Source organism: Bombina bombina, chromosome 5 (genome assembly GCF_027579735.1).
Source record: "Bombina bombina isolate aBomBom1 chromosome 5, aBomBom1.pri, whole genome shotgun sequence".
NCBI classification, from domain to species: Eukaryota; Metazoa; Chordata; class Amphibia; order Anura; family Bombinatoridae; genus Bombina; species Bombina bombina.
In genome coordinates, this window is record NC_069503.1 from 825,761,714 (window position 1) to 825,905,892 (window position 144,179).

At 40.1% G+C, this 144,179-nt stretch overlaps 1 protein-coding gene across 2 annotated transcripts; it reads right to left on the reverse strand.

Annotated features, from left to right (window-relative positions):
- Positions 1 to 30,162: 30,162 nt before the first annotated feature.
- LOC128660870 (myosin regulatory light chain 2, smooth muscle minor isoform) lies at positions 30,163 to 100,966 on the reverse strand. 2 transcript variants are annotated; one of them, XM_053714952.1, is made up of 4 exons: positions 100,808 to 100,966; positions 62,043 to 62,243; positions 32,704 to 32,865; positions 30,163 to 31,257 (listed from the first exon to the last, which is right to left on the reverse strand). In XM_053714952.1, exons 2-4 carry the CDS (start codon positions 62,224 to 62,226, stop codon positions 31,085 to 31,087), a joined length of 519 nt encoding a protein of 172 aa, XP_053570927.1. In that variant the 5' UTR covers positions 62,227 to 62,243; positions 100,808 to 100,966; the 3' UTR covers positions 30,163 to 31,084. The 2 variants fall into 2 exon arrangements, with proteins under 2 accessions (XP_053570927.1, XP_053570926.1); XM_053714951.1 differs by lacking the exon at positions 100,808 to 100,966 and adding an exon at positions 62,885 to 62,906.
- Between the last annotated feature and the right edge of the window lie 43,213 nt (positions 100,967 to 144,179).

The window sequence follows — 144,179 nt, forward strand, 5'->3', positions numbered from 1 at the left end:
ATCCTTGTGGATAGGAATATGAAGGTATGCATCCTTCAAGTCCACGGTAGTCATATATTGACCCTCCTGGATTAATGGAAGAATTGTTCGAATAGTCTACATCTGAGAAACTTGTTTAGACTCTTGAGATCTAAAATGGGTCTGAACGTTCCCTCTTTTTTGGGAACCACAAAAAGATTTGAGTAAAACCCCTGCCCCTGTTCCAGTATTGGGACGGGACGAATTACTCCCATAGTAGAGAGGTCTTTTACACAACGTAAGAATGCCTCTCTTTTTGTCTGGTCTACAGACAATCATGAAAGAAGAAACCTCCCCTTGGGAGAGAATTTTTGAATTCCAGCTGATACCCTTGGGACATGATTTCCTGGGCAAAAAAAGTCCCCTACTAGATCTGGTCCTGGATTGGGGGCTGCCCTTTCATGCTGTCTTGGGAGCAGCAGTGGGCTTTTTGGGTTGTTTACCCTTGTTCCAAGCCTGGTTGGGTCTCCAGACGGTCTTGGCTTGCACAAAATTCCCTTACTGTTTAGCAGAAGAAGAAGCGGGGACTCCTTTGAAGGTCCGAAAGGAACGAAAATTATTTTGTTTACCCCTCAGTTTAGCTGCTTTATCTTGAGGTAGGAGATGACCCTTACCTCCCGTAATGTCTGAAATGATTTCTTTCAAGCCAGGCCTGAATAGGGTTTTCCCTTTGAAAGGAATAGCCAAAAGCTTTGACTTAAACGACACATCAGCAGACCAAGACTTCAACCATAACGCTCTACGCGCTAAAATGGCAAATCCGGCATTCTTAGCCGCCATCCGTAATAAAAGAATTAGCCAACTTAAGAGCCTTAATTCTATCTAGAATTTCCTCTAAAGGAGTCTCAGTCTTAAGAGACTCTTCTAAGGCGTCAAACCAGAAAGCCAGGCTGTAGGTTGTAAAAGGAAACCCTGTTGAATAAATAACTTCTTTAGAAGACCCTCCAATTTCTAATCCATAGGGTCTTCCAAAGCACAACTGTCTTCAATAGGAATAGTTGTACGTTTAGCCAGGGTAGATAATATAGGTCCCTCCACTTTAGGGACTGTTTGCCAAGAGTCCCGAACAGTGTCAGATATGGGATACATTTTCTTAAAATTAGGAGAAGGTGAGAACGGGATACCCGGTCTTTCCCATTCCCGTGTAATAATTTCCGAGATTCTCTTAGGAACCGGAAAAACATCAGAGTAAGCAGGCACCTCTAAGTATTTGTCCATCTTAAACAATTTCTCTGGTGGTACCACAATAGAGTCACAGTCATCCAGTGTCGCTAAAACCTCCCGAAGCAACAGGCGGAGGTGTTCAAGCTTAAATCTAAAGGACATGACGTCCGAGTCCGTCTGAGGTAACACACTTCCTGAATCAGAAAGTTCCCCCTCAGACAGAAGTTCCCTGACCCCCAAATCAGATGCCTGTGAAGGTACATCGGAAATAGCCAACAAAGCATCAAAGGTCGCAGTATTCAAATTAAACTCTGTCCTGCTACGTTTGCCCTGTAACACTGGCAACTTAGATAAAACCTCTGTAAGGGTAGATGACATAACTGCAGCAATATCCTGCAGAGTAAATGAAGTAAACGCGGTTGAAGAACCCAGCGTCGCTTGGGTGGGCGTTAAAGGTTGTGACGCTTGGGGAGAAAGTAGCGGCATACCCTGATTCTCATCAGACTGAGAAGCATCCTTAGACATATTTTCCTTAAAGAAAATTTGCTCTTTACATTGTAAGGCCCTTTCAGTACATGAGGGACAAAAATTAAGAGGGAGTTCCACAATGGCATCTAAACACATAGAACAAGGAATTTCCTCAAGTTCAGACATGTTAAACAGACTGGCAATAGCAATAATAGTCGTCTTATGCTTGATATATTGTACTCTGAAGTAAAAACATATATTAAAATTTCTTGAACTAAAAAATGTACTGCACCTTTAAATAATAAAAGTGCAACAATTTTTCTGTTATTAGACAAAAAGATGATTTCAGCAATAAAAATTGCCCTTATGTGCCCAAATTAGCTTAATTATATTGCACCACTTGTTAGGATATATTATATATCAAATTTATATTACGTTGTCAGATTTATTATATATATTGAAGTGATATACAACAATTGGAGGATTGGACAAACGACTGGGATCTAAAGTTTAACACAGCAAAGTGTAAAATAATGCATTTAGGGAAGAAAAATCCAAATGTTAATTATAGATTCAATGACACTTTACTGACTGTTACAGATGAGGAACAGGACTTGGGAATTATTATTTCAGATGATTTAAAACTTAGTAAACAATGTAGTAATGCAGCGAGTAAGGCTAGCAGAATGCTTGGATGTATTGGTAGAGGTATTTGCAGTAGAAATAGTAAGGTTCTTATGCCACTTTATAGATCATTAGTTAGGCCTCATCTTGAGTATTGTGTGCAGTTCTGGAGGCCATATCTTCAGAAGGATATTAACAAACTTGAATCTGTGCAAAGGAGGGCTACCAAAATGGTACATGGTCTAAAAAATAAAACTTACCAAGATAGGCTCAATGACCTAAATATGTATAGCTTAGAGGAGAGAAGGGAAAGAGGTGATATGATAGCAACTTTCAAGTACATTAAAGGGTTTAGAAAAACTGAGGCTGTGGGTATTTTACATAAAATGGAAAATTCAAGAACAAGGGGTCATGAGCTCAAGCTAAAGGGTAGTAGATTCAGGAGTAATTTGAGGAAGCACTTCTTTACAGAAAGAGTGATTGATTTATGGAATAAACGTCCTCAAGAGGTAGTAGCAACAAACACTGTGGGGGACTTTAAAAATGCATGGGACAAGCATAAGGCTATCCTACGAACTAAATAAGTTTATACTGTTAGGTAAGGTCGGGCAGACTTGCTGGGCCTATGGCTCTTATCTGCCGTCAATATCTATGTTTCTATATCGATGTATTATCAATTTAGGACCCTGCACCTTGCCACAGCTCTGCTGTGGCACCTACCTGCCCCCAGATCACACTGGAACTTTCTCAGCCTCTCTGTACCCTACGATTATCAAACAGAGCTAGGCCCCACCGGAGCCTCAGGATCTTGCTGCCGATCCGGAAAACACACTGCGCGTCTGAGTGCACGAAAATAGGCCCCGCCCACAGTGGGCGTAACTCGTAGCCTAACCGAGACCCGCATGGGTAGAGAAAAAAAACAAACATGTCAGTCCTCCATATATCAGCCATGAGCCCCACAACATACACACTCTGCGCAATAAGCGCCTCTCAGTGCAAAACATTTCCTGTCAAATCATCACAGTATAACGAAAGTCTAACCGCATCTCCCAGCGTCAGCCCACATAATAAATTTAAAGTGACATACCAGCACACTATTAAATAAGCAAAATAACAGGGAATTCCAGGTACACCATTTTCCTATAGTGCATACTGATTACCCCTCCCCAGCTAGGGAATATTGTCAGCCTGTTCTGATGCATCAAGTCTCCCCAGAAACAAAAGACTGAACATACCTCAATGCTGCTTGTAGCATGACACCGTTCTCCACACTGAAGATTTTTCTTTACACTACCTTCAGCTGCTCTGTGGGAACCAGTATGGATCTTAGATAATGTTTGCTAAGATCATCAACATCAGGGCAGAAAAATAAAATGTCTCCACTCCTCTTGGGAAGGTATAGACTGACGATTTCTCCCTGAGAAAAATAGTACTCACTGGCACCATTTTAAAATAAAAAACTTCTTGATTGAAGAATCTAAACTAACACCTCACTTTACCTCTTCCTATCACTGACACAGACAAAGAGAATGACTGGAGGGGGAGGGAAGGGAGGAGCTATATATACAGCTCTGCTGTGGTGTTCTTTGCCACTTCCTGCTGAACAGGAGGCATAATCCCATAAGTAAGGATGAAATCCGTGGACTCGTCATATCTTGTAAAAGAAAGATACCAAGTGAACAAAGCAAATTTGATAACAGAAGTAAATGGGAAAGTTGTTTAAAATTGCATTCTCTATCTAAATCATGACAATTTAATTTTAATGTCCCTTTAAGATGCTGCAGACTGCCCCCTTATCTGTTTTTTTTTGCCAGACTTGCATTCTAGCCAATCAGTGCTGACTCATAAATAACTTGACAGTAGTGAGCATGTTATCTATATGACACACATGAACTAACTGTAAAACTTCACTGAGATAAGAGGCACTTTCAACATCTTAAAAATCAGTTTATGAGCCTATGTTTAGACCAATGGCTGCATTATGAAGACAGAATGGTTTTAAATTTTTATATTTCTTTAAACAGTAATGCAGCAACATTAGTTTGAGATTGTAATAAAAAAACATTTAATTGGATACTAAACCAATTCTTTGATTCATGATTCAGACAGAGCATGCAATGTTAAAGAGACACTAAACACAAATTTTTTCTTAAATGATTCAGATAGAGCATGCAATTGTAAGCAACTTTTTTACTCCTACTATCATTTTTTTTTTTTTTTAAATATATTTTTATTGAGGCAAATAGAAACATAAACAATGCAAGCAAAATTGCCAGAGCTTAAAGATTACAGACCTTAAGATAAAGTTCACAATGATAGAATAATGTACAGTCTTAGATACATATAAGTTCAAACATTAAGTAGGCAAGAAATAGCAATAACCTAATTTTTTCACATATATTAACCTCCTCTGTAAGTAATAGGTCACTCTTGGACCATAATAAAATAATAACAATCAATGGAGGTGAGTTGATCCATGGCCACTCTTGGGCTGACATTATTAATATATATATGAAACATATGAAAATAACAACAAAAAAAGGGCCACTCTTGGACCCTAGGTGCATTGTATAATAATAAGTAACATACTAATGGGAAACTTAGGGGGGGAAGGGAAGGGGGGAAAACAGGCCACTTTTGGACCCTTGTGAATATTTGATCTGAAAGCCCCAGTAAAGTGGCTGAATAGACTAGACTGGGCCTATTATGCCCTGAGAGGAAGGGGACCTATTCTAGCGTCCGTGGAAATATTAGGAAAATTATAGCTATAACATTAAGCAATACGGATATAAACATGTAGTCTGTAGAGATAAACTTGTGAGATGGGTTGCCACATACTCCAACCCCCTTAAACCACTTTATGGTAGATTAAAAACATACACCCTGCCTGGTATAATGTTTCTATAGTACCCAGAGGTGCATACATTTAGTACATTTTTAATCCCATTCCAGGTTAAGTAGCGGGATTAAAATGAGAAGGGTGCCCACAAGTCACATCAGTAAAAATGTTTAACACTCAGTAGTATATTTACAGTGGGCTAGGACAGATAGGTAGACAGCTTGCTTCACATAGTAGGGGAAATCTTAATATGCAACAGATGAGTAGACTGCTTACTTCACATAGTAGGGGGGTCCTAATATGCAACAGATAAGTAGACTGCTTACTTCACATAGTAGGGTGGTCTTAATAAGCAACAGATAAGTAGACTGCTTACTTCACATAGTAGGGGGATCTTAATATGCAACAGATAAGTAGACTGCTTACTTCACATAGTAGGGGGGTCTTAAAATGCAACAGATAAGTAGACTGCTTGCTTCACATAGTAGGGGGGTCTTAATATGCAACAGAGAAAATGTGTCGGCTCTTAAGCTTAACATTCCTGCTTTTCAAATAAATAAATAAATAAAGAGAACGAAGAAAAATTGATAATAGGAGTACATTAGAAAGTTGCTTAAAATGTCATGCTCTATCTGAATCATTAAAGAAAAACTTTGGGTTTAGTATCCCTTTTAAGCAACTTTCTAATTTACTCTTATCACATTTTCTTCATTCTCTTGGTATCTTTATTTGAAAAGAAAGAATGTAAGTTTAGGAGTCAGCACCTGGGTAAATTTAGCCACCAATCAGCAAATACTACCCAGAGTGCCAAACCATAAATGGGTCGGCTCCTAAGCTTAGAGGTCTGCTTTTTCAAATAAAGATAGCAAGAGAATGAAGAAAATTTGATAATAGGAGAAATTAGAAAGTTGCTTAATATTGCATGCTCTATATTCTCCTGAAATTTAAAAACTTTTAAAATTTAGTTTTTTTTAATTCCACAGTTTCTATAAAGTAATGTTGGAACTTAGATTTCACCTTACCAATCTCTTTTTATTATATCTTTTCATGTGACAACACTGAAGAAATGACACTTTGCTACAATGTAAAGTAGTGAGTGTACAGCGTGTATAACAATGTAAATTTGCTGTGACATCCGTTTGGAGCGGAGCTGTTAGGAGAGGCGAGAGCCAGGTGTGAGCGGCGTTCTCGTGTCCCATGCTGCAGCAAACCATCGTGCCCCACAACCTATAGCTCTTTGGCTCACTGCTTTCAGTCGTGAGCCTGTTGCTGGGCGTTGAGCTAGTCGCTAGCTCTTGGAGGAAGTCAGTATTCAGCTGATAGGCGTGTTGGCACACGCCACACCGGACAGGAGGTCGGATTGAGACAGGTCCCTGACAGAGCAGGCCGGCGACAGAGTCGGCCTGCGGGAAGGAGCTAGGAAGGAGCTGGTTCCTGTCAAGCGGGGGGTGAGAGTACTTATTGTGGGAAGCCAGCATGAATACTCTGGGAGGAAAAGACCAGCAGTAAAAGCCACAGTAAGAGCCGATCGAGGCAGGTGAGCTAGATTTTGGAGTGATCCGGAATCGGGTTAACCAGCCTCTCGGTAAATACTAAGCAAAGGATCTGTGTTCCTCTGTGTTCCCCTGAAGTAAAAGGTAACAATACTCTCACCTCTAGATTGCCTCTATTCTACTAGTACTGTTAAATTGGAAGATCTTGCACATCAAATAAGAGGGTTGATACATTACATAATAACCCCGAACATTTGGTTACATTGTTGCATTGCTGGGCTATACTTACACGTAGCTCTCTCGATGACTTAAAAGACATACGTTAATATAAGAGACGCTATCGAGTCCATCAAGTTCAGTCTACAAAACTTGTTGTAAGCAGTCGTTTTATAACCTACATGTTTTAGGTAAAGGCTATCAATTCAAAAGACGCTATCCAGTTCATAAGCCTATACACAGAGTTTGTTATAAAGGGTCCCTTTCCAAATAGGAAACCATTGAATCCAGTGACACGAAGAAGGAGACACAAAAAAAAAAAATCATTAAGGGTCATATTATAAAGAGTTATTATTTAGGTTCCAACAGCCTTATTTGCCCCCCCCCCCCCCAAAAAGAGAAAATTAAATATGTTCTCCAGTCTTTAAGGAAATTTAAAAGGGCCTTTTTCTTCTTTTTACTAATAATCTCTTACTACAGCGAGGCTTAAAGCATACAGTTTGGACTCTGGGCTACACCCAGTAATACACAGAGACACTATCCTGCCGTCAAGGATTTACTATAAAAAACGTTTTTATAAAAAGATGCAATTGTGCTATTTTGACATATTTGTACCACATAGAGTCTCTCACAACTGAATTTGCTATTCTATAGGAACATTTTGAATTGCTTATTACCATTTATCAATCTATCTATTTACCATTTAGGGCTGACAGATTCCTCATGTTATGTATAACTGTGCAATTAGAGTTACAGTTTTTTTTATATATATATAAATGTACTGTACCTTATAAAAGATGACTGTTCTATTTCTAGGTTGCTAGACTGAGATATATAATTCACTAACAAGGTCAACACTCCTTGCCTGCCAAGTATGTTGTAAATATGTTTTCTTTTTTTTTTTTTTATATCTGTATGAGTAAGGTTCCTCACAGTGATATTCAATTGCCTTAAGACAATTTTTGTATTCGCTCTCTCTTATATTGCCTTTGTACGGCTAAATATTTCTGTTTTTTCACTATATTCACTAGGAGCATATTCACTCCTCACAATTTAGGCTCCATTTTGGGGTTGTGTTTTTTTTTTTTCTCTCTTTTTTTTTTTTTCCTCCCCTAATCTTTTTGCTTCTTATGTAGTACTTTAAATTCAGATTTTCTCTGACATTAGATTATATACACGTTTATATTTATATACACATATTCACACACACACACATACACATACATACTTTCTCACCCTTTATTTATATGGAAAAATTCTTCACTAACACTCGTTCACCAATCATGCCGCCAAAAGCAAAAGATAAAAAATCCAAACTATTGGATAATAGCACAGAAAGTATCACTGAAACACAATCTAACTCCCCAGAATATCCAGCATTAATGATGCAGCTATCTGAATTTCCCCCCCCCCAACTAGATGCTATCAAAAAAGAACTAGGGGGTATAACTAATGAAATTACAGCTATAGCATCAGATTTAAAACGGTTTGCATCACGGCTAACAGAAGCAGAAGATAGGATATCTAATATAGAGGATCAACTCAATAACCAAGAAGGAATAGTTAATAAACACAATAATAAATTACGTACTATGTCAGCTAAAATTGAGGACATGGAAGACCGCGTTAGGCGCAACAATATCCGGTTAGTAGGCCTTCCGGAGACCCCGGCTTATGAAGACCTAATCTATTTTACTTCTCAGCTTCTCCCACAAATGCTAGGTTTTCCTATTCCTATTCCTATTCCTATTGAAAGAGCACACAGAGTAGGATGCTTATATTTAAAGTCTTAAACTTTCAAGACAAATTAGAGTATTTCAAATATTATCGCAAAAATGCACCATTAATGATAGATGATCGTAAAATTCTTCTTTTCCAAGATTTTTCTAATGAAATGCAGATTAAAAGAAAGGAGATGTCCCCTTTTTTCCCTCAACTGATAGACAAAGGATACAAAGTCAGGATGATATACCCAGCAAAAATAATTGATGAGAATAATGGTAGAACCAACACACTTAATAATAGCAAAGAAGCCAGAGATTTTCTCACCAATGATAATTCCTAGAAATTATAATGTTTTCATTCTTACTTTTAGGGAAGATACACACACTTTTGAATTTGATTATGCTTTCTTTAAATCTGTATTTAGACCTTTCCCAGGTCTCATCGCTTCTTCCGGTGTGCATGGGTAATCAGAAGTCTTACCCAGGATATTTTAATTTTTGTTATCTTAGGGATGTCCTTTTTTTTTTTTTTTCTCTCGCTCTTTCCCCTCTCTTCCTCATATTTCACGGCTATATGTCCTTGGTCCAGTCCTGGACTAGGGTTACATTTTGATATATAAACTGTTAGGATGGTTCCATTTAAGATTTTTTCATGGAATGTCGGTGGTATAACATCCCCTATTAAACGTAAACAAATTATATCCCAATTAGGTAAACATTCCCCAGATATCGTATTCCTGCAAGAAACCCACCTTAAAAATGCTGAATTGCCAAAATTAATTACACGATGGGTTGGACAAGTTTTTGCGACTCCATGTGTAAGCCGGAAATGTGGAGTTGCAATCCTTTTCAATAAAAATCTAGAATTCTAATTGATTGGTATCGAATATGACACAGATAATAGATTCATTATTATGCACATTTCTATTAGAGGTTATGAATTCATTTTATGTAATGTCTATGGCCCAAACCAATTTTCTATTGGGTTTTGGGATAAAATTAAACAAAAACTCTATCCCTATTGTAGTGCCAGATTAGTATTGGGTGGTGACTTCAATATGACACTTTCTCCGCATATAGATAGACTGTCTGTGAGCAAACTACTAGATAATAAAGCAAGCAAATATTTTAAAAAATTCTGTACTGTACTTAAACTTAATGATATTTGGAGGATCAAATTTCCAGACATTTCCACGTTTTCATGCGAGTCCAAATCGCATTGTATGTTTTCAAGAATCGACTATATTTTAATATCAGATCAGCTTTTACAGTTAAACCTATCCCCAAAGATTTTTGACATTGTTATTTCAGACCACGCAATAATCTCTTTAGGGATTCATTTAGGGCAAAGAGACAATTCTCAAAATATCAGCTTTCCCCCCCCCCCCTGTTATCTAAGTAAAAATAGCAGATTCATTAAGTGGTTCAAATTACAATGGCAGGAATTCTCTAGTAACAATTTTGCATATTACAACAAAAGTGAATTATTCTGGGAATCATTTAAAGCTGTTCTAAGAGGACAAATGAAGTCATATATGTGTCACTATAAAAAGAAGAGTCTATTGAACGAGAGGCAACTATCCAATCAAGTCAAAAATGCGTTCAATCAATATAAGTCCCTTCCTTCTCAGAGCAATTGGTTATATTATTCTCAATGTAGAACTAAAAGAGATATACTTATAAAACAGCAATGTCTCGAGGAAGAGATCAAATTTGGTAATCGTTTCAAAGGCCATTTCGGCAGTTCCGCCAAATATTTGGCACAAATTATTAAAAATAGCAAAAGTAAAAACTATATTGCGGCTATCAAGGATGATCAAGAAAAATTTACAGATAACAACAATATTAGAAGGTTTTTTTTGAGTATTTTCAACAATTATACACCAGTCAATTGATACACCCTGGTAATAAAGAGTTCTTTTGGGATAATATTAAAACTCCGCAACTCTCTCTTTCTGAACTTGAATCACTAAATGCTCCAATTACCAAGGAAGAAATTTCTTTAACAATTAAAAACGCGAAATTTAACAAAGCAGCAGGGCCAGACGGAATCCCGATGGAACTTTATAAAATACTTATGGATGAAATTAGCAATACTTTAGTGCAGCTTTTAAACAATTATTATATAACGCCTTCCTCTATCTCCAATCTCTTTTCGGCAGCTAATATAACTTTAATTGCTAAAAAGGGCAAAGACCCTGAACTCACTGCCTCTTATAGACCTATATCTGTCTTAAATTCTGACTATAAAATTCTCCTCTCCATTATTGCTAATAGAATAAAGGGATTTTTGTCCAAAATAATTCACGTAGATCAAACTGGATTCATGAATGAACATTCTGTAACCTCCAATCTTCGAAAAGTAGACACACTATTAGACTTTTTTTGGAATCAAAATCTGACCTCAAAAGAGACTAAGGGGAAGCCAGATAAGGATTTAGCCATATTATCTGTCGACGCCGAGAAGGCTTTTGATTCCATATCATAGGATCATCTCTTATACACATTACAACGTTTTGGTATTAAAGGATGTTGCTTAAATTTCATTGCCAAGATATATAACAATCCATACTCAGCACTACTAATAAACAGTAATCTATCAGATAGAATTGTACTAGGTCGGGGTACGCGACAAGGCTGCCCTTTGTCCCCTTTGTTGTTCAATATTGCAATCGAACCATTAGCAATCTGGCTTCGTTCAGAACTATCAGGGATAAGAATTGGTACAATGGCCTTTAAAATTTCTCTTTATGCTGATGATTTGCTAAATTTTTAGAGGATTCATTAAAGTCCATCCCAAGAATTCTTCATATACTAGCAACCTTTAGCTCCTTTTCAGGCTACAAGATTAATATTCAAATAAGTGAACTTTTATGGATAAAAAAAAATAAATACGGATAATATTAAGTACTTGGGCATTACATTACATAAAAACCCTAAAATGTGGTACAATTTAAATTTCACACCGGTGTTTGAAAAAGCGATTTCAGATCTTAGAATCTGGGCTACACTTCCTCTCGCCCGAGTTAATTTGGTCAAAACAATTATCTTTCCTCGGATACTTTATCTGCTCCAAAATTTACCTCTATTTATTCCCAGTGTAGAAATTAAAAAGTTTTACACAACTTGTTCTCAATTTCTATGGAAAGGTTGTAAGCCCCGTATCTCAATAGTGAAACTCTGTCAAAAAAAGATGAATGGTGGATTTGCGCTGCCAGACATTAAGATATATAATCTGACCACGCTAGCTAAAATAGCCATGGGATGGTTGATTGGTTTAAATAAAATATCCTCTGTGGAGGCAGATAGTACAATTATAGCCCCTTTCTCTTTAGAGGCTGTTTTGCACTGTTCCATAAAAAAACTTCCATCCAATGTTTCCAATCTTGTATCTCTTAAAAACATTATTTCAGCCTGGCAAAAGATTTGTGTTATGCTAGACATAGATTATAGATTCTCACATTATCTATCAATTCAAGGTAACTCAGAGTTTACCCCAGGGATATACGATCCAATATATCGGTCTTGGGCTCAAAAGGGACTTAAGTATATTCACCAATTTTTTTCTTCCTCACGACAAATGCTTTCTTTTAATTATATAACGACCTGTTTTGAACTCCCCAGACATAGACTATTCGCGTATTTACAAACACGTCATTATATTAATTCACAAGACTGGGGTAGTGGTGTTGATGTTCGCTGGTCTGAGATTAACAAATCTATTAAAAAGGCTGCTGTGGGTAAATTTACAATTTCTCTCTTGTATAATATTATGCTAGCTAAACAGGGACAACTACTTTCCCAAAATGTGGTCTCTTTCTGGTGCCATTATTTTCACCAATTTGAGTTAACAAATATCTCTCAGAGCTTTTCTGCATTGGAAAAATTGAATATATCAATCGCCTGGAAAGAATCACACACTAAACTACTTCATAATGCATACTTAACTCCACTCAAAATGTCCAAATTCTCTTCTGCAATACAACAGTGCTGCCCAAAATGCCATCTTTCAAATGCGGATATTATACATAGGCTTTTTCAATGCCCAAAAATTAACCAACTTTGGGGTAAAGTTAACCATTGGTATAATAGGCAGTTTCATGATAGCTTTAAAATGCAACCCTATCATGCAATTTTTTTGATTCATCCTAATTTAGTTGAAATGAAACCAAAGAATATAAAGATGCTAAATATGATAATTATAGTAACTAGAATATTGACAATGAAAAAATGGAAAGATGTATTGCAACCGAGATTTTCTCAATTTCGCACCATGCTCCTACAACAATTAATGTCTAAACCTTTGGCAACAAAAGTGAGTACAGCCCTAAGTGTCAATATTTTGCTTGGCCACCATTATTTTCCAGCACTGCCTTAACCCTCTTGTGCATGGAGTTCACCAGAGCTTCACAGGTTGCCACTGGAGTCCTCTTCCACTCCTCCATGACAACATCACGGAGCTGGTGGATGTTAGAGATCTTGCGCTCCCCCACCTTCCGTTTGAGGGTGCCCCACAGATGCTCAATAGGGGTTAGATCTAGAGACATGCTTGACTAGTCCATTACCTTTACTCTCAGCTTCTTTAGCAAGGCAGTGGTCATCTTGGAGGTGTGTTTGGGGTTATTATCATGTTGGAATACTGCCCTGCGGTCCAGTCTCCGAAGGGAGGGGATCATGCTCTGCTTCAGTATGTCACAGTACATGTTGGCATTCATGGTTCCCTCAATGAACTGTAGCTCCCCAGTGCCTGCAGCACTCATGCAGGTACAGACCATGACACTCCCACCACCATGCTTGACTGTAGGCAAGACACACTTGTCTTTGTACTCCTCACCTGGTTGCCGTCATACACGCTTGACACCATCTGAGCCAAATAAGTTTATCTTGGTCTCATCGGACCACAGGACATGATTCTAGAAATCCATATCCTTAGTCTGCTTGTCTTTAGGAAACTGCAGGCTTTCTTATGCATCATCTTTAGAAGAGGCTACCTTCTGGGATGACAGCCACGCAGACCAATCTGATACAGTGTGCGGCATATGGTCTGAGCACTGACCCCCACCCCTTTAATCTCCGCAGCAATGCTCATACCTCTATTTCCCAAAGACAACATCTGGATGACGTTGAGCATGTGCACTCAACTTCTTTGGTCGACCATGGTGAGGCCTGTTCTGAGTGGAACCTGTCCTGTGAAACTGCTGTATGGTCTTACCCACCGTGCTGCAGCTCAGTTTCAGGGTCTTGGTAATCTTCTTATAGCCTAGGCCATCTTTATGTAGAGCAACAATTCTTTTTTTTTTTTTAGATCCTCTGAGTTCTTTGCCATGAGGTGCCATGTTGAACTTCCAGTGACCAGTATGAGAGAGTGTGAGAGTAATAGCACCAAATTTAACACACCTGCTTCCTATTAACACCTGAGACCATATAACACTAACGAGTCACATAACACCAGGAAGGGAAAATGGCTAATTGGGCCCAATTTGGACATTTCCACTTAGGGGTGTACTCACTTTTGTGAGATACTGTACATAGCAAATATGTTTCTATTCAGAAATGTAATGTACTTCACCTATGTGCATTTAAATTTTGACCCAAAGTCTTCACATGCACATTACACACCACTATCAGCTCTCTAAGCTTGAATACTGCACATTTCAAGTTTGACCTTATTTTCCATTTAAACCACCTGCCAGCAGTGTTTAAAACAATTTTTATAGCAATGTTATACATTGTTGCAAATACTGTTGCCATAGACTGCTAAAGACAGATGCACACTCCTATGCTCCAATCGGCTATCTTGGTTTAAAAAACAAAGTACATTTGCTAACAGAAGTAAATTGGAAAGTTGTTAAACTGCATCTGAATCATGAATGTTTAATTTTTACTTTACTGTCCCTTTATACCAGTGCTTGACAAATATTTTAAAAATCTAGGCACCATGTATTTGTCGGAATATAGGTATGTATACACAGGTGTACCTCTGCGATATTGCAGGTTTGGTTCCAGACCACAGCAATAAAGCAAGTGCATATAAAGGTTATATCTATACTGTAGTCTATTAAGTGTACAATGGCATTGTATCAAAAAAAAATCTATGTACATACCTTAATTTAAAAAAACTTAAATTATGCTTACCAGATAATTTTCTTTTCTTCTGACGGGGAGAGGCCACAGCTGCATTCATTACTTTTGGGAAATACAGAACCTGGCCACCAGGAAGCAAAGACACCCCAGCCAAAGGCTTAAAGTAAAGGTAAACTTTGATGAATGAAACCCCATTTCTTTCATGTAATTGGCAAGAGTCCATGAGCTAGTGACGTATGGAATATACAATCCTACCAGGAGGGGCAAAGTTTCCCAAACCTCAAAATGCCTATAAATACACCCCTCACCACACCCACAAATCAGTTTTACAAACTTTGCCTCCTATGGAGGTGGTGAAGTAAGTTTGTGCTAAGATTTCTACGTTGATATGCGCTTCTCAGCATTGTTGAAGCCTGATTCCTCTCAGAGTACAGCGAATGTCAGAGGGATGTGAATGGAGTATTACTTATGAATATGATGATTTCCCTAACGAGGGTCTATTTCATAGGTTCTCTGTTATCGGTCGTAGAGATTCATCTCCTACCTCCCTTTTCAGATTGAGGATATACTCTCAATTTACCATTACCTCTACTGATAACTGTTTCTGTACTGGTTTGGCTATCTGCTATATGTGGATGGGTGTCTTTTGGTAAGTATGTTTTTTATTACTTAAGACACTCTCAGCTATGGTTTGGCACTTTATGCATATATATAAAGTTCTAAATATATGTATTGTACTTATATTTGCCATGAGTCAGGTTCATGTATTTCCTTCTGCAGACTGTCAGTTTCATATTTGGGGAAAATGAACATTTTTTCAGAATTTTTTTTCTTACCTGGGGTTTAGTCTTTTTTTCAATTGACTTCTTCTTGCAAATTGCAGGTGGTATTAGGCCCACGGGTGCGTCAAAATGCTAGACTTTATTGCGTCATTTTTCGGGCGAGAATTTTTTTGGCGCGAAAAATATGTCTATGACGCAACTTCGTCATTTCCGGCGTCATAGTTGACGCCGGAGCCTAACACACGGTTGCGTCATTAGTGACGCGAGTGTGTCATTTCCGGTTATTATTGGCGCCAAAAAAGTTTTCAGTTACGTTGTGCATCATACTTGGCGCCAAATTTTTTCATTATTTTAATACCCCATTGATATTTGCCTCTTGCCTTTTTCTCTATCAGAGGGCTATGCTTTTTGCATTTTTTCCCATTCCTGAAACTGTCATATAAGGAAATTGATAATTTTGCTTTATATGTTGTTTTTTTCATTTCCATTTTGCAAGATGTCTCAATCTGATCCTGCCTCAGAAATTTCTGCTGGAACATTGCAGCCTGACATTGGGTCTACCAAAGCTAAGTGCATTTGTTGTAAGATTGTGGAAATTATTTCGCCAAATGTCATTTGTAATAGTTGTCATGATAAACTTTTACATGCAGATAGTGTGTCCATCAATAATAGTACATTGCCAGTTGCAGTTCCATCAACTTCTAATGTACATGATATACCTATAAATTTTAAAGAATTTCTTTCTGATTCTATCCAGAAGGCTTTGTCTGCATTTCCACCTTCTAATAAACGTAAAAGGTCTTTTAAAACTTCTTATTCAGTTGATGAAATTTCAAATGACCAACAACGTAATAATTTATCCTCCTCGGATGAGGATCTATCTGATTCAGAAGATCCTTACTCAGACATTGACACTGACAAATCTACTTATTTATTTAAAATAGAGTATATGCGTTCTTTATTAAGAGAAGTGTCGATTACTTCGGATATTGAGGTAACCAGTCCTCTTGACGTTCAGTCTAATAAACGTTTAAATGCTGTTTTTAAACCTCCTGTGGTTTCTCCAGGGGTTTTTCCTATTCCTGAGGCTATTTCTGATATGATTTCTAAGGAATGGAATAAGCCAGGTACTTCTTTTATTCCTTCTTCAAGGTTTAAAAAATTGTATCCTTTACCAGAAAATTATATAGAGTTTTGGGAAAAAATCCCCAAAGTTGATGGGGCTATTTCTACTCTTGCTAAACGTACCACTATTCCTATGGAAGATAGAACTTCCTTTAAGGATCCTTTAGATAGGAAGCTTGAATCTTATCTAAGGAAGGCCTATTTATATTCAGGTCATCTTCTCAGACCTGCAATTTCTTTGGCTGATGTTGCGGCTGCATCAACTTTCTGGTTGGAGAATTTAGTGCAACAAGAATTGGATTCTGACATATCTAGCATTATTCGCTTACTGCAATATGCTAATCATTTTATTTGTGATGCCATTTTTGACATGATCAAAATTTATGTTAGATCCATGTCTTTAGCTATATTAGCTAGAAGAGCTTTGTGGCTTAAATCTTGGAATGCTGATATGACATCTAAATCTAGATTACTATCTCTTTCTTTCCAAGGTAATAATTTATTTGGTTCTCAGTTGGATTCTATTATTTCAACTGTCACTGGGGGAAAGGGAGTTTTTCTGCCTCAGGATAAAAAACCTAAGGGTAAATCTAAGGCTTCTAACCGTTTTCTGTTCCTTTCGTCAAAATAGGAACAAAAATCAAATCCTTCCCCCAAGGAATCTGTTTCCAATTGGAAGCCTTCCTCAAATTGGAATAAATCCAAGACATTTAAGAAACCAAAGTCAGCCCCTAAGTCCGCATGAAGGTGCAGCCCTCATTCCAGCTCAGCTGGTAGGGGGCAGATTAAGGTTTTTCAAGGATATTTGGATACATTCTGTCCAAAATCAATGGATTCAGAGCATTGTCTCTCAAGGGTATCGAATAGGATTCAGAGTAAGACCTCCTGTGAGAAGATTTTTTTCTCTCACGTATCCCAGCAAATCCAGTAAAAGCTCGGGCTTTCCTGAGGTGTGTTTCAGACCAGCAGTCTTCAGGGGTAATCATGCCAGTTCCTTTTCAGGAACAAGGTTTGGGGTTTTATTCAAATCTATTCATTGTCCCAAAGAAGGAAAATTTATTCAGACCAGATCTGGATCTGAAAATTTTGAATCGTTATGTAAGAGTACCAACTTTCAAGATGGTGACTATAAGGACTTTTCTGCCTTTTGTTCAGCAAGGACATTATATGTCCACAATAGACTTGCAGGATACATACCTTCATATTCCGATTAATCCAGAACATTATCAGTTCCTGAGATTCTCTTTTCTAGACAAGCATTACCAATTTGTTGCTCTTCCATTTGGCCTAGCAACAGCTCCAAGAATCTTTTCAAAGGTTCTAGGTGCCCTACTCTCTGTAATCAGAGAACAGGGTATTGCAGCGTTTCCTTATTTGGACGATATCTTGGTACTAGCTCAGTCTTTACATTCTGCAGAATCTCACACGAATCAACTAGTGTTGTTTCTTCGGAAACATGGTTTAAGGAATCAAGAAACTTTTTGGTAAATTGATCCTCCGACAAGGGTCACCTTTTTAGTCTTCCAGATAGATTCAGTGTCCATGACTCTGTCTCTAACAAACAAGAGACGTTTAAAATTGGTTGCAGCTTGCCGGCACCTTCAGTATCAGTCATTCCCTTCAGTGGCTATGTGCATGGGAGTTTTAGGTCTCATGACTGCAGCATCGGACGCGATCCCCTTTGCTCGTTTTCACATGAGACCTCTACAGCTTTGTATGCTGAACCAATGGTGCAGGGATTATACAAAGATATCACAATTAATATACTTAAATCCCAATGTACGACACTCTCTGACGTGGTGGATAGATCACCATCGTTTAGTTCAAGGGGCTTCTTTTGTTCGACCAACCTGGACTGTGATCACAACAGATGCGAGTCTTTCAGGTTGGGGAGCTGTTTGGGGATCTCTGACAGCACAAGGGGTTTGGAAATCTCAAGAGGCGAGATTACCAATAAATATTTTAGAACTCTGTGCAATTCTCAGAGCTCTTCAGTTTTGGCCTCTGTTAAAGAGATAACCGTTCATTTGTTTTCAGACAGACAATATCACAGCAGTGGCATATGTCAATCATCAGGGTGGGACTCACAGTTCCCAAGCTATGAAAGAAGTATCTCGGATACTTGCTTGGGCGGAATCCAGCTCCTGTCTAATATCTGCGGTGCATATCCCAGGTGTAGACAATTGGGAGGTGGATTATCTCAGCCGTCAGACTTTACATCCAGGGGAGTGGTCTCTCCATCCAGATGTGTTTTCTCAGATTGTTCAGATGTGGGGTCTTCCAGAGATAGATCTCATGGCTTCTCATCTAAACAAGAAACTTCCCAGATACCTGTCCAGGTATGTTCAGGCGGAAGCAGTGGATGCGCTGACACTTCCTTGGTGTTATCAACCTGCTTATATCTTCCCGCCTCTAGTTCTCCTTCCAAGAGTGATCTCCAAAATCATCATGGAACAATCGTTTGGGTTGCTGGTGGCTCCAGCATGGCCACACAGGTTTTGGTATGCGGATCTGGTTCGGATGTCCAGTTGCCAGCCTTGGCCACTTCCGTTAACGCCGGACCTACTGTCTCAAGGTCCGTTTTTCCATCAGGATCTCAAATCATTAAATTTGAAGTTATGGACATTGAACGCTTAGTACTAAGTCATAGAGGATTCTCTGACTCAGTGATTAATACTATGTTACAAGCTCGTAAATCTGTCTCTAGAAAGATTTATTATAGTTTGGAAGACTTACATTTCATGGTGTTCTTCTCATAAATTCTCTTGGCATTCTGTTAGAATTCCTAGAATTTTACAGTTTCTTCAGGATGGTTTGGATAAGGGTTTGTTTGCAAGTTCCTTGAAGGGACAAATCTCTGCTCTGTTTCATTTCACAGAAAGATTGCTATACTTCCTGATATTCACTGTTTTGTACAGGCTTTAGTTCGTATTAAGCCTGTCATTAAATTAATTTCTCCTTCTCGGAGTCTTAATTTGGTTTTGAAGGCGTTACAGGCTCCTCCATTTAAGCCTATGCATTCTTTGGACATTAAACTACTTTCTTGGAAAGTGTTGTTCCTTTTGGCTATCTCTTCTGCTAGAAGAGTTTCTGAGCTATCTGCTCTTTCTTGTGAGTCTCCTTTTCTGATCTTTCATCAGGATAAGGCAGTTTTGCGGACTTCTTTTCAATTTTTACCTAAGGTTGTGAATTCTAACAACATTAGTGTCCTAATACTAAGAATTCTTTGGAAAGGTCCTTACATTCTTTGGATGTGGTAAGAGTTTTGAAATATTATGTGGAAGCTACTAAAGATTTCAGGAAGACTTCCAATCTATTTGTTTTATTTTCTGGTCCTAGGAAAGGTCAGAAGGCTTCTGCTATTTCCTTGGCTTCTTGGTTGAAACTTTTGATTCATCAAGCTTATTTGGAGTCAGGTCAGGCTCCGCCTCAGATAATTACAGCTCATTCTACTAGATCAGTCTCCGCTTCGTGGGCCTTTAAGAATGAAGCTTCTGTTGATCAGATTTGCAAATGGCAACTTGGTTCTCTTTGCATACATTTACTAAATTCTACCATTTTGATGTATTTGCTTCTTCAGAAGCAGTTTTTGGTAGAAAAGTTCTTCAGGCAGCTGTTTCAGTTTGATTCTTCTGCTTTTGATTTAAGTTTTTTTTCTTTCATTTATGAGAATAAACTTATTTTTTTGGGTTGTGGATTAATTTTTTCAGCGGAAAATGGCTGTTTTTATTTTTATCTCTGTCTAGCGACTCTTGCGTGGAGTTCTACATCTTGGGTATTGCTATCCCATACGTCACTAGCTCATGGACTCTTGCTAATTACATGAAAGAAAACATAATTTATGTAAGAACTTACCTGATAAATTAATTTCTTTCATATTGGCAAGAGTCCATGAGGCCCACCCTTTTTATGGTGGTTATGATTTTTTGTATAAAGCACAATTATTTCCAAATTTCTTTTGTTGATGCTTTTTACTCCTTTATCATCCCACTGCTTGGCTATTCATTAAACTGAATTGTGGGTGTGGTGAGGGGTGTAGTTATAGGCATTTTGAGGTTTGGGAAACTTTGCCCCTCCTGGTAGGATTGTATATCCCATACGTCACTAGCTCATGGACTCTTGCCAATATGAAAGAAATGAATTTATCAGGTAAGTTCTTACATAAATTATGTTTTTTTAAAAATACTATTAAAAACAGGGGCACTTTCATTCATCAAAGTTTACAAAGCAGCCGTTTTGATTAAAAACTTACCTCTCTTTGCACAGCCAGAGCAGCTTCCCCCACACGGAGATCCTCTCTTCACACGTCATAAATGACTAATCCAGCTTCCTCCAATCACGGCTTTCGCCTCAGGGTAGTCATTGCCTGAGGACATGCCGTGATTGGAGGAAGCTGGATTAGTCCTTGATGACGTGTGTAGAGGATCTCCCGTGTGGGGGAAGCTGCTCTGGCTGTGAAAAAAAAACAAAGGTAAGCTTTTAATCAAAAAGGCTGCCTTCTAAACTTTGATGAATGAAAGTGCCCCTGTAGTATTTTAAAAAAAACGGGCTTTCATTTATCAAAGTTTACCTCCCCCACTTCCCTCATCCCCCAGTCATTCTGCCGAGGGAACAAGGAAAAGTAGGAGAAATAGGGTGAAAAAGGTGCCAGAAGAAAATAAAAAAAATAAGGCCGACCCATAGAATAAAAACGGGCGGGGATCTGTGGCCTCTCCCCGTCAGATGAGGGTAAGCATAACAAAAAAAACTTTAATTATGCTTACCAGATTTTCTTTTCTTCTGACGGGGAGAGGCCACAGCTGCATTCATTACTTTTGGGAAAATCCAAGCTATTAAGGACACTGAATGCAAAACGGAAGGAAAAAAAGAGGCGGACACTAATCTGAAGGCACCACAGCCTGCAAAACCTGTCTCCTGAAGGCTGCTTCCGCAGAAGCAAAAAAACATCAAACTTGTAAAGTCTGGAAAAAGTATGCAAGGAAGACCAGGTAGCCGCCTTAAAATCTGATCCATAGAGGCCTCCGTCTTGAAGGCCCAAGAGGAAAATGCTGCTCCCGTAGAATGAGCCGTAATCCTCAGAGGAGGGTTATGTCCCGCTGTCTCAATGCTAAACGAAAGACACTCCTCAGCCAAAACGATAAGGAAGTTGAAAAGGCCCTCTGACCCCCATGCTTCCCGGAAAAGAGAACAGATAGAGGAAGAAGTTTGTCTAAATTCCTTCTCAGCCTGAAGATAGGACTTCAAGGCACAAACCACATCATCGAAGGAACGTTTTCAATGTAATTCTGGAAGGAGTAGGACATAAGAAAGAAACCACAATCTCTTGATTGATTTTTTTTCGAATTGACAGAACCCTAGGAAAAAAACCTAACTTGGTTCGTAGAACAGCCTTATTAGCATGGAAGCCAGATAAGGAGGGGCGCATTGCAAGGCAGCAATCACAGATACTCTGCGCACAGAAGCAATACCCTGTAGAAAAGGAACCTTCCAAAGCAATTTAATGTCTACTTCAAGCATAGGCTCCAACGGAGCCCGTGCAAAACTTAAAGAACAAGATTCAAACTCCAAGGAGGAGCAATAGATCTAGACACAGGTCTGATCCCAGCAGAGCCTTAACAAGTGACTGCACATCAGGAAGCTCAGCTAACCTCTTGTGTAACACAAACAGTGCCGAAATCTGTCCCCTCAGGGGACTTGCAGAAAAGCCCTTCTCCAGCTTATCCTAGAGAACAGAATAAGTAGGTCCTCCACACCTTATGATAGATGCGACAAGAAACCAGCTACGAGCTTGAATGAGAGTAAAAATAACACTCAGAAAACTAGGGGGTTAAACGATAATCTGTGCTGCCGATATCCCTAATTTCTAACGTTTTCAGTATTGGCCCCAAACTCATCAATATCACTCACTGAATTTGCTCCTGCGGATGGCATTTGAGGAGCCGCCCCACCACGTCATGACATCTTCAACGTCACCCCTACAAACTCCGCAGGCAGAGCTCACAGCGCAGCAGTAGAGGACTAGAGGTAAGACATGTACTATAGCACCTCTGCAGTCTGCACACCCGGCCATGCAGTATATGATAGGGGAAAAGAAGTTCAGCTGATGTGTCGCACAAGCCAGGTTAGTTATCTAAGCCTGTACCAGTGAAGAGCTGATGTAACTGAGGGTTATACATTTATTTAATGTCCTCTGGAGCAGTGCATTAACACATTTGGGCAAAGATATCACTGCCTAGTTTGGGGCTCTCACTCTCTGTGTACCGGAGTGTATTACTTCCCAATGTGCTACATGAATGAGGTCACAGTTGATGCCAATTTACAAAATTGTCATCAACTGTGACTTCATAGGCTCACATTAAAGAGACACTCAATTACATGCTCTAGTGAAGTCTAGTTCATTAGAGCATGCAACTTTTACATTACTGACTAGCCAACTATGGGTAAACTAGTTTAAAGCGACACTGACTGCATATCAGGTGCAGCTAACAAGTTCTGTATTCATGCAGGCACTTTATATTTTAGTTATTTGCTTTTAAAGTTTTTATGTTTAAAATTGTAATCAACATGTTTAGTTTATACCATATTTGTGTATAAATAGTCTTGATTTTTCAAAATTTGAAATGTACACAATATCAGCCCCTGATATTGGTTATCCTTTGCAGCCAAGACGGAGCAATCAGTATCACTGACACCTGCTTGATGATTCGAGCCACTACACTAGGAAGTAGTGGTAACGGCCGAGGCACCACTAATGCATCTGTTAGCTCCATCTGAAGATCCCTGTACCTCGACCCATATCTGGCAAGCTTGGTATTGAGACGTCATAAGATCCACCTCTTGCAAACTCTCTGCAAACACTTGGGATGGAAAGACCATTCCCCTGGATGAAAGGATAGTCTGTTGAGGAGTTCGCTTGCCAGTTGTCAACACCCAGAATGTGGATCGATGACAGCGAACAAATATGGGTCTCCGCCCACTCCAGAATCCAAGATACTTCCCTCATAGCTAGGGAGCTTCTCGTTCGCCCCTGATGGTTGATGTAAGCCACCAAGGATATATTGTCTGATTGGAATCCGATAAACTGGGATGAACCCAGCAGAGACCATGCCTTCAGAGCATTGTATATTGCCCGAAGATCCAAAATGCGATCAGGATGGAGCATTTCCTCCTGAGTCCATAGGTCCTGTGCCTTCCTGGCACCCCAAACAGCTCCCCATCCTGACAGAATCGCAACCGTAGTCACAATCACCCAGGATGGTCTTGAGATGGACGTCCCTTGAGACAAGTGATCCGGACAAAAACACCAAGAGAGCGATTCTCTCTATCAATTATACAGAGAAATCTGTTGAGACCGTTCCAAATGATCGCCATTCCACTGCTTCAGCATGCGCGGTTGCAACAGTCATATGAAACCTGGCAAAGGAAATTATGTCCTTGTTGGACACCATGAGACCATCACCTCCATACACAGAGCCACATGTGGTCTTAAGGAGGGCAAGACATGTTGAAGCTAGCTTGCAACGTCTCTGGTCTGTTAAAAATATCCTCATGTCTATGGAGACTATTATAGTACCCGAGAATTCTACCCTGGTACTTGATACAAGAGAACTCTCTCTAGATTTTTCTTCCATCCATGGGATCAAGAAGACAGAGGACAGATTCCGAATGGTCCATTCGTCAAAAAATATCTTTGAGCCGTAGCTAGACCAAAATGGAAGTGTAATAACTGGAAGTGCTGGTCCAGGAACGCAAACCTTAGGAACGGGAAGTGGTCCTTGAGGATAGGTACGTGAAGGGAACATCCTTCAGATCTATTGTGGTCATGAACTGCCCTTCTCGAATGAGGGGAAGGATGGACCTTATTGTCTCCATCTTGAACGAAGGGACATATAAAATCTTGTTTAAGCACTATAGGTTCAGAATCGGACAGAAAGTTCCCTCCTTCTTTGGGACCACGAAAAGGTTTGCATAGTATCCCAAACCACTCTCACTGCGATAGACACCAGGACAAAAAAAAAGAGAAAGACTAGAAACATATCTTGTAACCCTGAGCGATGACCTCCAGGACCCATGGATCCTGCACATCCCTGAACCAAAAGACTGCCCCCTACACGATCCAGAGAGGACCAGGGACCACCCATTCATGCCGACTTAGACTTAGCGGGCTTCTTGCTCTGCCTGGATTTATTCCAGGACTGAGCCGGCTTCCAAGAGCTCTTGTTTTGCTCAGGACTGCTGACATGGGCTTCATCAGAATGAAAATTGCGGTAGGAGGGCACCCTTGCCCCATGAGACCGTGGAGATAATTGAATCCAGGCCCAAACAAAATAATTTCCTTAAAGGGAAAGAAGTCTAGACTTAGAGGTCATATCGACAGACCATGACTTCAGCCAGAGCCCGATGGGCCTGAACAGAAAAAGCTAAAGCCATAGCATTCAGGCGCATGATCCACTTATTAGCATTACATATAAAAGAATTAGCAAACCTCAAGGCCTTAATTCTTTCCTGAATAATGTCGAGGGGACCTTCCCACTCGATCAAAACCCGTAAGGAGTTATACCCGTAGGTAGCTTGCTCTAGCAACTGTGGCAACAGCTGCCGCTGGTTGAAACAAATATCACGTATGTCGAAACATTTCTTAACAGAGTTTTCTTTTAGCAAGGGTGAAGATAGCGCTATCCCTTTTAAGGACGGAACCTCACAGCTCCATTGAGAGCCCAGGACTGGGAACATTTTGGTAAAGGGAGAAGAGGGGAAAAAGGAATTTAATCCTGTCCCATTCATTCTCAATAATGTTTGCCATCTAACAGGAGCAGGGAAGGATAAGGTACCACCCTGTCCTCAAACTCTCTCCAATTTAGGAATCAAAGGTTCATCAGGCAATTTGGCCTCTGGAACCTCTGAATTCGAAAAAAAAAAAAAAACTTACTTTAGAAGAAAGCACAAATTCTTAAAACTAAAGTCTGGCTCCTCCGCAGCCGGAGATTTAGAGGCAGCAGACTCCGACCTAGAATGTTCATACTCTTAAATCTCAGAAAGAACTTCATCCTCGGATAACCCTATCAGTTAAATCCAATAAATTATCTGATGTACTCTGGGAAGGAGTGCAATATGTAACCTTTCGCTTGCGCTTAGCAGGGCGAGGTAAAGCATTAATGGGACAGTATACTATAAAATTGTTTTTCCCTTAATGTGTTTCCAATTAGTTTTTTACCAGCTGCAGAGTATAAAATGTATGAGATTTGCTTTTTTTAATGCTTATTTGTGTATATGAATCAGCTGATTTTGTGTTTTGAAGCCGCAACCTAATAAAATGGGTTGAGTTTATAGGTATAATCAGATCTCATTACTTTATCACATTGTATAAATATGCCTGCTTCTTTATCTTATATATGTCCATAAACCAATCACCAATACTAGGAGAGAACAATGGAAAATTACCATTGTATTACCTTATCTCTTCTATAACCCACTGAGTGTGTAATTTCTTCTACTGGCTGTGTTAACACAGCTTGGCCTGGAGGCCAAAAAACTTTCAGAATAGGTGGGGATACCACAGGCTAAATATACAATTTCAAATGCCAATATAAGGGTAATGGAAATAATTGTAAACAATTTAATACACTCCAGCAGGTAAAGTGGATAATTGGGAACACATTAAAGGGGAGAATATTTTTGAGTAAACTGTCCCTTTAAATGCCACAGACACCGCCGTCTGAACTGCGCAGTAACGGCTGGTGAAAAATGGCCCCCTCCAGATGGAGGATCAGCAATGCTACAGGAAACTGCATGTGTAGAGAGATAAGAATGTAGGGTACACACCTCACTGGATGACAACTCCTCAGGAGGTGGACGGCTCAGTGGTATCAAACATGTTTGATATCACATTATCAAGACATATGGAACATAGTTGAGGGGACGGAACTAAGGCCTCCTCACAATATAAACAGGAATTACTCTTTAGGAATAGAGGGAGTGCCCTCTAAGTAACAGAAGCCTCCATCGCTAGTGCAATAACCAGAGAAATAAATATAGAAATAAAACATCTTATTTTATTCAAAAAGCTGCACCTATTATATCCCCTGGGGCACTCCCCACCTCCCATGACCCAGACAGTACAGAGATTTAGGACTCCTCTTTGATAGACACCTGGTCAGGAAAGAATCACATGGTGCACAATGCAGCACCGCCCCTGCTATGAGAAAAAGCACGCCAAGCTTGTAAGCTGCATGGCTCTCAAAGTGAAACCTGTATATTCCATAACAGCCTAAGAGCCCATAACATCTCACACATAAAGGCAGCATAAAATCACACATATAAGTTTAAATACCCACTGTTCAATAATCCCCCTCAGGAGATATTAACCCTTGATTCTATACAGATAAAAGGAGTCACACTGTGACCCTGTCTTCTTGCGTTATCATACATGTATGAAGAAACGATCTTACCGGAATCTACGCCGTGGAACATTAACACGGCCTTTCAAGCGTGACAGATAGCAGCATCGCTTCGGACATGAACCTGAGTGAAGAAAGCAGGCAGCGAAACTCGTCAACACCCGTTGCTTATGGTGCTGTTAATATGAGTCGGGATGGTTTTGCAGAAAGACTCTCCCTGCATCTCCGGACTCTTTCATCCAAGCGCTCACTGAGAGGCTGACAGGACTACTTAAAACTCCAGTCCCATCTCGACGAGTACTACCCTCCATAAGAGACCACTCTGAAATCTTCTGACACTTCTCGGCCAACCTCCTGTGACGAAAGGCAAAAAATGACTGGAGATGATGGAAGTGGGGGAGGTATTTAAGCCTTTGGCTGGGGTGTCTTTACCTCCTCCTGGTGGCCAGGTTCTGTATTTCCCAAAGGTAATGTATGCAGCCTCTCCCCGTTTAAGAAAAACTTTACTGTTAAAAAAAAAAAAAAAAATGCTAACCATCTATCTATATCTATACACAGTGGATATAAAAAGTCTACACACCTCTGTTAAAATGTCAGGTTTCTGTGATGTAAAAAAATGAGACAAAGATAAATCATTTCAGAACTTTTTCCACCTTTAATGTGACCTATAAACTGTACAACTCCATTGAAAAACAAACTGAAATCTTTTAGGTAAAGGGAAATAAAAAACTAAAATAATATGGTTGCATAAGTGTGAACACCCTTTTATAACTGGGGATGTAGCCGTGTTCAGAATTAAGCAGTCACATTCAAAATCATGTTAAATAGGAGTCAGTTCACACCTGTCGTCATTTAAAGTGCCTCTGATTAACCCCAAATAAAGTTCAGCTGTTCTAGTAGGTCTTTCCTGACATTTTGTTAGTCGCATCCTACAGCAAAAGCCATGGTCCGCAGAGAGCTTTTAAAGCATCAGATGGATCTCATTGTTAAAAGGTATCAGTCAGGAGAGGGGTACAAAAGAATTTCCAAGGCATTAGATATACCATGGAACACAGTGAAGACAGTCATCATCAAGTGAAGAAAATATGGTGCAACAGTGACATTACCAAGAACTGGATGTCCCTCCAAAATTGATGAAAAGACGAGAAGAAAACTGGTCTGGGAGGCTGCCAAGAGGCCTACAGCAACATTAAAGGAGCTGCAGGAATATCTGGCAAGTATTGGTTGTGTGGTACATGTGACAACAATCGCCCGTATTCTTCATATGTCTGGGCTATGGGGTAGAGTGGCAAGACGGAAGCCTTTTCTTTAAAAAAAAAAAAAAAAAAACCATCCAAGCCCGGCAAAATTTTGCAAAAACACACCTGAAGGTTCCCGAAAGCATGTTGCAAAAGGTGTTCTGGTCTGATGAAACCAAAGTTGAACTTTCTGGCCATAATTCCAAAAGATATGTTTGGCGCAAAAACAACACTGCATATCACCAAAAGAACACCATACCCACAGTGAAGCATGGTGGTGGCAGAATCATGCTTTGGGGCTGTTTTTCTGCAGCTGGAACTGGGGCCTTAGTCAAGGTAGAGGGAATAATGAACAGTTCCAAATACCAGACAATATTGGCACAAATCCTTCAGGCTTCTGCTAGAAAGCTGAACATGATTAAGAGGAACTTCATCTTTCAGCATGACAACGACCCAAAGCATACATCCAAATCAACAAAGGAATGGCTTCACCAGAAGAAGATTAAAGTTTTGGGATGGCCCACCCAGTGCCCAGACCTGAATTCAATTCAAAATCTGTGGGGTGATCTGAAGAGGGCTGTGCACAGGAGATGCCCTCACATTCTGACAGATTTAGAGTTTTTTTGCAAAGAAGAGTAGGCAAATCTTGCCAAGTCAAGATGTGCCATGCTGAAAAAAATCATACCCAAAAAGACTGAGTGCTGTAATAAAATCAAAAGGTGCTTCAATAAAGTATTAGTTTAAGGGTGTTCACACTTATGCAACCATATTATTTTAGTTTTTTATTTCCCTTTACCTAAAAGATTTGTTTGTTTTTCAATTGAGTTGTACAGTTTATAGGTCACATCAAAAGGTAGAAAAAGTTCTAAAATGATTTATCTTTGTCTCATTTTTTTACATCACAGAAACCTGACATTTTAACAGGGGTGCGTAGACTTTTTATATCCACTGTATATCTCTATCTATATATACACACAATTCCAATAGGCTCTGCACTTCTTGTATTCAAAATAAATAGCAGCAACCAGGGTGCTAGTCTGTTGTCAATAGTAGAAATCTCCAATGTAATGACTGCACTCACTGGGTTTGCAGAGATAAAAAAATAACTTATTCAAAACATATAAATATATGCAGTCATTACATTGGAGATTTCTACTATTGAGAACAGACTAGCACCCTGGTTGCTGCTATTTATGTTGAATACAAGGAGCGCAGGAACACACACATATACACACACTGATACTATCATAAATATTCAGTGGTATTCTAAGAGGGCAGACCTAAATCATTGTTACTTGTGTTTTTATCAAACTATTTTTCTTTTTATTAAAGTGTGTTAGATCACCATTTATCAGCCTGCGATATCACTCATCTTTAAAACGGAGTTTCTCATCTTTTGCACCTAATGCTTTCCTATTCTCTGTGTGGATTTATAGATTTGGTGACTTACATAAAGACTCACATTTATTCTAAAGCCAGGCACATAGAACAGCAGCACTGAGATAATAGACAGCAGATTCTGTTTTATGCATTTAGTATGTGTAGTATATATGGATGGAACAGTCCATAACTGTTCTATTCAGGAAACAACCAAGCCAAGGTAATGTGTATTTAACACTAAGCAGAGGGCAAGCAAATCAGGAAGCACATTTGCCATAGAAATTCCTGCACCTTGAATAAACCATGTACAAGATAGGAGCAACAGCCACCAGTATTATTAAATGGGACATGAAACTTTTTTTCTTTTCTTTCATGATTCAGATAGAGCACCTAGGGTTACTGGGGGCACCGTGTCCTGGTCTATCCAAACCAGGGCATCAGTGCCCAATTTGAAGGTGCCAGTGGCACTCTGGCATCCAGGTTTGTAGAGCACTGCTTTAAACAACTCATGCTAATCTGTGCTCTGAATAAGTACATCTAGCACTTGTTTAGAGTTTAATATCCTTTAAAAATAAACGAAAAGCCCTAGAATGTATACACACAAACCAAATGAAAAGAATAATGTTTTATTCACTCCATAAAAATGCAGATATAGGTGATCTGATATGTAAAATGTGACAAGCATCTACACTTAACTTATTGAGCATGCCACAGTCATGGACTCACTACAGACTTTATTGAGACTGCTTCTTTAAACACCTCTCTCATTGTTCAGAGTGCTGGGTCTTTTAGAATTCTTACTTAATGCAGAGGACAAAAAGTACATGTGCAGTATACAGAGCTGCCAGATACAGGGGTATAATCATTGGCAGGTGAGGCAAGGGCAATTTAATAGGACATTAGGAACGTTATAGGCTAGTGGTTAGTTGTAGCTGAATACCAGACTTAGGCATTCAGGCAAAATATGAATTCACTAAGAGAATTTACAAATATATGTCTAACTAATAAAAGGCAAGTATGGTTGGGCAAATTTTTCAAGACTTGAAACTGGTCTTAATGTCTATATTCCTTGCTTTTCTTTTTAAAGAAAACAACTTATATTTTCTTTAACAAAATACCTTCCTACAATTTATGTTTTGAATAACTAATACTGGAAATATACAAATTGTCTTCCCTCTTGCAGATCACAGTGAGAACATTTAATTGACAGTTTTATTTCCAAAGTTTTTCTTTTAATATTTTTTTTTATTACAAAATTGCAAAAAATCCAGCTTGACTTGAAAAAACAAAAAAACAGATTTGTTTCTCTGTTGTGCAGATTTTCTACTCATTACTTGCCATTAAAATGTTACACTTACAGCTCCTGTTTCCAGTTTGGTTATATAAGTGTGCGTGTGTGCCATATTGGCTTGGATAAATCCATAAATACACAGAAGGTAAGGTCTAGAGAGCTAAAGGCATGCAATGAGTTCTATCAGAAGAAACGCAGGACAGGAATTGAGCAGATTTCTTCTTCAGACTGGAATGCCAGCTTAGTCGTCTTTGTCTTTAGCTCCATGTTTTAGGATGCGTGTAAACTCAATATAATTGAAATTGCCTTTCTTGTCAATTGGTGCCTCTCTGAAAAGCTCATCCACTTCCTCATCTGTGAATCTATCACCCATGGTAGTTAGCAGATCTCTCAAATACTCCTCTTGGATAAAGCCTAGAAAATAAAGCAGGAGAAAGATGAATTTGTACGCTCCATTCTCAGAATACATATAATAATAATAATAATAATAAGTTCTCTAAGCAAAAACAAATCAACATTTTTAAATCCTCCCACTAATATATAGTGATAAACTAGGCTAAAAAGAAGTTACACACACACTATATACAAATACATTATGCACATTATACATTATATCAGTGTTCTCCCCGGGACCCTTTTAGCAGGTGCTTGTTGGTTTTACTGACCACTCAGCTAAACTTTTTGCCAATTGCAATCTAAAAATGTTAATTTTTTATTGCACCAATTATCATTAAATATATTTATGTTAAAATATACAATTAATTTGTGCTTTGGAAAGCTTCCCAAAACCACGATGTACCCTGTACCTCGCTGGTCGTTAAGGGATTGTCTGGTTATAATAAGGTCCCCCTCCTGCAGGCTTGCTAAAATAGTATCTTTGCTGATCATTAAGGGTTAATATAGAGTTGTGCGCTTCTCCCTACAGTTATAACAGCGACAACTCTTATGGAAAGATTTAGTGTGTCTGGGGGATCTGTGTCTACTTAGCCAAAAGAGCATTTGTGAAGTCAGGCACGGATGTTGAACGAGAAGATCTGGTTTGCAATTGGTGTTTTAGTTTATCCTAAAGGTGTTCAGTGGGGTTGAGGCCAGGGCTCTGTGCAGGCCACTCTAGTTCCTTCACACCAAACTCATATAACCATGTCTTTATGGACCTCATGCACAGGGGCAGTGTCATGCTGGAACAGGAAAAGCCTTTCTTTAAACTGTTGCCATAAAGTTGGAGTCAACCTGTTGTCTAGAACGCCTGTGTCTTGCAGCCTAGCCCACCCTGAAAAACAGCCTCAAACTATTTTTCATCCTCCTCCAAAATTTACAGTAGGCTCTATGCTGTTCAGTAGGTAGCATTCTCCTGGTGTCTGCCATACCCAGATTCTTTAATCAGATTGTCAAATAGTGAAGCATCATTCCATCACTCCAGAGAACATATTTCCACTGCTCCAGAGTCCAGTGGTGGTGTGCTTTACACCACTTCAACCTAACATTAGGCATGTTGATGTAAGGCTCGTGTACAGCTGCTCAACAGAGTAAACCCATTTCCCAACGCACAGTTCTTGGGCTTCCAGAAACAGTTTAAAATTCTGTAGTGAGTGATACAGGCGACAGAGGATTTTTACATAGTACTTCAGTACTAGGCAAACTGCTCTGTGAATTTGCGCAGTCTACCACTTTGTGGCTGGGCTGTTGCTCCTGGGGCAGATCTAGCAGGGCAGAAATTAAATTAACCGACTTGTGGCAAGGTGGCATCCTATGACAGTGCCACAAAGTCGCTGAATTTTTGTATAACTTCCCTTGAATTCATGGCAATGTCTTTAAATTAGATAATACTATAGTGACATGAAACTGCCTGCTATCACTCACCAGTTCCTTCTTCATCAAAACAGGCAAAGGCATTTCTGATGACATCTTCTGGGTCTGTCCCATTCAGTTTCTCACCAAACATAGTGAGGAACATAGTAAAATTTATGGGACCTGGAGCTTCGTTCATCATAGCTTCAAGATATTCGTCTGTAGGATTCTTACCTATGAGACAAAAATATGAAAGGTTTAATAAAGTCATCAGGGGTGTGGAAAATTAAATCTACTAGTCCAAGGGACAAAAGCGGCAGCTCAATTTACCTGTCCTGCCATGCAAGATAATTTAGACAAAATAGTATTTAACCCCTTAACGACCAAGAACGTACCCTGCACGTCCTCGGTTTGGAAAGCAGCTGGAAGCGATCCTGATCACTTCCAGCTGCTTTCCGGTTATTGCAGGATGCCTCGATATCGAGGCATCCTGCAATAACAATTTTTGCCCCTCCGGTGCAGAGAGAGCCACTCTGTGGCCCTCTCTGCACCGGACATCGATGGCCGCATTCGTTGGTGGGTGGGAGCGTAAATGGGAGGTGGGTGGGCGGCCGGCCATAGATGGCTTCTTAGTCAGAGAGGGGGGCGGGATCGCCGGGGGCGCGCACGGGTGGGCGCGGGTGGGAACCGCTTACACTACAGAAACTTTTGGATATTATTGTACAAAATAATAATAAAAAAAAAAAACGTAATGGAACTCATCTAAGGGATCTGGGAGGGGGTGGGGGATTGATCTGGGGGGGAGCTACACTACAGAAAAAACTAAAATAAATAAAAAAAAAACATTTTTATATGCAAACTGGGTACTGGCAGACAGCTGCCAGTACCCAAGATGGCCCCCAATAAGGCAGTGGGGGGGGTGGAGAGCCGTTTTGGGGGGGGGGGGGGGATCAGAGAGGTTGGAGGCTAAGGGGGGGGGATCCTACATAGCAGCATATGTAAATATGCTTAAAAAAAAGTAAACAAAAAAACCTTTTATTTTAGTACTGGCAGACTTTCTGCCAGTACTTAAGATGGCGGGGACAATTGTGGGGTGGGGGAGGGTCTGATGTGTCAGGTGGGAAGCTGATCTCTACACTAAAGCTAAAATTAACCCTGCAAGCTACCTAATTAACCCCTTCACTGCTGGGCATAATTCACGTTTTGTGCGCAGTGGCATTTAGCGGCCTTTTAATTACCAAAAAGCAACACCAAAGCCATATATGTCTGCTATTTCTGAACAAAGGGGATCCCAGAGAATCATTTACAACCATTTGTACCATAATTGCACAAGTTGTTTCTAAATAATTTCAGTGAGAAACCTAAAGTTTGTGAAAAAGTTGACTATTTTTTTTAATTTAATCGTATTTGGCGGTGAAATGGTGGCCTGAAATATACCAAAATGGGCCTAGATCAATACTTGGGGTTGTCTACTACACTAAAGCTAAAATTAACCCTACAAGCTCCCTACAAGTTCCCTAATTAACCCCTGCACTGCTGAGCATAATACACTTGTGGTGTGCAGCAGCATTTAGCGGACTTCTAATTACTTAAAAACAAGGCCAAAGCGATATATGTCTGCTATTTCTGAACAAAGGGGATCCCAGAGAAGCATTTACAACCATTTGTGCCATAATTGCACAAAATGTTTGTTAATGATTTCAGTGAGAAAACCTAAAATTTGGAAAAATTTTACTTTTTTTTTTTTATTTGATCGCATTTGGCGGTGAAATGGTGGCATGAAATATACCAAAATGGGCCTAGATCAATACTTTGGGATGTCTTCTAAAAAAATATATACACATGTCAAGGGATATTCAGGGATTCCTGAAAGATATCAGTGTTCCAATGTAACTAGCGCTAATTTTGAAAAAAAGTGGTTTGGAAATAGCAAAGTGCTACTTATATTTATGGCCCTATAACTTGCAAAAAAAGCAAAGAACATGTAAACATTGGGTATTTATAAACTCTGGACAAAATTTAGAAACTATTTAGCATGGGTGTTTTTTGGTGGTTGTAGATGTGTAACAGATTTTGGGGGTCAAAGTTAGAAAAAGTGTGTTTTTTTCCCATTTTTTCCTCATTTTATAATTTTTTTATAGTAAATTATAAGATATGATGAAAATAATGGTATCTTTAGAAAGTCATTTAATGGCGAAAAAAACGGTATATAATATGTGTGGGTACAGTAAATGAGTAAGAGGGAAATTACAGCTAAACACAAAGACCGCAAAAATGTAAAAATAGCCTTGGTCCCAAACGGACAGAAAATGGAAAAGTGCTGTGGTCATTAAGGGGTTAAATAAGATATTTATGGACAACAGTGTAGAGACATACATTCAAATATGTATACGCCAGTGACTAAGGGCTAGGAGAGAGTCCAAAAACAAAATTTATGCTTACCTGATAAATTTCTCTCTTGTGGTGTATCCAGTCCACGGGTTCATCCATTACTTGTGGGATATTCTCCTTCCCAACAGGAAGTTGCAAGAGGACACCCACAGCAGAGCTGTCTATATAGCTCCTCCCCTAACCCCCACCTCCAGTCATTCAACCGAAGACAAGTAAGAAAAAGGAGAAACTATAGGGTGCAGTGGTGACTGTAGTTTCAAAAATAAAAACACCTGCCTTAAAGTGACAGGGCGGGCCGTGGACTGAATACACCACAAGAGAAAGAAATTTATCAGGTAAGCATACATTTTGTTTTCTCTTGTAAGGTGTATCCAGTCCACGGGTTCATCCATTACTTGTGGGATACCAATACCAAAGATTTAGGACACGGATGAAGGGAGGGACAAGGCAGGAACTTAAACGGAAGGCACCACTGCCTGTAAGACCTTTCTCCCAAAAATAGCCTCCGAGGAAGCAAAAGTATCAAATTTGTAGAATTTAGAAAAAGTATGAAGCGAAGACCAAGTTGCCGCCTTACAAATCTGTTCAACAGAGGCCTCATGTTTAAAAGCCCATGTGGAAGCTACCGCTCTAGTAGAATGAGCGGTTATTCTTTCAGGAGGTTGCTGGCCAGCAGTCTCATAAGCAAAACGGATTATGCTTCTCAGCCAAAAAGAAAGAAGTTGCCGAAGCCTTTTGGCCTCTCCTCTTTCCAGAATAGACAACAAACAGATGTTTGACGAAAATCCTTAGTAGCTTGCAAATAAAACTTTAAAGCACGAACCACGTCAAGATTGTGTAACAGACGTTCCTTCTTTGAAGGAGGATTAGGACACAGAGACAGAACAACAATTTCCTGATTGATATTCTTATTAGATACCACCTTAGGAAGAAACCCAGGTTTGGTACGCAAAACTACCTTATCTGCATGGAAGATCAGATAAGGGGAATCACACTGTAAGGCAGATAACTCTGAAACTCTTCGAGCCGAAGAGATAGCTACTAGGAACAGAACTTTCCAAGATAAAAGCTTGATATCTATGGAATGCAAAGGTTCAAACAGAACCCCTTGAAGAACTTTAAGAACTAAATTTAAACACAGGCCTGATTCTAACCAAAGCCTGACAAAACGCCTGAACGTCTGGAACATCAGCCAGACGCTTATGCAAAAGAATAGACAGAGCAGAAATCTGTCCCTTTAAGGAACTAGCCGATAATCCCTTTTCAATCCATCTTGGAGAAAGGATAATATTCTAGGAATCCTGACCTTACTCCACGAGTAACCCTTGGATTCACACCAATGAAGATATTTACACCATATCTCATGATAGATTTTCCTGGTGACAGGCTTTTCAAGCCTGAATCAAGGTATCAATGACCGACTCTGGGAAACCACGTTTTGATAAAAATCAAGCATTCAAGCTCCAAGCAGTCAGACGCAGAGAAATTAGATTTGGATGTTTGAATGGACCTTGGAGTAGAAGGTCCTGCCTCAGTGGCAGAGTCAATGGTGGAAAGGATGACATGTCCACCAGATCTGCATACCAAGTCCTGCATGGCCACGCAGGTGCTATCAAAATCACCGAAGCTCTCTCCTGCTTGATCTTGGCAATCAGACGAGGAGGGAGAGGAAATGGTTGGGAACACATAAGCCAGGCTGAAGGACCAGGGCACTGCTAGAGCATCTATCAGCGTTGCCTGGGGATCCCTTGACCCGTAACGAGTAAGCTTGGCGTTCTGATGAGACGCCATCAGATCCAGTTCTGGTTTGCCCCCATAGTTGAATCAGCTGGGCAAATACCTCCGGATGGAGCTCCCACTCCCCGGATGAAAAGTCTGCCGACTTAGAAAGTCCGCCTCCCAGTTCTCTACTCCTGGGATATGGATAGCTGAGACATGGCAAGAGTGAACCTCTGCCCAAAGAATTATCTTGGAAACCTCCATCATTCCCAGGGGACTCCTTGTTCCCCCGCTGATGGTTTATATAGGCTACAGTCGTGATATTGTCCGACTGAAATCGGATGAATCTGACCGCAGCCAGTTGAGGCCAAGCCTGAAGAGCATTGAATATCGCTCTTAGTTCCAGAATGTTTATCGGAAGGAGGGCCTCCTCCTGAGTTCACGAACCCTGAGCCTTCAGGGAATTCCAGACTGCGCCCCAGCCCAGAAGGCTGGCATCTGTCGTCACTATAGTCCACTCTGGCCTGCGGAAACTCATTCCCCCTGGGACAGATGGACCCGAGAACCCACCAGAGAAGAGAATCCCTGGTCTCTTGATCCAGATATAACAGAGGAGACAAATCTGTGTAGTCCCCATCCCACTGATTGAGCATGCAAAGTTGCAGTGGTCTGAGATGCAGGTGGGCAAACGGAACTATGTCCATTGCCGCTACCATCAGCCGATCATTTCCATACACTGAGCCACTGACGGCCGAGAAGTGGAATGAAGAGCACGGCAAGAAGTTAGAAGCTTTGATATCCTGACCTCTGATAGATTCAGTAGAAATTAGAATTTTTCTGACAGAGTTCCTAGGAAGGAAACTCTTGTGAGAGTGAACTCTTTTCTCTGTTCACTTTCCACCCGTGAAACCTCAGAAAGGACAGAATAATGTCCATATGGGGACATGGCGATTTGAAAAGTCGACGCCTGGATCAGGATGTTGTCTAGGTAGGCGCCACCGCTATGCCCCGCGGCCTTAGAACCACCAGTAGAGATCCTAGAAACCTTCGTAAAGATTCTTGGCGCCGTGGCTAACCCAAAGGGAAGATCCACAAACTGGCAATGCCTGTCTAGGAAGGCGAACCTGAGGAACTGATGATGATCTCTGTGAATCGGAATGTGGAGATAAGCATCCTTTAAGTCCACCGTAGTCATATATTGACCCTCCTGGATCATAGGGAGGATGGTTCGGATTGTCTCCATCTTGAAAGATGGGACCCTGAGAAATTTGTTTAGGATCTTGAGATACAAGATTGGTCTGAACGTTCCCTCTTTTTTGGGAACTATAAACAGGTTTGAAAAGAAACCCTGCCCCTGTTCTCCCTTGGAACTGGGTGGATCACTCCCATAACCAGAAGGTCTTGAACGCAACGTAAGTGCCTCTTTCTTTATCTGGTTTGCAGATAGTTGTGAGAGGTGAAATCTCCCCTTTGGAGATGAACCCTTGAATTCCAGAAGATATCCCTGGGAAACGATCTCTAGTGCCCAGGGATCTGGACGTCTCTTGCCCAAGCCTGAGCGAAGAGAGAAAGTCTGCCCCCTACTAGATCCGGTCCCGGATTGGGGCTACTCCTTCATGCTGTCTTAGAGGCAGCTGCAGGATTTTTGGCCTGCTTCCCCTTGTTCCAAGCCTGGTTAGGTCTCCAGACTGGTTTGGACTGGGCAAAATTTCCCTCTTGTTTTGCATTAGAGGAAGCTGAAGCTGTGCCACTCTTGAAGTTTCGAAAGGAATGAAAATTATTCTGTTTGGTCCTTAACTTATTGGACCTATCCTGAGGAAGGGCGTGACCTTTTCCTCCGGTAATATCAGAAATGATCTCCTTCAGACCAGGCCCGAAAAGGGTCTGTCCCTTGAAGGGGATGTTAAGAAGCATAGACTTTGAAGTAACGTCTGATGACCAGGACTTAAGCCATAGCGCCCTACGCACCAGAATGGCAAAAACCTGAATTCTTAGCCGTTAGCTTGGCTAAATGAAAAACGGTGTCAGAGATAAAGGAATTATCTAACTTAAGAGCTTTAATCCTGTCTAAAATATTATCTAATGGGTCTCCACCTGTAGAGCCTCCTCAAGAGACTCGAACCAGAAAGCCGCTGCAGCAGTAACTGGAGCAATGCATGCAAGAGGCTGGAGAATAAAACCTTGATGTATAAAAATTTTAAGGAGACCCTCCAATTTTTTATCCATAGGATCTAGGAAAGCACAACTGTCCTCGACAGGGATAGTTGTACGCTTAGCTAGGGTAGAGACTGCTCCCTCCACCTTAGGGACCGTCTGCCACGAATCCCGTATGGCGGCATCTATGGGAAACATCTTTTTAATAGCAGGAGGGGGAGAGAACGGCACACCTGGTCTATCCCATTCCTTAGTAATAATTTCCGAAAATCTCTTAGGGACTGGAAAAAACATCAGTGTAAACAGGCACTGCAAAGTATTTGTCCATCTTACACAATTTCTCTGGAACTACAATGGGTTCCAGTCATCCAGAGTCGCTAAAACCTCCCTAAGCAATAAGCGGAGGTGTTCAAGCTTAAATTTAAACGCTGTCATTTCAGAATCAGACTGAAGCAACGCCTTCCCTGAATCTGAAATGTCACCCACAGATAGAAGCTCTCCTGCCTCGGCTTCTGAGTATTGTGAGGGTATATCGGACACCGATATTAAAGAGTCAGAAAGCTCTGTATTTGTTCTAGCCCAGAGCTGTCTCGCTTTCCTTGTAACCCTGGCAGTTTGGACAATACCTCTGAGAGGGTAGCATTCATAACTGCCACCATGTCCTGTAAGGTAAAAGAATTAGACGCGCTAGATGTACTTGGCGTCACTTGAGCGGGAGTTATAGGTTCTGACACATGGGGAGAGCTAGATGGCATAATCTCCCTTTTTTCAGTCAGAGAATCCTCTGGAGATAAATCTTTAAGCGCCATAATATGGTCTTATAGTTTATAGAAATTTCAGTACATTTGGTACACATTCTAAGAGGGGGTTCCACAATGGCTTCCAAACATATTGAACAAGGAGTTTACTCTATGTCAGACATGTTTAACAGACTAGTAATGAGACAAGCAAGCTTGGAAAACACTTTAATAAAGGTGAAACAGCAATTAAACAAAAACGTTACTGTGCCTTTAAGAGAAAAAAACTAGCACTTAAACTGCAAAACACTGTAAAAATTTCGAAGACTTTACTGTATTTTTACACTATGTGTAAGGGACTAAAGCAACATTGCACCCACTTGCAAATGAATGATTAACCCCATAGCACCCAAACCGGATTTAAAAAACGTCACCCACCGGAAAAAGACAGTTGAGCACCTTGCCACAGCTCTGCTGAGGCCCCTACCTGCCCTCAAATACGATTTAGTGAAGAAATAAACCCTTTATGATGGTCCTCAGATGCCAGAGGACTCCTCTAGGGAAGCTGGATGTCTGTCTGCAGGAAACTGCGCATCTAGAGCGCAAAAATAGGCCCCTCCCACCAGGTACTGGATGTTAGAGGGGCCTTAAGAAAGTACTCCTAGGAGTATCTGACTAGCCATGTGGAAACTAGGCCCCAAATAAAGAGTTCTCCCTCAGAGAAAAAAAACGTTCTATTTATGAAAACATGTAAATGTTTTGTCACTAAGTAATATGAGTAATACCTGTTTTGTAAGCATGATCCCAGTCATTGTTAAATCACTGCATCTAACTTACCTCCAATACACAAGGCTTTGTCAGCATTTTCTAGAACTTATTCATCTCTCTAGAAATAAAAATACTGAACATACCTCAAAGAGGTAATCTGCAGACCGTTCCCCTAACTGAAGTTTTCCCTACTCTTCAGTTATGTGTGAGAACAGCAATGGACCTTAGTTACAAACCGCTAAGATCATCAACCTCCAGGCAGAATTCTTCTTCTAATTTCTGCTCTGAGAGTAAAACAGTACAACGCGGTACTGTTTAAAAATAAAACTCTTGATTGAAGGTTAAAACTACACTAAGTAACCACATATCTCTGAGAGTTGCAAGAGAATGACTGGGTGTGGCAGTTAGGGGAGGAGCTATATAGACAGCTCTGCTGTGGGTGTCCCTCTTGCAAACTTCCTGTTGGGAAGGAGAATATCCCACAAGTAATGGATGAACCATGGACTGGATACACCTTACAAGAGAAACATGTTTGGCCATCAGATATTAGAGCTGCAACAACTAATCGACATAATAGATAATAATCGATTATGAAAATAGTTGTCAATGAATCTCATAATCGATTATAGTTGGTTTGCAATTAGTAGGTCTGCGCACAACACCAGCTGCTTCACTCCACTGAGCTCCTGCACATGGTATTATGTTTTATGGTTATGTCCTTAGCCTAAAGGACGTCTACTTTTCACTTTTTCAGAAGAGTATAAGTTTACAACTACCCTTGGCTTTATGTGTAACCCAGATATAGTCATTTGGATTGTTTATATTAAATTAGATGATTTGGAACTATGCTTTGCATCATATAGTGCTGAGCTTTGTTATTATACCTAGTCCCCTAGATTGATGGGAGTTATTTGAATTAATGTGCACTTTTATCAGTTTGCACAATTATTAGCAGATTGCTTGCTATTGCTGATGTACTGTATAAAACACAATTTATGCTTACCTGATAAATTTATTTCTCTTGAGGTGTATCCAGTCCACGGATCATCCATTACTTGTGGGATATTCTCATTCCCAACAGGAAGTTGCAAGAGGACACCCACAGCAGAGCTGTAATATAGCTCCTCCCCTAACTGTCATAGCCAGTCATTCGACCGAAAACAAGCCGAGAAAGGAGGAACCATAGGGTGCAGTGGTTACTGTAGTTTAAATTTAAAAATTACCTGCCTTAAAATGACAGGGCGGGCCGTGGACTGAATACACCACAAGAGAAATAAATTTATCAGGTAAGCATAAATTGAGTTTTTCTCTGGTAAGGTGTATCCAGTCCACGGATCATCCATTACTTGTGGGATACCAAAACCAAAGCTAAAGTACACGGATGAAGGGAGGGACAAGGCAGGAACTTAAATGGAAGGACCACTGCCCGTAAAACCTCTCCCCCAAATATAGCCTCCGAAGAAGCAAAAGTATCAAATTTGTAAAATTTTTAAAAATATGAAGCGAGAGCAAGTCGTCGCCTTGCAAATCTGCATCAAAAGAAGCCTCATTTTTAAAGGCCCAAGTGGAAGCCACAGCTCTAGTGGAATGAGCTGTAATCCTTTCAGGAGGCTGCTGTCCAGCAGTCTCATAGGCTAAGCGGATTAAGCTTCTTAGTCAAAAAGAAAAGGTTGCCAAAGCCTTTTGACCCTCTCCTCTGTCCAGAGTAGACAACAAACAAAGCAGATGTTTGACGAAAATCTTTAGTAGCTTGTAAGTAAAACTTTAAAGCACGGACCACGTCCAATTGTGTAACAAGGATGGAACAACAATCTCTTGATTGATATTCTTGTTAGATACCACCTTAGGTAAGAACCCAGGTTTGGTACGCAGGACTACCTTATCCGTATGAAAAATCAGATAAGGAGAATCACATTGTAAGGCAGATAGCTCAGAGACTCTACGAGCCGATGGAAATAGCTACCCAAAAAAAAGAACTTTCCCAAGATAAAAGCTTGATATCTGTGGAATGAAGAGGTTCAACGGAACCTCCTTGAAGAACCTTAAGAACCAAGTTTAAGCTCCATGGTGGAGCAACAGGTTTAAACCACAGGCTTGATTCTAACTAAAGCCCTGACAAAATGCCCTGAACGTCTGGAACATCTGCAGTCCGCTTAACTAGCTGACATCCTTTTTCCAACCTTCTTGGAGAAAAGATAATATCCTAGCAATCCTGACCTTACTCCATGAGTAACCCTTGGGATTCACACAATAAAGATATCTACGCCATACCTTATGGTAAATTTTCCTGGTGACAGGCTTTCGTGCCTGTCCTTAAGGTATCAATAACTGACTCAGAGAAGCCACGCTTTGATAAACTCAAGCGTTCAATCTCCAGGCAAGTCAGCCTCAGAAATTAGATTTGGATGGTTGAAAGGACCCTGATGTAGAAGGTCCTGTTTCAGAGGCAGAGACCATGGTGGAAAGGATGACATGTCCACTAGATCTGATACAGGTCCTGTGTGGCCACGCAGGTGCTATCAGATCACACAATGCCTCTCTCTGCTTGATCTTGGCAATCAGTCGAGGGAGCCAGAGGGAAACGGTGGAAAACAATAAGCCAGGTTGAAAGACCAGGGCGCTGCTAGAGCAAACTGATCAGTGTCGCCCTTGTCTTGGGATCCCTGGACCTGGATCCGTCAACACGGAAGCTTGGGTTCTGGCGAGACGCCATGAGATCCAGTTCTGGTTTGCCCCAACGATGAATCAGTTGTGCAAATGCCTCCGGATGGAGTTCCCACTCTTCCGGATGAAAAGTCTGACGACTTAGAAAATCCGCCTCCCAGTGCTCTACACCTGGGATATGGATAGTGATAGGTGGCAGGAGTGAATCTTGCCCAGCGAATTATTTTTGAAACTTCTCTAGGGAACTTCTCGTTCCCCCCTTGATGGATTGATGTAAGCTACAGTCGTGCATGTTGTCCGACTGAAATCTGATGTACCTCAGAGTTGCTAACTGAGGCCAGCCTGAAGAGCTCTTTAGTTCCAGAATATTTATGGAAGGAGATACTCCTCCTGAGTCCACGATCCCCGAATTGATAAGGGAGGGACAAGACAGGAAACCTAACGGAAGGCACCACTGCTTAAAGAACCTCTCTCCCAAAAAACCAGCCTCGCAAAAGTATCAAATTGTAAAATTTAGAAAAAGCGTGGAGACGAGGACCAAGTTGAAGCCCCGCCAAATCTGCTCCACAGGAAGCTTCACCCTTGAATGTCACGAGGAAGCAAACAGACCTAGCTGGAATGAGCCGTAACTCTTTCAGGAGGCTGCTGTCCAGCAGTCTCATAAGCCAAACAGATGATACTCTTCAGCCAAAAAGAGATAGCCGTAGCTTTTGAACCTTTACGTTTCCCAGAGGAAAACGACAAATAAAGAATACGACTGACGAAAGTCCTTAGTTGCTTGAAATAAATTTTTTAAAACACAGACCACGTCCACATAGTGCAAAAGACGTTCCTTTGGAGAAAAAGGATTAGGACTCAAGGAAGGAACCACAAGTTCCTGATTATTAAAGTTCCTGTTTGAAACAACCTTAGGAAGAAACCCTAGGTTAATATGCAAACCTACCTCATCCGAATGAAAAATAAAGCAAGGAGAATTGTATTGTAATGCCGAAAGTTCAGACACTTGTCGAGCTGAAGAAATGGCAACAAGAAATAAAACTTTCCAAGATAACAACATAATATCTAAGGAATGCATAGGCTCAAACGGAACCCCTTGAAGAACTTTGAGAACTAAATTCAGACTCCATGGAGAAGTAATTGGTTTAAACACAGGCCTGAGTCTAACCAAAGCCTGACAAAAAGGATTGAACATCTGGGACATCCGCCAGACGTTTATGTAACAAAATAGACAAGGCAGAGATCTGATCCCTTAGGGAACTTGCCAATAAACCCTTCTCCAATCCATCTTGGAGAAAAAACTAAATTCTAGGAATTTTAACTCTATTCTGATTATCCCTTGGATTCCCGCAAAAAAAAAAAAAAAAAAAAAGAGCCTGGATCATGGTCTCTATGACCGAATCTGAACCCCCCCCCCCCCCTGGATAGGATTAAGCATTCAATCTCCAAGCAGTCAGCTTCAAAGAAACTAGAATTTGGGTGAAGGAAGGGCCCTAGAATGAGAAGATCTTTCCTCAACGGAAGTTTCCAAGGTGGCAGTGATGACATCCACCAGGTCTGCATACCAAATCCTGCTAGGCCACGCAGGAGCAATGAGGATCACTGATGCCATCTCCTGTTTGATTTGAGCAATGACTCTAGGAAGAAGCGCAAACGGAGGAAATAGGCATGCAAGATTGAAGAACCAAGGAACCGCCAGAGATACTGTCAGTTCTGCCTGAGGATCCCTTGACCTCGACCTGTATCTCGGAAACTTGGCATTCTGACGAGATGCCATGAGATCTAACTCCGGCCGACCCCATTTGAGAATCAGGTTGGAGAATACTTCCAGATGGAGCACCCAACTGCTCAGAAAAATCCCGCCTCCCAATTGTCTACCCCTGGGATATGGATTGCTGACCAGATGGCAAGAATGGGCCTCGCCCCCACTGGCTTATCCTGGCTACCTCAGTCAACACTAAGGAACTCCTTGTTCCCTCCTTGAATGATGTAAGCCACTGTCTTTATGCTGTCCGTCTGAAATCTGATTAACTGAGCCGAAAGCCAACCGAGGCCAGGACCAGAAGAGCATTGGAGATCGCTCTCAGTTGCCAGGATGTTTATAGGAAGAACAGACTCCGCCTGAAACCACAATCCCTGAGCCCCTTAGGGAACCCCCAGACATCTCCCCCACCCTAGAAGGCTGGTACCGTTGTCACATAACCCAGGATGGTCTGCCCGAGCATGTTCCCTGGGATAGGCGAATAAGAGACAACCACCAAAGAAGTGAGTCCCTTGTCTCCTGATCCAGAGTTATTTGAGGAGACAAGACTGCATAGTCTCCGTTCCATTGCCGAGGAGCATGCTAAATGCAGAGGTCTGAGGTGGAACCCGAACAAACGGGATGATGTCCACTGCCGTCACCATCAGCCCGATCACCTCCAAGCACTGAGCCACTGAAGGCCAAGAAGTGGACCTTGAAGAACTAGACCAGTATCGATAAAGACTTTGATTTCCTGACCTCAGTCGGGAAAAGTCTTCATTGATATGGAATTCGTTATGATTCCCAAGAAAGTTACCCTTGTGCTTGGGACTAAGGAACACTTTTCCAAATTCACCTTCCCACCCGTGAGATCGCGGGAAGTATAACACCATGTCCATGTAAATCCTGCTTGCTGTAAGGATGACGCCTGGACTAGGATATCATCCAGATAGGGCGCCAATGTAACCGAAGCACCGCCACACAGCGATCCCAGATCCTTTGTGAAAACTCAGAGCTGTGGCAAGACTGAAAGGAAGAGCCCTGAACAGGAACAGTTTGTCCAGAAAGGCAAACCCTAGAACTTGAGACTATTCTCGTGAACGGCACATGAAAGTACGCGTCCTTTAAATCCACTGTTGTCATAAATTGAATAGTTTCCATCTTGAAGGACGGTACACCAAGAATTTTGTTTAGACTCATGAGATCTAAAAAGTGGTCGGAAGGTTCCCTTCTTTTTTGGGAACCACAACCCCGATTGATTGATATATATATATATATATATAAAAAAAAAACAGACCCTGTACCGGAACAGAAACAATCACTCCCAGGTCTGAGAGGTCTCCTACGTAGTGTAAAAACGCCTCTCCTTTTGTCTGATCTGCAGACAATCTTGAAAGCAGAAACCTGCCTCTGGGAAGAAAACCTTTGAGCTTGAAACCAAACTTGAGCGAAGACGGAAAGTCAGCCCCCTACAAGATCCGATCCCAGATTGGGGGCATGTCCTCCATGCTGTCTTTGATTCAACAGCAGGCAAGGTTTTTTTATTTTTATTATTCCGTCAAACCAGGTCCCAACAAGGTCTGCTCCTGGTAAGGAATCACCAAAAGCGTAGGCTTAGAGCATATATCCGTAGAACAAGGCTCCAACCATAAGGTTCCATGAGCTGGAACAGAGCAACCTATGCTCCCAGTTTGATAACTGGAAGGGAAGAAATTGAAATAAAGGAATTAGCCGATTTAAAAGCCTTTATCCAGTCCTGGATCTTACCAGGGAAGCTTCTGACTTAATAGCATCAGACAACGCACCAAACCAATATGCTGTCACACTAGTGACGGTAGCAAGTACAAAGTTGTTTTTTTACAAAAGCCAACTATCCTCTAAGGCAGTGTTTCCCAACCACGGTCCTCAAGTACCCCAAACAGGTCTGGTTTTTATTATAGCTGAACCAGTGCACAGGTGCAGTAATCAGCTGATCAGTAACCAACCTGCTCTCATCCATCAGTTGATTTCACCTATGCTCTAGTTCGGCTATAATGAAAACCAGGACTCTTGGGGGTACTTGAGGCCCACGGTTGGGAAACACTGCTCTAAGGGTATAGTAGATCTCTTAGCCAAGTTGAAACTACTCCTTCCCCCCTAGGGAATGTTTGTCCAGCCTCCTTAGCCGAGTCGGCTATGGGAAACAGTTTTGTAAATATAGGGAATGCATCCATCCCTATAAATCGCACTAGTATGGGTTACACCGGAAATGTCTTTACTGGATGTACTATGCCGGGGTCGCCCAGGATAGTTAAACTCCTAAAGTACCTATTTCATCTGAGACTGAGAATTCTCTCTTAGATAATCCCAAAGTATCTGCCTCCCTCAGTAACATGGAGGAACCATTTGGAATAGCAACTCCTGTAGTAATGTTTTCTGCCTCGTGGAAAAACATATAATGCATCATAAACTCCGAGTGGAGTGTGAAGGAAACACACAGGGCACTGCATGTGGGCCATAAAATTTCGAGGGACACCGATAGGAGAAATTTGTGGCATAACTTGACCATTGGTAACAGACTCCCAAACCGCAATTGCCTTAGGGAGTAAGTTCAGAAAAGAAAACAAACTTTAATACATTTTTCACATAAAAAACGTTACTGTTCCTTTAAACGTGAAAAGTGCGCTCTTGTTTCATCCTACGTCACAAAAGGATGAATTAACAAATAAACAGCTGAAATTCATTTAATAAAATGTACACAGAAAAACGTTAGTCACTTTAATCTTAAAAGTAACTCCTTATCTTTTGTGCTTTTGTTCCATCCTACGTCACAAAGGATGAAATAACAAATAAACAGCTGCAAGTCTTAATAAAATTTACACATACATTTTTTTTTACTGTCTCTTTAAATCATAAGCGTAACTATTTTAAAAAGGAAACTTTTCACTGTTCCTTTTAATATGCTTGTGTAAATAGGGCCAAACAGCCTAACTAAAAGTGCAATTTAACAGTATCCCTCAGCATGACGCTGCTGAGGTGCCTGCCTGAATCGAGAACTAACTCCCTCAGAGTAGGACATGCAGATCCGGAACTGCACCGCAACAGGGAAGACAGACTCCGGTCCTAATTACGCTAAATATATGTGAAAAAAGCGTAATAGGACCAGTGACTGCACAACTTCCTCTTGCGCAGTATAATTTAAAACTCTCCGGAAGAGAAGGGGGAAAAAAGGCGTGCTATGCAAATGCCGCCTCCCCAAGGACCGCCCGTCGTGGGGCGGTTAACAAAAAAGGAAACTCCCGGTCGGCCTGATGTTTATGTAACCGCCGGGAGAAGTTTGCAAATGTTACATTGCCCCAATGTGTAATAAGAATAATCTCCTGGGAATGAAAGGAGAAATACTAAATAAATAAAGCAATCACCCGGTCGGCATGATTGTTTATGTAACCGGAGATGTGTCAATGCAATCAGTAAATTGCCCCAATGCTAAATAGTCTCCTAAGTGAAAAAGGAGAATTACTAACAACAAGCACAGTGTAAATTAACCCAATTACGCTCGCTGAGAGCGATGTCAGTACAGTCATCTCCCGGACAGTATGTTTGACTATGCAACCGCCGGGAGATGAGTGACAAATGTTTGCCTGCGTGTAGCTGTCAACTATAATCTCCTAAATATAAAGGAGAAATAACTGAATAATATAAAGTGCCCATAACTTCCACTAAGGGCTTCCTTATATGTCCTATTCACAACTTGAGTGGCCAAATTCTTCTGAGATTTTCTTTCTTCTTTTAACCCCAGAATAAAAATCTACACTTACCTCACATTCTGCCCGACAGCAAAGGCAGCTCCCAGGTTTGTGAAGTCCTATTCCTCACATGGACCTGTGAATTAAAAGAAAACACTGAAAAAACATAATTTATGCTTACCTGATAAATTCCTTTCTCCTGTAGTGTAGTCAGTCCACAGGTCATCCATTACTTATGGGATTATATCTCCTCCCTAACAGGAAGTGCAAGAGGATCACCCAAGCAGAGCTGCTATATAGCTCCTCCCCTCTACGTCATACCCAGTCATTCGACCGAAACCAAACGAGAAAGGAGAAACTATAGGGTGCAGTGGTGACTGGAGTTTAATTTAAAATTTAGTCCTGCCGTAAAAAACAGGGCGGGCCGTGGACTGACTACACTACAGGAGAAAGGAATTTATCAGGTAAGCATAAATTATGTTTTCTCCTGTTAAGTGTAGTCAGTCCACGGGTCATCCATTACTTATGGGATACCAATACCAAAGCTAAAAGTACACGGATGACGGGAGGGACAGGCAGGATCTTTACACGGAAGGAACCACTGCCTGTAGAACCTGTCTCCCAAAAACAGCCTCCGAAGAAGCAAAAGTGTCAAATTTGTAAAATTTTGAAAAAGTGTGAAGTGAAGACCAAGTTGCAGCCTTGCAAATCTGTTCAACAGTGGCCTCATTCTTAAAGGCCCAAGTGGAAGCCACAGCTCTAGTAGAATGAGCTGTAATCCTTTCAGGAGGCTGCTGTCCAGCAGTCTCATAGGCTAAACGTATTATGCTACGAAGCCAAAAAGAGAGAGAGGTAGCCGAAGCTTTTTGACCTCTCCTCTGTCCAGAATAAACGACAAACAAGGAAGAAGTTTGACGAAAATCCTTAGTTGCCTGCAAATAAATTTCAGGGCAACGGACGACGTCCAGATTGTGCAGAAGTCGTTCCTTCTTTGAAGAAGGGTTAGGGCACAATGATGGAACAACAATCTCTTGATTGATATTCTTGTTAGTGACTACCTTAGGTAAAAACAAACTTGTAAAATTTGGTAAAAGTGTGCAGTGAAGACCAAGTCGCTGCCCTACATATCTGATCAACAGAAGCCTCGTTCTTGAAGGCCCATGTGGAAGCCACAGCCCTAGTGGAATGAGCTGTGATTCTTTCGGGAGGCTGCCGTCCGGCAGTCTCGTAAGCCAATCTGATGATGCTTTTAATCCAAAAAGAGAGAGAGGTAGAAGTTGCTTTTTGACCTCTCCTTTTACCTGAATAAACAACAAACAAGGAAGATGTTTGTCTAAAATCCTTTGTAGCATCTAAATAGAATTTTAGAGCGCGAACAACATCCAAATTGTGCAACAAAACGTTCCTTCTTTGAAACTGGTTTCGGACACAGAGAAGGTACGATAATCTCCTGGTTAATGTTTTTGTTAGAAACAACTTTTGGAAGAAAACCAGGTTTAGTACGTAAAACCACCTTATCTGCATGGAACACCAGATAAGGAGGAGAACACTGCAGAGCAGATAGTTCAGAGACTCTTCTAGCAGAAGAAATCGCAACTAAAAACAAAACTTTCCAAGATAATAACTTAATATCAACGGAATGTAAGGGTTCAAACGGAACCCCCTGAAGAACTGAAAGAACTAAATTGAGACTCCAAGGAGGAGTCAAAGGTTTGTAAACAGGCTTGATTCTAACCAGAGCCTGAACAAAGGCTTGAACATCTGGCACAGCTGCCAGCTTTTTGTGAAGTAATACCGACAAGGCAGAAATCTGTCCCTTCAGGGAACTTGCAGATAATCCTTTTTCCAATCCTTCTTGAAGGAAGGATAGAATCCTAGGAATCTTAACCTTGTCCCAAGGGAATCCTTTAGATTCACACCAACAGATATATTTTTTCCAAATTTTGTGGTAAATCTTTCTAGTTACAGGCTTTCTGGCCTGAACAAGAGTATTGATAACAGAATCTGAGAATCCTCGCTTCGATAAAATCAAGCGTTCAATCTCCAAGCAGTCAGCTGGAGTGAAACCAGATTCGGATGTTCGAACGGACCCTGAACAAGAAGGTCTCGTCTCAAAGGTAGCTTCCAAGGTGGAGCCGATGACATATTCACCAGATCTGCATACCAAGTCCTGCGTGGCCACGCAGGAGCTATCAAGATCACCGACGCCCTCTCCTGATTGATCCTGGCTACCAGCCTGGGGATGAGAGGAAATGGCGGGAACACATAAGCTAGTTTGAAGGTCCAAGGTGCTACTAGTGCATCCACTAGAGCCGCCTTGGGATCCCTGGATCTGGCCCCGTAGCAAGGAACTTTGAAGTTCTGACGAGAGGCCATCAGATCCATGTCTGGAATGCCCCACAGGTGAGTGACTTGGGCAAAGATTTCCGGATGGAGTTCCCACTCCCCCGGATGCAATGTCTGACGACTCAGAAAATCCGCTTCCCAATTTTCCACTCCTGGGATGTGGATAGCAGACAGGTGGCAGGAGTGAGACTCCGCCCATAGAATGATTTTGGTCACTTCTTCCATCGCTAGGGAACTCCTTGTTCCCCCCTGATGGTTGATGTACGCAACAGTTGTCATGTTGTCTGATTGAAACCGTATGAACTTGGTCCTCGCTAGCCGAGGCCAGGCCTTGAGAGCATTGAATATCGCTCTCAGTTCCAGAATATTTATCGGTAGAAGAGATTCTTCCCGAGACCAAAGACCCTGAGCTTTCAGGGATCCCCAGACCGCGCCCCAGCCCATCAGACTGGCGTCGGTCGTGACAATGACCCACTCTGGTCTGCGGAACGTCATCCCTTGAGACAGATTGTCCAGGGACAGCCACCAACGGAGTGAGTCTCTGGTCCTCTGATTTACTTGTATCTTCGGAGACAAGTCTGTATAGTCCCCATTCCACTGACTGAGCATGCACAGTTGTAATGGTCTTAGATGAATGCGCGCAAAAGGAACTATGTCCATCGCCGCTACCATCAACCCTATCACTTCCATGCACTGAGCTATGGAAGGAAGAGGAACGGAATGAAGTATCCGACAAGAGTCTAGAAGTTTTGTTTTTCTGGCCTCTGTTAGAAAGATCCTCATTTCTAAGGAGTCTATAATTGTTCCCAAGAAGGGAACCCTTGTTGACGGGGATAGAGAACTCTTTTCCACGTTCACTTTCCAGCCGTGAGATCTGAGAAAGGCCAGGACAATGTCCGTGTGAGCCTTTGCTTGAGGAAGGGACGACGCTTGAATCAGAATGTCGTCCAGGTAAGGTACTACTGCAATGCCCCTTGGTCTTAGCACCGCTAGAAGGGACCCTAGTACCTTTGTGAAAATCCTTGGAGCAGTGGCTAATCCGAAAGGAAGCGCCACGAACTGGTAATGTTTGTCCAGGAATGCAAACCTTAGGAACCGATGATGTTCCTTGTGGATAGGAATATGTAGATACGCATCCTTTAAATCCACCGTGGTCATGAATTGACCCTCCTGGATGGAAGGAAGAATAGTTCGAATGGTTTCCATCTTGAAAGATGGAACCTTGAGAAACTTGTTTAAGATCTTGAGATCTAAGATTGGTCTGAACGTTCCCTCTTTTTTGGGAACTATGAACAGATTGGAGTAGAACCCCATCCCTTGTTCTCTTATTGGAACAGGATGAATCACTCCCATTTTTAACAGGTCTTCTACACAATGTAAGAACGCCTGTCTTTTTATGTGGTCTGAAGACAACTGAGACCTGTGGAACCTCCCCCTTGGGGGAAGTCCCTTGAATTCCAGGAGATAACCCTGGGAGACTATTTCTAGCGCCCAAGGATCCAGAACATCTCTTGCCCAAGCCTGAGCGAAGAGAGAGAGTCTGCCCCCCACCAGATCCGGTCCCGGATCGGGGGCCCATATTTCATGCTGTCTTGGTAGCAGTGGCAGGCTTCTTGGCCTGCTTTCCCTTGTTCCAGCCTTGCATTTGTCTCCAAGCTGGCTTGGCTTGAGAAGTATTACCCTCTTGCTTAGAGGACGTAGCACTTTGGGCTGGTCCGTTTTTACGAAAGGGACGAAAATTAGGTCTATTTTTCGCCTTGAAAGGCCGATCCTGAGGAAGGGCGTGGCCCTTACCCCCCAGTGATATCCGAGATAATCTCTTTCAAGTCAGGGCCAAACAGCGTTTTCCCCTTGAAAGGAATGTTTAGTAGCTTGTTCTTGGAAGACGCATCAGCCGACCAAGATTTCAACCAAAGCGCTCTGCGCGCCACAATAGCAAACCCAGAATTCTTAGCCGCTAACCTAGCCAATTGCAAAGTGGCGTCTAGGGGTGAAAGAATTAGCCAATTTGAGAGCATTGATTCTGTCCATAATCTCCTCATAAGGAGGAGAATCACTATCGAGCGCCTTTATCAGCTCATCAAACCAGAAACATGCGGCTGTAGTGACAGGGACAATGCATGAAATTGGTTGTAGAAGGTAACCCTGCTGAACAAACATCTTTTTAAGCAAACCTAATTTTTTATCCATAGGATCTTTGAAAGCACAACTATCCTCTATGGGTATAGTGGTGCGTTTGTTTAAAGTAGAAACCGCTCCCTCGACCTTGGGGACTGTCTGCCATAAGTCCTTTCTGGGTGTCGACCATAGGAAACAATTTTTTAAATATGGGGGGAGGGACGAAAGGAATACCGGGCCTTTCCCATTCTTTATTAACAATGTCCGCCCACCCGCTTGGGTATAGGAAAAGCTTCTGGGAGCTCCGGCACCTCTAGGAACTTGTCCATTTTACATAGTTTCTCTGGGGATGACCAACTTTTCACAATCATCCAGAGTGGATAATACCTCCTTAAGCAGAATGCGGAGATGTTCCAACTTAAATTTAAATGCTATTACATCAGGTTCAGCCTGTTGAGAAATGTTCCCTGAATCAGTAATTTCTCCCTCAGACAAAACCTCCCTGGCCCCCTCAGATTGGGTTAGGGGCCCTTCAGAGATATTAATATCAGCGTCGTCATGCTCTTCAGTAACTAAAACAGAGCAGCCACGCTTACGCTGACAAGGGTTCATTTTGGCTAAAATGTTTTTGACAGAATTATCCATTACAGCCGTTAATTGTTGCATAGTAAGGAGTATTGGCGCGCTAGATGTACTAGGGGCCTCCTGAGTGGGCAAGACTCGTGTAGACGAAGGAGGGAATGATGCAGTACCATGCTTACTCCCCTCACTTGAGGAATCATCTTGGGCATCATTGTCATTATCACATAAATCACATTTATTTAAATGAACAGGAATTCTGGCTTCCCCACATTCAGAACACAGTCTATCTGGTAGTTCAGACATGTTAAACAGGCATAAACTTGATAATAAAGTACAAAAAACGTTTTAAAATAAAACCGTTACTGTCACTTTAAATTTTAAACTGAACACACTTTATTACTGCAATTGCGAAAAAACATGAAGGAATTGTACAAAATTCACCAAATTTTCACCACAGTGTCTTAAAGCCTTAAAAGTATTGCACACCAAATTTTGGAGCTTTAACCCTTAAAATAACGGAACCGGAGCCGTTTTTAACACTTTAAACCCCTTTACAGTCCCTGGTATCTGCTTTGCTGAGACCCAACCAAACCCAAAGGGGAATACGATACCAAATGACGCCTTCAGAAAGCCTTTTCTAAGTATCAGAGCTCCTCTCACATGCGACTGCATGCCATGCCTCTCAAAAACAAGTGCGCCACACCGGCGCGAAAATGAGGCTCTGCTTATGCTTTGGAAAGCCCCAGAGAAATAAGGTGTCTAATACAGTGCCTGCCGATATTATAATATCAATATACCCAGATAAAATGATTCCTCAAGGCTAAATATGTTTTAAAAATGAATCGATTTAGCCCAGAAAAAGTCTACAATCTTAATAAGCCCTTATGAAGCCCTTATTTACCATCGTAATAAACATGGCCTTACCGGATCCCATAGGGAAAAATGACAGCTTCCAGCATTACATCGTCTTGTTAGAATGTGTCATACCTCAAGCAGTAAGAGACTGCACACTGTTCCCCCAACTGCAGGTTTAGTACGCAGAACTACCTTGTCTGAATGAAAAATCAGATAAGGAGAATCCACAATGTAAGGCCGATAACTCAGACTCTTCGAGCCGAGGAATAGCCATTAAAAACAGAACTTTCCAAGATAACAGCTTGATATCAATGGAATGAAGGGGTTCAAACGGAACACCTTGCAGAACGTTAAGAACTAAGTTTAAGCTCCACGGCGGGAGCAACAGTCTTAAAAACAGGCTTAATCCTAGCCAAAGCCTGACAAAAAGCCTGAACGTCTGGAACTTCTGACAGACGTTTGTGTAAAAGGATAGACAGAGCTGAGATCTGTCCCTTTAACGAACTAGCAGATAAACCCTTTTCTAAACCTTCTTGTAGAAAAGACAATATCCTAGGAATCCTAACCTTACTCCATGAGTAACTCTTGGATTCGCACCAATATAAGTATTTACGCCATATTTTATGGTAAATTTTCCTGGTAACAGGTTTCCTAGCCTGTATTAAGGTATCAATCACTGACTCCGAGAATCCCCGCTTTGATAGAATCAAGCGTTCAATCTCCATGCAGTCAGCCTCAGAGAAATTAGATTTGGATGTTTGAAAGGACCCTGAATCAGAAGGTCCTGTCTCAGAGGCAGAGACCATGGTGGACAGGACGACATGTCCACTAGATCTGCATACCAGGTCCTGCGTGGCCACGCAGGCGCTATTAGAATCATCGATGCTCTCTCCTGTTTGATCCTGGCAATCAATCGAGGAAGCATCGGGAAGGGTGGAAACACATAAGCCATGTTGAAGACCCAAGGTGCTGTCAGAGCATCTATCAGTACCGCTCCCCGGGTCCCTGGACCTGGATCCGTAACAAGGAAGCTTGGCGTTCTGGCGAGACGCCATGAGATCCAGATCTGGTTTGCCCCAATGATGAAGCAGTTGGGCAAACACCTCCGGATGAAGTTCCCACTCCCCCGGATGAAAAGTCTGGCGACTTAGGAAATCCGCCTCCCAGTTCTCCACGCCTGGGATGTGGATCGCTGACAGGTGGCAAGAGTGAGACTCTGCCCAGCGAATTATCTTTGAGACTTCCAACATCGCTAGGGAACTCCTTGTCCCTCCCTGATGGTTGATGTAAGCCACAGTCGTGATGTTGTCCGACTGAAACCTGATGAACCTCAGAGTTGCTAACTGAGGCCAAGCCAGAAGAGCATTGAAAACTGCTCTTAATTCCAGAATGTTTATTGGATCCCTGAGCCTTCAGGGAATTCCAGACTGCGCCCCAACCTAGCAGGCTGGCGTCTGTTGCTACAATCGTCCAATCTGGCCTGCGGAAGGGCATCCCCCTGGACAGATGTGGCCGAGAAAGCCACCATAGAAGAGAATCTCTGGTCTCTTGATCCAGATTTAGCATAGGGGACAAATCTGAGTAATTCCCATTCCACTGACTTAGCATGCACAATTGCAGCGGTCTGAGATGCAGGCGTGCAAAAGGTACTATGTCCATTGCCGCTACCATTAAGCCGATTACCTCCATGCATTGAGCCACTGACGGGTGTTGAATGGAATGAAGGACACGGCAAGCATTTAGAAGTTTTTGATAACCTGTCCTCTGTCAGGTAAATTTTCATTTCTACAGAATCTATAAGAGTCCCTAAGAAGGGAACTCTTGTGAGTGGCAATAGAGAACTCTTTTCTACGTTCACCTTCCACCCATGCGACCTTAGAAATGCCAGAACTAACTCTGTATGAGACTTGGCAGTTTGGAAACTTGACGCTTGTATCAGAATGTCGTCTAGGTACGGAGCTACCGCTATTCCTCGCGGTCTTAGTACCGCCAGAAGAGAGCCCAGAACCTTTGTAAAGATTCTTTGAGCTGTAGCTAACCCGAAGGGAAGAGCTACAAACTGGTAATGCCTGTTTAGGAAGGCAAATCTTAGATACCGATAATGATCCTTGTGAATCGGTATGTGAAGGTAGGCATCCTTTAAATCCACTGTGGTCATGTACTGACCCTCTTGGATCATAGGTAAGATGGTCCGAATAGTTTCCATTTTGAACGATGGAACTCTTAGGAATTTGTTTAGGATCTTTAAGTTCAAGATTGGTCTGAAGGTTCCCTCTTTTTTGGGAACCACAAACAGATTTGAGTAAAACCCTTGTCCGTGTTCCGACCGCGGAACTGGGTGGATCACTCCCATTAGTAAAAGGTCTTGTACACAGCGTAGAAACGCCTCTTTCTTTATCTGGTTTGCTGACAACCTTGAAAGATGAAATCTCCCTTTTGGAGGAGAAGCTTTGAAGTCCAGAAGATATCCCTGAGATATGATCTCCAACGCCCAGGGATCCTGGACATCTCTTGCCCAAGCCTGGGCGAAGAGAGAAAGTCTGCCCCCCACTAGATCCGTTTCCGGATCGGGGGCCCTCACTTCATGCTGTCTTAGGGGCAGCAGCAGGTTTCCTGGCCTGCTTGCCCTTGTTCCAGGACTGGTTAGGTTTCCAGCCCTGTCTGTAGCGAGCAACAGTTCCTTCCTGTCTTGGAGCGGAGGAAGTTGATGCTGCTCCTGCCTTGAAGTTACGAAAGGCACGAAAATTAGACTGTTTAGTCCTGTCTTGAGGCAGGGCATGGCCCTTACCTCCAGTAATGTCAGCGATAATTTCTTTCAAACCGGGCACGAATAATGTCTGCCTTTTCTTTGAAAGGAATGTTAAGCAATTTAGATTTAGAAGTCACATCGGCTGACCAGGATTTAAGCCACAGCGCTCTACGTGCTTGAATGGCGAATCCGGAGTTCTTAGCCGTAAGTTTAGTTAAGTGTACTACGGCATCAGAAATAAATGAATTAGCTAGCTTAAGGACTTTAAGCTTGTCTATAATCTCATCCAAATGGAGCTGTGCTAAGGGTCTCTTCCAGAGACTCAAACCAGAATGCCGCCGCAGCCGTGACAGGAGCAATGCATGCAAGGGGTTGTAATATAAAACCTTGCTGAACAAACATTTTCTTAAGGTAACCCTCTAACTTTTTATCCATTGGATCTGAAAAAGCACAGCTATCCTCCACCGGGATAGTGGTGCGCTTAGCCAGAGTAGAAACTGCTCCCTCCACCTTAGGAACCGTCTGCCATAAGTCCCGTGTGGTGGCGTCTATTGGAAACATCTTTCTAAATATAGGAGGGGGTGAAAAAGGCACACCGGGTCTATCCCACTCCTTGTTAACAATTTCTGTAAGCCTTTTAGGTATAGGAAAAACGTCAGTACACGCCAGTACCGCAAAATATTTATCCAGCCTACATACTTTCTCTGGAATTGCAACCGTGTTACAATCATTCAGAGCCGCTAATACCTCCCCTAGTAATACACGGAGGTTCTCAAGCTTAAATTTAAAATTTGAAATGTCTGAGTCCAGTTTACTTGGATCAGATCCGTCACCCACAGAATGAAGCTCTCCGTCCTCATGTTCTGCAAATTGTGACGCAGTATCAGACATGGCTCTATTATTATCAGCGCACTCTGTTCTTACCCCAGAGTGATCGCGTTTACCCCCTAAATTCTGGCAATTTAGATAGTACTTCAGTCATAACATTAGCCATGTCTTGCAAAGTGATTTGTATGGGCCGCCCTGATGTACTTGGCGCCACAATATCACGCACCTCCTGAGCGGGAGGTGAAGGTACTGACATGTGAGGAGAGTTAGTCGGCATAACTTCCCCCCTCGTTGTCTGGTGATAATTTCTTTACATGTACAGATTGGCTTTTATTTAAAGTAGCATCAATGCAATTAGTACACAAATTTCTATTGGGCTCCACATTGGCCTTTAAACATAGTGAACAAAGAGATTCATCTGTGTCAGACGTTTAAACAAACTAGCAATGAGACTAGCAAGCTTGGAAATACTTTTCTAAATAAATTTACAAGCAATATAAAAAACGCTACTGTGCCTTTAAGAAGCACAAAAAACTGTCACAGTTGAAATAACAATGAACCAAAATAGTTATAGCAACCAATTTTTCACAGTAAATGTATTAAGTTAGCAAAGGATTGCACCCACCAGCAAATGGATGATTAACTCCTTAATACCCAAAAAACGGATAACAATTTAATATTAACGTTTTTATCACAGTCAAAACACACCATCACAGGTCTGCTGTTGGTGATTACCTCCCTCAAAACTAGTTTTGGAGACCCCTGAGCTCTGTAGAGACATCCTGGATCATGGAGGAAGAAATAGGAAGACTGTTACTAAATTTTTACTGCGCAATAAAACGCTAAAATAGGCCCCTCCCACTCATATTACAACAGTGGGGAAGCTCAGTAAACTGATTTTATTCAGAAACAAACGACAGCCATGTGGTAAAAATCATGCCCATAAAGTTTTATCACCAAGTACCTCAGAAAAAACGATTAACATGCCAGTAAACATTTTAAAAATGAAATTATGAAACGTCATTAATAAGCCTGCTGCTAGTCGCTTTCACTGCAGTGCAGGCTCAAATATTACTTAAATATAGACAGTATTTTCTTAGTGAAATTCCATTCCCCAGAAATACCTCAGAGTATACATACATACATATCAGCCTGATACCAGTCGCTACTACTGCATTTAAGGCTGCACTTACATTACATCGGTATTAGCAGTATTTTCTCAGTCAATTCCATTCCTTAGAAAATAATATACTGCAACATACCTCCTTGCAGGTGAGCCCTGCCTGCTATCCCCTGTTCTGAAGTTACCTCACTCCTCAGAATGGCCGAGAACAGCAAGTGGATCTTAGTTACGACCGCTAAGATCATAGGTAGATTCTTCTTCTAATGCTGCCTGAGAAGAAACAACACACTCCGGTGCCGTTTAAAATAACAAACTTTTGATTGAAGAAATAAAAACTAAGTTTAACAACCACAGTCCTCTCACACGTCCCATCTATTAGTTAGGTGCAAGAGAATGACTGGGTATGACGTAGAGGGGAGGAGCTATATAGCAGCTCTGCTTGGGTGATCCTCTTGCACTTCCTGTTAGGGAGGAGATATAATCCCATAAGTAATGGATGACCCGTGGACTGACTACACTTAACAGGAGAAATATCCCTCAGATTTTTCCAGGTTAGGGCAGCAACAGTATATGGGAGGTGCAGTGAGAATTATGTCCCACAAGTTCCCATTGCTCTAAAGCCACCAAATGCTCTACTGCAGAGACACACTCTGGCACTACTTTAAAATAATAAACACTTGATTGAAGAATCTATACTAACACCTCACTTTACTTCTTCCTATCACTAACGTAGGCAAAGAGAATGACTGGAGTGGGAGGGAAGAGCTATATATAGCAGATCTGCTGTGGTGTTCTTTGCCTCCTCCTGCTGACCAGGAGGTGAATATCCCACAAGGATGAAATCCGTGGACTCGTGTCTTTAAAAAGAAAAAGAGGTTTAGAAAAGTGGTAAGGTTTCAATATTTTTAGGCACAAAACCTTTTTTTCTTTTTTTAAATACACCTCAATTTTTGCAACATCTTTAAAGATTTGTACTTCTTTACACCACATAAACCAATATAACCTCATTTGCTGTCTAAATATGTGATTCTATGGTTTAAAAGATTTCAGAAAAAAAATTCAAACACAGGCCTCGCAAAAAGACAAGTTTATCACATTTTCAGAGATATGCAAGAAAAATGCAAACTTGGTCACCTTAATAGGATGTGATTTAATGAACCAATAATTAAACTATTTCACAATTTCTTCTGGCTTTTACAACACTATTGGGAAATCTTCAACAGTACTAGTCTGAAACCGTTTTCAATAATAACTCTGACCCACATTCTATATAAAGAAAGTCAGCATATATTAGCAGCAGTTATAGCATTTCAGGTTCATTTGATTCCACTAGACTAACCGTAAAAATTAGTTTGGGGAACACCAGTCTGTATAAATTTAACTGCACTGGATAACATCACCTAATAGGTGTTATTTTCCTGTGACAGGGCTATAGTTACAATTCACTACTGAGCAAGCGTTTTTATACATCTACCGATATAACCCCTGTACAAATTCTATTATTTAGTTCCACTAGAGAACAAAAACACATAAGTTATGACCACCAGACTTATTTAACTAGCTGGCTGTCAAGGGGTTAAAAAAAGCAAACAAAAAACCCAAACACAACAACTAAACCACAGCTCACCGGCAAATGTTTCACCAAAAAGAGCCAAAAACCAACCACAGCCAGGAACTACCCGACAGTAAGATCAGTGTTTTGTACAGGAAGATAGTTGTCTAGCATGCTGCTTGAACCATATATTTGTAGCCTTGCAAATACACAAACTGCAAAGTTTCTTATTGGCGCCGCTGAGAGTTTAGTGCTTACATGCTGTCAGTTGCCTGCCCGACTATTAAAAAGAAAAACAAAATACTGCCTGGCCAGCCACCACGGGCATGGGTACGATACAATTCACAAAACACAGTCATGCATTAAAAGGGAAAGTTACACCAAAACTTCCCATCATTTTTATAAAGAAAAATGAAAAACCGAGTAAGAACCCAAGTAGAAAAAGTGTCTAGGACAAAAATACAAACTTGTGAAATACAAAATACCCAAACCAACAAATATAAATGAAGTGAAATTTGCCAATTATATACATCACAGAATGCCGGGTTGCTACCAAACCGCCTAAAAACCTAATATACAGTGTTAGAAGCGATCAGTAGTAATGAACCAATTTGAGCACAGGCATCTGAGAAAAAGTTTTCAGAAAAATTTGGAACATACATTATCAAGTTAATTTAGGATCACATGGTAATAATATGATCTATTTTACCTGCCGGAGTGGATTAGTTTACAAATATCTTCTTTACGTTTATTTTGTCATTTGAAATGGTAGTTTTCCCCTGATGTATTCCTGGCTATACTAGTTTTAATAGGCAGATACAGCTATTTCATATATAAAACAATGGAAACCAGTTTTATTGTACACTATCCCTTTAAACAACTTCCTAACAGAAAAGTGTTTGACAAACACTCACTATCAAGAAATCTTTCATATACCTTTATTTCAACTGTGTGGACAGATGCCTTGTACCCCTAGTGGGTGACCTGACCTCACTGAACAGCATGTTAAGAATAGCAATCACTGAAGGGGACAAACAATTGCTGTATGGGCACAACAGACAATCAAGGGATTAAATCATTGTTATGAGTGCACTACAGCAGCATTTCAATCCCTCAGTTGCCCAGGTGTGCGCTCTGGACAATCAAGTGGTTAAAACATCTACATTTTCACCTTACAATTACTGTCAAGCCATGGGTTAAAAATAACTGTATTGTGCGTGTTAAGGTAACTAAACGTTAAAAAAAAATAAAAAATGCTAAAATTATAAACAAACACACCATTAAAACAATCATTTTCTGGAGTATAGGGATTTGGAGAACAATTTGTTGATCCCTGCACCTTAAGGAGATTAGTCTACATACCCAGAGAAGCAAGCATGTCATGCAAGTCTTCTTTATCAATAAATCCATCTCTGTTCTGATCGATCATGTTGAATGCCTCCTTGAACTCCTGGATTTGAGACTGATCAAACATGGCAAACACATTGGATGTGGCACGCTGAGGGCGCTTCTTGGTGGTCTTTGTCTTTGCCCTTTTGCTCGACATGGTGGCGGTGTATTTGTCTATTTAGAAAAGATAACTTGTGACAATTAATATAAAAAGGATGAGATATATACATAGTTTAGAATTTGATCTTTGAACTATGCTTACAAAAAGCCACTGAATATTTTTATAGCCTAACCATTTTAGCAACAGCATAATTATATCCCCCCGCAAACTTACTAAACAGAAAACTACCAAAAATATTATCATTTCATGTTTTGGTGATGTTGAATTATAAATACATAAAAAAAAAAAACAACAGAAGAAATAATTCTCCCCCATTAACAAAGCGGTTCATATAAATTAAAGAGTAAATTTAAATAGTGGCGGAGCATCATAAACTAACTTCTGGATACACAGTTCAGGGCTTTAGAATTCAAATTCAACAGTCAGATTATAACATTATATTTTGGCTCCTAAGTGAATCATTCTAAATATTGCGATAAATCAATACACTTATCATAGAAGTGTTTGAGTGGCTCCTCATTCTCTGAGTTTAGACAAACACATGGCCCAAAACATAGTACAAAGCAAAGAAAAGCATTAATTGATAACAAATAACCAATTATTTATAAGCCAAGCGCATTTTATGAATCTGTGCATGGGAGAACGTTTGTTCATTTAGACAAAACACACAAATACTACAAAACAGAAAACAAACCTTCCTTTCCAAGTAGAACTTTGGACGAGGAACTCATCTGAAATTGACAACTAAAATCTGTGCAAACAGCACTGTACATGAAAAGGCTCTGTGAAATCACAGGCATAATATAGCTCCAGAAGGTGACGTTCCCTACGTAGAATGTAACGCACAAATATCATTGCTCTATAAATAAGGCAAATCATCATGCAGGAAACTATGAGCATAGTGATTTAAAAACGCTACAAGAGCCTTGTCAGTCTTATGAGATTTGGCATTTACATCACTTTTATATAAGGGGACAACCACACAATGTTAGGTTCTCAAGTAAGAGGCATTACAGATAGAACTAAGATTTAGAAGCTCTTATGCATTTTTATTAAAGTGCCATAAAACAAGTTGGGATCTGTGCATAGCCTAAAAGGGCTAATTTAAAATAGTTTGCATAAAAAAAAAAAAAAGTTTAAAAATTGCTGGCAAGTATTTTAAAATACATTTTCAAAAATAAGCAAAATCAATTACATAGCTTAGCTGCCTGGAGAAGCTAACTCCACCCCTCTTATCAGTGTTTAGACACAGGCATTGTATTTCAACTGAGTTCACAGCTTCTAGGCTTGCTCCAGCAGATAATCACTATTCACTTTTGCATTCTACCAAAAGAAAAATAAACAGATACAGCCATAAAAGGAATTGTGTGGGAGGAGTTAGAGCTTTACTATTCAGAAACTAAAAAGAAAGGGTTAATGGCAAGGCACTGCAGTATAAATTTGCAGGTAAAGTAATTAAAGCACATATATTATTTTGTCTCTATCCCAACTTGTTTTATGTCCCATTAAGGCTACAAAAGTGGACAAAAGGCACAATGAATATCTAAAAAACTAGTGCTTGTTCCAAGAACATCTACAAACACTGTACAAGTATGCAAAGGCAGCATGACATGTATATATTATACACATAAGTGCGTCCTCATTCAGTGACATGCACTGTGGTTCCCTAAGTGAGCTGCACATGCCTCCTTCCAATAGAGCTAAGGCAGTGTCATGTCAGGTCAAGGAGGGGATAATACATTTATGTCGACATAATGGTAATGAGGACCACTCCTGGTACAGAATCTGTGTTCAAGCTATTACAGCAATTGGTTTGTAAACCAAAGAGGGTGTGGAAAGTAGAAAACTGTAGTTAGTTTAAATATAATATGCACATAAATGGGTTTGAGTAAAATGTCAGACATTTAGAGTTTAGCGGCTATGCCCCCCCATTAATTTACAGTAGCATAACACTTAAAATCTACCCTTCCTATGCTTTTGAATAAAAGACCGCTACATATATGATGCATAACTTCCAGTTGTGTTCTAAGGCTTTTGCCTGAAGAATAACAGTATGAATAGACATAAAAAAAAAAACAAACAGAAAAACACAAACAAAATAATATACAATGTTAATTGAATGAGCTTTATTTGCCTTGGACCTACGCTAGGATGTATGGACAAACTCATTTAGACCGCCTACATAAGTACGGGAAGGCTGGGGGCCCACCCGGAGCCTCCCAGCTTTGATTACCCAATTGTTATAACTTCCTTATCTGTATTGTTGCAAATATGCTTTTAATTATTTGATGTATTGTTTTGAATAATCTAACAAAAATAAAATATATATAAAATCTACCCTTCCAGATCTCCTGCAATCTTCTCTAGCACCATGAATTAAAGTTGGAGTTTCACAAAAAAGGGGAGATAGGGAAAGGGGGCTAGGTCTCTTAAATAATAAATCCTTATAGGTAGACCTATGTATCACTATAAGGCAGTGCCTGAATACCAAAATATTAGTCAGAGAAAAATGTAGAGGAACGGGAGGTATTATATATGGCACACTTGATTTAAGAGCCTAGAATACTATATGAGAAAGGGTCTTGGAGGATGTTTTAAAAATAAAATTTTAAATTTTATTGGTACAAAATAAGATAATAAAAAAAAAAATACACACTATACATAACTTTATACCTACAGTAAGAAAAGGGAGACCATTATATTGGTGGTTAAGTGAAACAAACCCGAAACTATTATAACTAAACACAAATACTAGCTGGAGTATAGATAAGAATGATAAAAGATCATCCAACACTATTTATAAATAAGAAGAGAAAAGTATAAAAACATGTTTGAAAGAAAATCAACACACTTAGAGCACGCTTCTCCTATGCTTGGAGGTTAAATAAACTTCTGTTGATATAATAAGAGAGCAAATTCTTCTCTATCAATAAGTGTATCTAATTGCAGTCTAGAAACCTACGATCTATGACAACCGGTAATGACGGGTGTAATACTGTGCAGCATTACATACGACAGTTGCCAGGGATAATATATATCTTTGTAAGTATAGCAAACGAATCTCGGCTGTAATGGTTAGGGCTTTAGATTACATCTGAAATGTTACAGAAGTATTAGCAGCTGCATGCCAGTTAATGCCAATAGTTAAAGTAAACAATACAGTGCTGTGCGGAGTTATATGCGGCACTATTTGGAGATAATATGTACCGTTATAGTCCTAACTATTATATGCAAACAAACCTATCTAAAAGTATTTAAGCTTAAAAAGTTCAACTACAAAAGAAATGGGTGCTAAACGAAAGGTCAACCGAGTTTAAGCTGTATTAAGCGGTATAGTGATCTGCTATTATATGCAGCACTTGTCGGAGACAATATGTATTATAGTCGGCATAGTTAAAGTGAATCGAATGTAAATTTTGATGCTAAAGTGCCCGGTTTTTAAAACTTTGATTAAAAAACATAATTTATGCTTACCTGATAAATTCCTTTCTTCTGTAGTGTGATCAGTCCACGGGTCATCATTACTTCTGGGATATTACTCCTCCCCAACAGGAAGTGCAAGAGGATTCACCCAGCAGAACTGCATATAGCTCCTCCCCTCTACGTCACTCCCAGTCATTCGACCAAGGACCAACGAGAAAGGAAAAGCCAAGGGTGAAGTGGTGACTGGAGTATAAATTAAAAAATATTTACCTGCCTTAAAAACAGGGCGGGCCGTGGACTGATCACACTACAGAAGAAAGGAATTTATCAGGTAAGCATAAATTATGTTTTCTTCTGTTAAGTGTGATCAGTCCACGGGTCATCATTACTTCTGGGATACCAATACCAAAGCAAAAGTACACGGATGACGGGAGGGATAGGCAGGCTCTTTATACTGAAGGAACCACTGCCTGAAGAACCTTTCTCCCAAAAATAGCCTCCGATGAAGCAAAAGTGTCAAATTTGTAAAATTTGGAAAAAGTATGAAGCGAAGACCAAGTTGCAGCCTTGCAAATCTGCTCAACAGAGGCCTCATTCTTGAAGGCCCAAGTGGAAGCCACAGCTCTAGTAGAATGAGCTGTAATTCTTTCAGGAGGCTTCTGTCCAGCAGACTCATAAGCTAAACGAATTATGCTACGAAGCCAAAAAGAAAGAGAGGTAGCAGAAGCTTTTTGACCTCTCCTCTGCCCAGAGTAAACGACAAACAGAGAAGACGTTTGTCGAAATTCCTTAGTTGCCTGTAAGTAAAATTTTAGAGCACGGACTACATCCAGGTTGTGCAGTAGACGTTCCTTCTTCGAAGAAGGATTTGGGCACAAAGAAGGAACAACAATCTCTTGATTGATATTCCTGTTAGTAACTACCTTAGGTAAGAACCCAGGTTTAGTACGCAGAACTACCTTATCCGAATGAAAAATCAAATAAGGAGAATCACAATGTAAGGCTGATAATTCAGAGACTCTTCGAGCCGAGGAAATAGCCATTAAAAATAGAACTTTCCAAGATAACAACTTTATATCAATGGAATGAAGGGGTTCAAACGGAACGCCCTGTAAAACATTAAGAACCAGGTTTAAACTCCATGGTGGAGCAACAGTTTTAAACACAGGCTTAATCCTGGCCAAAGCCTGACAAAAAGCCTGGACGTCAGGAACTTCTGACAGACGTTTGTGTAACAGAATGGACAGAGCTGAGATCTGTCCCTTTAATGAACTAGCAGATAAACCCTTTTCTAAACCTTCTTGTAGAAAAGACAATATCCTAGGAATCCTAACCTTACTCCAAGAGTAACCTTTGGATTCACACCAATATAGGTATTTACTCCATATCTTATGGTAAATCTTTCTGGTAACAGGTTTCCTAGCCTGTATTAAGGTATCAATAACTGACTCAGAAAACCCACGTCTTGATAAAATCAAGCGTTCAATTTCCAAGCAGTCAGCTTTAGAGAAGTTAGATTTTGATGTTTGAAGGGACCCTGTATCAGAAGGTCCTGTTTCAGAGGTAGAGACCAAGGTGGACAGGATGACATGTCCACCAGGTCTGCATACCAAGTCCTGCGTGGCCACGCAGGCGCTACTAGAATCACTGATGCTCTCTCTTGTTTGATTCTGGCAATCAATCGAGGAAGCATCGGGAAGGGTGGAAACACGTAAGCCATCCTGAAGTCCCAAGGTGCTGTCAGGGCATCTATCAGGACTGCTCCTGGATCTGGACCCGTAACGAGGAAGCTTGGCGTTCTGTCGAGACGCCATGAGATCTATCTCTGGTTTGCCCCAACGTCGAAGTATTTGGGCAAAGACCTCCGGATGGAGTTCCCACTCCCCCGGATGAAAAGTCTGACGACTTAAGAAATCCGCCTCCCAGTTCTCCACTCCCGGGATGTGGATTGCTGACAGGTGGCAAGAGTGAGACTCTGCCCAGCGAATTATCTTTGATACTTCCATCATAGCTAGGGAGCTTCTTGTCCCTCCCTGATGGTTGATGTAAGCTACAGTCGTGATGTTGTCCGACTGAAACCTGATGAACCCCCGAGTTGTCAACTGGGGCCAAGCCAGGAGGGCATTGAGAACTGCTCTCAATTCCAGAATGTTTATTGGCAGGAGACTCTCCTCCTGACTCCATTGTCCCTGAGCCTTCAGAGAATTCCAGACGGCACCCCAACCTAGAAGGCTGGCGTCTGTTGTTACAATTGTCCAGTCTGGTCTGCTGAATGGCATCCCCCTGGACAGATGTGGCCGAGAAAGCCACCATAGAAGAGAATTTCTGGTCTCTTGATCCAGATTCAGAGAAGGGGATAAGTCTGAGTAATCCCCATTCCACTGACTTAGCATGCACAGTTGCAGTGGTCTGAGGTGTAAGCGTGCAAAGGGTACTATGTCCATTGCCGCTACCATTAAGCCGATTACCTCCATGCATTGAGCCACTGACGGGTGTTGAATGGAATGAAGGGTGCGACAAGCACTTTGAAGTCTTGTTAGCCTGTCCTCTGTCAGGTAAATCTTCATTTCTACAGAATCTATAAGAGTCCCCAGGAAGGGAACTCTTGTGAGTGGAACGAGTGAACTTTTCTTTTCGTTCACCTTCCATCCATGTGACCTTAGAAATGCCAGTACTAACTCTGTATGAGACTTGGCAGTTTGAAAGCTTGAAGCTTGTATCAGAATGTCGTCTAGGTATGGAGCTACCGAGATTCCCCGCGGTCTTAGTACCGCCAGAAGAGCACCCAGAACCTTTGTGAAGATTCTTGGAGCTGTAGCCAATCCGAATGGAAGAGCCACAAACTGGTAATGCCTGTCTAGGAAGGCAAACCTTAGGTACCGGTAATGATCTTTGTGAATCGGTATGTGAAGGTAAGCATCTTTTAAATCTACAGTGGTCATGTACTGACCCTCTTGGATCATAGGTAAAATTGTCCGAATAGTCTTCATCTTGAACGATGGAACTCTTAGGAATTTGTTTAGGATCTTTAAGTCCAGGATTGGTCTGAAAGTTCCCTCTTTTTTGAGAACCACAAACAGATTTGAGTAAAACCCCTGTCCCTGTTCCGATCGTGGAACTGGATGGATTACTCCCATTAACAAGAGCTCTTGTACGCAGCGTAGAAACGCCTCTTTCTTTGTCTGGATTGTTGACAACCTTGACAGATGAAATCTCTCTCTTGGAGGAGAGAATTTGAAGTCCAGAAGGTATCCCTGAGATATTATCTCTAGCGCCCAGGGATCCTGGACATCTCTTGCCCAAGCCTGGGCGAAGAGAGAAAGTCTGCCCCCCACTAGATCCGATCCTGGATCGGGGGCCCTCAATTCATGCTGTTTTAGGGGCAGCAGAAGGTTTCCTGGTCTGCTTGCCCTTGTTCCAGGACTGGTTAGGTTTCCAGCCTTGTCTGTAGCAAGCAACAGCTCCTTCCTGTTTTGGTGCAGAGGAAGTTGATGCTGCTCCTGCTTTGAAATTACGAAAGGAACGAAAATTAGACTGTCTAGCCTTAGCTTTGGCTTTGTCCTGAGGCAGGGCATGGCCTTTACCTCCTGTAATGTCAGCGATAATCTCTTTCAACCCGGGCCCGAATAAGGTCTGCCCTTTGAAAGGTATATTAAGCAATTTAGACTTAGAAGTAACATCAGCTGACCAGGATTTTAGCCACAGCGCCCTGCGTGCCTGAATGGCGAATCCTGAATTCTTCGCCGTAAGTTTAGTAAGATGTACTACGGCCTCCGAAATGAATGAATTAGCTAGTTTAAGGACTCTAAGCCTGTCCGTAATGTCGTCCAGAGTAGCTGAACCAATGTTCTCTTCCAGAGACTCAATCCAGAATGCCGCTGCAGCCGTGATCGGCGCAATGCATGCAAGGGGTTGCAATATAAAACCTTGTTGAACAAACATTTTCTTAAGGTAACCCTCTAATTTTTTATCCATTGGATCTGAAAAAGCACAGCTATCCTCCACCGGGATAGTGGTACGCTTAGCTAAAGTAGAAACTGCTCCCTCCACCTTAGGGACCGTTTGCCATAAGTCCCGTGTGGTGGCGTCTATTGGAAACATTTTTCTAAATATCGGAGGGGGTGAGAACGGCACACCGGGTCTATCCCACTCCTTAGTAACAATTTCAGTAAGTCTCTTAGGTATAGGAAAAACCTCAGTACTCGCCGGTACCGCAAAATATTTATCCAACCTACACATTTTCTCTGGTATTGCAACTGTGTTACAATCATTCAGAGCCGCTAACACCTCCCCTAGTAATACACGGAGGTTTTCCAGTTTAAATTTAAAATTTGAGATATCTGAATCCAGTCTGTTTGGATCAGAACCGTCACCCACAGAATGAAGTTCTCCGTCCTCATGTTCTGCCACCTGTGACGCAGTGTCTGACATGGCCCTAATATTATCAGCGCACTCTGTTCTCACCCCAGAGTGATCACGCTTACCTCTTAGTTCTGGTAATTTAGCCAAAACCTCAGTCATAACAGTAGCCATATCCTGTAATGTGATTTGTAATGGCCGTTCAGATGTACTCGGCGCTACAATATCACGCACCTCCCTCTGAGCGGGAGATGCAGGTACTGACACGTGAGGCGAGTTAGTCGGCATAACTCTCCCCTCGTTGTTTGGTGAAATTTGTTCAATTTGTACAGATTGACTTTTATTTAAAGTAGCATCAATACAGTTAGTACATAAATTTCTATTGGGCTCCACTTTGGCATTGCAACAAATGACACAGGTATCATCCTCTGAATCAGGCATGTTTAACACACTAGCAAATAAACTTGCAACTTGGAAATACAATTCAATTAGAATAATATTAAAACGTACTGTGCCTTTAAGAAGCACAGAAGATCTATGACAGTTGAAAATTAATAAATTGAAACAGTTATAGCCTCAATCCTTGTAAACAACACAACTTTAGCAAAGGTTTAATCCCATTAGCAAAGATAACAAATTCTGAAAGCAGGAAACAAATTACAGAATAAACGTTTTTTTATCTCAGTCAAACTATAATTCTCACAGCTCTGCTGAGAGAAATTACCTCCCTCAAAATAAGTTTTGAAGACCCCTGTAGAGATGAACCGGATCATGCAGGGAATACAATGAGTTTCTGACTGAAATATTTGATGCATAGTAAAAGCGCCAAAAAACGGCCCCTCACACACAGCAGTGAGGGAGAACAGAAACTGTCAGAAAACAGATTAAGCAACTGCCAAGTGGAAAAATAGTGCCCAAACATTTATTCACTCAGTACCTCAGTAAATGAAAACGATTTTACATTCCAGCAAAAACGTTAAACATAATCTTTAGTTATTAAACAGCTTTATGTATTTCTTACAGTGTAATTCTAGTGAAGTACCATTCCCCAGAATACTGAAGTGTAAAGTATACATACATGACATTATATCGGTATGGCAGGATTTTCTCATCAATTCCATTGTCAGAAAATAAAAACTGCTACATACCTCTATGCAGATTCATCTGCCCGCTGTCCCCTGATCTGAAGTTTACCTCTCCTCAGATGGCCGAGAAACAGCAATATGATCTTAACTACTCCGGCTAAAATCATAACAAAAACTCTGGTAGATTCTTCTTCAAACTCTGCCAGAGAGATAATAACACACTCCGGTGCTATTTTAAAATAACAAACTCTTGATTGAAGAAATAAAACTAAGTATAATCACCATAGTTCTCTCACACATCCTATCTAGTCGTTGGGTGCAAGAGAATGACTGGGAGTGACGTAGAGGGGAGGAGCTATATGCAGCTCTGCTGGGTGAATCCTCTTGCACTTCCTGTTGGGGAGGAGTAATATCCCAGAAGTAATGATGACCCGTGGACTGATCACACTTAACAGAAGAAACAGGGGCACTTTAATTCATCAAAATTTACATTTCACTCCTGTTGTGACAAAAAAAAAACCTTTTAAACTTCACAACAGCTCCAGCTTCTTCCGGTCTTACAAGCCATTTCTGATGTCAGAAATGATTGATAGGTCATCCTCCGATCACAGTTTCCCCCCGGGGGATTCAGTGTCTGATTCACTGCTGTGATTGGAGGAAGCCGGGTGCCTCATTTTAGACCCAGGAAGAGGCTTTGAAACGGGTGGAGGAAGCTGGAGCTGCTGTGAAGATTAAAATGTACGTTTATTTTCACAACAGGAGTGAAATGAAAATGTTGATGAATTAAAGTGCCCCTGTTTTTAATCAAAGTTTTAAAAACCGGGCACTTTAGCATCAAAATTTACATTCACTTTAAATCTAGCAGGTAACGACCATTGAGGGATTGAGAGCTAAAGAGATCCGTAACCGTCTGTAAGATATAGGTACTAAATCCCAATAAAGGCCAACAAAATTACAGCTATATTAAGATAACATGCTCTTGTTAAACAGAATTTGCATAGGAGAAGCAGTGCGAACACCTGACGCGCATTTCGCCAAATGCTTTATCAAAGGCGCAGATAGTCCTCACTGTTACCCTTTTAAATGAGCACCAGCCAATCCGGGAGGGCGTGTGTCCCGTCACATGCTTGCGGCATGCCAATCACAGCATAGCCACAATGTCACATTCTCACGTATATGTTGCTGTCAGAGAGGGGGGGGGGGGGGACCAGGGTTACCCTGACAATAACAAAACGTAATTTCTGAAAAACAGACTGTGTTGCCGAAGTACGATTCAATTAAACATGTCATTTTTAGCTTAATAGCTTCATCATATATTAAAAAATGATTGATGTGTAGAGGACATTCTGTGTCTTTATTTACACCAATACATTGTTTTCCATAATGTCCTTATTTCAAAGATTCATTTACATCTAAATGGTTGTTGCTTATTATTCAATAAGATATATTATGAAGCGGATTCATATGAGATATACTTATGGCTATACTGAATCGTATAGTCTTATTCATAGAAGAATCAGAAATAAGGGTTAGGTGAGCATCTTGTAAATATCTGCAATGCTAAGAGCGATCTGGAAAAGGGAAAGAAAATCACCACAGTAGCTAGACACTTCCTGAATGTACACAGAAGCAAAATCAGAATTGAAATGCCGAATCCTTCAAAAAGGTGAAACCAGGAATAAGGAGGAAATATAGAAACTATGCTCCTCAAGGAAGAAACAAAATGGATATTCTGGCTACAAACTATGGCACCTAAAGGTCTCAAACAACTAAGTTTCGGTCCATTCCTTTAATGATCTAGAGAAGATGACTATCATCATTCCCGGTCTGTAACACTTATTTCTGATTCTTCTATGAATAAGACTATACGATTCAGTATAGCCAACAATAATAAAGACACAAATGAAGTCTTAAACATCCTTTCTCTATCAACTTGTAGAATTGATCACATGAGTATATAAACTGATAGAAAATAAATAAAAATGTATTCGATTTCTTTTGGGTACATCTAAACATATAACGGTAATGACAGACGTTTAACTGATCTATATTTGTTCTGATTATAGGTGCCACAAACCAAATCCACACTATGCTATTGTCTGATTAGTGCATAAGTATATCTCATACGAATCAGCTTCATAATATATCTTATCGAATAATAAGCAACAACCATTTAGATGTAAATGAATCTTTGAAATACGGACATTATGGAAAACAATGTATTGGTGTAAATAAAGACACAGAATGTCCTCTACACATCAAGAATTTTTTAAATATATGATGAAGCTATTAAGCTAAAAATGACATGTTTAATCGAATCGTACTTCGGCAAATATTCCCAATACACAGTCTTTGTTTTTTGAATAAGAGACGCAATTGTAGGATAAATGGATTTTGCACAAACAATCTATAAACCCGGCAATCAGAAATTCCGTTTTGTTATTGTGTCAGGGTAACCCTGTTTCCCCCTCTCTGACAGCAACATATACGTGAGAATGTGACATTGTGGCTATGCTGTGATTGGCATGCAGCAAGCATGTGACCGGGACACCCCACCTCCCGGATTGGCTGGTGCTCATTTAAAAGGGTAACAGTAAAGGACTGTGTCTTTGATAAAGCAGTTGGCGAAACGCACATCAGGCGTTCGCACTGCTTATCCTATGCAAATTTTGTTTAACAAGAGCATGTTATCTTAATATAGCTGTAATTTTGTTGGCCTTCATTGGCATTTAGTACCTATATCTTACAGACAGTTACAGATCTCTTTAGCTCTCAATCCCTCAATGGGAGTTACCTGCTAAGATTTAACTATGCCGACTATAATACATATTGTCTCCGACAAGTGCTGCACATAATAGCAGATCACTATACCACTTAAGCTCGGTTGACCTCTCGCTTAGCACCCATTTCTTTTGTAGTGGATCTTTTTAAGCTTAAATACTAAAGATAGCTTTGTTTGCATATAATAGTTAGGACTATAACGATACATATTATCTCCGAATAGTGCCGCATATGCCGCACAGCACTGTATTGCTCACTTTAACTATTGGCCTTAACTGGCATGCAGCTGCTATACTTCTGTAACATTTCAGATGTAATCTAAAGCCCTAACCATTACAGCCGAGATTAGTTTGCTATACTTACAAAGATATATATTATCCCTGGCAACTGTCATATGTAATGTTGCACAGTATAACACCCGTCATTACCGGTTGTCATAGATCGTAGGTTTCTAGACTGCAATTAGGTACACTTATTGATAGAGAAGAATTTGCTCTCTTATTATATCAACATGTTTATTTTAAAGGGACAGTATACACTCCTTTTCATATAACTGCATGCAATAGACACTACTATAAAGAATAAGATGCACAGATACTGATATAAAAATCCAGTATAAAATGGTTTAAAAACTTACTTAGAAGCTTTCAGTTTAGCTCTGTTGAAAAGCCCACTGCAAGTGGGAAATAAGACACTCCCCCCTACCCCTTCTTTTGCATATGAAAAGACCCTTTACACAAACAGGAGCAAGCTGGAGAAGGTAGCTGACAGTATTCAAATAAAACTTTGGGGCTTGGTTAGGAGTCTGAAAACCAGAGCAATGTTCTTTAAAAATAAGCAAAATTATACATGTTTTAAAAAAAAAAAAAAAAAAAAAAAAAAAAAACTTTATGGGCTATATAAATAGATCATCTACAAAACATTTATGCAAATAAAAAATGTGTATAATGGCCCTTTAACCTCCAAGCATAGGAGAAGCGTGCGCTAAGTGTGTTGATTTTCTTTCAAACATGTTTTTATACTTTTCTCTTCTTATTTATAAATAGTGTTGGATGATCTTTTATCATTTTTATCTATACTACAGCTAGTATTGGTGTTTAGTTATAATAGTTTCGGTTTTGTTTCACTTAACCACCAATATAATGGTCTTCTTTTTCTTACTGTAGGTATAAAGTTATATATTGTGCATATTTTTTTTTCTCTCATCATCTTATTTTGTACCAATAAAAGTTAAATTTTATTTTTGAAACATCCTCCAAGACCCTTTCTCATATAGTATTCTAGGGTCTTAAATCAAGTGTGCCATATATAATACCTCCTTTCTATCATTTTTCTCAGCCTATATTTTATGTACATCGGAAATCTTCTCTCACATTCTAGATTTTACAACAATGCAGCTCATATGGTCGGCTGCACTGAGGCTCACATCCTAGGCATTTCCTCACCATTGTGTGAAGCATAACGAGAAAGCAGCAAATTCACTTACCAGGAAAGACCCTAGTTGTTTAAGTCTTTTTTAAAAAAGGGACAGTAAACTCTAAAAAGGTCTACAGTGCATCTGAAAGAGCATTATAATAAAAACAAAAAAAACATAATTTATGTAAGAACTTACCTGATAAATTCATTTCTTTCATATTAGCAAGAGTCCATGAGCTAGTGACGTATGGGATATACATTCCTACCAGGAGGGGCAAAGTTTCCCAAACCTCAAATGCCTATAAATACACCTCTCACCACACCCACAAATCAGTTTAACGAATAGCCAAGAAGTGGGGTGATAAGAAAAAAGTGCGAAAGCATACAAAATAAGGAATTGGAATAATTGTGCTTTATACAAAAAAATCATAACCACCATAAAAAAGGGTGGGCCTCATGGACTCTTGCTAATATGAAAGAAATGAATTTATCAGGTAAGTTCTTACATAAATTATGTTTTCTTTCATGTAATTAGCAAGAGTCCATGAGCTAGTGACGTATGGGATAATGACAACCCAAGATGTGGATCTTCCACGCAAGAGTCACTAGAGAGGGAGGGATAAAATAAAGACAGCCAATTCCGCTGAAAATAATCCACACCCAAAACAAAGTTTAAATCTTATAATGAAAAAAACTGAAATTATAAGCAGAAGAATCAAACTGAAACAGCTGCCTGAAGTATTTTTCTACCAAAAACTGCTTCAGAAGAAGAAAACACATCAAAATGGTAGAATTTAGTAAAAATATGCAAAGAAGACCAAGTTGCTGCTTTGCAAATCTGATCAACCGAAGCTTCATTCCTAAACGCCCAGGAAGTAGAAACTGACCTAGTAGAATGAGCTGTAATCCTTTGAGGCAGAGTTTACCCGACTCAACATAAGCATGATGAATTAAAGATTTCAACCAAGATGCCAAAGAAATGGCAGAGGCCTTCTGACCTTTCCTAGAACTGGAAAAGATAACAAATAGACTAGAAGTCTTTCGGAAAATCTTAGTAGCTTCAACATAATATTTCAAAGCTCTAACTACATCCAAAGAATGCAGTGATCTCTCCTTAGAATTCTTAGGATTAGGACATAATGAAGGAACCACAATTTCTCTACTAATGTTGTTAGAATTCACAACCCCGCCTTATCCTGATGAAAAATCAGAAAAGGAGACTCACAAGAAAGAGCAGATAATTCAGAAACTCTTCTAGCAGAAGAGATGGCCAAAAGAACAAAACTTTCCAAGAAAGTAATTTAATGTCCAGAGAATGCATAGGTTCAAACGGAGGAGCTTGAAGAGCCCCCAGAACCAAATTCAAACTCCAAGGAGGAGAAATTGACTCAATAACAAGTTTTATACGAACCAAAGCTTGTACAAAACAATAAAAATCAGGAAAACTAGCAATCTTTCTGTGAAAAAGAACAGAAAGAGCAAAGATTTGTCCTTTTAAGGAACTTGCAGACAAACCTTTATCCAAACCATCCTGAAGAAACTGTAAAATTCTAGGAATTCTAAAAGAATGCCAAGAAAAATGATGAGAAAAACACCAAAAAATGCAAGTCTTCCAGACTCGATAATATATCATCCTAGATACAGATTTAAGAGCCTGCAACATAGTATTAATTACGGAGTCAGAGAAAACCTCTATGACTGAGAATCAAGCGTTCAATCTCCACTTTCAATTTAAGGATTTGAGATCCTGATGGAAAAAAAGGACCTTGTGATAGAAGGTCTGGTCTTAACGGAAGAGTCCACGGATGGCAAGAAGCCATCCGGACAAGATCCGCATACCAAAACCTGTGAGGCCATGCTGGAGCCACCAGCAGAATAAACGAACGCTCCTTTAGAATTTTGGAAATCACTCTTGAAAGAAGAACTAGAGGCGGAAAGATATAGCAGGATGATATTTCCAAGGAAGTGACAATGCATCCACTGCTTCCGCCTGAGGATCCCTGGATCTGGACAGATACCTGGGAAGCTTCTTGTTTAGATGAGATGAGAAGCCATCAGATCTATTTCTGGAAGTCCCCATATTTGAACAATCTGAAGAAATACCTCTGGGTGAAGAGACCATTCGCCCGGATGTAGCATTTGGCGACTGAGATAATCTGCTTCCCAATTGTCTATACCTGGGATATGAACCGCATAAATTAGACAGGGGCTGTATTTCGCCCATACAAGTATTCGAGATACTTCCTTTATAGCCAGAGGACTGTGAGTCCCTCTTGATGATTGACATATGCCACATTTGTGACATTGTCCGTCTGTAAACAAATGAACGACTCTCTCTTTAGAAGAGGCCATGACTGAAGAGCTCTGAAAATTGCACGGAGTTCCAAAATGTTGATTGGAAATCTCACCTCCTGAGATTCCCAAACCCCTTGTGCTGTCAGAAACCACCATACAGCTCCCCAACCTGTCTGACTTGCATCACAGTCCAGGTTGGAAGAACAAAAGAAGCCCCCTGAACTAAATGATGGTGGTCTGTACCACGTCAGAGGGTGTCGAACAATCGGTTTTAAAGATATTAAATGAGATCTTTGTATAATCCTTGCACCACTGGTTCAGCATACAGAGCTGAAGAGGTCGCATGTGAAAATGAGCAAAGGGGAACACGTCTAATGCAGCAGTCATAAGAACCTAGAATTTCCATGCATAAGGCTACCGAAGGGAATTATTGAGACTGAAGGTTTCGATAAGCTGAAACCAAATTCAGACGTCTCTTGTCCGACAGAGACAGAGTCATGGACACTGAATCTAACTGGAAACCTAAAAAAAAAAAAAAAAGGTTACTCTTGTCTGAGGAATCAACAAACTGATTGGTTAATTGATCCTCCAACCATGTTCTTGAAGAAACAACACTCATAAAAAGCTGGAAAGGATCTTTCCATTGAAAATGAGCAAAGGGAACTGAATCCAATGCCGTTAAAACTTCGATGCATATATAGCAACTGAAGGAAAAAATAGAGACTAAAGGTACCGACAGACGCAACCCAATACAAATTGTCCCTTGTCCGATAGAGACAAAGACAGTGACATAAACCATCTGGAAACCTAAAAAAGGTGACCCTTACGTGAGGAATCAAGAACTTTTGAAAAAAAACATAATTTATGCTTACCTGATAAATTCCTTTCTTCTGTTGTGTGATCAGTCCACGGGTCATCATTACTTCTGGGATATTATCTGCTCCCCTACAGGAAGTGCAAGAGGATTCACCCAGCAGAGTTGCTATATAGCTCCTCCCCTCTACGTCACCTCCAGTCATTCGACCAAAGACCAACGAGAAAGGAGAAGCCAAGGGTGTAGTGGTGACTGGAGTATAATTTAAAAAATATTTACCTGCCTTAAAAAACAGGGCGGGCCGTGGACTGATCACACAACAGAAGAAAGGAATTTATCAGGTAAGCATAAATTATGTTTTCTTCTGTTATGTGTGATCAGTCCACGGGTCATCATTACTTCTGGGATACCAATACCAAAGCAAAAGTACACGGATGACGGGAGGGATAGGCAGGCTCATTATACAGAAGGAACCACTGCCTGAAGAAACTTTCTCCCAAAAATAGCCTCCGAAGAAGCAAAAGTGTCAAATTTGTAAAATTTGGAAAAAGTATGAAGCGAAGACCAAGTTGCAGCCTTGCAAATCTGTTCAACAGAGGCCTCATTCTTAAAGGCCCAAGTGGAAGCCACAGCTCTAGTAGAATGAGCTGTAATTCTTTCAGGAGGCTGCTGTCCAGCAGTCTCATAGGCTAAACGTATTATGCTACGAAGCCAAAAAGAGAGAGAGGTAGCAGAAGCTTTTTGACCTCTCCTCTGTCCAGAATAAACGACAAACAGGGAAGAAGTTTGGCGAAAATCTTTAGTTGCCTGCAAGTAGAACTTGAGGGCACGAACTACATCCAGATTGTGTAGAAGACGTTCCTTCTTTGAAGAAGGATTTGGACACAAGGATGGAACAACAATCTCTTGATTGATATTCCTGTTAGAGACAACCTTAGGTAAGAACCCAGGTTTAGTACGCAGAACTACCTTGTCTGAGTGAAAGATCAGATAAGGAGAATCACAATGTAGGGCTGATAACTCAGAGACTCTTCGAGCCGAGGAAATAGCCATTAAAAATAGAACTTTCCAAGATAACAATTTTATATCAATGGAATGAAGGGGTTCAAACGGAACACCCTGTAAAACGTTAAGAACTAAGTTTAAACTCCATGGCGGAGCAACAGTTTTAAACACAGGCTTGATCCTAGCTAAAGCCTGACAAAAGGCCTGGATGTCTGAATTTTCTGACAGACGCCTGTGGAACAAGATGGACAGAGCTGAGATCTGTCCCTTTAATGAGCTAGCCGATAAACCCTTTTCTAAACCTTCTTGTAGAAAAGACAATATCCTAGGAATCCTAACCTTACTCCAGGAGTAATCTTTGGATTCACACCAGTATAGGTATTTACGCCATATTTTATGGTAAATCTTTCTGGTAACAGGCTTCCTAGCCTGTATCAGGGTATCAATAACCGACTCAGAAAAACCACGTTTTGATAAAATCAAGCGTTCAATTTCCAAGCAGTCAGCTTCAGAGAAGTTAGACTTTGATGTTTGAATGGACCCTGAATCAGAAGGTCCTGTCTTAGAGGTAGAGACCAAGGCGGACAGGATGACATGTCCACTAGATCTGCATACCAAGTCCTGCGCGGCCATGCAGGCGCTATTAGAATCACTGATGCTCTCTCCTGTTTGATTTTGGCAATCAATCGAGGAAGCAGCGGGAAGGGTGGAAACACATAAGCCATCCTGAAGTTCCAAGGTGCTGTCAAAGCATCTATCAGAACCGCTCCCGGATCCCTGGATCTGGATCCGTAGCGAGGAAGTTTGGCGTTCTGGCGAGACGCCATGAGATCTATCTCTGGTTTGCCCCAACGTTGAAGTATTTGGGCAAAGACCTCCGGATGAAGTTCCCACTCCCCCGGATGAAGAGTCTGGCGACTCAAGAAATCCGCCTCCCAGTTCTCCACTCCCGGGATGTGGATTGCTGACAGGTGGCAAGAGTGAGACTCTGCCCAGCGAATTATCTTTGATACTTCTATCATTGCTAGGGAGCTTCTTGTCCCTCCCTGATGGTTGATGTAAGCTACAGTCGTGATGTTGTCCGACTGAAACCTGATGAACCCCCGAGTCTTTAACTGGGGCCAAGCTAGAAGGGCATTGAGAACTGCTCTCAATTCCAGAATGTTTATTGGCAGGAGACTTTCCTCCTGACTCCATTGTCCCTGAGCCTTCAGAGAATTCCAGACAGCGCCCCAACCTAGAAGGCTGGCGTCTGTTGTTACAATTGTCCAGTCCGGCCTGCTGAACGGCATCCCCCTGGACAGATGTGGCCGAGAAAGCCACCATAGAAGAGAGTTTCTGGTCTCTTGATCCAGATTCAGAGTGGGGGACAAATCTGAGTAATCCCCATTCCACTGACTCAGCATGCACAATTGCAGCGGTCTGAGATGTAGGCGTGCAAAGGGTACTATGTCCATTGCTGCTACCATTAAGCCGATCACCTCCATGCATTGAGCTACTGACGGGAGTTGAATGGAATGAAGGACACGGCATGCATTTAGAAGCTTTGTTAATCTGTCTTCTGTCAGATAAATCTTCATTTCTACAGAATCTATAAGAGTCCCCAAGAATGGAACTCTTGTGAGAGGCAAGAGAGAACTCTTCTTTTCGTTCACTTTCCATCCATGCGACCTTAGAAATGCCAGAACTAACTCTGTATGAGACTTGGCAGTTTGAAAGCTTGAAGCTTGTATCAGAATGTCGTCTAGGTACGGAGCTACCGAAATTCCTCGCGGTCTCAGAACCGCTAGAAGGGCACCCAGAACCTTTGTGAAGATTCTTGGAGCCGTAGCCAATCCGAATGGAAGGGCTACAAACTGGTAATGCCTGTCTAAGAAGGCAAACCTTAGATACTGGTAATGATCTTTGTGAATCGGTATGTGAAGATAAGCATCCTTTAAATCCACTGTGGTCATGTACTGACCCTTTTGGATCATGGGTAAGATTGTCCGAATAGTTTCCATTTTGAACGATGGAACTCTTAGGAATTTGTTTAGGATCTTTAAATCCAAGATTGGCCTGAAAGTTCCCTCTTTTTTGGGAACCACAAACAGGTTTGAGTAAAACCCTTGTCCTTGTTCCGACCGCGGAACCGGATGGATCACTCCCATTAATAATAGATCTTGTACACAGCGTAGAAACGCGTCTTTCTTTATTTGGTTTGTTGACAACCTTGACAGATGAAATCTCCCTCTTGGGGGAGATAATTTGAAGTCTAGAAGGTATCCCTGAGATATGATCTCTAGCGCCCAGGGATCCTGGACATCTCTTGCCCAAGCCTGGGCGAAGAGAGAGAGTCTGCCCCCCACTAGATCCGGTCCCGGATCGGGGGCCCTCGGTTCATGCTGTCTTAGGGGCAGCAGCAGGTTTTCTGGCCTGCTTGCCCTTATTCCAGGACTGGTTAGGTTTCCAGCCTTGTCTGTAACGAGCAACAGCTCCTTCCTGTTTTGGTGCAGTGGAAGTTGATGCTGCACCTGCTTTGAAATTCCGAAAGGGACGAAAATTAGACTGTCTAGCCTTAGCTTTGGCTTTGTCTTGAGGTAGAGCGTGGCCCTTACCTCCTGTAATGTCAGCGATAATTTCTTTCAAACCGGGCCCAAATAAAGTTTGCCCCTTGAAAGGTATATTAAGTAATTTGGACTTAGAAGTTACATCAGCCGACCAGGATTTTAGCCACAGCGCCCTACGTGCCTGAATGGCGAATCCTGAATTCTTAGCCGTAAGTTTGGTTAAATGTACTACGGCCTCCGAAATGAATGAATTAGCTAGTTTAAGGACTCTAAGCCTGTCCGTAATGTCGTCCAGCGTAGCGGAACTAAGGTTCTCTTCCAGAGACTCAATCCAAAATGCTGCCGCAGCCGTAATCGGCGCGATGCATGCAAGGGGTTGCAATATAAAACCTTGTTGAACAAACATTTTCTTAAGGTAACCCTCTAATTTTTTATCCATAGGATCTGAAAAAGCACAGCTATCCTCCACCGGGATAGTGGTGCGCTTAGCTAAAGTAGAAACTGCTCCCTCCACCTTAGGGACCGTTTGCCATAAGTCCCGTGTGGTGGCGTCTATTGGAAACATCTTTCTAAATATTGGAGGGGGTGAGAACGGCACACCGGGTCTATCCCACTCCTTAGTAACAATTTCAGTTAATCTCTTAGGTATAGGAAAAACGTCAGTACTCGCCGGTACCGCAAAGTATCTATCCAACCTACACATTTTCTCTGGTATTGCAACGGTGTTACAATCGTTAAGAGCCGCTAAGACCTCCCCTAGTAATACACGGAGGTTTTCCAATTTAAATTTAAAGTTTGAAATATCTGAATCCAATCTGCTTGGATCAGAACCATCACCTACAGAATGAAGCTCTCCGTCCTCATGCTCTGCAAGCTGTGACGCAGTATCAGACATGGCCCTAGAATTATCAGCGCACTCTGTTCTCACCCCAGAGTGATCACGCTTGCCTCTTAGTTCTGGTAACTTAGCCAAAACTTCAGTCATAACAGTAGCCATATCATGTAATGTTATCTGTAATGGCTGCCCAGATGTACTAGGCGCCATAATATCACGCACCTCCCGGGCGGGAGACGCAGGTACTGACACGTGAGGCGAGTTAGACGGCATAACTCTCCCCTCGCTATTTGGTGAAATTTGTTCAATTTGTACAGATTGGCTTTTATTTAAAGTAGCATCAATACAGTTAGTACATAAATTTCTATTGGGCTCCACCTTGGCATTGGAACAAATGACACAGGTATCTTCCTCTGAATCAGACATGTTTAACACACTAACAATAAACATGCAACTTGGTTACAATCTTATTTAACAAAAACGTACTGTGCCTCAAAGAAGCACTAAACGATTAAATGACAGTTGAAATAATGAACTGAAAAACAGTTATAGCATCACTCTTTAAAAACAACACAACTTGTTAGCAAAGGTTTGTTCCCATTAGTAAAGTAACACTAATTAAATTTTAAACATAAAAATCACAGAGCAACGTTTTAAAACACAGTCACTACATAAGTCTCACAGCTCTGCTGAGAGAATCTACCTCCCTTCAAAGAAGTTTGAAGACCCCTGAGTTCTGTTAGAGATGAACCGGATCATGCAGAAAATACAAGAGAAACTGACTGGAAATTTTTGATGCGTAGCAAAGAGCGCCAAAAACGGCCCCTCCCCCTCACACACAGCAGTGAGAGAGAAACGAAACTGTCATAATCAAAACAAGCAAACTGCCAAGTGGAAAAATAATGCCCAAATATTTATTCACTCAGTACCTCAGAAATGCAAACGATTCTACATTCCAGCAAAAACGTTTAACATGAATTAAATACCTATTAAAAGGTTTAATGTACTTTTACAGAGTAATTCCGGTGAAATACCATCCCCAGAATACTGAAGTGTAGAGTATACATACATGTCATTATAACGGTATGGCAGGATTTTCTCATCAATTCCATTCAGAAAATAAAAACTGCTACATACCTCAATGCAGATTCAACTGCCCGCTGTCCCCTGATCTGAAGCTTTTACCTCCCTCAGATGGCCGAGAAACAGCAATATGATCTTAACTACTCCGGTTAAAATCATAAGAAAATCTCTGGTAGATTCTTCTTCAAACTCTGCCAGAGAAGTAATAACACGCTCCGGTGCTATTGGAAAATAAACTTTTGATTGAAGTTATAAAAACTAAGTATAATCACCATAGTCCTCTCACACCTCCTATCTAGTCTTTGGGTGCAAGAGAATGACTGGAGGTGACGTAGAGGGGAGGAGCTATATAGCAACTCTGCTGGGTGAATCCTCTTGCACTTCCTGTAGGGGAGCAGATAATATCCCAGAAGTAATGATGACCCGTGGACTGATCACACATAACAGAAGAAAGATCCTCTAACTATGTCCTGAAGAGCAAGAGAATCATATGAGATTCCGCATCCTCAGGAAATAATCTGAATGAAAACAGAAAAATGAAAAATATGCATTTATTGTATCTAATGAAAACAAATAATGCTATCAGTGACCATAAAAAGGCAGAATAGTTTGAATAAAACTCCAAAACCCAGTTCCTAAAAAAGGAACTGGAAGAAATACCCCAGAAGATTCCAGGTCTGAGCAGCGCTTGAACCCCATGGGTACCCAGCCATGCTACAACAGTATCCAAAATATATAGGACAGAAACACACTTAAAGAAAGTAAGTGTTAGCCTTACTGGAATAAAATCAAAGAAATTTGGACAAAATAGAACCAAATAAACTTCAAAGAAGTCTTAACCTGCCCCTTACCAGCCAAGCTGGAATACGGCACGTACATCGCAATATTAGGGAGCTGATTTCGAACCCCAATTATAAACATGTTACTTGGGAAAGAACTCAGGAATTCGTTCCTTAATAAGAACAACCAAACTAGTATAAGCTTAAAGTTTTAGTCTTAGAACTCAATCTTGAAGCCCATAGTAACAGTTAAGAATTGAATCCAATTATAAAACAAATAATTGATTTATCTTAGAACAAAAGAAATATGGATTTTTTTTTTCTTTTTTTAAAAACACAAAATTCTTCTAGCTAAAATAGCTAAAGACATAGATTAACCCTCATTTGCGAATATATTCAATAAAATGAAGACACAAATGAAATCATTAGCATGATAGTCCAGTTTAAAGGACCAGTCAAAACAGAGGACTTGCAAAATGCAAAACAAGACAAAATGCAACAGCACCTAGTCTAGTAAATGTTGTTCCTTTTAACAATAATAAAATAAATCATAATCTGATACTTGATCTTAAAGTAAACAGAAAAAATGAAGCAATTGCAATATCACAGGACCAAGAAAAGTACCTGAAACTAAAAAAATTTCCATAAATAAGATACAACTATATAAAGGAAAAATAAATAAATATTTTGCTATAGAAACAATAGCATAATTAGTAGGAGTAGAGATAGCCCCAATAAATTGGAGAACCCTCCAAATTGAATTTAACTGCTGGCAAAGAATATAGTTTAAAACCTTGAAGAAGGAATAAAAGAGAATTCTCAGCCTATTCCATTCCCTAGTATGGGGAATTGGAAAGAAAACCTCTGAAATCACAGAAGAAAAAAAAGGCAGAAATAGTGTCAGCTAGTCTTAAAGAACTAGTTACCTTAATATCCAAAATAATCAACACCTCTTCAACAAAGAACAAATGTACTTTAATAAAAAAATTTGAAAAAACAGAATTTATGCTTACCTGATAAATTACTTTCTCCAACGGTGTGTCCGGTCCACGGCGTCATCCTTACTTGTGGGAATATCTCTTCCCCAACAGGAAATGGCAAAGAGTCCCAGCAAAGCTGGCCATATAGTCCCTCCTAGGCTCTGCCCACCCCAGTCATTCGACCGACGGACAGGAGGAAAAATATAGGAGAAACCATATGGTACCGTGGTGACTGTAGTTAGAGAAAATAATTCATCAGACCTGATTAAAAAAACCAGGGCGGGCCGTGGACCCGACACACCGTTGGAGAAAATAATTTATCAGGTAAGCATAAATTCTGTTTTCTCCAACATTGGTGTGTCCGGTCCACGGCGTCATCCTTACTTGTGGGAACCAATACCAAAGCTTTAGGACACGGATGAAGGGAGGGAGCAAATCAGGTCACCTAAATGGAAGGCACCACGGCTTGCAAAACCTTTCTCCCAAAAATAGCCTCCGAAGAAGCAAAAGTATCAAATTTGTAAAATTTGGCAAAAGTGTGCAGTGAAGACCAAGTCGCTGCCTTACATATCTGGTCAACAGAAGCCTCGTTCTTGAAGGCCCATGTGGAAGCCACAGCCCTAGTGGAGTGAGCTGTGATTCTTTCAGGAGGCTGCCGTCCGGCAGTCTCGTAGGCCAATCGGATAATGCTTTTAAGCCAAAAGGAAAGAGAGGTAGAAGTCGCTTTTTGACCTCTCCTTTTACCAGAATAGACAACAAACAAAGAAGATGTTTGTCTGAAATCTTTTGTAGCCTCTAAATAGAATTTTAGAGCACGGACTACGTCCAAATTGTGTAACAAACGTTCCTTCTTTGAAACTGGATTCGGACATAAAGAAGGTACAACTATCTCCTGGTTAATATTCTTGTTAGAAACAACCTTTGGAAGAAAACCAGGCTTAGTACGCAAAACAACCTTATCTGCATGGAACACCAGATAAGGCGGAGAACACTGCAAAGCAGATAACTCTGAAACTCTTCAAGCAGAAGAAATAGAAACCAAAAACAAAAACTTTCCAAGATAGTAACTTAATATCTATGGAATGTAAAGGTTCAAACGGAACCCCTTGAAGAACTGAAAGAACTAGATTTAGACTCCATGGAGGAGTCAAAGGTCTGTAAACAGGCTTGATCCTAACCAGAGCCTGAACAAATGCTTGAACATCTGGCACAGCTGCCAGTTTTTGTGTAGTAAGACAGATAAAGCAGAGATCTGTCCCTTTAGAGAAGTTGCAGATAATCCTTTCTCCAAACCTTCTTGTAGAAAGGAGAGAATCTTAGGAATTTTTATCTTATTCCATGGGAACCCTTTGGATTCACACCAACAGATATATCTTTCCCATATTTTATGGTAAATCTTTCTAGTTACCGGTTTTCTGGCCTGAACCAGAGTATCTATCACAGAATCTGAAAACCCACGCTTTGATAGGATCAAACGTTCAATCTCCAAGCCGTCAGCTGGAGGGAGACCAGATTTGGATGTTCGAATGGACCCTGAACAAGGTCCTGTCTCAAAGGTAGCTTCCATGGTGGAACCGATGACATATTCACCAGGTCTGCATACCAAGCCCTGCGTGGCCACGCAGGAGCTATCAAGATCACCGAGGCCCTCTCCTGCTTGATCCTGGCTACCAGCCTGGGAATGAGAGGAAACGGTGGAAATACATAAGCGAGGTTGAAGGTCCAAGGTGCTACTAGTGCATCTACTAGAGTCGCCTTGGGATCCCTGGATCTGGACCCGTAGCAAGGAACCTTGAAGTTCTGACGAGACGCCATCAGATCCATGTCTGGAATGCCCCATAATTGAGTCAACTGGGCAAATATCTCCGGGTGGAGTTCCCACTCCCCCGGATGGAATGTCTGACGACTCAGATAATCCGCCTCCCAGTTTTCCACTCCTGGGATGTGGATCGCAGACAGGTGGCAGGAGTGATCCTCCGCCCATTTTATGATTTTGGTCACTTCTCTCATCGCCAGGGAACTCCTTGTTCCCCCCTGATGGTTGATGTAAGCAACAGTCGTCATGTTGTCTGATTGGAATCTTATGAATCTGGCCTTTGCTAGTTGAGGCCAAGCCCTGAGAGTATTGAATATCGCTCTCAGTTCCAGAATGTTTATCGGGAGAAGAGACTCTTCCCGAGACCATAGACCCTGAGCTTTCAGGGAGTCCCAGACCGCGCCCCAGCCCACTAGACTGGCGTCGGTCGTGACGATGACCCACTCTGGTCTGCGGAAGCTCATTCCCTGGGACAGGTGATCCTGGGTTAGCCACCAACGGAGTGAGTCTCTGGTCTTCTGATCTACTTGAATCACTGGAGACAAGTCTGTATAGTCCCCATTCCACTGTTTCAGCATGCACAGTTGTAATGGTCTTAGATGAATTTGTGCAAAAGGAACTATGTCCATTGCTGCAACCATCAACCCTACTACTTCCATGCACTGCGCTATGGAAGGACGTGGAACAGAATGAAGAACTTGACAAGTGCTTAGAAGTTTTGATTTTCTGACCTCTGTCAGAAAAATCCTCATTTCTAAGGAATCTATTATTGTTCCCAAGAAGGGAACTCTTGTTGCCGGAGACAGAACTTTTTTCTATGTTCACCTTCCATCCGTGTGATCTGAGAAAGGCTAGAACGATGTCTGTATGAGCCTTTGCTTTTGACAGGGACGACGCTTGTATTAGAATGTCGTCCAAGTATGGTACTACTGCAATGCCCCTCGGTCTTAGAACCGCTAGAAGGGACCCGAGTACCTTTGTGAAAATCCTTGGAGCAGTGGCTAACCCGAATGGGAGGGCCACAAACTGGTAATGTTTGTCCAGAAAGGCGAACCTTAGGAACTGATGATGTTCTTTGTGGATAGGGATATGTAGGTACGCATCCTTTAGATCCACGGTAGTCTTAAATTGACCTTCCTGGATAGTGGATAGAATCGTTTGAATGGTTTCCATTTTGAACGATGGTACCCTGAGAAATTTGTTTAGGATCTTTAAATCCAGAATTGGTCTGAACCACGAACAGATTTGAGTAAAATCCAATTCCTTGTTCCGTCATTGGAACTGGGTGTATCACTCCCATCTTTAACAGGTCTTCTACACAATGTAAGAACGCCTGTCTATTTGGCTTAAGGATAAGTGAGACATGTGGAACCTTCCCCTTGGGGGTAGTTCCCTGAATTCCAGAAGATAACCCTGAGAAACTATTTCTAGTGCCCAGGGATCCTGAACATCTCTTGCCCAAGCCTGAGCAAAGAGAGAGAGTCTGCCCCCTACTAGATCCGGTCCCGGATCAGGGGCTACTCCTTCATGCTGTTTTGTTAGCAGCAGCAGGCTTCTTGGCCTGCTTACCCTTGTTCCAGCCTTGCATCGGTTTCCAGGCTGGTTTAGGTTGTGAGGCATTACCCTCTTGCTTAGAGGATGCAGAATTAGAGGCCGGTCCGTTCCTGAAATTGCGAAAGGAACGAAAATTAGACTTATTCTTGGCCTTGAAAGGCCTATCTTGTGGAAGGGCGTGGCCCTTTCCCCCAGTGATGTCTGAGATAATCTCTTTCAATTCTGGTCCAAATAGAGTTTTACCTTTGAAAGGGATGTTAAGCAATTTTGTCTTGGATGACACATCCGCTGACCAAGACTTTAGCCAAAGCGCTCTGCGCGCCACAATTGCAAACCCTGAATTTTTCGCCACTAATCTAGCTAATTGCAAAGCGGCATCTAAAATAAAAGAGTTAGCCAACTTAAGTGCGTGAACTCTGTCCATAACCTCCTCATATGGAGTCTCTCTACTGAGCGACTTTTCTAGTTCTTCGAACCAGAACCACGCTGCTGTAGTGACAGGAACAATGCACGAAATGGGTTGTAGAAGGTAACCTTGCTGTACAAAAATCTTTTTAAGCATACCCTCCAATTTTTTATCCATAGGATCTTTGAAAGCACAACTATCCTCGATAGGAATAGTAGTGCGCTTGTTTAGAGTAGAAACTGCCCCCTCGACCTTAGGGACTGTCTGCCATAAGTCCTTTCTGGGATCGACCATAGGAAATAATTTCTTAAATATAGGGGGGGGGGGGGGAACAAAAAGGTATGCCGGGCTTTTCCCACTCCTTATTCACTATGTCCGCCACCCGCTTGGGTATAGAAAAAGCGTCTGGGTGCACCGGAACCTCTAGGAACTTGTCCATCTTGCATAATTTCTCTGGAATGACCAAGTTGTCACAATCATCCAGAGTAGATAACACCTCCTTAAGCAGTGCGCGGAGATGTTCTAATTTAAATTTAAAAGGTCACAACATCAGGTTCAGCTTGTTGAGAAATTTTTCCTGAATCTGAAATTTCCCCATCTGACAAAACCTCCCTCATGGCCACTTCAGATTGGTGTGAGGGTATGAGAACAATTATCATCAGCGCCCTCCTGCTCTTCAGTGTTTAAAACAGAGCAATCGCGCTTTCTCTGATATGTAGGCATTTTGGATAAAATATTTGCTATGGAGTTATCCATTACAGCCGTCAATTGTTGCATAGTAATAAGCATTGGCGCGCTAGATGTACTAGGGGCCTCCTGCGTGGGCAAAACTGGTGTAGACACAGTAGGAGATGATGTAGTATGTCTACTCCCCTCATCTGAGGAATCATCTTGGGCAATTTCATTATCTGTGGCAGTACTGTCCTTACTTTGTTTGGACGCTATGGCACAATTATCACACAAATTTAAATGGGGAGACACATTGGCTTTCATACATATAGAACATAGCTTATCCGAAGGCACAGACATGTTAAACAGGCTTAAACTTGTCAATAAAGCACAAAAAAACGTTTAAAATTTAAAGAGACAGTAACAGTTTTGTTTTAAAACAGAAACACTTTATTACTGAATATGAAGGAATTGTTCAAAAATTACCAAACTTTCACCACAGTGTCTTAAAGCATTAAGAGTATTGCACACCAATTTTCAGAGCTTTAACCCTTAAAATAACGGAACCGGAGCCGTTTACAAATTTAACCCCTATACAGTCCCAGCTATAGCCTTTGCTGCGACCTAACCAAGCCCAGAGGGGAATACGATACCAAATGACGCCTTCTAGAAACTTTTCCAGCTACTTTCAGATCCTCACACATGCATCTGCATATCTTGCTCTCAAAAACAACTGCGCAGTAATGGCGCGACTGGTAAGGCCCTCCCTGACTGGAAAAGGTGTCTTACATAGTGCCGTTAAAAAAACGTTCCCCAAGTTTATAAATGTGAATTATCAGCATAAACATGTATAAAATGTCCAAATAAAGCAATCGATTTAGCCCATAAAAGTGTCTACCAGTTTTATAGCCCATATTAAGCCCTTTATTCTGTTTGCTTGACTAAGAAAATGGCTTACCGGTCCCCATGAGGGGAAATGACAGCCTTCCAGCATTACATGGTCTTGTTAGAAATATGGCTAGTCATACCTTAAAGCAGAAAAGTCTGCTAACTGTTTCCCCCAACTGAAGTTACTTCATCTCAACAGTCCTATGTGGAAACAGCAATCGATTTTAGTTACTGTCTGCTAAAATCATCTTCCTCTCACAAACAGAAATCTTCATCCTTTTCTGTTTCAGAGTAAATAGTACATACCAGCACTATTTTAAAATAACAAACTCTTGATAGTAGAATAAAAAAAACTACATTTAAACACCAAAAAACTCTTAACCATCTCCGTGGAGATGTTGCCTGTGCAACGACAAAGGGAATGACTGGGGTGGGCGGAGCCTAGGAGGGACTATATAGGGATAGGAAAGTCAAAATTAAACTTGCATGATTCACATACAGCATGACATTTTAAGACACTTCTATTTTCAAATGTGCTTCATTCTCTTAGTATCCCTTGCTAAAAATGAATATGCACATATCATACACTAGTGGGAGCTGCTGCTGATTGGTGACTGCACACATTTGTCTCTTGTGATTGGATAACTAGATGTGTTCAGCTAGCTGCCAGTAGTGCAATGATGTCCCTTCAGCAATGGATAACAAGATAATGAAGCAAATGTGATAAAAGATGTAATTTGCAAATGTGTTTAAAATTGTATGTTCTATCTGAATCATAAAAGAAAATTGTGGTTTACTATCCCTTTAACTATTTTTTTTTTTTTTTACACAATAATAAAAAAAAACAAACAAGTAGACTGTCCCATTAAGAGTAGATTATGTGATAAAGTAATACTTTCTAAGTCAAATAGCTTTTTAGTTATCAAGCAGGAAGTAGACTCTGCTTTTATTTATCAGTTGTAACATTCCTGAACAATGCCGTTAAGATTTGTCTTTTCTTTATGGTAGTGCTGCTCAAACTCCAGCCTTGCCTGGCCTGCTAAGGCTCTGTGTGGCCTACCTTACTACTTACGGTAAAACAAAACCAACATTTACAAAATTAATTAACCCCTTCCTGCCGGTATTTGTTACAAAAAATTGAACGATCGTGCAATTTCAATGATGGCATCGGGTCAGGGGGAGTGCCTTGGATTGCGGGCTGGAGGGCGTGCCTAGCATCACAGTTAGGAAACTGTTATAGCTTCAGTACAGCCATACTGCTATGATCTTCCATGCCGTTCTAAAGGTGCTAAAGCCCAGCACAGTCAAGACGCCACGGAACATCATAACGGTGGGAAGGGGTTAATAGCAAATAATTGTCTAAGCAATGTTATTATTATCATCAGTTATTTGTAGAGCGCCAACATGTTTAGCTAAAATTGTTATTGCAATCCAAGCTTATTTTAAAATTTTATCTTTAGTCTAAGTGTGCTTATAATGTCAATCCTACCATTCGTGACCTGATCTCTGTATAAAAACAGAGTTTCTCTTTATAAAAGCAAAAGCCCATCATTGACTATGAGGAGAATGAGCATTCCTAGAACGCCAATTCAAAATTATACAAGTAATTTGTGACAAGGAGCCACAACTACTTTGTTCTGATTCTCCACGACAAACAAGAAACACGCCCACCAGCATCATTATGGAGACAAATAAAATTTACAGTGAAGAACTAGTAGACCTAAATCAACTGTAATTTCCCCACATCCTAAAATCTTGTGCATTTGTAAAATCATGTGAGAAAATGTTACAATTGTTCAAACATGCACAGACAGGATGTACTAGTAGGGCTTGGCTATTTAAGGTAATGTACAGCAAAAAGAGAACAGTTACCAATTAATATCTGAATCACATGATTCCAAAGAAAATTAAGAAACTGAAAAGTCAGTGAGAGTGTTTACATTCATCTGCCAAAAAAAGATTTATTTATCCTCACAAATAAATTACATTTAAAGGGTCACTCAAGTCAAAATTAAACTTTCATGAATCAGCTAGAGTATGAAATTTTAAACAACTTTCCATTTTAATGTTAACAAAATGTGCAGTTTTTTTATATTTACACTGAGTCTCTAGCTCCTACTGAGCATGTGCAAGAATTCACAGAATATACATGTATGCATTTGTGATTGGTTGATGGCTGTCACATGATACAAGAGAAGAGGAAAGAGACATAACTGAAATCTGTGGTGGTGGTGGGGGGAAATCTACTACTCATTTGAAGTTCAGACTAAAGGGTAGATTTATCAAAGCCATTCTCCTTTAATTCCATCCAAAATAGCACATATGAACTGATCATCATATTCATCAAAGCATTCTGCGCCTATAATTGTGCAAATCTGAAACTTACTTTGCACTCCGCTTGCATTCGACATCAAAAAACAGATTGCACCATAAATGCTTCCCAGTTGCTGTCTAATGTTTTCAAGAGTTTAACTACAACATATGCTTTTTCATTAGAGACTCTTTCATCAAGGTTAGAGCATTAATCAAATGCCTAAATTATCTATAGACTGAAAGGGCATCCATTGTGTTAATTTTTAAATAAAAGATAAATACATCAACTTGAAACCTTATTCTAATATTTCAGTTCTTCTATAGATTCAAAGAGTAAAATTACCAGCCACAAATGACTGCTCCCAAACATTTTCCCCGGTAAGCTGCTCTACCTGCCACCATCCAGCCATATTATAAATAAAAATATAATTGTAAATGTTGTTCTGACAAAATACAGTTATTCAGCACTAATCTCTAACGCGTAAAAGTATTATTACTGTGTTGGTTATGCAAAACTGGGAATTGGTAGTAAAAGGGATTATCCATCTTTTTAAACAATTTTCAAGTAGACTATAACTTTAAAGAGGCAGTAAACACCTGGAGATTTTTAATTTAAAAATATTCAGTTATGCATACTAATACCGATTTGCAATAAACTTTCATTAATGTTGCCCCCTGTTCATGTAATTAAACTCTGAAAAGTATGGAGTTTCTAATTCTCAAAAGGTCGTAAATGCATACTGCAGACATCTCATCGCAAACATAGCGACCAAAAATTTAAGTTATACTAACATAATGAGCCAGCCGAACTGGCTACTCTAAATAAGGCTAACAGGTGGAGCTTGAAAAAGAATTGCAGCAAACAAGATGTTATTTTGTTTTAAAAATTGTTTATTCTTGGCTGATGTGTTATTCTATAGCAGGACAATAGAAGTGTCCCTTTACAAGAGTATGCTATTGAAGAAACATGTTCTAATTTGTAACACCATTGTGTTAATTACAAAACATGCGTTTAACCTCTGCAAAGGGGTAAACACATAGCTAAAGCCCTGCTCCGAGGCCAAAAACATTGCAGCTACTCAATGGAACCCGCTGGTAATTTCAGGCTATGTGCTTATGCCACTCCTAAATGTCTGACTATGCAAATATATCAGTGCACAGCACTTATTCAATGGAAGATTAGGAGCTTGTCTCGATAAGTCGCATACTGTGCCATGTTTATGGATCAATAAAGATGTTTAATGTTTAAGTGCTGTGGACTAATATTTGCATGTGCATTTTGAGGGTATTGGTGGATGCCCTGTCTATAATCGGTACTAATTGTTCCTTAGGGGAAGCTGCTGTTGGACAGCTATGCACTGGACACTAGCTATATGTAAACTCCTTTATTCCCTTTAAAAGGATATGAAATCCTAAACTTTTTTTTCTTCATGATTCAGAGAGCATGCGATTTTAAACAACTTTCTAATTTACTTGCATTATAACTTTTAATTAATTAATTCTCTTGGCATAATTTGATGATAAGCAGGGGCATATGCTTAAAGTGAAAGTCAACAATAGCGATTTTAAAACGCTAGGGTTGACTGTTGAAACAAATAAAGGGCACTTTCATTCATGAAGTATAAGATACTTCATGCAGAAAGTGCCTTTATGCGTTTCAACTCTTCGCCATTCTTTGCTGCTACAGCAGCCCACGGCAAACAATTTTTTTTTTGCTAAGAGGTGACGTTTTCCCCTCTTAGCAAAAAGCTGTGCGGTAAATCCGACTCCCATGGGCGCAAAACCAGATTTACTGCACGGCTATTGGCCAAGAGGTGAAAATGTAACCTCTTAGCAAAAAAAAAAACAAAAAAAAAAAAAAAAAAAACGTGCTGCGCTGGGCTTTAGCGCCATTTGGACAGCATGGAACATCCTAGCCATTCTGCTGTCCTAAAGCCATTGCAGCTTCCTAACTGGGATCGCTGGGCTGGAGGGCGTGCCTAGTGTTATAGGCACTCCCCACAGCCCTGATGCCATCATGGAAATACTGTGATCAAATGTACGAGCATGCGATTTTAATTTTTTATACTTATTTGTTTACATGGGTACTCCGTTCCGATGTAACAAATAAGTATAGGCAGGAAGGGGTTAATGTCCCTTTAAAATCAATGAACCTACACGTGTACTCTGCCTGCACAATCACACACTGTCTACAACTATATTATGCCCTCAAATGTGTCAATGTCCTCCTTACCATCATACTGTGTCTACAGCAGGGGTGTCCAAACTTTTTTGGAAGAGTGCCAGATTTCATGAAGTGAACATGTGTGAGGGCTGACCATTTTGCCTGACATTCTTTGAACCATTTTAAAATAAATTAAAATTTAATTCCATTGTACAGCATATAACTAATTGCTGGAACTACCTGTCCTATACCTTTTTCTGAATGATAATTCTAATACTCTTCATAATAGAGTTCCTTGTTATATATCCCTGCTGGGACACTTCATATAAAAAAACACCTAATGTTGTTAATACTTCCTTATAGTGTTAATTAACTAATATAAAGGGTGTAACAAACACATATATTGTGTTAATTATTAAATGCTTGTCAGATGTTCATATCGTAATACTGTCTTAAAGCATATGAAAGTTCTCCTCACAGGGTTAGGTTAAAGACAGTTCTTATTCACTTCACAAGGTTACAATATTTAAGTTATTTAGCCTATTTGAGAATTGCAATATGCAAACAGGCTATTTCTTGTGCAGTTTCAGCCTTTCCATTAGTTTTCTTTCAATGCTATGGGCAATAAAACAAAATAATGAACTGGCCAGCAGGTAAATTAAATTTTCTTTAAAAGCATATGCCAAAACTGAGCAAGTTCTTTAGATTTTAAACATTTGATTAACTTACTACAGGAAGCCGAAAAAACTCTGTAGAGATCAGCAAGATGGTGGAGGAGTACTCCTGTGCCTCAGTACGGCTGAGCTTCCTGTGGCGTGTGACGTCAGAGGACGGATAACGGCCGATTGCCGTGCACAGAAATAAAAACTAGTCAATGCAGTTTGGGACTAAACTGAGGTCGGGGACTCACTGCGGGTGAGCAGCGGTCGGGGACTCACTGGGGGGCCTGGGGGGCCATATAATGTATATTTTGAAAATTATCTGTGGGGCCATATCAGTCCGGTACTCGTGCCGCAATTGGCCCGCGGGCCGGACTTTGGACATGCCTGGTCTACAGTCTACAAACATGTTTTCCTGAACTGAATTTCTACTGTGTAATAATTATGTCTGCAACCCTGGACACCCATCTATTCTTCAAACTTGGCCAATAGGCCACTGTCCTTTCTCTTGTCCAGTTATCTGTTTCAACCCTGCAAATTCTCCCATCTTGTGCAATTCTCAACAAGAGTACTAGGCCCCCCACCCCCCCCTGTGCAAATTTGAGCCTGCACAGTTACAGTAATGGGGAAACCAGAAAAATGTATATTTGAGAAATTTTACAGTTACATTTTAAATAACTTGTTTTTTTCACAGGAAATGCCAAATTTATAATATCAAACACTATCATAAAAAGTAATACACCTACATATTAAACACTGTTGGTGAATCTCTGAAGCAATCCATGTTGTCAGGTATAAAACCAAACATGATCTTCCTTTATTGAAAAGATAGAAATGCTGTCCACAGATCACTAAACATCTTGAGGCATTTGTGGATATTATTCCTGGCCTAGACGATTTAATATCCTTAGTAATAATACTTAAAATGCCAGGATATTCCTGTTCCATTGTAGTCACCGATAGTTTTTTGTGTAAAGAACATTGATTCTCTTTAACAGAAGCAATCTAAGTTGATGACTAGAAACCCCATCAACTTACTTGGTAAAACAACAGTATAATAATATGCTTATGGGGGATGTCAGCTGTAATTTTAAATATGTAAACCCAAAGAATATACTTCTGAAACGATTTCAGAAACACCAATAATGCACAAAGGTTAAAATAACACTAGGGTAGTTTTTGTATGCATAGCATAGACTAGCTATTAGGCAATACACTGCAAAATATTTCACAACAAAATAAACTTGAAAGTAAATCTGAGAGGGAACTGGTGTCTCTCTGTCACCCCCCCCCCCCCCTCAGCCGACCTGACCACATACGCATAGCTTCGTAGTAGCCTTTAAATTCTCTTTGACATAAGTGCCAGGGAGCTCTGTCCCCCCCCCCCCCTCCCCAAACTCTATCCCTACCCCCTTCCCCCCCCCCCGGAGTGGAAGGACCTGATTCGATTTGATAGGATTGTTTACTGTTTATGGTTTGTATTAGTTACTTGATGCTTTATAAAAAAAATGGAAAAAAACAGATTAACATCTCAGTATGGAGATATCTTATTTGGGGAAGGCTCTTTTCCCCCGGACTGTGGGGGAGGAGGGTCGTCGAATTCCCTTTCTGTATCTTAAAATGTAAATTCTGATGTATTACATACTGTGACTTCCATGTTGTGATGGATCTGGATTATAAATAAAGTTTAAAAAAAATAAAAATAAACTTGAAAGTATTTAAAGTGCTGGTAAACGATGTGCCAATGCTATGCTGCATTTGAACAAGCTTTTAAAACTAATGGCACTTTCATTCATTATTTGCCTTTTTATACACGTGTATTAAAAAATCTCTCACAAACTGTTTAAATTCTACTGCTGGTCCTCCGTTTATCTTCATATCCCCCCCCTTTTTTTTTTATGATCACTTTCTTTAAGTTTCCCATCACACTGCGGGCCAGCTGGAGTCCTTGAAGAAACATACGCCCCTTACTTGTAAAACAAATGAGCTTATGATTTGATGAGTCTCCTATTCCGTTAGCCTGCTATGCTGCTAATCGCTACGCAAGCAAGTATACAATAAATATACATGTATCAGAATAAATATTTAGCTCATGCGCAAAGCTATCCGTGAAGACACCAAGCCCACATAATGGCATAGGGAGCGGGTGGGGTAAAAAAAAAAAAAGAAGGAAAAAAGGGGGTGGAGTAAACCTCTGTAATGCAGTAATATATGCAGGTAGCCCTCAGTTTACACCGGGGTTAGGTTCCAGAAGGAATGGTTGTAAATCGAAAACGTAAATTGAAACCCAGTTTATAATGTAAGTCAATGGGAAGTGAGGGAGTTAAGATTTCAAGCCCCTCTCAAAATTGTCTTAAGTAACACCGAATACATTATTTTTAAAGCTTTGAAATGAAGACTTTAAATGCTAAACAGCATTATAAACAGTATCAAATAATCACAAAACACAGAATATATCATTAAACTAAGTTAAATGAACAAAAACCATTTGCTAAACTGCATTATAAACCTTATGAAATAATCACACAACACAAACTTTACTTGCATTTTTCTGCATTCCAATCTGGACTGATTTATAGACAGGAAGATCTTGTTCCTATAAAAACTGCTCGATAGCTCATGTCTAGCTAGCTACATTGATTCATTTCAGCCTGCTTGTGTGCATCTTTGCTGCAACACAAGCAGACAGCTCCACCTACTGGCTATTTTAATCAATGCACTGCTTTCTCATAGCAGTCACATAACTAAATAAAAAGAAAAAGGTTGTTATTCTGAACCGGCGCAAATTAAACCGAGGGGGGGTGTGTGTGTGTGTGTGTGTGTGTGTGTGTGTGTATATATATATATATACACACACACACATCAAAAAGGTCCTGTGATCGTTGGAGACCAGGTGCCTTTCCACCTTGTTGTTTGTTGTATTTTTGTAAGGCGTTTGATGGCGCGCTTTGGAATGGCACCGGATGATGACGTCATACATATGGGACCATGTGAGTAATGAGCGTGTTACAATCGGATTGAACTAGTCAGCGGGAAGGCAGCTGTATTGAATCTGCAATACTTTCCGTTGGTGGGAGTTGGTTTCTGAGCACTACCTGTTTTGCTGGCAACAAAAACACAACCTTTTTTCATACATGTATTGAAATTGAATGAACCACAGCAGACTGGTGTGTTCTCAAGTACATTATAAAAAAAAAAACCAAAAAAAACCAAAACACAGTAATAAAGCAACATTCTGTATAAATACACGGATTGTTTACCAGATCAATTTCTAAAAACCAACACAAAACAATGGCTTGTAAAGAGACTGATTACTGTGAGTAATGTATCTGTTAGAAAAGGAGAAGCGACAGGCAAACCCACTGTCTGATGGGTGTGACATCCTCCTCCTTCAGCAGGTAATATTAAAAATATACGAACAAAGGAAATCATTATTTTTTATTTTTTTTTAACAGGGCGAAGCACACAATTGCACCATTAAGGCTCCAATAGCAAGATCAGCAACAAGCATTACACAAAGTACATTGCCCATCACAACAATGTTATGCAGGACACAAAAGGAAATCTGGTTTGGGCAGATGAAACTATTCCACAAGTTTTATGATCAGGTCAGACGAGAGGTTTACAAATCGGTATCAAACACTTAGTAGCTAGCCACATTCTATAGACAACAAGTGAGATAAAAAAAAACTAACAAGTCTAGACTTGCAATTCAAAGAAAATCTCAATCACAAAGACAAATAAGGGCAGTGGTTTACTCTAATCATATGCAATGTTCCTCAAGTTGATATGAATATTAAGACAATTGTTCCTTCCTAAATTACAAAAGCATGTTTCAAATAAGTCTTCAGTATTATGTGTACACACACTATATATATATATATATATATATATATATATATATATATATATATATATATATATATATATATATATATATATGTGTGAAATGTTTTAATAAAGATAAGATAATAACCACACAGTGTGAAAACAAATGTACTAGGCAGGGCAGACACTGTCAGATTCACTAGGCGCAATTAGGGCCTCTATGATTTGCACCTACTTTTGCTTGATAAAGTAGCACCAACATGTGAACTCATAACTGCCTAACCTGAAGCATTTTCTATACACAATTGGATATGATGTGCTATGCACAACACAGAATTTAAGCAATATGATAGGGTAGCTGCTACAATGAAAACAGAAATCCACCTTTGCATATGTACTCTGTAAGAACTGTGACACTGGGGACAACACACACAATTATTTTCAACAACAACAAAAAGGGGTGATCTAAAAATTAAAATAAACTGTGTTTAAATACATTTGCTGATGGATTTTAAACTGCTTAACTTATTTAGAAGTAAAAAAAAAAAAAAAGCCTAAACGAATGGAAATTTAACTGTCGTTACTTAGACAGACCCTAACGATTTACAATAATACTTCTTCCTAACAAGACGTGTGTCCTTGCTGATAGTCATCAATCTTAATTCATATAAGATCCCGCAAGATTCTAAAAAATGGTGATATAAATTTAAGCGTAACCCCTACATGTGTTCACCACAAGCAGCTGTGTACACATCATAGATTTGGGGGCCAGGAACAACCCGAGCCGCCCGCAATTCAGTATGTGACGCAACCTATTTAACAAATCCTCCACTACCGTCAAACTGACGCACTAAATTTACACAAGATCGCGAAGAGACTCTTAAATAATAGTTACCGAGCACAGAAATACACTCACCTAACGTGCACAAGAGAATTCCTCGGCAATATTGGCAGCGGCTTTCCCTCACCAACTGATGTCACCTAATGCCAACACCCAACCACGCCCACAGAACACACACTTCCGCATAACTAGCCAGAGGGAACGGATGGACGATTGCATTCGATAAAATAGGGGGACACTGATTTACACAATAAATATATATCATGAAGTATAATAAGACACGTTTTAGACACGTTATAGCATTTTACGTTTTGAAAAAAAAGTTTAGGTGAAGTTCTATAGAATTTTGGCTTTACTAAAAGAGCTGTTCTTAAACGACGTTCTCTGCATTTCGTTACAGTTGGTTTAGTCTTGTATACAGACGGGTCTGCATTCCTACTAGCACTGACGTCACACTGCCTTTGCCTGACATATGCCCTTGTATGGAAGCAGTGGCAGCAGCAGTCTCGCGAAAGTTAACAGACGCGCACGTAACGTTACGTGCTGTGAAACTGCGTAGGGGAGTATTACGTTTCCTGTGTGTGCGGGACGGGTGTCAGAGGATATATTTATTTCTATAATATGATTAAAAAAAAAATTAAAAAAAATAAATATATATATATATATATATAACACAGTTTAAGAACTAAGTTCCTCACTGAAATAGCTGCGCACACACAAGATATATATATATATATATATATAAAATAAAATCAATACAATAAATTAAAAATCAATGTCATAAGATAATTAACGTATCTGTAATTAAATAAATATCATAGTCTTGTTAAAATTGATAATCCACGAGAAGTACTGGCTGCTGTAGTCCAGTAGTAATGATCTAAAAAATCAAGCGCACAAAAGCACTTCTCATAGTGCAATAAATTTTAATACATTTTAATGCATCAGCGCTGCGGAATCTGTTGGCGCTCTACAAATACCTGATAATAATAATAATTTAAAAATTAATAAACAATAAACTTCCCACACAAATGGGTACTCACAAAAGAGCCCTCAATCAAATGAGGTAAGATACAGGCACAGGTTTGTAAATTAAAGGGACAGTAAACCTCAAAAATAATGTTATATAATTCTGCACGTAGTGCAGAATTATATAACATTATATTAGCGCAAACTTTATAAGATATAATATTCCCTTTGAATTTTTTTAAACAACGGCTGTTTTTCAGACCCGCTCTCTGTGCTCTTCTGAGCGGGTCTGTTTTTATTACACAGCGCATCGGGCCAGCTGTATAGTCACAGCCCGGCCCGACCGCGCCATAACACTAAGTGCAGCTTGCTCCTGCTCTGTCTGACAGCAGGAGCGAGCTGCACTTAGTCTTATGGCGCGGTCGGGCCGGGCTGTGACTATACAGCTGGCCCGATGCGCTGTGTGAAAAAAACAGACCCGCGCTGTGCACGCTCCTGCTCTGTCTGACAGGAGCGAGCTGCACTTAGTGTTATGGCGCGGTCAGGCCGGGCTGTGACTATACAGCTGGCCCGATGCGCTGTGTGAAAAAAACAGACCCGCTCAGAAGAGCACAGAGAGCGGGTCTGAAAAACAGCCATTGTTTTAAAAAATTCAAAGGGAATATTATGTTTTATAAAGTTTGCGCTAATATAATGTTATATAATACTTCACTATGTGCAGAATTATATAACATTATTTTTGAGGTTTACTGACACTTTAAATGTAACTCCTGCTGTTATAATCCAAAGATCTTTTTCCTTCTTCCCCCTCTGGCTCACAGAATGTGTTACTGTTACTACTAAATAGTAGCAATTAAAACCGTCAGCACTAACTAAAGTGGCAGGGAAATATATGGTCGAATACCTAGGCTTGCTAGAGTCACACCACACATTCAATAGTGGTATAATGTGTCTCTAGATATGCCTAAACGGTATATTTACCAATTGTTTTTTTTTTAAATTTATATTTATTTCACAGAAAGAGGTACACAGTGCGTATACATTACAACAAGGTCAGTACCATAACATCTGACAACATTATGTTCATACATTTACATGAGAGCAAATACATAGATAAAACAGTCATTATTTAAGAGCATTATACAATCGATTTGCAATTTCATACGTTACTAAAGTAAAGTTTATTATTTTCTATTTGACCGCTAAATTAGTTTCTAATACCTTCCCTCTGTATTTTCTTTTACCATATTCTTACAATGATCCTTCAAAGCATCCTCCTCATGTTTATCTTAATTAAATCCGTCTATGAAACAGAAAGCAGTCATATACTTAATAAATCTAAGTATGTTATGATTGTTACTTTCCCTTATCTACAACTAACCATAGGATTGGGGTAACACTAAGAAGAAAAAAAGGGCCCCTCCCCTCCGCTGCTCCCCCCCCCCTTCAACGTTGAATGCTCATTATATGCTGTCATCCAGGCAACTCCATTCTCCTCTAAGCCTATCTTCCAGTACTAATTCAGAGTGTGCAAATGGTTTGAGTATTCGCTTCTTTATCTCATGATCCAGTGTCTTAATATAAATCCGCCACTTATTAAGGAAGCCCTTTAATCTGCTCATTTGATCTGTTTTAGTATCCCATTGCTCAATCCATAGCTGTCTCATCATTTTATTTTTTAATTGGGAAATCGTTGGTGGATTTTTAGTGATCCAGTGTTCTAATATACACTTCCTAGCCAGGAGAGTAATTACTACAGCCATTTTTTGCCCTTCAAAATACTTATTAGCCCAATGAAAAAAACATATCTGCCGTACCCCCAAATAAATATCTATCTTATTTTTGTTTGAGCCAATATTGTACTTTGCACCAAAAATATTTAATCTTTGGGCATGCGTAAATGTGATGGATAAAATCTGCGTTATCCCTTTGACATTTATTACATCTATTAATACAGTCCTGTTTCCATTTTGCCATTCTACGCAGGATTAAATAATCTCGATGCAGAAGTCTCAACTGGGATTCCCTAAAAGGAATAAAAACAGTTGCTTTTTTAACTAGCTTGAAGCTATCTCCAATTTGTATGGGCGTTAGACTCCCCGCAACATCCCCGCTCCATTTGTTTACCAATGCCTCCATCCCCTCTATTATGTTTCTATGAATCAGACATTTGTAAAATCCTGTTATAGAAAAGTATCCTTTTTTAAAGTCGACTTGTGATTGATTAAAGACCGAGATATCCCAAAATGATGCGTCCTTTTTTTATTAAATTCGTAATATAATGCCGTACTTGCAAATATGCATACAAATGAGTTCTAGGAAGCTCAAATTTAGCTTGCAAGTCTTGAAAAGTCCACATCACTTTATTTAAGGAGTCTCCAATGGTTCTGAGTCCTTTCCTTTTCCAAAACTGAAAAGGGCTTGAGTCTATACCTGCTGGAAATTCCCTATTTCCTACTAATGGGCTATATCTAGAGAACGGATATGTGCGACTCAGGTATCTATGTGCTAACTTCCAAGCTATTAAAGCATCCTTATATAACATATGGGACTGTATATTTACTGGCAAATCTCTACCTTGACTGTATGGTAAGAAAGAAAGACTAACTTCCCCTAGAACTGCTTGTTCTAATACTTTATCATAGAAGTGTTCTGTGCTTAACTGCCAGTCTAAAACATTCCGAAGCAATGTAGCTCAGTTATAGAGTCTAAAGTCCGGTACGCCTAAACCTCCATTTAAAAATGAAGCATATATTAAGAGCAATTCTTGCTTTTTTTCCTTTCCAAAGAAATTTCCGAACTGCATTGTTTAAGTTTTGCAAGTCTCTTTTTTGTAAGTAGAACTGGAAGCATCAGCAGGGGGTATAATAATTTAGGTAGTATTAACATCTTTATAAGATCAATTTTCCCAGCTAAGAATAAGGGAAGATGCAGCCAGCTTTCTAATATAGCTGTTATTTCTACACATTGCTTAGAGATATTTAACTTGTATATCAAGTATGGATTATTAGTCAAATGTATGTCAAAGTTTGATAATAATAATAATTATTTGCAATTTATATAGCGCTTTTCTCCCTGTGAGACTCAAAGCACTTTATAAATATACCAACATAAGACATAAAAGTTAGGAGTTTCTGAAGGTCAGATAAGCAGACTGAATGCCTGATGGAAGAGGTGGGTCTTTAGCTTTTTTTTAAAAGTCTGTAAGGACGGTGCCTCTCTGATTGCGCACGGTAAAGAGTTCCAGAAAGTAGGGGCAGCGTGGCAGAATGCTCTGGAGCCTGAGTTTGTCCTTATTCTTGGCACTGAGAGGAGGGATGTGTTGGCTGACCTAAGTGAATGGGATGGGATGTAGGGTGTCAGGAGCTCTTTCAGGTACTGTGGGCCTTGGTTGTTTAAGGCTTTGAAAGTCAGCAGGCCAATTTTAAAATATGTTCGCCATTTAATTGGAAGCCAATGCACTGAGTGGAGAACAGGTGTTATGTGGCAGGAGCGAGTTTGATTGGTCAATAGTCTGGCTGCTGCGTTTTGTACTGTCTGAAGGGGATGGAGTTCTTTTTTTGGGAGGCCCAAGTAAAGTGCATTGCAGTAATCTAGCCTAGAGGATACAAATGCATGGATTAATGTTGGCATATCATCCGGGGGAATTAAGTGTTGTATCCTGGCTATGTTTTTCAGATGTAAGTAGGCAGATTTTATTACGGAGGAAATCTGCTGTTTAAAAGATAGTCCAGCGTCAATCAGCACTCCAAGGTTTTGTACCTTTGCTCAACTAACGAGTTCAGAGCCTCCAAGCTCCAGGCCAGTTGGGTGATCGTGGGATATTTTTGATGCTCGGGGTCCCCTCACCAAGAGTAACTCTGTTTTGTCCGGGTTCACTTTGAGACAGCTAGCATTCATCCATTCGATGAGGTCTGTTAAGCAACTGTTTATGCGGCATACTGGGTCTGTAATATCTGGAGCAAAGGAGAAGTAGAGTTGTGTGTCATCAGCGGAACAATGATACCTTAGGTCATGTCGGTTAATGATGTCCCTCAGTGGTAGTAAGTAAATTGCGAATAGCATGGGAGACAGGATAGATCCTTGTGGAACTCCGCAGACCAGTTCTTTTGGTGCTGATGAGCTTGATCCTGATATTACTCTCTGTGATCTACCAGCGAGGAAATATTTAAACCAGTTAAGGACTGTGCCTCCTAGACCACAGATGTACTGCGAGCGCTCTATTAGAATCCTATGGTCAATGGTGTCAAATGCAGCTGAGAGATCCAGGAGGATTAGAATGGAGTAATCACCTTTGTCTCTTGCCATGAGGAGATCATTTAGCACTCAGACTAGCGCTGTTTCAGTGCTGTGGCGGCATCTGAAGCCTGACTGGAAAGGATCTAATATGTTTAGGCGTGATAGATGGGCTTCCAGTTGAGTTGCCACTACTTTTTCAATTATTTTCCCCAGAAATAGGAGGTTGGATACTGGTCTGTAATTAGTCATGCAGTCTGGGTCTAATAAAGGTTTCTTTAGGAGTGGTTTTACCACAGCTTCTTTTAGAGGATCTGGGAAGTCTCCTGTTTTTAGTGAACACTGCACTATTTTTGTGAGGACTGGGGCGAGTGTTTCAATCCATCCAGATATGAGCTGAGTTGGAACAGGGTCTAAGTCACACTTAGTAGGGTGCAACCTTTGTATGGTGTTTTTAACTTCTTTTATATCCACATTTGTAAAAGTGGACCATAAACTGGGGCAATCTGGTATTCCATTGTAGTGGTTCTGGTGTGTAACTGTTTGGCCTGCTGTGATAGCGGTTCGGATTGAGGAAATCTTGTCTCTGAAGAAGTTCGCAAATGCTTCACATTTATCCTGAGAAAAGTTGGTGGGGCTAAGCATGCATGCTGGTTTGCAGAGCCTTTCTACTGTGCGAAACAGTTGCCTGGGTCTATTGTGGGAGAGTGCAATTTCGCGTGATAAAAATGAAGATTTTTTTCTGAGTTATCTTGGATTGATATTTTTTTAGATGTTTGGTAAGAGCGACTTTATCCTCTGGATCATGTGTTCTGCGCCACTTTCTCTCGAGCTTACGTCCTGTTCTTTTCATTTCTCTGATGGAGCTATCAAACCACGGTGCATTGTTGTGGGTTTGGACAGTGCATATGCGAGATGGTGCAATGCTTTCTAGGGTGTCTCTCATGGTTTTGTTGTAGAGTTGGACTAAGGAGCTGGGGTCTTCGCAGGTGCCCATTAGTTCACTTAGATCCATATGTGATGCTACATCCAGTGGTGTCACCCCTTTTAATGAGCGGCGTTTGACCAGGTTCTGAGGCTGGTGTCTGGTTGATTGTGATACAATGGAGAAGTGAATGGAGTGGTGGTCTGACCAAGTAACTGGGTTTACAGTTACTGGTGACACTTCTAGTCCAGACTGAAACACTAGATCAAGTGTATGACCTTTTCTGTGGGTGGGAGTGGTGACGATTTGTGTAAAGCCGAGTGTACTCATCGAGCTGAGGAGACCCTGCCCAAGCAGGGATAGGGTGTTGTCAATCCAAGTGTTGAAGTCTCCTAATATAAGCCATCTGGGGTGTTCATGGATTAAGTCAGCCAAAAGGTCTGGGAGTTCCTGAAGAAATCTCTTCCCATCTCTTGGGGGTCTGTATATTAGCAGTATTCAGAATCCTCTCTCTATTGAGAGGCTGGCAGCTACACATTCAAAAGATTGGGTTTTGTGGACTGATATTGGTCTGGGATTTAAGGATGATTTTGCACAGATCATAACTCCGCCTCCTTTGCGATCTTGTCTCGGGCGGGGGAACACTGTGTAGTTGTCTGGACAAGCTGCCTCTAGAATAGGCCCTGCATTTTCATCTAACCATGATTCTGTGATGTATGCTAATTCCCATGTTTCAATAAGGTCGGAGATAATAGCTGTTTTGTTCTTTATTGATCTGGCATTGCATAGGATTGCTCTGATAGGACAGTCTTGGGATTCTGAGTTTTTGCTCTGTACTTTGGAGACAACGTGTCTTCTAATAGGGATCACACAGAGAGATTTTCTTGATTTGATATTGCGGTTTTTGTGGCTTTTAGGTTGGATCACTTCAATTGGGCTTGCGGGTGGACAGGGTGGTGGGGCAGCTGTGATAGTGTCAGGATATAGGACATTTAAATTTTGATTTTCCTCCACAACAGCCCCTGTCGGCCCCTTTGAAAATGCTGAGTGATTTTAGGGTAGCCACTAGTGAGGGACTGAGTGCTGCGACTGCTTTTTGGGGTCTTAAGGAGTGCAGATGTGAGGGCGTATAGGTGGTCATTCCCTCTGCAGTGAAGGGGTTAAAATAGCTTCTAGTATTTGTAGGAATGTTAGCAGTGGGGGCTGGTTACATTGCCCTGCTCTATAGGATTCAGGCCAGAGTGAGGTGTGAGATTTTGCACTTCAGGCTGCATTGTAGATAACAGATAAGAAAGCATGCAGGGGTTTTAAAACCAATGTATTTTAGTAAAATAGACTTCATCAATAATTTTTCTTGTGTTTAGAAATGAAATCTGAGCATTGCTAAATGGATGATTAAATCCAAACCCAATTTGTGCATGGGTTGAGTCTGTGTTTTTTTTTTTTTTTTTAGTTTAAGTGTACCTTGTTTGTGGTGTTCAGCTGAAGGTATTTCTTTCTGGTAGTAAGATGGTCCGGTGGGAGTATATTTCCATCCGTTGAGTATCTCACTTTAGTAATGTCATCCGAACAATTTTTATGAGTCTAGTTGTGCATTATGTGGAGTCAGTATTGGTCCTTGAAATAATTATGATGAATTTTGAATGTAAGAAGGTTAAAATTAAGATAAATCCAGAAGAGGTCAGGAGCCTGAGGAAAGTGTGGCAGCCAGAAGCGGCGCCTGCCCCTGATCTACTTCTTTAAATGGAAAATTATAATTGTCCTTACTGTTTTTATTTTTATTTAACCAAAGGATCTCAGACTTGGCCATATTCACCTTATACCCTGTCAGCTTTCCAATTGTTAAGTGCTTATAGCAGACAACTGTTTGTAAAAACCGCCTGATGCTGGGCATCGATGTAACGTGACGTAAGGTGGGGAATAAAGGATAGGGATAGGATCTTGGAGGTGGACATTTTGGCCAATGTACACAGGCTTTAACACTAGTACATTTATATATATATATATATATATATATATATATATATATATATATATATATATATATATATATATATATATATATATATACATACACACATATATATATATATATATATATTTGTGTATGTATAGATAGATAGATAGATAGAGAGAGAGAGAGAGAGAGAGAGAGATTTATATTTGTCATAGACCTGGCACTCCTACAGCTTATTACTATTCTAGATTATTCAGGTGCACTGGCACTGTATATTACAACAATATATCCACACATGCACTCTCCGCTTGTAATGTAGTTAGCAATTAGAGTGAATGTAAATTTGAATGAATGAGTGTCTGGTTTTATAAAATACTATTAAACTTTACATTTTAGTGTTTTTTTAAATTGCTTACCTTTTTCTTTAGCAAACCCGGACCGGCGATACACCACTCGCAGCTCCTCTGTACTTAACTCAGCAATATGAAAACCAGCTTCCTCCAATCATGGCATACACCCCAGAGTGTCCATCTCGTGAGACCACACCGTGATTGGAGGAAGCCGGTTTCGTCATTGAAGTGCTAAGTACAGCATGAGAAGCGGGCGGAGGATCGCCGGTCTGGTTTTGCTAAAGATAAGGTAAGTATTTAAGAAAAATGCTGCAATGTAAAGTTTATTGAATGAAAGTGCCCCCGTTTTTAATAGTATTTTTAAAAACCGGGCACTCATTCAACTTTACAATCACTTTAATTAAGATCTCTCTCTTTACATATATATAAATATATATACACTATGTGGGATGTGTATCTATGAGGGTTTCCACCTCAGCCATGGTTTCCTGGACACTTATGAGTTACACATAGGGTTGCCACCCAGCCGGTATTTTACCGGCACAGCCGGTAATTGGTGATTAGGACCCGGTGCCGGTATTAGTAAAATAAAACGGCAATGCAAAAGCCGTTTTTTGCAGCAGCTGTCATGTTACAGATAGGCTACAATCCTATAGGGAATATATTTCCATTACTATATATTATATCACACCTGACAGGGTTCAATCCTCAAGAGTGTGCTAAGTGCTATCTTTACACACTGAGTTTTTCACGGACTCAATAGTGAACACTAACAGCACACTTTGTACTATATTCAAGCGGTGGATATATAAACCCTTATAGGGTGAGCCATTATTTCTTTGTTGAGCTACATTAAATTCAATTGTGAGGGGTATTACTCATCAATATTACCTTTAGGCCAGACCTATTGTTACTACTACCCCTCTATTTTATTCAATGATAGTTACTGGGAACCAGTGTCTGTGATGTTTTTAATGTTTGTATGTTACTCTTTTTTAACTTATATTAATAAAAGTTACATTTTATAAACCTGATAGGATTTGTACTGCCCACTAGTCAGGGCCCAGAGTGCTACACGTGCATACTATCTGAGGGCTAGCACACTGTCTTTTTGTGCTTTTTCTCTTTGTTGTTAATTATACAATCCGTTTTCTGTTGTTACACGTGTTTCCAGCAGATGGCCCCTATTACGGAAATAGAAAAACCACGTTACCACAATAACTGTCTGCTCCTTAAGTAAGCAAGCTTCCCTTCGCCTTGCTATAACACGCTTTAGTCACTGCAAGAGGCGTGGCCTGGGGCGCGTGGGAGATCCGCAAAACAGCAAGACTAGTACTGAGATGTAGGAGCTGTATATGCCTGTGCAGCCTGGACTAGGCAGGGAGGAGAATGTCCTATCTCAACTCTAGATGATTTGCTCATGTCACAGAAGAAGCTGCCAATGCCATGTCAAATTGTGAGCTGCTTTCCTCAACTTGGATTTCTGGACAAAAGCGGCGAAAGTGACAGCATCCCTGAAGTAGCACTTAGAGCTCGAAACGCTGCTGTCATATATTCTAGTGTGAGCCACAGAAAGGCCCAAACACTGACAGCTCCTTCATTTATTTTATCCTTTGTCCAGGAATTTGTGTGTTTCCGATTTACCATTTTTTCTATTGATAGAACTGAATACATAGCTGAACAATACATACATGCTTTAAATTATGTGTAAACGTCAGGTGTATTCCATTAAATGCACTACACAGCCAATGAGCATAGATTCTGCTATATAGACAATAACACACAAAAGCGGGGAAACCTTTTTTTTTACAGATTACTGTTACTCCAAGGGAACATGATAAAAGGGAAACTATGGTTTTAAAAAAGGGTTACACACTTTTGTGGGGTATTCTCTATATATCAGAATCTATGCTAATGAGCTGTGTAGTTTATCTTCTAATAATAATATCACTTTATAGGAAGAATTTGCAGAAATGCATTAAAGATCAACTTTTCTCATACTTTTTTAATACAGCAACATCTGGCAGAAGAATATAAAAGCTTCAGAGTAATACTATAGCCCTTAGAACATTTGCATTCCACAACAGTAGGGACATTTTGCAACATTAAATGAATTTGCACTTTTGTGGCTCCGCCCTCACCCATGGCCGGTATTGTTTTGATAAAAAGGAGGCAACCCTAGTTACACATGTTGCAGGAAGGAATATGAAAAGAGCTGTCCAAAAACACTATACAGTTGTTACTTCCTGCACGCCATGCAGCATGTGTGACTAATAAGTGTCCTGAAAAACAGGCAACCCTAGTATCTATCTATCTATCTATTTAACTATCTATCCACTATGGGATGCTGACCAGAAAAAAAAATTAAAAGGCGAAAAGAGGAAAAGGCGAAAATCACCATGCTAATTGTTTTTTTTATAGATATAATTGCTTTTTTTATATAATGCTATTTCACACTTAATAGACTACAGTATAGTGTAAATATAACTTATATGCACTAGGAAACAAACAAAAAATGGTGTGACTCACATTATAGCTTTATTTGCTTTATTGCAATGGTCTGGAACCAAACCCGCAATATATCCGAGGTACGCCTGTGTATCAAAGTTAAAACTAACATAGGACAATGTTTCTCTAAATAGCAACTCAGCCAGCCAACAGTAATCAACAATCTATTACTTATACATTCTCATTAATATTTTTAAGATCACTCTTGAATTATTTGCACAATGCGGGTCATCTACAAAGAGGGTGTTCAGTCCAAACTTTACCTGAGCGGAAAATTTAATTACACCATTATAATACCCAACTGAGGGGCGGAGTCGACAGTCAACGGGAGCAGACGTGCCAGAGGAGAGCTCCTGACTCTAGACCCATAAAAGTTAAATAAAAGCCTCAATATTACTTACATTTGGGGGCAATTTTGATATATATAAGACCACAACTATAGCCTCCTTATCCTTGCATAAAATAAGGGACCTCTATCAAAACTTTTGAATCGCGGGCGCATTCACAGGCCCAGTAACTGCTCATCCTTGCTGAGGTGTCCCTTACTAGCTCCGGAGGGTCGGGGATCCGCTCCGGAGCAGAAGATTGCTGCTTCATTGCCGGCTAGGAGGTCAGTCTGACCGCTGCACTTGCGACCGGAGACCTAACAGCAACACCATTCACGTTGCCCAGGCTGGGCCTTACCTCCCCCTGGGACTGCTTACACAGCCCCACTGATCATCATCCCGGGAGCAGTCATTCCACGACCCAAGCCTCACGAACTGTTACCTGTGATCCTGTGGTACCGAGTCCTCCGCGCGCCTGAACAACTTTAGGCGCGGGGAGCCGCCATCTTGCTTGGGGCCTTTCTCTCCTGACATGGCGCGGCCTCTGCTGGTGTGCTCAGAGGGGTCCGCAAACGAAGTTATTTTGTCGATCAACAACCTCCGGTCCCAGGGGAGAGGCTCCTGTTGCATCCCCTGGCTGCCGGAGAACGGAGATTCTTGGAGGAGTGGGCCCGGCTGGGGTGGAGGACTGCGGGCCTGATCTGAACCAGCAAAACGCAAGGGGAGGTGAGTCAATCCCAACTTAAACACACACAACCGGAGGAATACCCTAGATTGACACCTACCCCTATCGATTTCCTTCCATTTTTTCTGAGGACACTTTGGGGAAAAAATAAGGGGGAAAGAAAAACCAAAAAAAACAACAAAAAAGGCAGTGCATGGTTCGTCTTGAGGAGCCCTGAGGCCTACACATCTCACACCCGGTAGGCCTCACCTGCAGTATCACAAGACTAGAACCCTTTTAACATCAGGCACCTCATCACTGAACACCACTGACCTGCAACCGCAACAGCAGTGATAACACTCACTATTAATACCTATACCCTACATCTATAGCTCCTCAAAATAAACATACATACCGCAATAAATAAAAGAGGCTAATAGGGGCTGAGAATTAGCTGGCGGGAAAAGACGCCATTTAAAAGACACTGCAACAGGGACACATAAAGCCTCTGTTAACACCCCTCTCGTTGCTCTAATGTGAGTACCAGCATATTTATCTAAGAACAGTCTCCTTACAAGACTCCATTATACCAAATTCTCGGCCTAGGCTGTGGAGCTTTATAGCAACAACCTGGGAATACCAGTTGAGAATTAGCAGGAGCCTACAAGTCACCAGACAAGAGAGACTTTTCAAATATACCATCTCACTACCCTAAACGCATTATGTGAAATTGAAAAAGAACTCCAATAATCACATTTCCTGATAATTAACCGATATGCACTAACTAAGTGTTGGACTACCACAAGCATGAACAAACACCCCTAAATACTACCTAAAGATCCTGAGAATAGCGAAGCACAAGGAACAACACAAGTCAGGGCCTATCTCAAATTTAAGATACAATATAGGGCTGCCTACATATCATCACTCTTACCATGAAGAACAAGTCACAAACAGTGAAAGAATGCCTATCAAGGTCCCAATCAAAACAAAAGGGACCGGATAAAAGTAACTCTCCTGTGGCAACTAACTCAATGACACAAACCCCTGAGACTCCTGGAGGTTTGAGAACAGAGGAGACCAATAAAGAGCTTCTAGCCCAAATTAAATCAATATTCCAGGAAGAATTCAAAATGGCCCTGTCTGAGATAAGGCAAGATATTAGAGAAATAGGTGGGAGAACAGCGGAACTAGAAGAAAAACTAGACAATGTAACAGAAGAAATCCCTATACTCAGAAACTCCATACAAGACAACTCTTCATACATCTGCAGACTTGAAGAACAGATTGAAGATCTGGAAAACAGATCTCGCAGATCTAACCTGAGAATTCGAAATCTCCCAGAGACTTAAAAATCTTGAAGAAACCGTTACTGATCTATTCACACAACTAATCCCAGATATTGAACCAGATATGTTATTGATGGACAGGGTCCATAGGGCTCTCACAAGACCGCAACCAAATTCTGCTAGAGACATTATTCTAAAACTGCACTACTACCATGTTAAAGAAAAAATATTGAAAGCAGCCAGAGACCAAAAATGCATAGAATATGAAGGTCATAATCTGCAAATATACTCAGATCTCGCTCCAATAACACTTCGGAAAAGAAGGGACTTGAAACCCATTACCACAGCTCTAACAAAGGAGCATATAAAATATAGATGGAACTTCCCCTTCAAACTGGCCTTTACATATCAGAACGGAAATTACACCTGTACTACTTTGGAGGAAGGAAAGGCCATACTAGATCGTCTACAAATACAAATGGACACTCCTGTTACTCCTGCAAGCTCATCATCCACTAGGAAAACTTTTCAGAAAGAATGGATCCCGATCGGGAGAAAAGGAAAAGCAACGAAACAAAGGGCAAACCCCAGCAAGGATACTGACGGAGAAGAAACTGATGACACAGTAGATCCCCCACCTTGAGAACAAGGCTAATCTGGAATCTTTATCTAATCCAGAACTTTTTCAAAAGTTGAGAGGATTGACCCAACTTGAAGGGACAAGGCTTGTATAGTGACATTCTTTTGTTTGAGGTTCAATTTTGATATGTTATTGTTTTAGGGTTACTTTTCGGTTGCAATGTTTATATGTTACAGTCTGTAGGCAATGCTCAATTCAGAAAGGTATAGCTCCCCGCTTAGATAGCATACCACCTTCAAATTCATATTTGTCTAAGCTAGCTCTTCAACTAATAGATAGCATAAGAAATATTGGTAGCCCCTACTGCCTCTCTGAACTTAATTATCCTATTTAAGTTTTTGAAAACACATTGCCTACAATTCTTAGTTAGATTTACATTCAAAATGTTTACTAGTAGAATTTAAAAGAGTAATAAATATTCCCAGGATCTCCCCCACCCCCTCCCCTCCCCACCTCCCCATTCCCCCCATCCCTTACCCCCTTCCCCTAACCCATGTTCATGCTAAACTTTCTGATCAGGTAAATGTGATGTAAACACTATGTTCCACATCACATATTTATTATTATTATTTCTAGAATTTATTTGTACTTCATTTTTACTTCACTCTTGGTCACTAATTTCCAGGTCATTCCACACATTCACTGTGACAGTTCATTCGGATATCTATTCTCATGTACTGCCTATTGCAATATTACCTGTTTTGCTAATTTTTTCCTCCATTCACCATGTAGGCTTGATCATAACTTTCCCACAGAAGCCAAGCTTGGCCTGGTCCATGGAGCTCCCCCTCCAAAAAGGAGAGACCGCGATCCATTCATCAGAGGCCCTAAGGTACCTTACTATAGCTGTTCTGTCTAAAGATATATCATGTCAATAAAAATAATATCACATAATGTTAGGGGCTTAAATTCCGATATCAAACGGAAAAAGGCAATCTCAGAATACAAGGCGCTAAAGGCCAAGATAATAATGCTACAAGAAACACACTTCACGTCAGCATACACACCCACATACTGGGATAAGGCGTTCCCCACACAATATCATGCTATAGGCCCGAAAAAGAAATGCGGGGTCTCAATACTAATACACTCTTCCCTAAATTTCCATGAGGAATCTGTTACAAAAGACAGAGAAGGCAGATATTTAATAATACAAGGTTCAATACAAAATACCCCAATTCTGTTAGTTAACGTGTATGCCCCTAATGAGCTACAAGCCAATTTTATTTCTAAACTTAGCAAGCACCTCACGATGTGGAAAAGGTATAAAATTATAGTGGGTGGGGACTTCAATCTCACTATGAATGACAGAATTGACAGATCCTCACAAGCGAAGTCGCCTGTTAACAAACTCACCAAATCAAGCAGGATCCTGCTTGACTTCTCACTAGATCATAATCTGATAGATGGGTGGCGAGCTCTAAATCACGGAACTAGAGATTACACATATTATTCCCCTATGCATTCATCTCAATCTAGAATAGATTATATCTTTGTGAGTCAAATTCTAGTACCCTTACTCTCCAAAGCATCTATCACAAACTGCTCCTGGTCAGACCATTCCATAGTGGAAATCACTCTGTCAGGACTGATTAACCCATACAGGACTAAATCCTGGACTCTAAATGCATCCCTGTTTAGGGAAGGTCCGGAACTAACACAACTTAAGCAACAAATCACTGAATTTATCAATATCAACAATAACTCCACACAGAACCCTATCTTAGAATGGGGAGCACTAAAGGCATATACGCGAGGTTTACTTATGGCTGAATCTGGCAGACAAAATAAACTTAGGGAAACTAAATTAATAAACCTAAAAGCGGAGACAAACAGGCTTCGATCACAAATAGGGCTTAACCCTTCACGTAATTTAACTAACCTACTCAAGACCAAAAATGCAGAATTAGACTCACTTCTAAATAAGGAAGCAGCAAGATCTATAAAAATAGTGGACACTCAGTACTATATCTACGGCAATAAGCCTGACCGAATGCTAGCTAACAAACTAAAAGAAATAACGAAAATCACAACAGTCCCCCAGGTACAATCTCCAAATAACAAAATGACCAATGACCCCCAGGACATTGCCAACATTTTTGCAGACTACTATGATAAACTGTATAATATATCATTAGCAAATAAAGGTAGAGACAAAGCCCCAGACCTATCCGCCTTTCTTGGAGAGAGTACGATGCCAACTATAACAGAAGAGGAGTTAGAATCCCTAAATAGCCCCATAACCCAAGAGGAAATAAAATTGAATATTAAAAATCTTAAACGATCTAAAGCCCCAGGACCTGATGGCTACCCTGCCATCTTTTATAAAATACTACATCCCATTCTGATACCTCAGCTAGTCAAAGTATTTAATGCCATGATGCAGGGTAAAGATATACCTAGAGAAATGCTGTCGGACAGAATTACAGTAATCCCAAAACCGGGGAAAAATAAACAACATTGCCACAACTACCGACCCATTTCCTTAATCAATCAGGATATTAAATTATTTACTAAAATTTTAGCGAACCGCCTAAACCCACTCCTTATTAAACTAATTCACCCAGACCAAGTTGGATTTATTTCACAAAGAGAGGCCCCAGACAACACTAGGAAGATTATTGATCTGATCAATATAGCCACGGTGGGAAGAATGCCTTCTCTGTTCCTCTCTTTGGACGCAGAGAAGGCATTCGATAGAATTAACTGGGACTTTATGTTTGCGGTTCTGGAGAGGGTGGGTATTTCAGGGTCATTTTATGACGCTATCAAATCACTATATTCATTCCCAACAGCTTTTGTAAAATTGGCAGGATATCAGTCTAAAACCATACATATCAACAACGGAACTAGACAGGGATGCCCGCTATCCCCACTGCTATTTGCTTTGAGCATAGAACCGTTGGCTATTAAAATTAGAGAAAATCGAGACATCTCCGGAATTCAGGTAGGCCAAACAGAACATAAGATATCCCTGTTCGCCGATGATGTGATCTTGACGTTAACTAAACCCTTATTATCCCTCCCACCGGTATACAAATTAATACAGCAGTTTGGGTTCCTATCGGGTTATAAAATAAATGAGGAGAAATGCGAAGCCCTAGGAATCGAGTTACCAAACCACACTAAAAAACTTATGGAACTTAATTTTGCATTCAAATGGCCAAAAAAGTCCATTAAATATCTAGGAATTAACCTATCTAATAATATACACTCCCTATATCAATTAAATTACCTCCCCATGTTTAAAAAAATTAGAGCCTTATTAATAAAATGGACGAAACTCAAAATCTCTCTATATGGACGAATTATCTCTACCAAGATGTCCCTGCTACCCAAATTGCTATATTTATTCCGCTCCCTGCCAATATCTCTTCCCCTGTCGGACCTACATAAACTCCAAAAGGATATCTCGAAGTTTGTATGGCAGGGTAAAAGAGCAAGAATCAATAAAAATATCATGTGTACTTCAAAAAGAGAGGGGGGGGTGGGTCATCCAAACCTTGTCCCATACTATTACTCAGCCCGTATGGCCCAGACCTTACATTGGTTCAAACCTCATGATAATTCGCAATGGATAAAAATTGAATCTAACATTATGAACACCTCGCCATTATCCAATCTCTTATGGACCCCCAACAATGATATCACTCATAAAAAATGTGAATTTATTGCAATTCAGCATACCCTACACATTTGGAAAACTGTGAACTCCAAATTCCCCCTCCTCAATAGGAGATCAATGATCACTCCCTTGACACCCAAAAACACCCCACTCGATAAAATTACACAACAGAAATGGCATAATAAAGGGCTTTACAGAATAGCAGACATATACAAAGACGCCAAGTTAATTTCATACGAACAGTATCAAGCCTTAGATAGCGAAGATAGAAATATTTGGTATCATTACCTCCAATTAAAATCAAGAGCACAACAAATTATGGGGGGGGGAGAAGGTTCCTATAAGTACCACACTAGAGAGGCTTTGCCTTTCTGATCAGAACGTTAGAAGTGGGATCTCTACCCTATATACACTACTCAACAGCACTCCACAAGATAGCAAACCACCTATAATGCTAAAATGGGAAAATGACACAGGGAAAACCTGGTCTATAGAGACATGGAAGGAGAATTTAGCCAGTGGGTTATCTTTCTCACAAAATGCGGCTCTTAAGGAAAATTTCGTTAAGGTAGCCTTCAGATGGTACTTATTTCCAACTAGGTCGGGAGGAGGGGGAGACCCTCTCACCAAACTTTGCTATAGAGGGTGCGGCGAAACTGGGACATACGTCCACATGTGGTGGGACTGCAGACTAGTTAAGGAAGTTTGGAATCAGGCCTCCTCCCTAGTGAGTGAGATTCTCCAAAAAACAATAACGTTGACAATGGAGCAGGCTCTCCTCCACTTCCCGATTCCAGGAATCTCCAAACATAATAATAAGTTAGCAAGATGGATCTGTACTATTGTCAGACTGAGCATAGCCCAATTTTGGAAGGGAACCCCCCCTAGTTTTGATATGATCAAACAAAAGATGATATATCACTTTGATATGGCGAGCGCCACAGCAGAATATCTAGACGATAAAATAACATTTCTTCAGCAATGGGAACCCTTCATACATTACTATGAAGCCTCGAGGAGGAGAGGGGGGGGCAGGAATGGACTAGGCCAAGCAAAACTTATATAAAATAGAACCACAAAACATCTTAGGAGAGTGGAGACACATTTGTACCCATATGTCAAAATGTTTTTCTTTGTAATGTATGTGATTTGTACCGAGCGACTTGAGAATGTTGGAACTTATGACCACTGTTTACTGTTTTTGTATTTGTAAAAATTTATGAATAAAAATATTTTCACCATAATACCCAACTGAATTACAGTAACAAGCAGTTTCCTAGTGGGGAATGTAAATTGTGAAAACAACAAGTAAATAACTAACTTCTAGGTTGCGTATTTTTTATTATTATGTGTTGCAATAAAGAAAGAATTATCTGTATACACATTATATAAAGAAAGCACTAGAGGGATGAATCGCCGGAAACAGTAGTTATGAAGCAGCGGTCTAAAGACCGCTGCTCCATAACTTGTCCATCAGCTCCTATATGATCAGAATGATTGACACCCCTGCTAGCTAGTTACTCTAGTTTTATGCTTGTTATTAATTTAGACTCTTATATCTATGAATTTATTTCGTTATTAAATTATCAATTTCAAAAGACACACTTCTTTCTATTTAACTACACTAAACACATATACACATTTGAACAATCATATAGTTTTCAAACTAATCTTATGAAAGAACTTTTACACAAAATTATGTGGAAAAAAGACACAATCCCCACTATCCAAGAAATTCACAACAATCTTAAGCTAGAGAGATACCATTACTTAACATTCAACACCTTGGATGCATGCCACAATATATTGTTCCTTTGGGAATCTCGACTGCTACCATAAAGATGCAGCTCCAACCGCCTCAACATGGCCACATTTCCATACTTAAAGGGCCATAATACCCAAATGTTTAAACACTTGAAAGTGATGCAGCATAGCTGTAAAAAGCTGATTAGAAAATATCACCTGAACATCTCTATGTAAAAAAGAAAGATATTTTACCTCAAAAGTTCCTCAGTAGCACCTCCCATTGTAAAGGATTTCTAAGCAGCATTTTTGTGTGTTTGTCCTGGGACATCTGAAGGGACTAGCATCGTGCACTCTCATATTATTTCACCAATCAGGTAAAGGAAGCTTACTATGAAATCTCATGAGAGTTAAGTCAAATCTCATGAGATCACAGTAAGAGTTCATGACCTCAGCACTACTGATGCTGATTGGCTGCTGTTCATTTCTTCATTTTTTTAATTTTTTTTACCTGCAGCTGGGAGCAGCTGAGTATAACTTTTTACACAGAACTTACTCTGCTGAGCTGAGGAAATTGTGAGGTAAAATATCTTCCTTTTTTACATAGAGATGCTCAGGTGATATTTTCCTGTCAGCTTTTTACAGTTATACTGCATCAGTTTCAAGTGATTTAGCATATGAGTATTATGTCCCTTTAATGTAGGAGACCCTAACACTGTTTTAGGTCATAAACATCACTAAGTTCAACATCCCCAAGTAAACTTAAGGCCAACTTACATCCCGCAAAACCACACCTTATTACCAAAATCGGTGTACTCACTCATACCAAAAATCTTTATTTGTTATTTGTCATTTGTTTATTTTTGTTTCATTGTCATTTATTGCTGTTTTACACAAACATGTTGAACTATTGGAGTGATTTTTCTTGCAATTGGTAAATCAGAATATGACCAACAACACAGGGACTTTTATCAAACCTGGCAATCAGGCCTGGACATACATGATACCATAGCCATGAATAGAAAGGACATTGTAAAAACATGTATTCCCCTGGACCCTCACTAAACACTGAACCACTACCAATGTATACCTTGTATTTTTATTTAATTTTTTAATCATATTTTTTTTTTATTAAGACAAAAATGATCAAGCAGCATACAGATAATAAAGAAAAAAGAGATACATCCAAATAAGAATCGTATTTAACAGAGATATTAAAGCATTTCTCATTTTAGTAATAGAATTTAAACGATGACACCTATACAGAGAGATATCTATGCTAAAAATCCTATAATATTTATACATTTCTCAATTTAGCAATAGCATTTGACAGCAACATTTATACAGAGAGATATCTATGCTAGAAATCCTGTAATTTTTAATAAGAGAAAGGAGGACTGAATACAAGTTAACCAAAATAAAAAGAAAGGAGAGCCATATTTATAGACCCAGCCTCTGTAAAGAAAATAAAATCTTGTCTGCTGTCCTTTGTCTTATTGTTTTTCAGAGTGAATTCTGTCTCAAAAACAAAAGCGGGGAAAAGCAGAAAAAAAAGAAGAAAAAAGGACTATAGTCCTTAGTAGGGTATTGTCCCCTTTAATGGATTCCCCTTCCTTTAGCCAAAGGAATGGGGCATTAGCAAGTGGCATGGTGGATAATATATCTACAACACGACTAGACTGGGGAGGAGGAGAAAAAAAAAATGGGTGAAGAATAGACAAAAATATATATATCCCTCCTGTATCTACTCCACTCCCCTACACCCGATTGGATTTAATACCAATCTACTGGAAAGATGTTAGATAACACTAAAGATTCAAAATGTTCTGTCCTGCGAAAATTATAAATAAGAGAAAATTGTATATTAGGTGGAAAGGCTAGGATAACTTTCAGCCATTTTGAGAAAAAAACTTTCGTTTTTTTCTTATTAAGGGGAGATATATTCAATTGTTCAAAAACTATCTGCGAGTAAATATGATTTATAAGACATGGGATTGAAGGCGCCTTCTTACTTTTCCATCCTTTTAATATCAGAATACGGCCCAATGCAATTACTGTGTTGATAAAATTAGTATTTGTTTTCTTAGTATCTGTTGGTGGAAAGAAGAAGATATCTCTAGATTCCAATTTGATTTTATTCTCAACATTTTTATTTATCCAAAATTCTACCTTGCTCCAAAACTGAGCTATTTTTGGGCATATCCAAAAGCAGTGTATTAAGTCTGCTTTTAAATTATTACATTTTGGACAATTATTGTTAGAATGCGTATCCCATTTAGAAATTTTCCATGGAGTCAGATAAGCGTTATTAAGCAGCTTTAGGTGGGACTCCTTCCAAGATGTGGGGATAATAGCGCTTTTGACCCATTTAAAAGTTGAAATTACTGCTTCTGGCGAAATATCACCATAGTGGATATTCCATTTCTCTACCAAATAGTTAATTGTTAATTGACCTTGTTTCGCGAGCATAATTTTATACAATAATGCTATGTTATGATTACCAATTTTATAGCTAACTGTATAGGATTTAATTTGCGCCCATCCAGTAGACTCTAGACTAGATTTTTTTAATTCCCGTCACAAAGTGTCTAATCTGAAGATACGCGAAAAAAGTTTGGTTGGGTAGTTTGAATTCCCTGGCTATATCTGCAAAGGGTCTCATTTGTAATGAGGTGTTTAAGCACTGATAAACATGAGTCAGACCTTGTTGTGACCACTTATTATAGATCTCGGAGGTTAAACCCGGTATAAATTGGGGATTACCTTGGATCGGAAGCTATGGGGATGCTTCAAAATTAACATCTAACATTATACTTAGTTTTTGCCATGCTCCGATCGAGTTACGTATTATCTCCAGATTTTTTAATATTATTAGGCAGGTAGGTTATCGGGCAATGAAGCAATGCAGTCAATGAATAAGGTGCACATAGCTCCTTTTCTAGGGAGAGAGGTGTAAGATAATTGGCTTCAGTTATCCATTCAAAAGCAAAACGGGCTAAATTTGCAATATTATATTTTTTAATGTCTGGGAAGGATAGACCCCCATCTTCTGGTCTAAGAGTTAATTTTACTGTAGATAATAAATGTCTCCTATTACTCCAAATAAAGTTAGCACATTCCCTATTAAATCTCTTGATATCTTGATTCAAAATAAATAGAGGGATATTCTGCATAGTATACATTAACTGTGGGAATAAGATGGTTTTAATAATCATTACCTTCGCAGAGAGAGAGATAGGGAAGACGCTCCATTGTTTCAGTTTTTCAGTTACTTTTCTAAAAAAAAGGAAGATAATTTAATCTATACCATTGGCTAGGATCCGGATGGATATGGATCCCTAAGTACTTAATACTGGGGGATTCCTGAAAAGAATGTTCCTGGATACTTTTTTTATTTTTGTGTATCCAAAGGATTTCGGACTTGTTGACATTGATTTTATATCCGGAAAAAGTACTAAATATATCAATGCTATGCAAAGCCTTGGGTATATTTTTCTTAGTATTTTTGATAAACAATAACAGATCGTCTGCATACAAGGATAATACTAGTTTTTGCTCTCCCAGTTTAATACCCTGTAATTCCTCTCGAAGATGAATTGCCAAAGGCTCTATTGATACATTAAATAACAACGGGGAGAGTGGGCATCCCTGCCGTGTACCTCTATAGAGAGTGAAATTAGGGGTCTTACTACCATTTATTAATAAAGAGGATCTTGGCTGATCATATATGTTCTTTATAAATTGCAGAAAATAGCACGAGAACCCAAATTTGACCAAAGCAAAAAATAGATGGTCCCATACTACAGCGTCAAAGGCCTTTTCGGCATCGATTGTTATTAGCGCGAAATCTTGGTTGTTTGTTCTATTAATGTGTAACTTGTTCCGAAAATGTTCTAATAATAATAGTACTTTCCGAGTGTTTTTAGTTAATGATCTACCAGTCATAAAACCAGTTTGGTCTGGGTGAATAATAGGGTCGAGACATATTTTAATGTGGTTAGAAATTATTTGTGACAGTAACTTGAAGTCTGTATTAAGCAATGAAATGGGTCTGTAAGACTTGGGATCTAAGGGGTCTTTACCTTTTTTTAAGATCAAAGATATAATGGACTCTGAAAAATATTTAGACATAGGTTGGCTCATGATGTAATAACTGTTAAACAATTGAAGTAAGACATCAACTAGATCTAATTTTAATATTTTATACATTTCGGGCGGGATCTGGTCTGGGCCAGGTGCTTTATTACATTGGGCATGATTTATAGCTTCCACTAACTCGTCTTTAGTTATGGGTGTATTTAGAGTGGTAAGTAAGTCTCTGGGCAACTCAGGTAACACTATCTTTTGCCAAAAGGAGTCTTTATTATCCAGATTGACTTCTTGAGAGGAGTATAGGTCTTGGTAGTATTCAAGAAAAACCTTTTGGATACTATTTTGATCCTTAACCCTCTTTACTCCATCATTAATTGCTTCTATTGTATTCCCTTTCTTCCTTGCTTTATCTAATCTTGAGAGAAATTTAGCTGATCTACCAAACTGACCTTTGTATTTGGCACTTAATTTTATCTCTTCTAATACTGTTTTCTGTCTGAGAAAAATGCCCCTTTCTGTTTTAGCTGTCCTATAGTTATCCCTGTTTCGTTTAGAGGGAGCATTAGTATATTTGCGAAATGAGTTTTGAACTTGTCTGGATAACTGAATTTCTTTCTGAGATTATTTTTTTTTCTGGTTACCATATAGGCTTTGATCTCGCCCCTTAGATAAGCTTTGGCAGTTTCCCAAAAAATGTCTATTTTTCCTTTGTGAGATCTATTTAAGTATGCAAATTCCCTCCATTTATTTTTTAACCAGTTCCCAAATTCCGCATCATTTACTAGAAATTTTGGAAAAAAAAATTATTCCCTACATTTCTCTGGTATGATTTTAAGGATATATCTAATGAGATAATAGCGTGATCCGAAATTATAATGTCGTGTATTTGCGCCTTATTCTCTGTTTTGATTATTGAACTAGATATAAGAAAAAAATCTATTTTGGAGAAAGAACCGTGTGATCTGGAGTCGCAAGTGAAGGTCTTTAAATCTGGGTGTTGCAGTCTCCAGATGTCATGCAGTTTCAAATTTTTAATCACTAGTTTAAATATTTCTGCCTTCTGTTTACAGAATGGCGATTTCTTTGGACTATATTTATCTAGTGCTTCTGTCGGAATTAAATTAAAATCTCCTGCCAGAATTAAGTTCTGGCCAATATATTTAGTTACTAAATCAATTAAATTATTCCAAAAATCGGAATTAGATTTATTAGGGCCATAGATATTACAAATTATCACCAATACCCCCTGTATTTGTATCTCTAAAACTGCCCATCTTTCTAAAGGGTCTAATATTATATTGATAATATTATAGACTAAGTTTTTATTGATCAAAAAAGCCACCCCCCTTTTTCTTTTGGAACATGGGGTGGCTATCACCTCCCCAACCCACTTACTACGAAGTTTAACCACTTCCTCAGCTTTTAGATGTGTTTCTTGTAGTAGTGCTATATCAGGGTTATGTTTGGCTAATTGTTTAATTATAATTTTTCTTTTGATTGGGGAGGTGATGCCACCCACATTCCAGGACAGGCATCTAATATTTCCACTCATAGAGGGGAATTAGTGTCTCTATACAACAGGAGACGATGAGGGGGGGGGGGGGAGAGACACAGGAGGGAAAAAAAAAAAGGGGGGAATAATAAAATCTACACCACAAATTGTTATCCAACCAGTTGCCACACACACATAAAACATAAAAAAATAAAAAATTCTCTGCCGTAGTACCATAAAGAATTCTCTGCCATAGTACCATAAAGAAGTGTTTCCTTCATTTATTTCTTTATACAGATATAATTTCCCCTACAGGTATCTAGTATTTCCTGAGATATCTTATGTAAGTGATAGTTTATTATCTTTAAAATAAGCTTTGGCTTCCTGTGCACTATTTTTTTTTTTTTTAATCAAGTTTTTATTGAAAGGAAACAAGTACATTTGCCATAACAAAAGAAGAAACCAAAAAAACAGATAAATTCTCGTATACTTTGTACAATTCTAATTCTGTCTAGGGAGGTTACTCTCGAGTTCATTATCCTTTAATTTTAAGAGACCTTTGCCTTATCCCTATTAAAGGGGAAGGCAATTTCATTCATACAGAAAGAAAGAAAAAGAAAGAGAGGAGAGAAAAAGGAAAAAAAAAAAAAAAAAAAAAGGAGGCACCCATCTCTCTGACTCATTACTCTCTCCGCATCCAGCCGCCCCCGATCCCCGTCGCCCCACTCAGGATGTTCTATCCACTACTCCGAAACTCAATACCATTCAGGTGGGAATACCCCTGACAAAATTAAGGTTTCAAAGTACTCTGTTCTGCGCAGGCTAGTGATAAGGGAAAATTGTGTATCTCTAGGATAAGATAGTATGACTCTTAACCATGTTGAAAAGTAGGCTGTGATCTTTTTCTTATGTGAAGGTGGTATAGTCATTTGCTCAAAAATTATCTGAGACAACATTGAGTTTAAAAAGCACGAGATCGACGGAGCTTTGTTGCTCTTCCAATTTTTAAGGATAAGGTTGCGCCCTACCATGATCACTGTATTGATAAGGTTACGGTTATTTCTGTTATTTTCTTTAGGGGCAAGGAAAAAGATATATCTGGATGTAAATTTTATTCTGTTCTCTAACCTCTTATTAATCCAGAACTCGACTTTACGCCAAAACTGTTTAATTTTAGGACAGTCCCAAAAACAGTGGACTATGTCTGCATTTGCATTATTGCATCTGGAACAATTATTACCTCTATTAAAGACATGTTTTGTATGCCATTTAGACATTTTCCTAGGTGTGAGATATGCATTATTCATTAGCTTTAGGTGTGATTCTTTCCAGGATGTAGAAATGGTAGCTTTTTTGACCCATTTAAAACCTGTATATAGTATATCTACAGATACGTCAGGAAAATAGGAATTCCATTTTTCAGAAAGGCTATTGATACTCAATTGGCCCTGTTTATCAAGTATAATCTTGTATAATAAGGAAATGCTGTGGTGGCCAGACTTATAATAAGTGAAATATTGTTCAATTTTGCCCCATCCTTCAGTATCGAGGTTTGATATTTTACTATCAGTGATAAAATGTCTAATCTGAAGATAGGCATAAAAATTTTTATTTGACAAAGAAAAAATACTAGCAAGTTCCTCAAACGTTCTTATTTGAAGGTGGTTATTTAAACATTGGTATACATTCAATAGGCCTTTCTGTGCCCAGACATTATAAACTTCATTAGATAACCCAGGAGTACATTTTGGATTACCTTGTATTGGAAGTAATGGGGTAATCTCAAAATTAATATCAAATAATTTATTTAATTTTTGCCAGGCATCAATGGTATTGTGTATTATAGTCATGGTTTTAATATCCTTTGGCAACTGAGACACTGGGCAATGTAGCGGGGCTTTTAAAGCATATGGTTTACATAGGTATTTTTCAGTTTGAAAATGTGTGAGATAATTAGCTTCTGTTAGCCAGTCAAATGCTGATCGGGCTAATATAGCAATATTATATTTTTTAATATCTGGGAAAGATAAGCCACCTTCCTCAGATCCAAGAGATAGTTTGGTTATGGATAGCATATGTCTTTTATTATTCCATATAAAGTTAGCTGCCTCGCTATTGAATCTTTTTATATCTTGGGTCTTTATAAATAATGGTAGATTTTGCATTATATACATCATTTGGGGAAAAAGAATAGTTTTTATAATCATTACTTTAGCAGACAGGGAGATAGGAAATGTTAGCCAACGTTGCATTTTTTCTGAGGCTTTTTTAAAGAAGATAGAATAATTAAGTTTATACCATTGATTTGGGTCAGAGTGTAGATTTAATCCTAAATAGTTAATGCTATCGACCTCTTGAAAGGGATGTTCTTGGATGCTTGCCTTAGTCTTATGTAGCCATAAAATTTCAGATTTACTGGCATTTATTTTATAGCCAGAGAAAGAACTAAACATGTCAATAATCTTTAGTGCCTGTGGTATACTCCTCTTTGTATTTCTTACGCATAGCATCAAATCATCTGCATATAATGCTAATACCACTTTTTCTTGTCCTAATCTGATGCCTTGTAGCTCCTGTCGTAAAGTAATAGCCAAGGGTTCTAAGGCAAGATTAAAAAGTAAAGGAGAAAGTGGGCACCCCTGTCTTGTCCCCCTGTTTAAGATAAGATCTGTGGTATAGCTGCCATTAATTAAGATGCTAGACCTTGGATGGTCGTATATGGTTTGAATAAATTGTACAAAATGACCTGTGAAGCCGAAAGAGACCAATGTCGAGTATAGATGATTCCATTCTACCGAATCAAATGCCTTTTCGGCGTCTAATGTAATTAATGCGAAGTCTTGGTTATTTGTTTTCCTCTCCGCTATTTTATGCCAAAAATGCTCTATTAGTAAGATTATCTTCCTAATATTTTTAGTAGAGGTTCTTTGAGACATGAATCCCATTTGATCGGGATGTATAATGGGGTCAAGACAAGATTTTAATCTATTTGCAACAATATGTGTCAATAGCTTATAATCTGCATTGAGTAATGAGATAGGTCTATATGACTTGGGCTCTAATGGGTTCTTCCCTTTTTTCAAGATCAGTGATATAATTGAAGCCGTAAAATATTTAGACATGCTTGGACCCTCAACATAATATCCATTAAACAATGAAACTAAAATGCCCACTATCTCTGCTTTAAGTATTTTATACATTTCAATAGGTATTTGATCTGGGCCCGGGGATTTATTAGATTTGGTGTTATTTATAGCTTCCAAGACTTCCTCATTTGTTATTGGTCTATTAAGAGTGTCAACAGCTTCTGACGTTATTTTAGGCAAATTAATCCCATGCCAGAATGTATTCTTATTACCAACATTAATCTCTTTGGCTTCATATAAATTTTGATAGTATTCTAAAAAGACATTTTTGATTTTGGACTGTTCCGTGACTCTATTTATCCCATCATTAATGGCTTCTATTATATTTGATTTTTTCCTCGCTTTATCTAGTATGGATAAATATTTGGCGAATTTTCCATATTGGCCTTTATATTTGATGCTTATTCTAAGTTCTTCTAATTCAACTTTTTTTCTTAATAAAAATATCTCTTTCTGCCTTGAGAGCATTGTATTTCTCTCTTAATTGTTTAGAAGGATTATAGAGATATTTACGATGTGCGTTCTGGACTTGTCTAGATAGTTGAACCTCCCTTTCTAAATGTTTCCTTTTTTTTTAGATCATATAGGCTTTAATATTGCCTCTTAAGTAGGCTTTGGCGGTTTCCCAAAATATTTCTACTCTCCCTCTATACTCTCTATTTGTCAGCTCAAATTCTCGCCACTTGTGTTTTAACCAATTATTAAATTCAAAATTGTTAACCAGAAAATTCGGGAAATAGAAATTATTTCTTTCATTATTTTGCACTAGTTTTAATTGAAGGTCTAATGAGATGATGGCATGATCCGAAATCAATATGTCAAATATCTCTGTCTTAATTTCTAATTTAATTAGTGAACTAGACAGTAGGAAAAGATCTATACGGGAAAAAGATCCATAACTTTTAGAATTGCAGGAAAAGGATCTGGTATCTGGATGTTGTAGACGCCAGATGTCATGGAGTTTAAGGCTTTTACAAATTTGTTTAAAAATCTGTGCTTTCTGCTTGGAGAAAGCTGAATTTATGGGAGTAAATTTGTCCAATATATCAGAAGGGATCAGATTAAAGTCTCCTGCTAAAATTAAATTTTGTCCATGGAACTTAGACAGCAAGAACATCAAACTATTTCAGAAGCTGGAATCTGTATTGTTGGGACCAGATACGTTACATATCACCAGCCGAAAATTATTGATTTGCATTTCCAGAACTAGCCATCTCTCATACGGATCTAAAATAGTGTTTAAGATATTATAAGATAATTTTTTATTTATCAGAATCGCAACTCCCTTTTTCCTTCCGGAACAAGGGGTGGCTATCACCTCCCCAACCCATTTACTTTTAAGCTTAAGTATTTCCTCAGCTTTGAAGTGAGTTTCTTGTAGTAGCGCTATATCGGGGCTATATTTGCCCAGTTGTCTAATTATCATTTTCCTTTTGATTTGGGAGGTGATGCCCCCCCCCCCGTTCTATGAAAGACATCTAATATTCCCCGTCATTAGAGACCAAGTCAACAACTAGTAAAATGTGAGGGATAAGTGGAGGTGAGGAGGAGAGGAGGAAGGCGGGCTGAAGCAGAGAGAGAGCGAGAGAGAGAGAGAAAAAAAAAGAACAATCTTTCATACAGCAACAAAACCTTTACAACCAGGGTGCCGTCTACGCACTCCTCTATTTTATATACCAATTTACAATAACTAGAACACATGTTTATTCCAATAACATTATGTACCTTTTCCATTTCTGGCATTTTCAACAAGAATGGAAAAAGAAAAAGAAAAAATCCCAGCATTAAATAGAAAAGAAAAAGAGGGGAAGCAGGTAATATGACCAATTACCAATATGCCTATTTTGTGATCACACAATTTCATGTAAGAGATATCTTATGTTTTTCCAGATAGGTTTTAGCTTCCTCTCGGCTATTTAGTCTAGATATTCCCTCCTTCTCTTGTATAAATATTTTTGCGGGGTACACTAATCTTGCTGAGAGACCCTCTTGGATCAGCCTTGTACAAAAAGGTGCCATTTCCTTCCTTCTAGCAGCTGTTTCAGCGGAGTAATCTTGGAAAACTAAAATCCTGCTTTCTCCCACTTGAACATTTTCAATCTTTCTGTATGCTCTGAGGATATTGGTTTTATCTTGGAAGCTCAGGAATTTAATAAGTATTGGTCTATGGATAATTTTCCCATTAGCTCCAGTTCTAGGTGGGCCCAGCCTGTGTGCTCTTTCTACAGATATTGGAAGCTGGAGCTGCTCTATGCCTAAGGCTAGCGGGAGAGTTGTTGTTGCAAATTGCAAAAGATTTTTATACTGTTCTGTCTACGGTAAGCCTATCATTTTTAGATTACTCCGCCTAGATCTATCTTTTAGATCGTCTATCCTAGTTGTTAGTGTCATATTCTTCTTTTCAAGTTCAGATATTCTTAATGCGTGATTATTACAAATGTCTTCTGTTATGGATATTCGCTCTTCTGCCTCAGTAAGTCTATTAGAAAATACTTTTAATTCAGATGATAAACTAGATATTTGAGTTTTAAGAGATTCAAATTGGGGTAAAAAGATATCACTAAGTTGGTTAACTAGTGGTTGGAGGTCAAGTCTAGGGTTACTTCCTTCACTAGTATGTTCCACCATAGCATCAGATAGACACAATTTTTTATCTTTGATTTTAGGAGGCATGGTCTGTGAAAGTGTGCGGGAAGTGAGGAGGAATCTTTCCATATATTATGTGTGATTGTGAAGAATAAAACGAGAAAGAAAAACTATTTGTGAGCTATTATAAAGAGGATTTTAAGGGGGGGGGGGGGAATGACCCAAAAGTGAAATTAAAATAGATCTAAGTGAAGGGGAAAAAAAAAAAAGACCAGTGAGGATAGTGAAATAGTGAAATACGTGGGGGCTATCAAAATAGATTAATAGACCTTGCCTGCTATGTTTTATGATTCTTTGTATGTGTAGTTACTGTTCTGCAACTAATTAACTATTTACTTAATTATTTACCCTCTTAAACTATTCAATGGTTTAGGAGAACCCAAGGACTTCCTAAACTTGTGGCTAGTTGAGTAAGTTCCTCTTTAATTTTTCTTAGATAGAGTTTTATAAATTAAATTATATTTACAAATTAAAGTTGAGAAGTAATGGCCTAGTGCCAAATCTATGTGTTCACAAAGAAATTTATCCTTCTCTCTACTTGATATCCTCTGTTACTCTTGATACAAATTCTAACCAACGTGATTCATATAAATTATAACATCAGACATATAGGCTTTAAAAGGTCCAACCCAAATTTGTTTGCTACACAGGAACCTCTAATATATCATGTTAATTATTATCTAGAGAGAATTATACCTCATGTATCTAATCCCTGAATAGTATTAGGCGTGCTTAACCTTTATATAATAATGACCTATATTGGGTTTATACATCTGCAGCAATACGGATTATTATTCTCTCCTGTTGCCTCTTTCTATATATAAGTTTAAGGTTCAACAGAGATATTCAAATTATGCAAGGGGATGAAAAATAATAATCTCTATACAAAACTAACTAGGAACCATTTAGAGGATAGTTTAGATACAGTTTGGACATCTGACATTCAGATACAATTATAAGATTATTACAGAAAGGTATCTAACACAATATCCTTACCTTCCACACCCTTGTTTATATTAAGCAGTAAGAAGAAGTAGCAAATTTCGTTTCAAAAATACAAAATATTTAACCATCAAAATAATGCCTTAATTCAGAAGGAAAAATTCAGTGCTGAAACCCCTAGTTTTCTGCTTAGCGTCTTGTTTGACCCTTAGGTCTTATCCATGAAAGTCATTTATCTCAGGTAAAGAAAAATAGGCATAAGCCAAAAGTAGTTAATGCACAGTCTCTATATATCTGAATACAAAGTTCCCACAGATTCTGGGATAGGGTTGATTAGAATAACAGCGTGGAAGTATATGCAAGTTTTATAGGCTTTAGTAGCACCCAGTAAGGTTCTTTAGGGCTAAGGAGTCCTGCGGCTTATGCCCTAGCTTGCCCCTGGATATGAATCAAAGTGTTGTAGATTGTTTGGTTCTAAGATAGGGGCGTAGTAAATTTAAAAAAATACAGGGCCTGGTGGAGGCAAAAATTCAAATCGAACACCTCGGTAGCAACTGTTATCCAGGCGTTTTGCCTTTCACTTTGTCTATCACCTTCTAACTCCCCCAGCGGCAACAGCCGAACTCACCACCGGTGTCTCATCTCGTCCTGACTGTTACCACCTCACAATTTGCGACAGGGAGTCCTCAACACCGCGGTCTCGACCAACCGGGAATCCACTAGTGCTCCGCGCACCCTTCTGTAGCTCCGTGTGAGAGACGTGCTGTGTAGGCGTGGTCAGCCTCTGTTCCGACCTCGCTCTCAACCAGGTGAGTCTCGCTGGGGACCGTCTGCTCACGGCGTTAAAGGTGTCCTCTGCAGGTAATCAGACTTTACCAACCGTCTGTTTCCTCTTTCCGCAGTCTGGAAAAAAGCAAGGGGCAGTGTTGACAGCTATATCCCGCCGTATCTCGTCTCCTTAGCCATCACGTCCTCAATCTCTGCTCTTTGAAGGGTGCTTTAGGTTAAGGTAGTTTTTTAGGTAGGCTCTCCGACTGTGGCCCTAGCGAATGAGCCCAAGGCGGCTATGTGCAGGCTTCCAGGTCCGCCCTGATAACAACAGGGCTTAGTCCTAGGGAGTGGAAAAAGGACACTCCAACAACGAACTGCGACCATTAAGATCTCAGGAGAGCTCCTTCAGGTAGCACACAGGTAGCACACTGCTGTCGAGTGCTCCATCTAGCTCCTCCTTACAGGAAACCCTCCTATCGGGACCTGTGCACTATTTAATTTAGTTACACCTTCTGTCTCATTAATGAGTATTTTTGCAGGCTAGAGTAACTTAGCTGAATATCCACTCTGTATCAGTTTGGTGCAAAAAGGGGCCATTTCTCTCCTTCTAGAGGCAGTGTCAGCGGAATAATCCTGAAACAATAATATTTTGTTTTCTCCAATGTGGAGATTCTCAGTTTTCCTATATAATCTTAATATGTTTACTTTGTCCTGGAAGTTAAGAAATTTGACAAAAATCGGTCTATGGATATTTTTTCCATCGACTCTGCCTCTAGAAGGGCACAGTCTGTGAGCTCTTTCAGCTATCAGCGGAAGATTTCTGGGATCCATACCTAGAGCTTTAGGAAGAGTATTTGTGGCAAACTGTAGTAAATCTTTGAAATCTTCTATCTCAGGGAGGCCTATTATTTTTAAGTTATTTTGCCTGGAGCGGAAGGTCTTCAAAGTCTTCCAACTTTGCGGACATGGCTACTATTTTTTTTTCCTGCTCAGAAATTTTATGCAAATGATTATTAGAAATATCTTCAACAATTGAAATTCTATCTTCTGCCTCTGTGAGTCTATTAGCAAATTGTTTTAATTCTGATGATATGTTAGACATTTGGTTTTTAAGAAGTTCAAATTGGGGTAAGAAGATATCAGATAGCTGATTAACTAGTGGTTGAAGGTCTGTTTTTAAGTTTACTCCCTCATGTAAAGTCTCGTTAGTTACATCAGATGTACGTGGTTTTCTAATTTTGGGCAGCATGGTCTGGGGAATAGTGCTCTGAGGAAAAAGAAATCTTTCCATGTGAGTCCGTGCAATTGAATCAGGAGAGAAACCAAGTGAAAAGAAGAAATGTGACAAATCAAACGTGGTAAGGGACTGAGTCCTAGGCTAGAGAAAAAAAAAGAAAAAGTGCAATAAAATGTGCCAGAAAAAAAATAAAAAAATACGTGATTATTAATGTTATTGGTTAAGATCTCAAGAAAAAAAAAAAAAAAAGAGAGAAAAAAGAAAACAAAGTGATCTTATAGAAACATGTATTGGAAGTCCATGCGCAGCAGAGGGATAGTATTTTGCACAATTGATATTTTCAATAAGGGAGATAACTATTGAACCTTCTCGGGGAAGAAATTTTGACCTGGTGCACTAACTGCTCACAAATCTAAAAACTACCCCAAGACCTTGAGACTATCGAAATAATTAACCAATAGTAGTAACGGCGTACTGCAAAATTCAGTGATAGATAAACTGATACAGAACCTTCTGTCACAACAGAGATATATATAACTTCAGACCCTAGGGCAATCCCATAAATCAGGGTTATTAGTTATATCAGGTTTTAAAGTTAGATCAGTGGCGTCACTAGGGGGGTGCGGTGGGTGCGGGCCGCACCCGGGTGACACCCTCCAGGGGGTGACACCAAAAAAAAAAAAATGTATTTTTTTTTTTATTTTTTTTTAAATTTTATTGAAATTCAAAGAAATACAATGTTGTGATGCATAGATTTTTTTTATTAGAGGGGCTGGCATTTGTGAACATTGGTGGGACTGGGGAAGTTGTTGACACACAATTTTTTTGTCCCTTGAGCCAGTGCTGCAATTTCAACAAATAGTTTTCCCGGCTGCTTTTGCTTGTTTGTACTTTGCTTCTCCCCTGCCCAATTTCTCTATGAATGTTGTGGGCATGCCGCGGGGCTTGCAAAGTTGCGCTGCTAAACTAAACCTGCCTGTCTATCTGTGCTCACTGCTCAGTGACATGTGGAGCAGTGGAGTCACTCACTGCTGTGCTGTCTCTCTAAACGGGAACTGGGAAATCGTGAGGGGATGCCTGGCACCTGACCGCATGACTGTTTGACACTGTCTCTAAAGTGAAGGAGCCACGTATGATGCCCACCAGACCTTTACGGTTACGGTACACTAAGTGCACACTGAACAGGTAGGAGGGCGGGCGGGGGTCTGGGGGTGGGCAGAGTGCAGAGGTGATTGGCCATAAGAAGCGGTAGGCACGCGGCCTGGGGCTGTGCACTGAGAGACTTGGAACAGAGTCAGAGAGCAGAATTTTCATAGTTTGCGCGCCTAAACCTTTTCTTCAGTGATTTATTTTAGAGTGCTCTGTTTATCTTTCATTTGATGCTCTGCTGAGCCCGGGAGCAGCTCTAGGCATGAGCTTTATAATTAATGCAGTGCAGTTTACATATTTTGTATGTGTGTGTCTGAGTTTTTTTGTGTGTGTGTTTTTGTGTGTGTGTCTGAGTGTTTTTCGGACTGTTTGTGTGTGCATCTGAGTATGTTTTTAAGTGTATCTGAGTGTTTGTATGTGTGTGTGCCTGTGTTTTTGTGTGTGTCTGCTTTCTGGGGGGGGGGTGACACCATAACTTACCGCACCGGGTGACACCAACCCTAGTGACGCCACTGAGTTAGATACAGTTGTCTAAGCAGCTATTATATTGGCCGCTAGCCAAAGAACCAAAGAACCTTTAATAACGAAAAAAAAGAAACATTTCAGACCGTAGAACAAGCTGAGATTTCCTACTTAAGACATACAATTTTGTTACAGATAGCTGAGTAAAGGGTCTGGTCTGTATCAATTCTTAAACAAAATAACAGAGTAGCAATCACTAGACAAATAGTACTTTGGCTGCTTCTTCAAAAGTGAAATAACTAGCTTATCAATTAGAAATAAAATCTAGTGCACAGTATATAAAGATAACAATATATAAACCCTTATTCTTTATAACCAGAGAAAAGGAAAACCAGCATTAGACTATGAGTTAACTCTTCCTATTTGTACACAATAGGTCACAATAATAAATTTTGTAAATCCGGGTTGGTTGGAAAGCACGTTAAGTTCAGATATTCTATATCTCCCCCCAGGAAAGTGTAAATAGTAGATATATCCTTAAGGAACAGGAGATGAAATTAATCCCTCTGAGAGGTACGTATTGGAACGTAGACAAGAATTTTCAGCATAAGAAAGAAAGGAGAAAAAGAAAGTACTTGCGCTTTGACTGGCCTTATCACGAGAGATGTATACTTTTCACATGAAAAGAAATGCCCGTCGTCTCCTCTTGTCGTCTGCTGATGGGACCTTGCAATACCGGTCTCTTATTTTCCAGCTCAGTCAAGCTTTCTCAGCTAAAGGATCCTTTCCGGCCTGAGATCAGCCCGACTGATTTGTGGCTGCAAGCTTAGAGAACCCTTTTTGTAGGAGCTCAACCACTCCGGTGATATGCAGTGCTATGCACAGTTTCCGCATCAAGCTCCAGATAGCCTCACCGTCGGTTGGATTCCTGTTCGACACTAAGGTCAGCCGTGCGGAGGAGCGCTCTCACCTCTTCTCCGGCAGAAGTATAGGTCACACAGCCCTTCGTGCGTCGGGGGACCCAAGCCTCAGAGAGTGCAAACACCGCCGTGCGGCACGCTCCGGTCTCAACCCCGGCAGGTAAGGTGGTCTAGGAGGGCAATCTCAGTGGAACTTTGCGTGAAACAGGTAAAGAGAAGCTCCAGCCACCTGTATCGAGTTCCTTCACCGATATTATAGAGGTGGTGGTTTAACAGTATCTGCGGCAGTGGCTCTGGCTAAGGAGCCTCAGTAGCTTTGGTAGACTTCCCCGTCGTGCCCCTGCAAGTGGGGTGATGTCCTAGGGAGTAAACCAGGTACTCCAGCAACGGACCATGACGGCAGCTTGTTTTCCGCGAGCTCCTTCAGGCAGCACGCCAAGTTCGCGTGCTCCTTCTAGCTCCGCCTACAGGAAGTCATACCTTGTATTTTTAATCTTGTTATGTGTAAACCGAAATAAAATAATTATTAAAAAAAAAAATGCTTTTAGTAAAAGTTATTACTGTTTTTTTGCGGCATACACACATATGCTTTGAGGGCGAGTGCACCAACATTCAAAACACCATACCAGTGGCTTGTATGACACAAATTACATGGTGGTTGAATGCTAGTGCACAGGCCCAGGGCTGTCATTAACGCGTGGCTAAAGGGGCCCAGTCTTTGTAGTGGGGCCCAAACAGGGCCGGCTCAACCATTGGACCAGGACCCAGGCAGCACTTCACAGGGGGCGGCACTTCAGGGACTAAGGTATAGACATGTTAACAGTGAGAAGTGCAGAGATCAGAGCTGCTCTTCTGCCAATTTGCAGCAGAATTTATTATTTACATTTTTTTGCACAAATATATATATTTTTTTTATTCTCTCCAGTGGCGGAACTTCCAGAATAGAAAAGTTTATACTGTCCAGGCGGCAATTCAATTGTGAGGAAGCATCCTTCCAGCACCTAAAAAATCCCATCAGAGAGCAACCCATTCATGGCCCTCAAGAAGGTAAGGAGCTAATATAATTAGCATACCTCATACTGTTAGGCTAGGAAAACTATTGCTTGAAAGTAGCTGTCCGCTGCACATCAAAGAGGGGGGAGGGGGCACAGAAATCTTCCGCTTTAGCTTAATGCAGTCAGTGCCTGCTCTGTCCTTGCTCCACATTATTTACTGATTTATAGCATGCTGCAGTGCTCGATTTAGGGCAATGTTCTGTGAAGTGGAGCAGGATGAAAAGCTTAAATCCTTAACCCTTAAGATGCCTAGATAAGGAGCATAATAAAGTTCATGTAAGTTAATTTAGCTTTTTCCTAATATAAAAACAAAGGGAATACACTAATGATTTAAATAGCTAAACAAATCCAGAAAGCACTCTCAGAATTTTATATAGTGAAGCAAAATGTATTTCTGTGAAGCATAATGTATTTAAAATTTAATTTAAATGTATTACATTTTCTGTGCTATATAAACTCCTGTGAGTACTTTCTTATATATATATATATATATATATATATATATATATATATATATATATATATATATATATATATATATATATATATATATATATATATATATATATATATATATCCTATATTATAAATTGCCAAGTACGTTTGTCCGATGTAGTCATGCGCAGTAAAGACTGAATAGAGGGGAAAAGATATAGGGATAGAGGTATAGGTATATTTTTTTCCTTAAACATTTTGACCCATATACACAGGCTTTAACACTAGTATCTTTTAATATATATATATATATATATATATATATATATATATATATATATATATATATATATATATATATATATATATATATATATACATATATATATATTTAGATGGATAGAGATAGAGGGATTGGGGATAGATGGATAAAGAGATAGAGATATAGGGATAGAGGGATAGGGATAGAGAAAGAGGAATAGATGGATAGAGATATAGGGATAGAGGGATAGATGGGTAGGGATATATGGATAGAGGGAGAGGGATAGAGATAGAGGGATAGATGAATAGAGGGATAAAGATATAGGGATAGAGGTATATGTATATTTTTTTCCTCAAACATTTTGGCCTGTGTACACGGGCTTTAACACTAGTATTATATATATATATATATATATATATATATATATATATATATATATACAGGGAGTGCAGAATTATTAGGCAAATTAGTATTTTGACCACATCATCCTCTTTATGCATGTTGTCTTACTCCAAGCTGTATAGGCTCGAAAGCCTACTACCAATTAAGCATATTAGGTGATGTGCATCTCTGTAATGAGAAGGGGTGTGGTCTAATGACATCAACACCCTATATCAGGTGTGCATAATTATTAAGCAACTTCCTTTCCTTTGGCAAAATGGGTCAAAAGAAGGACTTGACAGGCTCAGAAAAGTCAAAAATAGTGAGATATCTTGCAGAGGGATGCAGCACTCTTAAAATTGCAAAGCTTCTGAAGCGTGATCATCGAACAATCAAGCGTTTCATTCAAAACAGTCAACAGGGTCGCAAGAAGCGTGTGGAAAAACCAAGGCGCAAAATAACTGCAGATGAACTGAGAAAAGTCAAGCGTGCAGCTGCCAAGATGCCACTTGCCACCAGTTTGGCCATATTTCAGAGCTGCAACATCACTGGAGTGCCCAAAAGCACAAGGTGTGCAATACTCAGAGACATGGCCAAGGTAAGAAAGGCTGAAAGACGACCACCACTGAACAAGACACACAAGCTGAAACGTCAAGACTGGGCCAAGAAATATCTCAAGACTGATTTTTCTAAGGTTTTATGGACTGATGAAATGAGAGTGAGTCTTGATGGGCCAGATGGATGGGCCCGTGGCTGGATTGGTAAAGGGCAGAGAGCTCCAGTCCGACTCAGACGCCAGCAAGGTGGAGGTGGAGTACTGGTTTGGGCTGGTATCATCAAAGATGAGCTTGTGGGGCCTTTTCGGGTTGAGGATGGAGTCAAGCTCAACTCCCAGTCCTACTGCCAGTTTCTGGAAGACACCTTCTTCAAGCAGTGGTACAGGAAGAAGTCTGCATCCTTCAAGAAAAACATGATTTTCATGCAGGACAATGCTCCATCACACGCGTCCAAGTACTCCACAGCGTGGCTGGCAAGAAAGGGTATAAAAGAAGAAAATCTAATGACATGGCCTCCTTGTTCACCTGATCTGAACCCCATTGAGAACCTGTGGTCCATCATCAAATGTGAGATTTACAAGGAGGGAAAATAGTACACCTCTCTGAACAGTGTCTTGGAGGCTGTGGTTGCTGCTGCACGCAATGTTGATGGTGAACAGATCAAAACACTGACAGAATCCATGGATGGCAGGCTTTTGAGTGTCCTTGCAAAGAAAGGTGGCTATATTGGTCACTGATTTGTTTTTGTTTTGTTTTTGAATGTCAGAAATGTATATTTGTGAATGTTGAGATGTTATATTGGTTTCACTGGTAAAAATAAATAATTGAAATGGGTATATATTTGTTTTTTGTTAAGTTGCCTAATAATTATGCACAGTAATAGTCACCTGCACACACAGATATCCCCCTAAAATAGCTAAAACAAATAACAAACTAAAAACTACTTCCAAAAATATTCAGCTTTGATAATAATGAGTTTTTTGGGTTCATTGAGAACATGGTTGTTGTTCAATAATAAAATTAATCCTCAAAAATACAACTTGCCTAATAATTCTGCACTCCCTGTATATATCCTCCAAAAGAATGCACTCTCAGGGCTTTCACAAAGTAAACACTATTTTATTGAACGTTTTCAATAAACATCATCTGATGAAGAAGAGTTGATCTCCGAAAACGTTCAATAAAATTGTGTTTACTTTGTGAAAGCCCTAAGAGTGCATTCTTTTGGAGGATATATTTATACGCACACACTATATACACTCACCGGCCACTTTATTAGGTACACTGGTTCAATTGCTTGGTAACACAAATTGCTAATCAGCCAATCACATGGCAGCAACTCAATGCATTTAGGCATCTGGACATGGAAAAGACGACTTGCTGAAATTCAAACCGAGCATCAGATTGGGGAAGAACAGGTGTTTAAGTGACTTTGAACATGGCATGGTTGTTGGTGCTAGGCGGCTGGTCTGAGTATTTAAAAAACTGTTGATCTACGCACAACAATCTCTAGGGTTTACATAGAATGGTCTGAAAAAGAGAAAATATTGTCAGGGTTTTTTCCCTGTTGTGTTTGCCATGTGCTGCTGGCATCCATTTTACTCACCTCTCTTCCTGACTATGGTGCATTGTGGGGGATGCTGCTCAATTCCTGCACTTCCTTTTATGGCCAGACTGGTGTGCATCATCCATGTGAGACAGGATGCAGTCTCAGAATTGTGATGTCATCACTTATTATTTAAAGGGCCTCTGTTCAGTATGCTTTGCCTTTGCGTTGTCTCAGACCTGTTTGTGAGAGTTCCTGTGTATTACCTGGCTGCCTGACGTCCTTCCTGGTTCCTGATCCCTGGCTTGTTCCTGACTCTGCTGTTTTCCTTGTTCCTGATTCCGGCTCGTCTGACTATTCGCTTTGGCTCCTGACTTGGCTCGTCTGACTACCAGCTCTGGTTTTGATTCCTGGCTTGTTATTTGACTTGTGGACTTTTTATAATTTTTTTGCTATTAATAAATGTGTGATTATTTTTGCACTTCTCATCTCAGTCTGATTCCTGGCACCCTGACATTACGCAAAGGCCATGAATCCTGATGGTGCTAATAATCCACCTTTAGCTGCCATCATTTCCAGGATGGATGTACAGGATCACCGCTTGGATCAATTTGCACTAGCCCTGCAAACCCTGCTGACTCGCACTGCACATTTGGACCAAAGTGTCCCACAAGTTATGGCTGCTCCTGTTTCCGCTGCTGCACCTATGCCTACCAGGAGCATGTCCGGTTCTGCACCTCTACCTCAGCGATATGGAGGCGATCCTATTCAGTGCAGAGGGTTTTTGAACCAGGTGGGCGTTTACTTTGAGATGTTACCTCAGGCGTTTCCCTCTGACAGAGCTAAGGTGGGATTTCTCATCTCGTTACTCTCTGACACAGCTCTTGCCTGGGCTAATCCCTTGTGGGAGACTGATAAACCTGTGATTTCAAATTACCCTGAATTTGTGGCCTCCTTTCGAAGGGTACTTGATGTTCTGACTCGATCCTCCTCTGCTTCTAAACGACTCATGTCCATTCAGCAAGGTACAAGATCTGTTGCTCAGTATGCTATTGAGTTCTGTACGCTTGCCGCAGAGGTAGGTTGGAACAATGAAGCCTACACAGTGGGTGAGCGCGGTGTAGCGGCGTCCGGAACCGGTATTGGTAGGTGAAATGCTCCAATGGAATGGTCTGGCAGAGTGCCGTAGCCAGCGATCAACTCAACTAGTTACTAGTATCCATACTTAGGTAATTGGTATATATTAATTTTTCATTATCATGTTTAGGTATCATATTATTCCACACACTGGCTCAGGTATGTCTGAATCTGAATCTGTATCTATATTTTTTGTAAGTAATCCCAATGTAAATTTGTTGTTGTTTTTATCTTGTCACTGTTTTTAATTATGATTTGCACACTAAGGGTTAATGGTTTTCCTTGCCCTTTAAAAAGGCACCACACACTAGGTGCTGCAGCCTATGAATAAGCGCCACTAGGGGGCGCGAAACGCGTCAGGCCTGTCTTTTTTCACCCCCTGTCTTTGTGTCCAGCTTGATTGTGTATTATATACAATTTTTTAATATTTTTTTCATTAAAGTTTTGTATTTTTTATCAATTATAGTTGCGCCTATTTGGTTATTGGAGTACCTGCCATTTTTTCCTCCTGTTCGTGGAACAATGAAGCCCTTGTTGCCGCCTTCTTTCATTGGCTGTCTGATGCGATTAAAGACAAAGTTGCTGCCAGAGATTTACCAGAGGATCTCGAGGCATTGGTGTCTTTTTTGATCCTAATTGACATCAGACTCAGAGAGAGGTCCTCTTTCAAGGAGCGCTTGCGGAAGCCTCCTGTTCCGTTGTCTCCTACGTGTTCGTTCTCACCCATACCTCCCTCTCCTCCCATGCCTCCTGGTCCCAAGTCACCAGGTACTGCTGAGCTGACGCAGCTGAGATTCACGCGTCTCTCCGCGGCGGAGAGGGCCTTTAGGAGGAGGGAGGGGCTCTGCCTCTATTGTGGTTTACAAGGCCATCTTTTGAAGTCTTGTCCTACACGGCCGGGAAATGCTCACACCTAAGGTCCTGTCGGGGGCAGACCTTGGGTGGTTTATCCTCGTCCCCGGAACCGCTTAAGGAGAAACCTTTGGTCACGGTTGTCCTTTCCTGGGTGGACTCCTCCATAGTCCCCAGACTCTTGTTGACTCCGGTGCTGCGGGCTATTTCATTGACAGTGCTTTTGTATCAAAGCACTCCATTCCTGTTTTGTCTCGGTCCGTTCCGCTTGCTATTGAGGCCATTGATGGCAGGCCCCTTCAGCCCGCACTCGTTACTCACGAAACTGCTCCGTTGTCCATGGCTGTTGGGGCTCTCCATTTTGAAACCCTCCAGTTCCAGGTGATAAACTCTCTGCATTTTCCAGTTGTTCTGGGTTATCCCTGGCTCCAAAAGCACAATCCCAGTCTCGACTGGCGCAGGTCCGAAATTTTGTCGTGGTCCCCGCAATGTATTTCCACTTGTCTTCAGAAACCAGTTAAAGTCTTGTGCACTTCTTCGGTTTCTCAATTGCCAGAGGAGTACCAAGAGTTCCTAGACGTGTTTGACAAGGTGCGTGCTGGTACGTTGCCTCCTCACCGGTCTTACGATTGTGCCATAGACCTGCAACCCGGAGCCATTCCTCCTCGGGGCCGGGTGTACCCTCTGTCTGTTGCAGAGAATTGTGCTATGGAGGAGTATGTTGCCGATGCTCTGTCACGGGGGATCATCCGCAAATCCTGCTCTCCTGCAGGAGCTGGCTTCTTCTTTGTGAAGAAAGAGGGTGGCGAGTTAAGACCATGTATCGATTATAGGGGTCTTAATAGTCTTACCATTAAGAATGCTTACCCTATTCCACTTATTACGGAACTCTTTGACTGCCTCAAGGGAGCTATGGTCTTTACTAAACTTGATTTGAGAGGAGCGTACAATCTCGTTAGGATTAAGGAGGGACACGAATGGAAAACAGCATTTAACACCAGGAGCGGGCATTATGAGTATCTTGTAATGCCCTTTGGCCTATGTAATGCTCCTGCTGTTTTTCAGGAATTTATTAATGATGTCCTACAAGATATGTTGCAACAGTGTGTTGTGGTGTATTTAGACGACATCCT

Coding starts and splice junctions, on each gene's coding strand:
- LOC128660870 (XM_053714952.1), bottom strand. CDS start 62,226: ATGTCGAGCAAAAGGGCAAAGACAAAGACCACCAAGAAGCGCCCTCAG. Junction 32,866..62,042: donor TGACATGCTTGCTTCTCTGG/GTATGTAGACTA, acceptor TTTGTCTCATAG/GTAAGAATCCTACAGACGAA. Junction 31,258..32,703: donor TTTTGATGAAGAAGGAACTG/GTGAGTGATAGC, acceptor TTTATTTTCTAG/GCTTTATCCAAGAGGAGTAT.